Source organism: Coturnix japonica, chromosome 3 (genome assembly GCF_001577835.2).
Source record: "Coturnix japonica isolate 7356 chromosome 3, Coturnix japonica 2.1, whole genome shotgun sequence".
In the NCBI taxonomy this organism is placed as follows: domain Eukaryota; kingdom Metazoa; phylum Chordata; class Aves; order Galliformes; family Phasianidae; genus Coturnix; species Coturnix japonica.
This window is the reverse complement of record NC_029518.1, coordinates 62,118,417-62,262,595: the sequence shown is the minus strand read 5'-3', so window position 1 is coordinate 62,262,595 and position 144,179 is coordinate 62,118,417. Positions and strand designations below refer to the sequence as shown.

The following is a 144,179-nucleotide window of genomic DNA, read 5'->3' as shown; positions in this document are numbered from 1 at the left end:
CAAAGATAAAATTATTGTCCCAGAGGTAAAGGGATAATAGCAGCAGTCTTCATTAAAGGAACAGGAGGCTTTTCATCTCATGTTTAGGGACTAGTTTCTCCTGCTAGAGATAATACCTGTAGGAATATAAGATTCCTAATGTTCCCATGTTCCCTTATGAAATACTTTAAAATGTGTTGCTGGAGACTGACTTCAAATGCCTATGAAGACAGCTCATAAGGAGTATGAATCATTCTGATCTAGCAGAACAATGAACAGAGATGGCTTTTTTTCCCCCAAATGTAGTTGGTTTCTATAAAATAGATCACAAACAGCTTAACAAATGGGGGATTCATGTAAGCTGAAACAAATTATTTGTCAGTTTACTCTATGAATATTTGAAGTCAGTAATTTAAGATCTGAATTGTTTCAGCAGATTTGCAATAAGGAGAAAGGTACTGGAATAGCTGGATCTTTACAGTTACACTATATTACTTCCAATCACCCATTTAACTTAATGAAATGTCTGAAGTGTATGTGAGTAGCAAAGATGACTTTCTCATTTTCTAAATGGCATCTCAGTGTGTGTGACACTGCCCATCTGGACAGTGCCTTTGCTCTCCTAAGTATGACAGAAAGGAAAGAAAACAGAAAGATAATTACTCAAGAAGACGTGGGAAGATGAAAATCCAAAGTATCTCTGAGTCTGTCTCTGAAGAAGGTGAAATCAATAGAGACTGTGCTGTAGCTGCTGGTTTTATGTAGAGCATAGTCAGATAGGAACAATGAGGACAGCAAGATCATAAAACCCAGATAGGTAACTAGATAATCAGACAGACAGCTTATTTGTTTGCTTGGTTTTTCTTTTTGTTGATTTGAAGCCAGAGATCCAAGCTAAGATCTCTGCAAAGGCAGAGCAGTCTGTAAGTGGTATTTTCTCACATAAAGCTGTCTGAGAGGATAGGGAAGAAAGATGATGAGAAATGGCACTTTTAGTGCTTTTTTTTAATAAGATGTATTTGGACTACATTCTTTATCCAATGTGTATGCAGAGCAGCCTAATAATAATGTACATTATGTTTATAAATTTCAAAGAAGAGCATACTTCAGAGAAAGGATAAGGTAAGTCTAGGGAGCCTTAAACAAACATCGTTACAAACATCTTTCTTTCAGAAGTTTTTTTTTTGGAGAAGACACAATTTCATCATGAAAACCACATTTATGGAAGTTGACAGATTTAATTTCAAATGTGGTTCTGTCTCTCAGTCCAAGGGCACACACGTCCTCATGGTAAATAAGCATCTCATTATTTATTTAATCTCAACTGTGCGGAATGGGTAAAGATTTAGACCTTTGTTTAAATTTCCCTGTAAGAATTAGGTCACTTCTAATCTTCACATTTTAATAACTTCCTCTTCAGATGAAACTTAAATTGCTGAGAACTTTTGTGGGGGAGAGGATAACTCCCATAATCCATTCCAAGCATCTCATTTGAATAACTTGAGAAAAACAGCATGGGTTCAAGGATCATTCAGTGCAGGGGGGCAGGATTCCGGTGAGAGGCCACAACTAAATGAGCAGTCTAGTGTTGTACCACCAGGCTCAACCCAGCTTGCCTTAGATTTAGGACTAGAGCAAGCAGGAACATTGAGACTGCACAATCCAGAACATCCCTCTGCTAGGCATGAGCATAGATGGTGCATCCCACTGAGGTATCTCCACTCAACAGAGAGAAATGAGTGGAGACTTGGCTGTCTCTGTGGCTCTGTTATGAGCATACCATTATGCAACAGATGGATGAAAATTACGATCCCCCAAAAGACAGTAGTAAATGTGCTTTGGTCACACCTGGGACATGTAGCCTGAACTGTGAGTTATTCAATCCCATTTCCATAAGGAAAATGAGGAAAGAACTTCTACTGTCCAACCAGCAGTGGCTGAGAGCCATTGAGATCATCAGTTTCTCTCCCACTATATGGTACTGTAACAGAAAACAAAGCAGCTGTAGCTATTTGCATCTGAGGAAGGTGGACTACATCCTTGTCCTAATCTTGGCTAGGGAGAATCTCCGCTAAACCTGATGACTAACCCTTATCAAGCAGACAGAAGTGTGCAGCTGAGCCAGCCTGTTTTCCCATATTGGACACTGCCTCATCTTAAAAAATTATAAGCAAATTTCACAAATTGCTTAGAAAAAAGGGAAAAAAAAAAAAAAAAAAAAAAGGAAAGAAAGAAGCCTCCAATAACACCAGTTATTGGAGTTACACATCTTGAGGCTCAAGCATGATGTATGTGCCTTCTGAGCACAGAGTGCATTCATCTTTTTCTTCCAAGAAGTTGGTGCCGAAAATAAGTGTCTTACAAAAACCATGGCAAGTGCTTCAGCATTCAAATAGAATGAATCAGAAAGAGTAGTGCCTAACACAGCCAATTTTTCCTAAATATTTACTCGGTATTCCTTTTCCCATGTTTTTTCTTTATTTATTTATTTTTGTTGAAGCATTTTCTCCTGTTAAGCAATGAAAAAAAAAAAAAGCACATGCTTAGGCTGGCAAAATCCTTTGAATTGTCACTTCGTACTTATTAAAGGAGAAGATACGATGGATCGAACAGAATGGTGAGACTTCCAGCAGTCTTAAAGGGCAAAAATTTCACCAGACATCAACTAGAAAATCACAAGAAACTGGGCAAAACCTGTCACAAGCTTGACAAAGTTCTCTATGAGATCATCTTTCATATACAGTGGTCATTATGTTCTCATATCATCCCCATTTGGTTTTGCCTTTCCTTTGTCCCTCTACCTTTAGGAAACAGCAAACATTGCATGTGAACTAATCTGCTCTTCTGGGACATGGAGTAGTGCTATGAAAGGCAGTAGAAATAAGGATGCACTTCTAATCCCTGCCTGCTTCTGAGTGATGCAAAACTTCTTTAAAGACAAGGCTTCAGAAGATTAGCTCTATGAGTCCCCTACCAGGGCAGGCTACACTGCTGGCAGCTTCAGCTCTTTCAAAGCATTCCAGTCTACCACTAGCTTGCTGTACATAACGTGGTTCTGTTTGGATTCCTAGAAACTGGCAGATAGTTATTTCTGAATTCTGAAAAACCTCCCACATCTTCTCTAAGTGCCTTAACTTTTTTTTCCTTTTTTTTTTTTTTTTCTTTTGATTTTTGTCTTTCTCTTCCTTTCTCTTCTTGGTTTCATTTCTATGTCAGAAAGCTCACAAGGCACAGCAAAGGTTTACAGATTGCTTCGCATTTGTCAAGCAAATTAAAGTAGATTAAGAGAAGTGTGTGTCTACAGCACAAGACCAAGACCAAAAGTCCATCACCCTCTTTATCCTGCCTCTTCCTCTTCAAATAGGAGAAGATGGGTCTGGACATGCTGGCTGCAGCTGCTCATAGTTCTCAAGCTCTTTCTCTGCCTCCTCTCCCTTTGTATGGACCTGGAGAAACACACCAGTAGCCAGAAAAGGCCGACTGCCACTAATGAACGTATTCCTCTGGACTACTCAGTAGGAGTAAAAGTCTGACATAGTCAGAGCTGCATCCTATAACTATACTGAGCTTAAGCTTGGTGCAAGCTGGCTCTGAGATAATCCAGTGGGTTTTCTTACCCACTGCTTCTCCTCTACTTTGCATCTTTTCCATAGAGGTGTTTGGAAATGGAAGGGAAAAAGGCAAAGTCTCCTCTCCAGCCCTGCCCATTCAGCTCCAGCCCCCGTGTTGTCCTTCACCTCCCTTCCCTCTTTAGATGAGTCCTTGGAGGCTTTTTGGCATGCTGTCCCTAAAGCCCCCACATACTAACAGATTGACTACAGATTTTTACTACATGTTCTGGAGCATCATAGAGTCATAGAATCATAGAATGGTTTGGTTTGGAAGGGATCACAAGGATCATCAAGTTCCAATTCCCCTGCCACAGGCAGGGCCACCAACATCCAGATCTGGTACTAGACTAGGTTGCCCAGGGCCCCATCCAGCCTTGTCCTGAACGCCTCTCTGAGCAGCCTGTGCCAGCACCTCACCACTTTCTCTGTGAAGAAGTTCCCCCTTACATCAAACCTAAACCTTCCCTTCTTGAGCATCCACAAGTTGGACCTCACTGTTTTATGGGCTGAGGGCTCTGGGAGTGAGGTCCCCTCCCCTCTGCACAGGAGGGCCATGGCGACCTCTTGCCAAAGAAGGAAGAATGCTGAAACCCAAGGAGTATGCGCTCAGAGCTGCTCTCCAGCATACGTTACAGGTGAAGTCCTTATTGATGGGACTGAATTGATGCTGAGGAACGTGTTCTATCTAGTAAAGATCGTGATAGAGCAGTATTTCATGTCCAGTTCATGTAAATATGACAACACAAGTCATTCAACTTGAAGCAGAGTGACATGTGCCTTCTTCCACCACCTCCATTGGCTCCAATACAGCTAATAACTCTTGATTATCAACCTTAGATGCCTTATTTGAACCTTGTAAAACTATCAAGATTTCCTTACAACCTGGAAGCTCTTCTGCCTGATCAACACTACTAGGTGGATCTCATACTACTTATGCAGCTCAAAGAATGTCCCTCATGCTTCATCCTTGTTCCCGTCTGTTCCAGGGCTTGCAGGATCTGCTTAAATCCCATGATCCACTGGGACTTGCTAAGACCTGCAGTATTCCCTTACCTTGGCTAAGTTTACAATCCTTCCCAGGTGTTTCATCACAGACTGCTCTAGAAGACATCACATTATCCCAAGAGCCCATCTTTGCACCACACTTTGGCAACATCATTATGAGATCTCACTTTTTCACTCCAATGCTTCATCAGTCCATCTCATGCAAGACACAGGGTGCTAAGATCCCTACTCACCCACAGAAGGCAAGGCTCATTGGTGGTCCTCCACATTTTCTGAAATTATATGATGTCACTGGGAGACTTGGTAGATAAAGACTGTAAGTCCTTTTACAGATGCCTGGCTCTGCACAGAACCATGGGTCAGTAACCTGCAGGCACTTGGGTATCTCAAGGAAGCAGTGGATGCAGTTAGGGTGCCCTATCCCCTTCTTGTTCCTTCTTTTTATCCCCTCACTCTCCTCTGTATCTTTTTTTGATCATTCTTCTCACCTGGAATCACTTCTTTTTTCCCCTCTCTTTGTCTCCCTTTTTCTTTTCTTTTCTTTTCTTTTCTTTTCTTTTCTTTTCTTTTCTTTTCTTTTCTTTTCTTTTCTTTTCTTTTCTTTTNTTTTCTTTTCTTTTCTTTTCTTTTCTTTTCTTTTCTTTTCTTTTCTTTTCTTTTCTTTTCTTTTCTTTTCTTTTCTTTTCTTTTCTTTTCTTTTCTTTCCTTTTCTTTTCTTTTCTTTTCTTTTCTTTTCTTTTCTTTTCTTTCCTTTCCTTTCCTTTCCTTTTCGTTTGTTTTGTTTATTTTTGTGTTTTGGTATCTGTTAGGGATGGGCTGCCTCTCATACCTACAGGGAAGAAAAACATGGGCACAGAGGCCAAAAGGAGATAATTTTGGAGAAGCACAAAACAAGAAAAAACACAGCAATATTTTCCTGGTACGCTTTCCCAGCAATCACTCCTGTAGCCTCCAGCAACTTGCAGATCAGGGATGTAAGCAAACACTTTCTTCAGAAAAAAACTCTTCACAGAATTCTCCTTCTTTAGTAATTCACAACAGAGCATGTTGCTTTATCTCCCCAAATAAATGAATATTAAAGGTTATGTCTAGCTATGGCAAACATTACTGGGTGATTGAGGCATGCTGCACCATGCCCATAAATGAGAGAGACCCATGATGTCCTTGGAGAGAGAACAGAACTTTTATAAAGCCATGGAGGTTCTTATAACAAGCTGCATTACAAATGCAGACAGTCTGCCCATAAAGCAGAGTCAGTTCCTGCCAATTTCCTTGTATGCTTCTAGTTCCTGGTACCTTGTGAACCAGAGATGGGTTTCCTTTCAGTAATGAAATGGAAAATGAAAGAGCATGAATGGGCAGCAATGGCGTGCTCTAACAGAATGGTAAATATGAAAAGTAAAATTCTTACATTCTAGAAGTTAGCACAATGTTAGCATTGACTTCAAGGGGTCAAAATTTCACTCTGATCTGTAAAAGCTGGCAGACAACCTTATCAGTCTTTGGAAAGTGCTGCTACGCTTGTTATTTGCAGTATTTTCAGCAATTTTAATGACATTAAGCCCTAGGGGGTGAAACCCCAGGAAGCAGAAGGATGCAGACAGCCTGAGTAATACTATCATGAGCCCCGCTAAGTCTCCTCACTCCAGTCAATACCATCAACTGCTCCATGCCGAGCTGCAATGAAAGGAACAACACAAAGCTAACAACAGGATCCTGAAAGTTTCTGAAGGAAAACAAGCAGAGATCAGTCACAAACAAAATGTTCCAGCCAGGCCACTTTTTTTTTTTTCTGCCTCGGGAAGTACTGAGAATTCACCACTGTGTGACATTCTCTGTATCACTCATATTGTAATTTATCTTATTTACATTTCTATCATAACCACAATATCTACTCTACTCTAACCACAGCTTGTTAAGGAATTGTGGGCATGTTACACACCAGTGTCTTACTGTACTGTAAATATTTACAGCAGCATTGCCCCTTCAGACTTTCCGCATGTGACCTTTTTAGGCGTCACTTACACGTGTTTTAAGTCTTCTGATATGTTAGAGCATGGAGGTTAAATTTCTCTTTAAAAGTGCAAACAGTGACATCAGGTAATGCCTAACAGCCATAACATGCTTCAAGTAATACCCATGCTGTGACGGGATCTAAACCTTTACATATTCTGTGTCTGACTCTATTGTCCATCTTTAGATTTCTACAGCCCAGCGCATGGACTGCTTTCTGTTTTTTAAGAAGGTGCTTCCACTTTTACCACTTTATCCACTGGCAAAAGACCCAACTGAACCAAGTGGGAAAAGAAACCAAAGACAGACTGGGAAGAGAGCATGCAAAACCACTCTTAAAAGAGAAAAGAAAAAAAAAAAAAGAAGTGCACACAGCGTTTATTGTGCGAACAGAGCTTTGTGAAGGGGCCCTTTTATTATTTAAATTGAAGTGAGATTTTAACAAAACCTTCTGAAGCGTTAAGAAGTGAAGCTGGTGATGACAGAGATTAATGTTCAGTTTCAGGGAACCCACTTATTAATTTTGTCAGGCTGAAAACAACGGTTAACAGTTTCCAAAATAGCTGAACAATGTCAGCAAACATTTGCTTTGACTGAACCGAGACCCTCCCTTGCCCTAAGATCAGCTCCAGGACATTTTCAGAAAGGCTTTCTTTATCTCCTGACAGTGTGAAAAAAAAAAACAAAACCCTTACCTGCAAATTGACTTGTGTGTAGAAGGAAGCTATCATTCATGCTAATGGAGCCCATCAGCTTGCTTTCACTGTACCATGATACCCTGAAGCAAAAATATGTGAAGCCTGTTAAGCCCTGGGCTTAGCAATAGGATTTAACAACTCTAAAATGCCTACCTTCCTCTGTGCACATATCGTCCTCTGCTATCCCACACATTTCTCTCTCTTTCTGTGACAGCTGGTAAAAGTAAACTAGCTCTTAAAAGATTTCATGTTGATTTTTATGCTGTGGGAGCTGTTTGCTTAAAATAAACCCTAGCGAAACTTAAAAAGCAAAAGCACAAAGAGACACTGGAAAACTATAGTAGAAAACTGAGTAGAAAACTGTGCAGAAAATCCTTTACAAAGGATTTGGATTACAAAAGGATGGTAATGCCCTGCATCTTCCCTGCTTGCTGTATTTCTCAGATAAAATAGTTGTGGGCATGTTCTGAAAGCTTTAGAGATGGTGGGTCCTGCAATAACATCTATTTTATAGAATGTGAAAGCATAAGAAGGGTTAATCCCAGGCCACAAAGCCAAGGAATAAAAGCATTAACTAGCTGGTCCTAACTGTGCTTGATGTAAAGGCTTTGACACTTAGGTGAGTTAAGATGCACTAGATGCCTCCAAGAGGCAGGCAGCAACTTAGTTAAAGATAATTAACCAGTTAATAGTGTCATAATGCTAACTCATGAAGAAGCTTGGTTGGGGGGCAGAGAGGGGGATGGGAAATGGGTTTAAACCATAATCAGAAAATGGGGGCTGTCAGGCTGCTTTAAGCTTGGCCTCCTGAAAGCTGGAGTCCTATCAGCCCTGGGATCCAGCACACCCAATCCTCAGCAAAAGAAGGGCAGAGAAAAAGGGCTCATTGACAGGCCTGCACCTCGGGTCTCCATTCCTGTCTGTAAAATCTCTAGTAAAAGTAACCTCCCAGAACTGGTCCCATTGGCCATCCTCGGAGTCCAACCACTCGCACCCAACCAAGCCATGGGGTGCCTAGGAGAGCCAAAAGAAGGGCTGAGTTCCCTGCCTGAGATGAGCTGAGAGCTTGTTTTCACATGATAAAAAGGGTTCAGCAGGAATCTCTTTCTGGAAGTGCTGAAAAAAGAAAAAATCCCCCAGTGACACAATAAGTTAAAGGACAGGTAAAAGAGGGTGAATCAACATTTTCAGTTAACAAAAAAGATATCTTTCTCAGGCCACAGTGATAAGATCTTTTTATCTTTTCCCATTTACAGTGAATGCTAAGACCAATTGTAACTTGGTGGTGGTGAAAAAACAATGCTGGCAAACCATTAAGATGCTTCAAATCTCTCCCTACATGTTGGTGAGTTGATGGAAAAAGGGAGGCATCTGTACACAGAAAGAACAACCAACACCACAGTATCATCCACCACAGTGCGGCCTGTGACTGACGCGGTGATCTGGTTTGGTTTTCTTCCACATGCGTGCACATTCCCCATCTCCTTCATCTGCCTCAGACTAAAATTCAACAGAATGCTGTTAGAGTAAAAGTACAAACAGCAATTTTTCCAAGGTCTGGAAGTTAAGAGAATATTTCTAGGGGATTTCTTCACTTGGGATTTTGTAGCAACCACCACTTCACATTAATCTTCTGGATTTGTTAATATTAGATCATTGATTACGCTTTGGATAACTGTTAATTCTTAGACCTATGTAACTCCTAGGAGGAAAATCATTAACCAGGAGACTGGCTCTGCTACAAACATCTACATTTGTTGTTCGTTACACTTCTCTGGATACTCAGGATATCTTTACTCACCTGCAATACTTCTTACCTCAAAAGTCCTATTTCTCAGCTACGAGTATAGATCTGAGAGACCTCTATTCCCCCAGCCCTCCCTACATGGAGTCTCCTATTTTCTGGATGTGGAGGCACATGGGGTATTTATTCAAGATATTTTTGGTCTTCCAATCCAGGTCTTTCTCAGACAGTCCTACCGAGCTACTTACTCTGCGGTGACTTGCCTGTGAGTCAATTCAGTCTGGTCTCAGTTCATCTCATGCAGCTATGTCCTTTTCAGTGATAATAAGTCTCCCCTACAACTGTAGCCAACACCTCCGTTCTCAGTCCCTCAGCCTTAGACTTTAGCTTCAATGCCTGTTTCCCAGTGGGTATAGCACCAAAGGACCCTCAGGTTAGACAGGAATTTCAAAGGCAGATTCATGGTGCTTGATGAAGACTACAGAAGTAGTCCTACCAGGAGGATAATAAGTCTTTGGGAAAATGATTTCTTTGCATCCTGTTATACCATAAAAGTACGTTACAGCCCATAGATTGTCTGGACTTACAAATGAATTCCCAATGTTTAATCTATCTGAATTTCTTTCTTGTGGTTTTTGACTTCACTGTAATCCTTCACTAAACATTTTTCAGCCATTAGCTCAGGACTATACATTTTTCATTATTAAACTGCCTCATGTTTTCATTATATCTGCATGTCAGATTTTACTTAGTGATATATCAGTGAGATCAACTCTCTTATTACTGTACTTGAATTCCTCTTCTGAAAGAAATAGTTACTTCACATGAAAAGGGACTCCACAAAGCTACATTCCCATGAAGCATATTGTTAGAACAGCTACACAGATAATTCTTGCCGAACCCATGACAATTTTTATGAACTGCAGTAATATCAAAGTAACATCAGTTATGAGAGGGAAACCAAACCAAAAATGATCTCTCTGGGACAAGGTGCTACATGTAGCTGGAGGAAACACCTGCTGCGTGGACGAGCAGCCTAAATAGACAGGACAGGCAAAAGGTGTGAGAAAGGCAGTATTGCTGCCCCATATTACAAACTGGGACTTGAGTCATAGGGTGAGTAACTGATCTGGTGAAGGTCACACAGGAAATCTGTGTCACGGTTGGTTATTAAATCCAGATTTCCTGATTTGCCACTGAATCCCATAATTACAAGACCATCCTTCCTGTCCCAACGCTATCCATAAAGTACCTCACCAGTTGGGCAATGCTTTACGGGAAGAAAGAACCTTCCTTATATCCTGCAGCAAGCCTTCCTTACATCCTACAGCACGATCTTGGGCAATTCCCACCACTGGGTTTGAATCTGTGGCCCTAGAACCATGCTGAGAAAACGCATTTCTTTACTCCCATTAGGCTGCTACCTACTCTCGTGCAGATGTCCTCCCACACTGGCTCATGATCCCTCACACCAGCCTCCCCTGCTCCATGGCCACAGCTGCTCTCAGTGCGGGTGTCTGAACCAGCCCTGACGCTTCCTCCTAGTTTGGTGGGCTGCCCTCACCACAGAGATGTTTAGGACCAGTCCTGCAGCATGTATAGTGATTCCATTTGAACCAAGTGAAATGGGACTATAGTCAGCAAGGGCTAGCTAAGACCTCACCTCTCATTCCTTAACAGAAAGGAGAAAAAAAGAGAACAGAAAGTTCTCTTGGGGTGGGAGAGAACCTACCCAGAAGATTTCTACCAGCAGGGGGAGGAGACCTGAGGTTGAAATTTCCTGGAAATTTATAGAGCTTCTGGAAATCAGAAGACAAAGGACATTGGGCTGGAACTCTTGTGAATAAGAGGTGGAAAACAGATGTGAGATGAAGCAACTGCAAGTAAACAGTAAGTTCTGAAACACTGAGTTTAACAGGAAAATAATTATACAGTATCACATATTTCCGTAATTTGCTGAAGAAGATAATTCAGATTTTCAAATGAAAAAGAATTTGGCTCCATTCCTAATGGTCATTTGAGAGGTTTAAAATCTGCTTTTGAAAATGTTAAAGAAATAGGTAGTAGAAATAAAGATGCAGACAGGCAGCCTCCTCTATGGAAGGAGCAGCAAACTCATTTTCAAGTTTAAAAAAACAGGGCCATATGGCTGGATGGTAATGCTGGGCTGAACCCTATTTAATATCAGCATTAACACTATAGAAGCTGTTGCTATAGTAGTGACATCTGGAAGAAACCTTCAAATAGATTACTGCCTAACCTGGATGAAGGATTCTGCCAGCCTGTCTGTCAAAGAAAGCCTTCAGAGCAAATCAATAACAAAGATCTTGTTACCTGAATGTAATGTAATTTAGTGGCCAATCAGTTTGACAACATCAGAAATATAAGGAGAGAGGAAAAGAAGAATGGAAGGCAAAAGTAATTATTAACTGCTAGGAAGGCTGCAAAGATTCCAGTAACACAAGGAGAAACATTGGACGTTTGCATGCTACTGTCCACTAAACTTGATGAGTAAAATCATGCCTAAACTTTCTAAACATACCTGATTGCTCTGAACTGTTTCCAGGCTAATCAACACTTATTGTTCACAAGCTCCACTTAACAAGTCATAGCACTGCCAGTGGATAGTATTACCAACAGAGACAAGAGCTGCATGTGCAAAATGCTGATTCCCAGGCTATTGATGGGTATAATGTCCCATCTTTGTTTTATGCTGGTTTGGATACCTGTTTTTCTTTGGCCAAGTGAGAAGTTTCCTCTTGACTAATTAAAATGAGCCTGCTGAGCAGAGACTCCTGGCAGCCTCTGGAAACTCTATTCCACCTTGTAGCTGGTCTCTGTAGCTGAAACAATATATGAAATTGTGGCTAGAAGGAGGTGGTTTGTTGGTTTATTTAGTGGTTTATATTATACTTACACAAAACCTGAATTAATTGTTCTAATACAGAAGAGATAAACTTGAAGTTGATAAGATCGATTCTCACTGCTTGCACTTTATGTAGTCACTGAAATCATAAAAGTTTGCAGGACAATTAATAGTGCCATTTCCATTTTCTTGCAAAATGTACAATATAAATACATTGTGCTCTGATGTGAAATTATGTTTGAGTGACAGTGACCACATGTTTTTGGAGGGTAACAGATTCAGTGTGGGGAAACACTACTTAACTCTAGAGTTCACGCTGAAAAAATCATGGAAACTGACATTTTTCACACTTCTTTCCAAGAATGTTGTCCTTTACATCCTTTAATGTAATTCACCTGTTTGCTTTCTGCAAGCAACAAAACTACTCATTCAATAGCTCTTGACATTCATTGGAGGTCCAATCCCAACCCCTTCCAAGTGAAGACCTGGCTTGAGTCATTGTACCTCCTGCATTCAATGAAGCAGATCTAGAGGAGAGCCAAGGCTCAGTGCAACCCCTGACTTGCAGCCTCAGGAGAAATGCTGAAGCCTATTCCTGAAGGACAGGCACAGGTCCATACTTAATGTGCTACATGTGTTTACCCATGAAAATAACAGAAGTCTGGTGGGAGAAGATTCTTGCAGAGTTTCCTTATGTCATCCAACATGCCACCTGCAGATGTCTCAGAAGATGAATGCTTTAATAGTTCTCACTGTCCTGATTGTTCGAGAACATATGCGAGTGGGTGCTCAATACACTATTTTATATCAGTAACATTTAATAGCGGTATTACCTAGATGTTAACACAAAATGCACTATTTCCAGTATGCTGCAGGCTTCTGGCAAACACTAACGGTACTTACTCATGAAGCAGGCTTGGAATGTACAAGAATCAGCACTGTACAAAAGACGAAAATAGAGACTGCGTTCAGGCTAGAAACCTAATAATTGTTGCAAATTTGTTTTATTCAAATATATATGGGTGATTAAAAGTATTTAATACTAGAACTCACCTAGTACATGTGGGCTGGAGTGAGGGAGAAAAAGCTGATGGAGTACAGGAAAAAAAATAGTTTTTGCTCCAGTCCTAAGAAAGTGGTTAAGAAGTCCCTAGGCGGCTGTTGGCTGTTCATGGGGTCCTTACTACAGCAAAACTGCCACTGATTTTAATTGCAGTTCACTCTGTTGGATCAGTCTACTAATCAACTAAGCACTTTTCATTTCATGGCAATAAGAAGGTGTGCTGAAAATGCCATCATATCTCTAACCATCTTCAAAGCCTAGAATGTCTTCACACCATTTCATGGGTTTCCCCTTTCCAGTACTAAAAAAGGATGCTATAAAAGTCATGATTTAAATGATATATTGCAATTTTATGGACTTGGAAGCTAATTTTGCTTAGAAGCATTTTTATGGACTTTGGAAGTAGAGAGTGGGGGAAGCAGAGCTCCTAAGATCAAAAACTCCTTCTGTTGAAAAAGGTTTCAGGGGGAACAGTTTCTGCCTTCTCTGGATAGAACTCAATTGCTTTTTGAGTCTCCAATATTGAAAGGCATTAAGTGAAAAATACACGTAAAGAGGGAATTCATTTTATCTGCCTTTGGAACAAAAGAAATTATTTCCAGTTTCTGTTATAAGAGGAGGGGGAGTTCCTACCAGGGAAAAGCTGTAAGATGTTTTCCTTAATTAGTTTAATTACAAAATGTACTAAGACTATTAAGTAAACATTAGGCTGTTTTCTGGTTAAAAACAGGCAGATGTTAGTAGGATTAAAACAAAATACTTTATACGCCTTTGAAGGTTTTTTTTGTTTTTTTTTTTTAACTTAAAGACTTCAGCTCTTCTTTTCCCCTCCTTTTTAGACTCTAACAGCTGATATATTGACAGACCTTTTTTCTTGGTTATTTTTTCTTTTCTTAATTAGAGTTTTGTTCATTTAACTCATGCAAGACAGCTTGTATTAAGAAAAGCAAGCAGGATTTGGCCTATAGTATCACATTTCTGAAATCTGAGGATTTCTTTTGTCTTCATCCATTCTCCCTGCTCTGATCAGACTCTAATTATAGCCAAATTACAGCTATTGTCTCACAGGCTGAGTAACATATTTGTGGTGTTTGGGGGAAAAACAGAAGATGTCTCTTTTAAAAACAGGAATCACATAAAGTAATACAAGTTGTTTATAACACTTTTTTTTTGGAAGACAGCAATGGTGGAGAGAATGAGGATGTCTTTATATCCAAGTTGAAGAGAGTGGACAGTTTGGACAGTTTGATGAACTAAAGCTGTCTTTCCACGGGGCATTAAAGAACTAGATATATCCAGGGTAAGGAGGACAAAACGTAATGGTCCAGGACTTAATGGACATGGAAAATATCAACAGATATATTGTCACTGGAGAAAATATATATAGCACATACGCAAATATTCACTGACATAAGCAAATCTACAAATTTACAATTATGTCAAGTACACGCATACAGAGAGATGAAATAAGACAATATTAAGCAAATACGTAAAGAATGGAAACCCAAGAGTGTTCTCACAAGGAATGACAACACTTCTCTGCAACCATAGGAATTACTTCCAAGCTGAGTAGAGGTCAATGGAATTTTCAAACACAAACATCCTTAACTATAAATATTTTATGATCTAAGACTGACAAGCTAACATCAATGCTTTTAAAGTTATGAATGTCATCAACTATTAAATTAAAACAGAACTCCAAATATAAAGAGCAATAAACTATTTGGTCAGAAAGGTGATTTCCAGTGCCAATATATTTACAATGCATTTTTATTTAGTCAGTTTTAAAATCCATTGCTAAAAACTAGCTCTAAGATTGCCTATTATTTGCCTGCAAATTGCTCCAAGATACATGCAAAGCCAAATGAAAGACTTCTCAAACATTCTTGCATATCAATAGAAGTTGTTTACAAGAACAAGGCTAGATGCTGTATATTTTATTGCATTACCCTGCTGGTCACCTCAGTAAGATGAAAATGTAAAAAGCTTTTTCAGCATTTGGTTTTCAAAAGGAGCTTTGGGCACTTGGCAGCTTCTTGCTTACAGAGTCTAAAAGCACAAGTGTGAACTCATTATTTTCTCTGAGACTATCTTCACTAGACTCCAGTGGATAAACAATAACGCCATCACCCATCAGGCAGACTAATGATGAACAGAAAGCAAAGCCCTATAAAACACCATAAGCCTGTATAAGGGTAACACCTCGAAGGCAGCAACATGCCACCATGTACTCAGTAAAAGCGTGTATTGCAAATATGGACTTTTGCATGTGCCCTCACAGCCCAGTGCCTGCCTTTCAAAGGAAAAAGCCTTTAAGAGCATTTTATGAACAAATATTGGCTGAAATCCCTGAAATGTTTTTGCTACATGCAAAGTGAGTTATGTAGGTCCTCCTCAGAAATAAGTGTATAAATATCATCAGGTGTTAGAGTAATGCTGTGACCATCAGATTTCATTAAAGGACTAATTCTATTAACTGATTAAATCCTTGGGCACACCAATTTGTCAAGTGTAAACATACGGTGAAACACTTTATAATCAATTACCTGATGATAAATGAATAATCTTCTTACTTAAATGAAAGCAATTAATGTATGTCAGGCCTATGCATTTAAGAGGTTTCCAGGATCAGAACCATCCATTTGATAACATCTAAACTCACACTTTCAGAAGTTAAATATTGCTAGCAGATGCTGAGTAGTACTAAAGTACGGGGAAGGCTAAAGTGTGTTTATTCCTTTTCTTCCGGTACACTTAATTCCACGGGATCTCACAACATTGTACTCTACACAACACCAAAACGCAGCCACTCATTTCCCTCTCGACACATTTTTCAGTGCTGGTAGATGTGATGCTAGGAGAGGAGCTGAGATGGCGGTACTACGCTCATACTTCTCACTGCAGCACTGTGGAGTTCTTACAAGCCAGGGGGACATGAGTGACATGTGAGAGAGAAGATGGCTCCACGTGATGGAGCCAGACGGTTGTGGCAGTAAGCCCAAGCACTCACTCTTTTTGTTATTTTAGGTCCTACAAATGATATTTCTGTAAAATTCTGCAGCATCATAGCATGGTAACACTGATGGAGAGGGGGATGCCAACCCCCCAGGTCCACGTTCTTCTACCTCAGCCTTTAAGCCATCCACTTTACTGTGGGCTTCATTAACAGCAGCAGCATCAGAGGTACAAAGTACTGCCATGGCAACAGAACTATGAACCATCCTGCATACTCAACCACCAAGAGGCTCTGTTCCAAGCAGAATGACTGAATGCTAAGCATGTGCTCACAGCCATGGGCCCTAGCTAAAGAACAGTCTTACATTGGACACTCTGAGTTTGCTGTTAGAAGCTCATTGCATGTGTGAGAAATCTAGTCTTAATGAGCATGCAATGTACAGTGGTTCTGTGGCAAGGCCTCCACTTAAAAGGCAGTGATGACTGTGGGTGGTCATGGAGTGTGCTGACACCCATTCTCCTGAGAAATAGTAACATGTTCCTGGAGCAGCTATAGCCATTCACACAGCATGACTTCAGTGCTCCCCAGCATGTTAAGGGCATTGTGTGGGCTTGATATCCCCAGGGTAGCAGCAAGACAGCTACTGGCCCCTTCCATTGCTCCCCTTCAGCTTTTGCCATAATTCAGTGTGGGAGCAGTTGTTGCTTTTCTCAGGACATACAGAAGGGAGAAACTTAAGTTTGCTGCCAACACAAGACCCAAAAATTTGTCAAATGAACACGGAGTCTCATAAAAGTTTGTTGCAGACAGAGTGCAGATAGAAATGGATACGTTTTGAGTCTTAGGACTTCCTTTTCCTCTGTCCTTTGGCACCAGACCCTTTCTACAGTCCTACATCCTCAACTCAGTCACTATATCTGCCATGTATGGTTCTGTTGATACATTCTGCTCTGTCCCATTGTTTTTCTTCTTTCCTCTCTCTTCACTCTCTACTTGCATACCTGTATTTCTGTTTGGTTTTTTGAGCTAGAATTTCACTGTATCCCACAACACAATGTATTTTACACCTGTCTATGTCTATAATGCAGACATAAAATTAGAGGGAGAGAAAAAACACCTCCAGGATTGTTGTATCTGTTGTCAGATCTCTGGACCTGAGAGTTTTTGCTCCATTCCCAACCTGCAAACCATGCCCAGAAGCGATGCATCGGGCTCTCATCTATGGCTGTCCACTCTGTCCTTGAACCACAGAGTCTCAGTTGACTGCATCACAAATTATGACAGAATTCACTTCCATCTACAACCTATTACATAGCCTGGTTGCTCTTGTTACCACATCCTACACCTGAGGTTTCACGGAAGTCTAGGAGTCCCAACCCATAGGGCATGATACTGAGCTAGATCCTCAGGGACATCACAGGCAGTGTAAGTACTGTAGTATTTGACTCAGAGTAGATTCTTTTCAGTCTCACTGCCCTTATTCTACCAACTTGACTTCTGGAACATTACCTATGACTTATCTCCAGTTTATGGTCTACATAGCACATAATAAACGTCAGGAAAATTTTTGAGCTCCCTCCCATTTCTCCTGAACTTCATCACAAATTCCCCTTAAACTCAATGAGAAAAACTCCTAGATTCAAGTTCTCTCTGATGATGGAATACTGCTTATAAAACCAGGCAATTTCAAAGCATTAAAACCTGCAAAATAACTTTAAAAGACCATTTTCTGCTGTTTCCAAATAATTGAGCAAATTGCATAATTTCAGAATCTTTCAGAGAGGAAAAAAAAATCAAAAAAACGTCCTAGGACTCTCTGCACCAAAACTTAAGCCACAAATGCATTTTTACTGTGACCATGTACAAGTGGGAAATGTGTGGTTTGAAGCAGAATGACTGTACAGCCTTAGCTTGGGATGTCAGAGGCTTTCTGGTAAGGTGGGTGAGAACAGAGCCAGCTCTGATCCTCATGCACACGTTAGGCACAACTGCTCTATTAAAGCAGCTCCTCAGCCCTTTGCACACAGATTTACTCAGTCTGTATTTTGTGGGTTGTTTCTTTTCTTATTCTTTTTCTTTTATTTAATAAAGTATATGGACTAGGGCCCAGCTTGAAACAAAATGCTTGTTGCTTGCTGAGTTGTATGAACTTTAGAAATACAGCAATAAAATGGACACATATGTTCTATTATTATTATTATTATGCTTAAGGGCTACAAAAACAAATCATTCTCTGAGCTCACATGGACAAAATGAGTGCAGCCTTCTGCTAGTGTCTGCACTTACATGTATCTGTTTACTTAGATGCATCTGTTCTTGATATCTCATGGAAAAATCAAATATTATATCTTATGAAAAACCATCACTGGGGCATTGTTCAGTAAATCAATCCTAAACTCCAAGTCCATTAAAAACCTGAATACCTGCGTCTCTCTGCTTGGAACTCTTATTTTTATTAATAGATCATTAATCTTCGATATGGTTGGAGATAAAAATACCTTTTTAAAGTGATGAAACGAAGAGATTTGCAAGTGCTGAAACCCCGTGATCTCCCCCTCTCTCTCATCACCTGATACAGGCTTAAGGTTTCAGTTTGTAATATCAATGGGAAGCTCTCCCCTTGTCGGCAGCAAGGGCCAGTCCGAGTACCTGTGCAGAGAGGTGGCCCATCAAAAGGGGCTGCCACCTCCAGGACCCTGGAGCACATCATGTCCCCATGCCAAGGCCTTTATCAACAGCAATGAGGTTCCTTCTCACCACCAGCTTCCCCCAGCCTGACCGTAACCAGAGGGGAACGTGCCTGGGGACAGCCAGTTCTGCCACAGGTTGCAGCTCCCGGCAGGGGAGTTCTGGTTTCCTGTAAAGGGCTCTTTCTTCAATCACGGGGAGAAAGCGCTTCACAGGGAAACTCCAGGCAGCTGCTGGGCAGCTTCCTTCCAGCCTGTCCCAGAGCTGCTGTTGACAGTTTCCTGAAGGCAGCTCCAACTGCCCCTTCTCCTTCTCCCCCTCCAGCTTGTTCAAGTTTGCCCATACCCAATCCACCAACATTTGTTTCCTCCTTCCCTGGAGGAGTTTTGTGCTTCACTGACCTCCAGCTCAGCTCCAGCTAGGCTGGCAGGAGGGCTCAATTGGCTCTCATTTCCCTGCTAGCTGCTGTCCTTCGTGTTGGACGACCAACACAATTCGCACGGAGGAACCCAAGTGGGGCACTGCAGGCTCTGCTGATGGGGAAAAGCCTACCAAGCTGAGCCCTCTGCACTCCTTCCTTGGAGGTCACCGGAGCCAGAGATGTGAGGATGAATGCAGTCCCGTGCTCTCACTCCAGCTGCCCTTAGCCCTCCTCCTGCTCTGCACAGCACCTCACACCTGTAGCCCTGCTGCGCCTTTCCCAGGTGGGTGCCAGTGCTGGGGAACAGCAGTGGGATTAGCGGGTGGGTGGATGGACGGATTATTAGATGTGTAACTTGCCTCACATCTTCATCTCAGGTGGTTCCCACCGTACTCCAACACCCACAGCATCAGACATCTCTTTCTCCCCTTTCTTTCCCCCTCCCTCCTCCTTCCAGCAGGGACAAAGCTTTTCCTTTAACCCCCTCGTGCTGCTTGCGGATGGATGGGGCCGGGATTGGAGGTCGGGGCTCTGCCCCTCACCAGCAGCGCGACTCTCGCCCGCTGCGCGCCCCGAGGCGGAACCGTGGCGCTGCCGCCGGCCCCCGCCGTGTGGGACCCACACATTGGGGCAGAGGGGAGCGGCACGAGAGGGGCTGGGGAGAGGTGTCCCGGCTGCGCCCCGCTCCGCGGAGCCTGGCGGCGGCCGGCACTCGGCTCCGTATCCCGCCGGGGGAACGGCGCTGCTCCCCGCAGTGCGGAGCCGTTTCGGAGGTGCCCCCCACGCCCTCGGGAGCCGCTGCCCCTCCGCTTAGTATCTCCGCGACGCTGCCCGAGGAAATGTTCCTGGCACGGCGGCATTCGTTGCTTTCTAATTAGCGGATCTCGATCCAGGCTGCTTTGCCGTGTTCTCCGAGGCGGTGCTTCCATGCAATTGCCGTCAAGTAAAGATTTTTTTAAAGTATATTTTAAGGAAGCTGCCTCTGCTCGCAGAAAATATATATTAAAAATCAACAAACGAACAAAACAGGGTGGTAATCTATTCAGTTTCTGCTCTCTGCCCTCTTTGCCCTGCGTTATCCGATCCGGTTTCCGCGCTCGTTGTATTTATGGTTACACAGAACGGTTTACGCCAACCGCAACGAGACCAAAGATTTTTGGGAAGGGTGTGAAAATGAGCGTGGTTTTGTTGTGCCGGGACTACGGTGGGGGCTGATACTTAACATCGCGCTCCTCGTAGAGACGCGTTGGCCGTGCGTAAAACAACACTAATATTAACAATTATACAGAACAAACACGGACTCACGACTCTCCAGGAGGAGAGGGGCCGCTGCCCGGGGGGAGCCCCGCAGCCAGGAGGCGGCCCCCGGCCCGGCTCCGCGCAGGTGGGAAGGGCCGGACCCCCGGTAGAGCCGCGCTGAGGGGCGCGGGTGGGGCGGGGCTGGAGGGAGATGAACGCTGCTCAGCTCGGGGTATTTTTGCCTTTCCCCCCTCCCCAGCAGCTGGGGATAACGCAGCCGTTCGGCATCGGTGGATGCTTTTATTTCTATGAAGAGCGCGCTGCGATAAAATACTTTTAAAAGCATCTTCTCCGCGGTTCTCGGGCAGAGGGGCGGCTCAGCTGAGGTTGGGGAAAGTGTCGGTGCTCGGGAAAGGCGCCCGGTGCTGGGAAGGGCGGTGAGCATCGCCGGGACTTTTGGGTTTGGATTTTTTCGTTCTTTACGGATGTTTACGTGAAAAAGAAAGGAAAAAAAAATCTATTTAAAGTGTGTTTTAAACGGCACGAATTTCTGCTAAAACAGGAAGTCCCTCGGCAAAGGGTTTGGGTTCAGCCCGAGGAGTTCACTTAGTCCTCAAAGCCGCGGTGCTGCCGGCGGCTCGAACCGAGTCGAGACGGACTGCTCCTCACCTCACCGGCTTCGCGGTCGCCCCGATCTCGGAGCCTCCCGCAGAGGCTGCTTTCCATCGTACGGAGTTCAGGAAACCCGCTTCACCTGCGGGCAGCCAAAGGACTTGTTACCGTCGGCTGGTTGCGTTCGCAGCTAACCGCTGGGGAAGCCAATGGTAACCCCTCGCAGTAAATGTACTGGGGGTAATCAGACGCCGGGAGGCTGCTGATGTCTTCCTTGGTTGGTCTTAAATAACAGGTTTTGCACAGCCTTATCACTGCCTGGTCATGAAAACACTGCTAAGTCATTTTGGGGTGAGGGAGGGTTTCAAAAGCAAGGGGGTTTAGAGAGATACCAGATGGGTTTTGGAAGGGGAACAGTGATGTTCCCCCAAGCGAGTACTTGCCCTCCTAATTCAACTGCAGAGCCTCTCAGTGACAGCCTGACCATATCACTGTTGGCACAGAGATGGGGCTGGGTGGCTGGCAAGCTGAGCTGGTGGGTCATGGCTCAGGAAAGCTGGGCTGGCCATGGCTGAGCAGCTGCAAACAGGCAGAGCCCGGCAGAGATTGTTTGCTCCAGCAAGTAACCTTGTGAGATGCTGAAGTTATTGACTTTGAGTGGGGAAAGAGGTGTCGGATAATCAGCTCACTCTCTATCTCCCTTAGATTTATGGATCAGGGCCTCCCTTGTCACTCCTGAAAATATAATCATGCTGGCAATAAACCCTGAGGGAAGAATGAGGCAGCAAGTGTTTTTCCTTCTAGCTAACACAGTGACCTTTGAGCTGTGTGCCGAAATAAGCCATGAAGTCCCAGCAAGCCCAGCTTCAGGCTCTTCCACTGCCCTGCCCGGGGCCAGCTGCAGGAGAGGTGGTGGGGTTGGGGCACTCCCACTCAGCACAGCCTGGGGGACCTGAAGCACAGCCCTAAGGCTTCCACAAGGTGTGGTTTGCTTTCTCTTTTGAGATACCCGGTTTGGGAAAGGAAGAGATCTCTCACTTTTCCTCTCCAGATGGGAAAACTGCACCAGAGGGGGCTGCTTTTTTTCTTTTTTCTTTTTTCTTTCTTTTTTTTTTTTTTTTTTTTCCTTTTTGGACAGAAACATTTCCTGTCTTCCTTACAAAAAAACTGTATTTTATGACCATTTTGCTGTGCAGGCTTCTCCCTCTCTGGACATTGCTCAGAGTAATGCAACACCTTCAATCTGCGGAGCAGATACTTCTGCTTGCCTCAATTTCTTTATCTCAGAGCACGCCTTTGTCTCTCTTCGACCTGTTCCTGCTCTTCAGTGAAAACTCACCTTTTTACAAGCTGTCAAATGCAACACTAACAGCTGAGCATTCCTTGGGAAAGAGAGGGGAAAAAAACCCAACAACCATATTTACGTAAAAAATGACTTTGTATTTATGGTTCCTTGGGTTTTTTTATTAGCCTCTTAACAATGTCTCTCGCTTTAACACTAATCCAGAAGGAAGGGGCTCTCTCCCACACCTGTGGCAGATACATCCAAATGGAGAAGGTAAAAGGGGCTGTTTAACCACTCCTAATATTCCTAACATTTAAGAGTATTTTGGAGTAAGTAAGAGACCTTGCTTCAGTGGTGCCTTTTTCTACTACTCAAATAAAAAAATCCCATTTTCTATCTGGTGATAAGAAGCACAGCAGAGGGAAGGAAGTGATGTGTAAATTGGCTGCATCCATCTCTGACAGCACAAGTGCCAGGAGTTTGGCAGGCTGGGAGGAATTGTAGAAAGGCCCAGGCAAATGTTAAACAGCAGACACAGGGACTGAAAAACAAATCCACCAATCTGCCTCTACGCTTGCTCTTGTGATTCAGGATGGAAATCTGGACACTGGTGTGGATAACAGAGTGCAAGTCTTCAGTCAGAGGGCATTAGCAGTAAAAGAAGCTAATTAAATCTTGGATAGCATAGGAAAGGGGAGACAGGCGTAGGAGAAAGGTTTGCATTTCCTTGGTCATTGGGGAGGTTCAGTGGGAAGATCCTGCCAGGAATGGGATCCTAGAAAGGAAAGAGCAGAAATAAAATGGCTCAGTAAAAAGCAACGTGATCTGTCAGTGCTACTAATAACAGCAGGGTTTGAAAAGCAATGGCTGCTTCAGAGGGGTAATCAGGATAATCAAGGGGTAAGGTGAGCAACACAGATCTGTAAAACAGAATGGGTGTTATGTAAGGTAGACTAGAAAGTTCCCGGCCACCCTCATGACATACGTGAGTAATACACAAATGGGGCAAGAGGAAATGGAAAAAAGACCTTAGGAATTTTCTGAACAAAGCACAGTTAACTTGTGGAACTCACTGTCATGTCACCAACTGCAAGGTCTGAATGGCAGTCAGAGTAAAAACATACAGAGGGAGAGCTATATTCCTAATAACGATAAAGCTGTTTTGTATTATCAAATTTAGAAGTGACACAAATCTTTGTCAATAAGTCTAAGTAATAGGAGATAGGGTGAAACAAGATTAATCTACAAATGCTTTTATTGGGGCTCTTGCAGCTTGCCCTGAAGTAGCCACCTCCAGCCGTAACCAGAGGGTGAATACTGGCTACAGCTTGGATTGAATGAGTATTCCCCTGGTGTTACATCTGCCTGGAGCAGCATTCATCTTCGGACAGCTTTTAGCCCTCCTTGCTAGCACTGAGTCTGCAACTGGATTCACAGAGCCAAAGTACTGGATATGACACATAAGTATAAAGTAGGACAAATCAAACAATGTTCCTTCCCTTTCCATGTGTTGTTATGGTACCTTACCGAATCAGGATGCTTCACTGAATGTCAGAAAAATATTAACTCCCCACATTTTTGAAGATGGGGCTTGGGAGCTCTCAAAAACATTACTAACTGTCTAAATAACAATGTATCATTTACAAATTGTTGTCTCCTCAACCTCCTCTAAGTAGGAATCTTGACCGAGTTGTTCTATGTATGTGGCAGGATCAGTTTCCTTTCCTTTCCAATTCAAGTAATTGCTACAGGAAATCTTTATACTCGTGTTCTAATTTGAATACTTAGATTTGTTTTTAGTGGAACTAGAAAAGAGCACAACCATGCAGTGTAAATTTTCTTTAAAACTACAAAGACAAAAGTTCTACCCCTACTTTTATTTTTTTCTTTTAACTTTTAATATGAATAACTTTAATTTAACACATCTGGGCAGCTTGCAGACTATCAGATAGTCCCTGTGTATCTGGTGTTCTAAGTACACTGCACAAATGCGCTGACTGAATGCAATAAAAAACAATACCTATCTCCACTTAAACCCAAAGACAAATCCCAACACTTACAAAATACCCCTGCAGATCTACAGCACTACTTTTTCCCCCACCAAATGCTCACCTGTTTTAGGCAAGGAGAAAAAGACGAGAGGGATTATGCCATGAAAGAGATCTTTGATAAATTCAAGTTATTTGAAGCTTAGAAAGAAAACAGGCAGCACGTTTTAGTGACCAACACAGTTCTCACTCAGTACAGACTGTTTTCCAGTATCTGTGCTAACTGATATTTCAGAGGGAAGTTTCTCAAATGGACTCCTTTACAATTGGGATTGAGCACTTTCTGTGTTACAAGACTCAAAGGCTGCTGTCCTTAGTATGGCTGAAATACAGAGGGATGCGTGATGTGCACTTCACAGAAACACAGTCTTTATGTTATATAGGAAATGTAAGGCACAGTGTCCTGCCCAAGGACATAGGAAGGCTGCTCAGCCCAGGAACAGAAAACTGTTCCCTCATTCCCACAGCAAGAGCGCCTTCCTGCACTGGCATCCTGACCCAGCACTTGTGCCACAGGTTGTACATATGGGTTGTCTGTATGGCTCAGAGACAAACGAGGTGCAGACTGTCCTGGAGCACTTCTCTGACAGCTCTTTTCTTCAGAGCAGGATGTCACTTAGACTCATGCATACCATTACCATAAATAAACTCAGAACTGCTTAAATCATGAACAGAGCTTGCAAGCATCTGTAAACTTTACTATAATTATTATTATTATTGCCTGGTATGCGTCTGAATTTGTCCTTTGCTGATTATTTTTCTCCTATAAATGTTGGTAAATTATAATAGTGAGAAAACTGCACCAAGGGGCAGCTGTGAGCTCATCCACCCCCCTCCTGAAGCATTCTTGGCCCACTCTGACATGCAGCACAGGCTTGAGCACCTCACAATGTTGTTTTGCTGCCGTTCTGCTTTGTGCGCTGTTCTGCCGGGCAGCTCTCCCTCCTCCCTGATTCTGAAGGTGGAAGTTCTTTCATTCAGCTGATTTGAGGATTTGCTTCACTTCTTTGAGACCACCTTTTCTGATGTCAAGAAGGCCAGTAAGCAAAGAAAAATATAATTCACCTAAAATACCATAGATGATTGAAGGACTATTGGACTATTAACTTTCATTGATATTCCTTGAGTTCTATCAGTTTGTAAGTAGAACTGATGCTATTTTTACTAAAACGTTTAGCATAAAACACCCTGGAATGAAGTGAGGTAACAGATTAGTAGGCACACACCTCATTTTAAACTAAAAAGTCAAGTCCTTCCCTCTCACTTTCTGCATTTCCCCCTTCCCTTTTGTTTTCTGTGCCTCCAAAGGTAGCAGAGTAGGTAAAAATGCTGTGTGTAGGGGGGAGGGCAGATAACCTGATTCCAGCCCCTCACTCTGTTGTGTTAGGGCAGATTTAATCTCCTGAGTATCACCAGCAAATAGGCCTCAACGACTGCCATCTCACCTACACCCTCACTCTCTCCTCTTTCATCTGGATTACTCTTTTCAGGGAGGAGATCTTATTCTTACAGGGTAAATTAGGCTATTGTTTCCCTGTAATTCTCTTTTGGCAAAATGTTTTCTGTTTGAACTTCAGGACACAGTTTCTGGGCAGTCACTGGGGAGGGCACATGAGGAGGGATCTGTGTAATTAGGGTCAGGTTCTGTCCTATTTTCCCATTTTGCAGTATCTTGCTGCCTAGTGCTGTTGCCTAGTGTTGATTTCATGGAGATTTCTTACAGAAAAACACAGATAAGCACGATCAAGCTCGGCATTGTGACTGAAGAGAAAATGAAGCAGACAATGAATGCTGTGGGTACATGGCATCAGCTGGGCATTGGGGAAGGGAGCAGGGCTGGGGGTACCGGCCATGACCATGAGGGGCACCAAGGGAAGGCCAGAACTGTGGAGCTCACCCCAAAACAAGGCTGCGGTGCCGGCAGGATCCAGACACCCTGCTTTGCAGGCACCTCTATCAGGGAACTACTGTTGGGTCCCCAGGACTGTTGGGAGCTACAACTCTGCTATGGGGTGCATGCACCCATGGTGGGCCCTTCACAGGCAGCCTCTGGGCACCGCTCTCGTCACCTTTTGCTCCTCTCTGAGCAGCGTTAACCGTCCAGACCTGCGATGCTATTATTAATGGTACTTTTCCCACTCAGATGGCCAGAGGCGGACTGGCAGCTCCTGAGGGAGCCCCCGCAGTAGCTCCGTACACCTCAGCCCCCCCTTCACTCTCTAAGAATCCCCTCAAGACTCTCGCCAGGAGCTGCATCCCCACGGCGGGGCTAAAGCGAAAGCGAAGCGTGGCCCGAAACCCTTCGGGGGCGGCGGCAGCCATGTGACAGCCGGGAAGCGGCCCGACCGCGCGGGCCGGCGGGGCGCCGGGGGCTGCGCACCCTGCTGCGGGCAGGGCAGGGCAGGGCCGGGCAGGGCGGGCGGCTCCCCCCCGTCCCTCCCCTCCGCTCCCCTCGTCTCCCCCAGGCCGGGCCTGGCGCCCCGCAGCGCTGCCCCCGGCGGAGGGGACCGCCTCTCGCTGCAGCTCATTGGGGTGGTCGTCTCTCGTATTGCGCGGTTCTTATTTTCATCCCCAGCCGCTCCTGTCACTGCCGTCGCCGTTCCTCCCGCTCGTCCCGGCCCCGCCGCCCATTTGTGCCCGGCGCGATGAGGCGGCAGCGGGCAGCGGCAGGTAAGCGAGGAGGGTGGCACAACTGGAGACCCTCGCGGCCCCCCGCCGCAGGGCAGCCCGCTCCCACCCCGCCTCCTTCCGCAGCCTCCGCGGCTCGCTCCCTCCTTCGTCTTACGCGGGGCTGTACGCAATAACGTGTTATCACCGCCGCCCGGAGGGACCCCCCCCAGCCCTCGGGTCCTTCCCAGGCCGCCCCTTCTCGATATTAATCCTGCCTCCCGCCGCGCACCTCCCCTCTCTCCGTGCCCCCCTTCCCCCCCCCACAACACTTTGTGCCTACTTTGATTCATCGTCCCCCCCCTTCCCCCCTCCCACACTTTGTGCCTACTTTGATTTTTCGTTACCCCCCTCTCCTCCCCCCCTTTTTGGCTTCCAAGGGACTCCTCACCAACCTGTCTGTAGGTATGTTTGTGTAACCAGACACTGAGAGTAGCTGTCTGCCGGGAGCCCCCCGAGCTTAGTTTGCATTCAATAGAGGTGTTTGTTTTGCAGGTTTAAACCTCCAGACGGGTTGAAGAACGCGCCCGAAAGGAACCACTTGGCAGATTTGATTTCCTCCCTTGAAGCCCCCACTGGACTTGGAGCAGGTGGGGGTCGCGTGGTGCCGGGCTGCGGGGCGGGCTGCGAGGTGGAGGGGCAGGGGATGGGGCAAGAGCCAGGCGCCCCGCTCCCGTTTGTTAAAAGTAAATCCGACACAAGTTGGCACAGTGCGGCGATTTAGAGAAGTGGAGTCTCTCTCCAGGATTAACGTAAAAAAAAAAAAAAAAAAAAAAAAAAAGTCGATGTTTGAAGAACTGCTGTTGCTCAACCCGTAAATAAAGAGGGGGATGTTGACAGTTTGTCCCGGCACTGGTGGTGAACGGGAACAACAACAACAAAAAAAGCAACATTTCGTTTCTTGAAGGGCATCAATAATTGGGAGGGTGGGAGGGAGAGAAAGGAGTTTAACCATTAACCTTTATCTGGGATTGTAAAGAAGTTGAAACTGGCGTTTCTGAAGCTTCTTTTATGCATTTGCTTTTCTCTTCCTCCCCTGTGCTTCCCTTCCCTGGAGATGGTGAGAGGTAAATGAGAGCGGTGGTGCTGGCGTTACAGGGCGAACAGGCGGTGCTGGGGAGAGCAGTGGGGGATGAGTGCAGTGGGAAGGTGGTCTGTGGTGCGGGGGGGTGGGGGGGACAGTAGCGGGGCCGGCTGCAGGCTGTGCGCTTACATTTGGGGTTTTGCTTTTGTGCCTCCAGATCCTTCGCTTGCAGACACCCGAGGACGGTTTGCAGAAGGTAAGAGCCTTTCCCCAACACTTACATCCTCGGGGCCACCTGAGCATTTGACTGTACTGATGAGGCCCATCGTATTACCCAGTGTCTGTCCCCGTGTCCCTGAGAAGTGGTGAGGGGCAACGTGGGGCCCTTGTGGGCACCCTGCGAGCACAGGGAGCACAGCTCTGCTAGCAAGCAGGGCAGTGCTGCTTTGCACCCAAATAGTGCTGGAGCTGAGGGATTATTCCCTTCTGAAAATGGGACACCATTCCGAGGAAAGGACACCCTTTGTTTTATGATTCGGGATGTGTAAATTTAGGAAAAGGGGAGATGAAGTATGCATTGAAAAAGTTAACGCTGAGACTGCTTGTACCATGTGAAAGTAATCTGCCTAATGTAATTGGTTGTTTCCAGCAAATCCGATAGTATTCATTTCAGTGCGAATCGGGAAGAAAAATCCCTGTGCTTTCTTAATTTTCAGCTTTCCCAAACGTGTTGTGTGCTGCTTTGCATGGTTTTCGCCTGGAATTAAAGGACTCTCACTGCTCTCTGAAAACAAACCGTGCCCAGGCAGGGAAGCTCTCGCTGCAGGCTGAGTGAAGTGAAAGCAGGAGGTGCTGGGGGGGGGGTGAAGGGGGTGGAAGGAGATACAGGATCACAACATTGGGGCAGAGCAAGTGCTAGTGGGGCTCTGTTTCTTTGTATGCACTGCAGTTATAAGCTAAACGCTCTGATGGAAAAGATGCAAAGTCAGGTACTTTCAAATGGCAATTGTAACAATTGTAAAAGGCTTTCCCATTTCTTCTTTAAGAACAGTCTTGTCATCTGTCATTATTTTGTTATTCTTTTCTTTAGCAATTGAAAATACACAGACTGAGTAATACTGCTTGTTCTCATGAGTTACGGTGCAACTCAGCAGCATGCTCAGTCCTGAGGAGTTCCTCTATCCCCCCCTTCCCCCAAACTGAATCCTTGCCAGCAACAAGTGTGCTGATACAGGGAGCTGCAGAGCTCGGGCACGATGCCAACTGAAGCAATTTAAATGACATGGTTAATAGTGCCTCCACTGTCCTTATCACACAGTAGTTGTCTTTAATAAAGTCAGTGAACTTCCAAGTGATAATCATGAATGACAAATTAACTCAAGCCCTAACCCTCCTGTTCAGATGAATTCAGTTTTGCTCTGGCTGATTTAAGTACTGATTCCAGTTGGACCACAACAGTTTGCAAAACATACGTCTCCTGTAAATACATGATTCCTTTCAGGCAAATAGGAGCCAATTCGATTGTATGGAAGTATTTCTGCTGTATTCCCATGGCTTCTTCTGGCAGTGTCACAGTCTTTAATGTTACAGTAGTAATGAGTTTACAGGGGCACTGCATCCTTCAAAAGAATATTTATCAAACACTTCAAGTGAGGAGATAATTTTACATAAAATTGGTAAGTCAGTACAATACGTCTAAGAAGTTAAAACAATCTATAATTCCTGTAAAGTATTATTTATGGAAGTGAAAATGATTGCTCCATCAATTTCGGTTTGAAATGAGTAACCTTTAAATAGCAGCTCGTATAATTTCAGAAGTATCCACACTTAGAAGCAGCACAGTGTTTCACTGTGGGAGTTTTGAAGTTTTTTCAAGTACCTCTAATGCTCATAGTGACTTTTTCCATTGTAGAATTAAAATACTGTGATGTAATGTGAAAACTACAGAGGAGGCAGAGTAGTACAATTGACAGTTTAACTGCAAATTGCCTGTATGATTACCTAGATTATGGTTTATATTTTTGGAGAGATTTGATCCTCAAAATACCTTTACAAGATCTCATCTTGGTGATTTCCAAACCTGCTAAATCTTGCCAAAAGCCACAGGAGCACTCATGTTCTCGGCAGCTGTTAAGAACTTGCTAAGGCACTTAACAGTAAATGTTTCATGTCCTGTGCCTATGATTGAAATACAGTGCTGTGTGCTTAACTGGTAAGTTTGGGAATACTGTTCCTGATGGCCAGGACTGTACTTTTGAAAATGACTGTAATGAATGCAGGTTATCTCTTGTCACAAATTTGATTTCTTGTTCCCTGTTTTTCACGAAATGAATTAATTATAAACTAGTGAAAACTAACCTGACTCCACCTATGTTTTAAAAATAGCGATAATGAAATAATAAAAATGGTCAATTATTTCCAAAAAGCCTTACACAAATGGAGCATTCAGGCAAGTTTGTGGAGTTTTTTTGTTTGGTTGGTTTTTAACTCTAAGGGTGGCCAATCATATTGTGCTGGTTCTTGTAAAAGTGAAATACCCAACTTGAGATCGTACTGGAGTAGTAGCATGAAACTGCTATGGCCCTGAGAATGGGGCAAAGAAGGAAATATGCCTCTATGTATAATTAATTGTAAATTAGGTATGTTCATTTCAGTCAGTCTCCTGCAGTATGCATCTGTTCCGTCTGTAAAAAATTAAACTTTTGTGGGTTCCAAGTAACATTTAGAAAAATACCTGCTGATAAGAATAGTTCTAAAAACAGTTACTGGGAGTTGATAGGTTACTCTTTTTTGGATGCTCTGAGACTGTGATTGTGACTTCCAATAAGCAGGATGTGAATCTAAAAGCAATCGTCATCGTTACGCTTGTAATTTATGAGCTTTCTTCCCCTCCCCCTTCTCCCCCCCCCCAGCCCTCCTCAAACCTGATAGCTCTTTCAGTTTCACAGTTGGCCTCATGTTCCACTTTTCTTTTTCCTTTGAAGGCTGGGCGGAAGGCTTGTCAGTGTGTGCAGCCGCACTGCTCAGTGCAGGGATGGGTGGCTAAGCTTGAAACCATATGGGTGTCACTATTCAACAATTGCTGTTGCTGTTCCTGATTCCTCTTTCTTATTAAAACCGATGTTTGGGATCTCTTTATTAGCGTCGTATCACATTAGAAACCACATGCTTAACATCACGTACTTGCACAATGACATTTTGAATGATAAGGCTTTTAGACTTGCTTCTTTTGGTGAAAACTGAATGCAGTTAGCCTACAGAGAAAATGCTCAGGTTCAGAAAGGTTGCCAGAAAGGGTATAGGTGCATCTTGACCAGGGCCTTTTCCCTCTAACATACATCCTTCTGTTTTATCCTCCCTTGCTTGCCATGTTCACTACTTAAGACCTGGAACTGCTAACACGAGCAGTGGGTCCAGCCTTACTACCCTGTGGAACACTACTGGAGTGTTGGAGTAGCTGGAACATTTTTCAGTAAAGAAGTGACCAGACCCTATGTTTTAAGCTCCACAGGGCATGGAACTGTCTACAGTGTATTTAAAGTGCCTGGCATGCCTGTATGTGCCAAAAGATGATAAATAATAACAAACAGTAGTTGATAATTTATGTAGGCATTTATTTTTTTATTACGGAATTTGCCTATAGGGTGCTTTCTAGCAAAAAGAAAAATGCCCGACTGGCTTCCAGCTGGGCTAAGATGTGCCCTGACGGCGGGAGCAGCTTTCAGTCGAAACAGAACACACATTTAATCAATGGTATCTTCTCTGAAGCTGTCGGTCCAAAGCATGGGCTGGCGTGAATCAATGTAACTCCACTGAGATCTGTGCAGCCACGGCTGACTTGCACCAGATGATGTGAGTGTCCTTTTTGGCTTTAGCAGTTTTCCTTTAATCTTCTTGCCACTTAAACTTTTACTATGATCTGCCCACATTCCAGAAGCATGGAATGAAGATGGGATAACGTTTCCCTTACTTTCCTCCTCCTCCTCTAAGCCTTTAGTGCGTTTCTCTTGCACAACGGCGTATGCTTTCTGAATTATATGTATTGTAATTCCATATTCGAGCCTGTGAAAGTAGCTGTCCCCCTCAAAGTCACACCTGAAAAGGAGCGTCATTATTTTCAGAAACATTCCTATCTTTCCTAGCTTGCCAGACATAGGTATATTATAAATTGTTTCCTGATTGTGCTGTTTTTATGGTTAAAGGTTCCTAAATACTGTTGTTAGGAACTCTCTCATTAGAAATCTGTGTGAAGTGAAGAAGTTCAGAAACATTGCCCCCCACATCTATTTCCCAGAATCGTTTTATTGTGTCTGCCAAGTGTCTTAATGTTTTAGTTACTGAACTGCATCATCCATATGAAGTAATTGAAAATGCTAAGTGTGTGCAACTTGTGTGGTGAGAAGACTCAAGCAATAGTTAGACAGTAAAGAAGAGAAATAAATTAGTTTCCTTTCTCCTCCAAGCCACTTATAAACATTTTTCAAAGCAGTGTTAGTAAACTTGTTCTTGTTAGACACTGGAAAACTGTCTTAGAGGAGGGAGGCACTCATTTTCTAAAGTTCAAGCTAAATCTTCTTTCCTATTGAAGTATAATGCATTTTTTAAAAGAATTTCAGCACAAATGCTTTTGACAAAACTTGCTTTCTTAAGCAATGAAGTGAAGTAACTGGCTTTGGTAGATAGTAATTTGAAAAATAGGATATTTGGGTGAGTGAGTGTGTTCAGATTTGGAAACAAATGAGAAATCATGAATCCTACCCATTCCCCCACTCCAGCAGCTCTGAGAGGAATGTGACTGTCTGCACAATCATACATTTTTGCTGAAATTTCTTCTCACCTTATGCTCATTATCTTTCTGAGGTTTATAAACTAGTAATATTTTTTTTTATTCTTCAGTGAGAAAAAAAAAAGGCAGTAAGCTGAAAATATTGTGCCCAGATGCTGCACTGAAGAGGGTTACACAGAAGTGTCTGTATAGCCTGATAGAGAGTGATTTCTTCAAGTGGAAATGAGTATACTCCACTTCCTTTGAACAGACTGGAAAGTGACTTTCCTCTTTTCAGTTTGCCAGTTCTTCCAGAGTTATAAAGGACAGTAATAAGTAAACCTTTCACCAATATTTTATTAAAGCAGGAAAGATATGTAATTACAGCATCTCAAGTGATTCAAAAGATTCTGTAGAAAACCAATATTATATGCAATTAATTTGATTCTTACATGCACTCAGATCTAGATTTCATCCATTGTTAGGAAAAGCTTTTGGTTGGAAATTGTGCTGCAAAAGGACAAGAGCTGATGCCAAAATTAATGCACCTCAGTCTTTGATTTTATTTTTTATTGGTGATGTGGTCTTTGCTGAAAGTGAAAACATGATAACTAAATTTTAAACTTGATTGTAGGGCTGCATGGCCACTTACAGAAACACATTGTCTTCAGAATACTTCTAAGCAGTGCGAGAAGCAATGTTTTCAGCCTTTTTTGTATCTACAGTTTTATTTGTCAGAAACACTTTGCATGTCTTAAATTAGTTCTGATGGCACATCACCTCCAGTTGAGTTAAGGCCATTTGTACCAGCTGAAGATCCAATACTATACTGACTGGAGAGCCCAGTCCTGCTCAGATAATATTCAACAAAGACAAATTTCATAGCATGTTATTATAAGGAAAAGTTCTAGATTTTTATCCAAGGATTTCCTAAAAATACAAGTGTATAAGATGCTTTCATAGGAAAGAAAAGTCCTGTTATATTACTGTTATAAGTGGCTTTTTTATATTTCCGTATAGTATTTACAGACTTCAGGCAGTGGGGAAGAATCGAATGCCATGGTGTTGCGCTGTAGATTTTTGTGTCAGGTGGTGTCTTGGGGCCTGCAGATGCTGACTGGAATTTAATTCATAGAGAGATACAATAAAACAATTTCTCTGTTCAGCTTTTGAAGATTTTGCCACCTGCAGAGCGAGTGATTTTGTTAAATATTTTCATTTAAAATGTTGTGAAAATGAAAAAAAATACATGTATTTCAGAAACATGCAAAACACAAGAGGTAGATGCTGGAAAGAGATTTTGGGGAACTGAAATAAGAAAATAAATTAATACATAGAGTTCAGTAAAACTAGAAATCAGAAACGATTGCTACTGTTTGTGATTGCTTTGTTCACACAGAGAAAAAAATAACTGACAGGCTTTTGATTGGTTTGGTTGGTTTTTAGTTTTGTTTTAAGTTTAATTAATGTTTCAACTGCATTTTAAAAGCAGTAAAGTAAAATATATACTGTAGATTGATTTTAGCTGTAGCTAGGATTTTGCTAGGCTGGATATCAGGATCTGAAGTTAACTGGAGAGCACTCCCTGCCAGGCAGAAAAACTACACGTTACCTACTCACGGAAGGTTTTCGTTTTGAAATCAAACTTCTTTTTCCTATATCATAAATAATACAAGTAATACATTGCGCTCGCTGCTGTCAGTAACAGAACTCCCGTCATTTTGTCAGATGGGGATTTTATCTTTCCCACCCTTGCTCTGAAGACACGCTTGCGCAAGTTCAGCGTCCAGTTCTGCGAATCTGACGGCGATGTGGGGGGAACACATGGGCTGCGCGGGCTGAAAGTTTGCGTGGGAATGCTTGCAAGATCAGAGCCTTGTACTATGTCGGCCTGTGTGATTTCAAAATGAAAGCGTATTCATCTGTAGTTTCAGAAATAGCTGCCCTGACTTCAAATGTGCATCTGCAGAATCCTGAACTCTTCTAGTTGTTTTTTTTTCTGCTGTGGCTTTGTATCCCGAGTTGCGTATTTTAGAACCTACCAATTAAATAATAATTAAAAAAGAAAAAAGAAAAAGAGAAAGAGAAAAAATATATCTGACCAAAGCAATTGTTAAAAACGACACCGTTTGATAAGATCATCTACTGAAAATAAGGGGGGAAATGAGATCTGACTGAGGTAAAACCAGGTAAATAGCTTTCAGCTCGGCTTTTGTTATTCAAGAAGAAAAAGAAACAATAGGTGCTGTTTAGAGTCAGGAGCTGCCCTTCTAACCTCTGCTGCTCTTAAAATGCCTGAAGGTTATTGCATGGTTCACGGTGGCTTTTATGCTTGCAGTTCAACTTTTAATTTTCTAACAAAAAAGGGGATGTAGCTGCAGCCTACTGATAAACACTGCGCAGAACAATCGGAGAGAAAAATGGACTGCTGGATTCTTCACGCTTTTTTCCTCCTTTCCAGTTCCAGAAGTATGCTGGCATGTTTTTAAGGGTGAAGAGCAGTGCCTCCGATGTTAAGCTGTCAAAGCTGGAGACTGCTTTTTGAAAAAAACAAGTACAAACTGTAACGTGGTGTGTTTCTGCATTAAATAGCCCCAGCCAAGTGAACAATCTCGTGGTACACTGTTGTGGAGAGGGGTCTGAACATCCATCGGGGCTGCATCTATTTCCACAAGATTTCTAAGTCTTGCTGCACTGGCAAAACTGAGTCAAACTTGCCTTAAATTCAGCCTTCCAGCATCAAAGCTCCAGCTGCCTGGCTCAGATGCGCATTGGCTCTTGCTGAGCAGGAGTAGCACCCTTTCTCTGCAAGTTGGTGCTCAGTGTAAGTAACACAGAAGAGCTTCAGCCTGCACATCATTCCCCTTCTTACATGTACTGTTTGAATTTGTAGTGCAGCCATTGCTGGTGTCCAGCATACACTGCTTGCTGGGATGCCTGTGTGATCTGAGGAGAGAAGGGGTCAGTTTCTGAAGGTATTGTTTTGCAGCACAGCTGAAGGTAGTGGAATGTAACAGTTTTAGGAATGTACACCTGTGGGTATATTATAAGAGAGCGTATCTGTTTGTGTGTTTTCACCACCGACATTCAGATCAAAGGTCTTGGAGGTGTTGTAGTAAGAAAAAGGGAAAGGGGCCGCGTGTCTCATCAACTCTGACCTGTTCTCTTGCTCGTTGTTTGCAAATTTTCACTGGATAACCAGTCTCAAGCCAGCTTAGATGAGGTGAGTTATTTTCAGGGGTTCAGTTCGTGCATGTGGTATTCAGTTCAAAAAGCAGCAGATTTGGATCTCTCAGGTGACTAAAAGAAGAAATACTGTTCACAAGCACTGTTTTTTAAGTATCGAATCTGATGCCCGATCTTGCCGTGGACAGAGCTGAAATACTGCTTGCAAGTGCCTAAAGGCTGTCCCGTAAGGTGGCAATTGTTACTTCTGGATGGCTGTTGCCAGAACGGCTGACAAGTAAGCTGAGAAACATCATCAACCTTTTACAGACACATACCGGCTTAAGCATCTTCGACACTACAAATACATGCCGGCTGAAACAAAAAGGCTGAGAAGAAGCCTGCTCTTGCCTTCCAGAGGAAATGTATCCCAAATGGAGGAAGATCACCCAGGCCCTGGAAGTTGTTTAATTAATCATCACTTTCAGCCTGCTCATTAAATAGCTTTTCTTTTCTTGCCTGGGCAAATGAGAAAGATGATTACACCTGAGAGAAATAATGACACCTGTTAAATCGTCCTATATTGTTAAGCACTTAAAAATATTTATATTTAGTTTTAGATGGGCAGAACAGTGCTTGCTTTTTATGTAGGTTATGTGGATTTGTGCTGTTACATATTTGCACTGTAATAATATGTGCTGTTACATCTGGCAGCAATTCTCATCTTCTGTAGCTGGACTTGCTTGCATCAGAAATACTAATGCTTTTATTTATTAAGGTAGAGAGAGACTTTTACAATCAAAGTTTTGCTCACTGCTGTGACATTCCTAAAATCATTTATTTCTAATGAAGACATCCCACTTTAGAGTCAAAACTGCCCTCATCAGAGTCTTGAGTAGTTTTCTGCTTCTGCTGCATTCAGATTTTGGTCGTGATGGATGTCTTGGCAGCTTATGATGTAATTTATCTTGTTGCTTCAGTGCTGGGGCCCTGTCAGCAACAGGGAATGTCAGGAAGAATTTTCCATTGGCTCAGCTATGCCAGGAGCAGCATTAGGAGGGTTTTACATGAGGATCAGAGCATGGGCATGGCTCTGGGGAAGTTACTTGTAGGTCTGTCTCTGAGGCATATTTGGTAAGAAGCAGAGAGGCAGAGGTTTGGGGGTAACTGTGGTCACATAGAGCTTAGTTTGCTGTCCATGTTTGATGTGTGGAGGACCTCTTGCAATTTTTTGCTCAGCGTGCTGTGGAAAACTCTTAGCACTTTGATAATACACATTTTTCCCTGTGGGCTCTGCAGCTCCAGTTTGTTCTAGATGAATTCCCAAGGCACATTGTTTGCTTAGTGTGTTCAGGCCTGAGAAATCAGCATCTTACCAGTGGATAGGGACTGTTGTTCAAGCAGTTTTGTTTTTTTTAAAAGTACTCTTTCAGAGATAGCGAGTCAGATAAAGTTCCAATTTTGCTTTATCCTGATTTATTCCATAGAAAATCACAAGCTGTGTATAATTTGCAAATGTTTGCTTTGGTTGCACAGTTGTCACAGCATGTTCTGCTAGTCCAAGGGCAGGGAAAATATGCAGTAAGGCCTATGACACCATTTTGCACAACCCTCGGCCACATGGTTTTGTTTTACATTTGAGTTCTGCTGGCAGGCACTAAAAGCGGTGTTAATTCGTGGCCTGCTAATTTAGCTCGGATGGTCTGTTCAGCTGTCTGCACAGAAAAGGGTTACTGGCCTCGTCCTTTGCCTGTGGCAGCCATGCTACTGCCATCACAAAGCCTATAGCCATTGGTATTTCCTTCAATCACAGTTTTCCTTGCTCTGAAAGCAGCAGAATGGTCACTTGTCAGCTGGTGGTTGTTGCCCCCTCCTCAACCACTACTCAGCCTTTTAGAGGCCCATCTAGTCCACCCTTGATAATCTGACCAAAGTGGCATTGCTGCAAGAAGTGCAGCTCCAAGATGGCTGAAGCTCTCACTTTACTTCCACTTCAGCCTTCTCCTGGCACAGCTCACACCCAGCAGAGCAGGTCACAGAAAATCAAGTAATGCAGGGTTATCTGATAGGGGATGGACTGGAGATTGGCTGTGCTCTGCTGCCAGCTGTAAAGATGGGGTGGGAGCAGAAGGCCTAGAAAAGGGGTGGTAGTGCTTCCGTAGCACCAGTGCCATTTAGATACCTTGGAAGTGTTGTAAACATGCAGCTTAACCAGTCCTAACAAGAATGCTTTCCTAGCACCACTGTCCCTACACAAATTTCTAGGAAGGAAAATCTTTTAATTGTTTTAGCACGTGTGTGCACACAAGGAAGCGAGAAAAGCAAAGGACCTTTTATACCTTTCTGTTAAAGGGTCTGAGAAAGGTCTGTGTGTGGGGAGGGAGGGGTGTTGTTTGTGTTAAATCTTACTAAAAGCCTTGTGGTCAGTGGCTAAGAGCTGCTCTGTACTGTCATATTATTTTTCTTTCTGTTTAGATATTAAATATCAGCAGAACAGTTTCTAAATGAGGGAAGTGTACTGCTTTAACTTAACGTTTAGACAACCCCGAGAAACAAGGGTCCAATCTACACATCTTCATGCCTCTGTAATTGCAGTTTCTACGAAAGACTTGGCAATACCACAGCAGGCATTTTTTGGCTGAGGCAAGGAGTCTATTTGCAGTATTTACGTAAATATTTTTTTTTCTGGAGGAAATGCCAGTCACTGTATTTCATACTTAAGGTGATCAGTCAGTGGGAGAAAATGAGTTGCTGTTTAGCTTGCTAAAATGATAAAATACTTTCTGCTTAGGTTTTTGCCTTTCAAATATCAGGATACTTTATCTTCAGGAATAACACCCAAACTTCTGTTTTGGTGTTATTTCCTCCCCTCCCTCCCCACCCCGAGAAAGGCTACAGACCTAAAGCAGGAGCTGTCTCAGTCTGAGTCTGAAAATTATAGATCTTACACTAGATTTGTTTTCTTATTTTGATCATGAGCTGAAGTTTAAAATAAAATCTTGAGAGTATAAAGTGCATAAACAAACAAACAAAGGTTAGTAAAATACCTTGGTATATAAGATGTTAAATATCATCAAAAATAGGAGTTATTCAGAGAGTTCAAGGAGAAAAGATTTTTAAAAAGAACAGAGAAACGGGGATTTCTAGTACAAAAATAAGCACGGCAAAAAAACATAATGCCTCCTCTCCTCAGAATAAATTTAAGATGGGTTTGCTTAAGTTTCATCCTCGCAGTGCCTTTGTTGTGTTCCGGTGATTCATGGGATAAAGTGATTTTTATGTCTTTTTCACTTACATTTAAGTGGGATTTCTCCCACATAAACAAAGTAACACAGACTCAAAGAATCTTTCTGCCTCATTTAAACACCCCACCTTATCAAAACTCAATTTCCATGAGTGATGGATCCTGGCTCTTGATGGGAGAATGAAGTATTCAATTACCTTATTTTCATGTGCTAATGAAGCAGAATGTGGCTTTAGGGGGTTTCTTTTCAGCAAGGTAGCCTGTTTGGTTATGCACATGCAGCCTTCTTATGTTTCCTTCCATGTCTCTGTCTACACTCAAGCGGTGGTCTTAATGGGTGACAGTGGCTAATCTGTCTGCTTGACAACAAGCCGTGGCCTTCTTCAGCTCAGCAGGAACAGTGCTGGCCTGTAATTAGTGGAGCCATCAAACCAACTGTTTGGCTCAAAATGATTTCTTTTGGCACCTCTAAGAACAGCTTTATATGCTGAACATCTGACCAGTTCTTTATCTCACTTTGCATCAAGGTGAGCTGATGTAAGGCTCTTTAAACTCCAAAACCCTCAACCTGAGTGGCAAGTCTGTGCTCCTGTAAATCTAAAAATCTGTCCTCAAAGAGAGAAATGCAAAGTTTAAATGTTCGCTATCGCTTGTTAAGCTGTGTTTAAGAGCGCAGGTGTATTTGTGATTGAGTCAAGTGGTAAAAGAAAGTTTTTTATACAGTTATCACAGTGCTCTTTATGTGAGAGGCCTGGATTGAGCTTGGGTACACAGAGCTGATGTTCAGTGCTGGTACTCCTATCCTCTTGCATCTCCAGCATCACCTCTGTAAGAGGAAGAGTTAAACTGGTGGGGCTGTCCATGCTTCTGAAGCTTTGACTTTATTGCTTAGCTGAAACAGTAGATAAATGTTTAGTACACCAGAGCTCTTCAGTACTTTATGTGATAGCCACTTAGCTGCAGTTGTGTGTCCTTTTAGCACTGTATAATGAAAATTAACACTTTGTGGGGGTTTTCCTAGTAACTGTGCTGGGAACAACTGTCAGCTTCACCACAATGGATGATAGAGGGAAATAACCATGCAGAGTTACTCACTGCCAGTTATGAAGTTGGGGAATTGGAATAAAGCAACAAATTTCCCTTTTTCCTTCCCCAAAAGGATTAAATAAAGAAGCTTTGCAAAGTACTCTGAAACAAACATCCAAGCTGTGATTTCTTTTATTTTTCATGGTGACTTCTAAGGAAAGTGAGGGCTGACCTAACTAGCTGAGGTAGATGTGAAAAATGGTCACATTTTTTCCTGTAAAGCATTAGAACGGGGAACAACAGACTTGGTAGTATGAGTTACACTTTCTTGCCCAACGATTCATGAAGAATGTTCCTAAGAATTAATTATTCAGCTGCATAATGAATTGCAGCTTCGGCTGACCTATGGTAACTGGTAAGTAAAAGGAGGAAGTGTATCAGACACTGAGTAGTAAGCAGAAGGTTTTGTGAGGTGCAGCATGCTGTTAAGTATCCTGGGTTCTCCTGCAGGAAAAATGGAGGGAAAGAAATCCATGAAAACAAAAACTGAAATATTTGGATGCACTTTTGATATAACCTTTCCCAGTGGTAATAAAGTAGCTGTAGCTGTAAAGTCTTGTTATAAATTAAAACAGGTGAAAGCATAGGAAAGTAGCAATAGTAGTCCTCAGCTGTCAACCAGGAGGAGACTTCTATTTAAGGAGAGCTTTAAAATGTTATTAGGAGTGGAGTTTGTTAAGGCATGATGAGAGTAAGAGGCATCTGTGTGAAGTTACCTGGCTTAAGGTTTTAAGTTAGGCCTGGTAAAGCTGGGTGGGGTGACTATTCAATAAGCACAGAAGAAAGTTAGGTAACTTCATGACACAAAATGTTGCTCAAGTAAATCACAAAACTGCATTTGATTAATGCAGTGACATTACTGGTTTACAGAATTAGGGCTGATACAGTGTTCTGCTGTAGCCATTCAGTACAGCTTTCGTGCAAATGCCCCAGCCGCCAGCCCGGCTCCCAGGAAGTTCATCTCCTGGAAAGGAAATTCCCAATACGATTCCCCTCCCTCCAGCTTTCCTCCCCTCACGGGGGTGGGGATTTCCATGTTCTCTGTTAGTTATCTCTTGCTGTCCTATCTCCAGAATGATCGGAGTGGAAATAAGGCAGTTAGAGCTCTCCAATGCTGGTGATATTTGGCAACCATCCTGGCATGGCGTGATCCGAAGGAAGTCAGAGCAGCTCTTTTATCCCCTGAATTTGGGGAAATTGTCCAGAATTCTGCAGCTAGAGTTGGATAAAAGAAGAGATTTTTGTGACTAATGCTTTATTTGTCAGAATGTGCTGTTCTGGAAACCAAAGCGATTAACTCGTTAGGTTACGTATTTAAGGTTGTTGTTCTGGTTAGGAGTTGGGAAGTTTTTAGTTGAACCTTTTTTTTTTTACACTTTTAAATGTTTTTATTTTCCAAACACAGCATCTCAGAGTGCCTTTCAAAATAGAACGTGCATTAAAAACAAACAAACAAACAAAAAAACCCTCACATTTTGTTTGGGAACTCTTTACGAGACGTGTTTTGTTTTGCATTGCTTAACATTATTCATTCGTTCCAAAACAACACATTTTCACTGCGCAGAAAAAAGCCCTCCTGCCTTTTTAAACTGCTTTTGAAACAATTGTTTTCCCTCCCCTTGTCTGTGTCCTTTTCTTGGATCTCTGTATCTTGGAGATGCAGTCTGGTATCTCCTTGTAGCCTGAAGCTACTGAGGCTAACTTTCCAGAGTTTTGAGAAAATGAAAGGAGCAATGTAGCAGAATGCCTCCTGACTCACAAAAGTAAACCATTGTTGTATTGCTGCACTCTTTACTGTGGTCAGCTTGGCATGAGCAGATGCTTAATGTCCTCTAAATTAGAATTAATAATGAACTGTGTGCCTATTTTACAAAAGTGTTTTTCTTCCCTGAAAGAAAAAGAAGCTTGTTGTTACTTTGGTTATGTGTGCTTTTAGCTTAATTTCCAGGTGTTTCTCAATTCAGAACATCTAACTGAAATTGCTCATTTTGACCCCATGTCCATTTTGTTTTCTGATCCCCAAACACCACCACTTTGCTCTGCCATTTATTTTGGCAGTGTTGCAAAGGTGATCGTTTCCACAAGCATTCATGCTGAACTTTGTAAAAGTTTGTCAATTGTGCTTTTTGATAAATTTTTTTCTCAGAAAAGCTATATATTTTTTTCTCTGTACTTTCCATTTTAGAAGCATGATGACAGAAAAGAGGGAAAATATTTTATGGTGGTGTGGGTAATATTTTCTATACCATTTTGTATTGAGAAGGAATGCTGAGTTAATTTTACAATGAGATGTGACTTGCAGACTGTGATACAGCTTTGCATACTTATGAAGAATTCCTTCACATTAATTTTGTGTCTGAGCAGTTTTCTTACTGCCTCTCATTGCGCTATAGAGGGAACTGTGAAAGTTGTCTGATTGTACAATATGGCTTTTGTATGTAGTAGGTACATACAGTGTAAGTGCTGATTTTGGAGTTCTGAATGGCAGTAGTCAGTGCCTAACAGTTTGTAAGAGGTTTGTGTGTATTATTACTTCAGAGATGCATAGACAAGAATCCTCCATTTGCCAGCTTATATTTACCCTATAAAATGAGAAATATAAAGCCAACAGTCCCAATAACTGAGTAAAACTAAGATGAATTGAGGGAAGAGTACGAAAACAGAAAGACAGATCTCTCTCAAATGAAATGAGTATGAACCTGAGACTGGCATTTGGATCATGCTGTTTCTTGCCTATCAGTAACCTTATGCAGATGCACAGAGCCATTTAATTGTTTCATGGCAGTATAGGCAGATGTACATCTCAGGAAACTGAAAGCATTTATGGTTAAAAATCCATACCGCTGTTTTAAGTTCAGCCTGCAAACCTTCACGCTTAAACAGTCTTCAAACTACGTTCAAGGCTGCTGAATGTTGGATTTTGCTTCAGATTCTCAGTAATCTTCAGGAGCAGTGCAAGTATGTCTTCAATAGTAGCCTGTTCTTGAAGCAACCAGACTATGGCAAATGTCAGAAATCCACATCAGAAATAAGAGGTCGCACGCTCTTTACCAAGCACAGATGAAGAAAAGGAGCTCTTTGATGTGGCTGTAGTGTAGTATCAACTTTGTCTCTAGCAAGACTTCTGCGCTGCAAACTTGATTTGTGTAAAAAAGGCTGCTATGCTACTTGGAAGTGCTGATACGGGCTTATCCTGCCAGTTGTCTGCTTCTCCCCCTGCCTTCTGCACCTCTTCTGTCATCTCACTTTTGGCTGTCTTGAGCCTCAGACAGCCAGTTTTCATCCCAACCCAGCCACCTAAAAACCCTTGTTAATCCCATTCCTGTGCATAGACCAGAGCAGCCAGAACCATGATAAACAATTGTGCAGCAGCTGCTGCTTGCAGGCATGTGCTGGTTGGAGATGGGTGAGGGGCACTTCAGATGGGCTTCAGGTGGTCAACAGTGCTTCCATGTCTCACTCTTGGTTCCCAGTGCAGTGTATATGGCAGGTTCTGCAACTACAGTAATTCCTTCTGCTGCTGAATGTGTAGCACTTCTTAATATTAGCATTATCACCCCACTGCTACTGCAGCCCACTTTTGTGCCTGGGCCAGGATCTCTGTGGGAAGCACCAGAGGGTTCCTGTTCCATGTTTTCCTTTTGCACCATCCTTGATCCTAGACACATCACTGTACAGGAGCCAATTTTGAGGTGTGATGTGGCAGCTTGAAACTGGACAGTGCCCTTCTTTGAGTCATAATTATTTACAGTTTGATCCATGTATGTGGAGATATGAAAGTTGCATATCTTCCATTACTGCCTAATTTAGATAGGGAACATGGTATAAAAATGATGGATGAAAGATGAAACAGCTAAAGATCTGGAGTGGTGAAATTTTAAATAAAAATAAAATATCTTTTTTGGCTCAGTTTTCTATCGTCTTCATATTATTTGTTTATACCCCATCTCCATCTCTGCCCTTCTGCTGCACTCTTTTCATGCTGCCGCTGTCTTTTAAGTAGGTTTATGTTTTGGACAAAAAGCAGCTAGGTATTCTACTCAGTAAGAAATGTCCTTTCATTCACATTGACTTAATTATGCTGTTTCACGGGTCATTGGTGCTTGTACTTCATCCTTGAAACAGCTCTGGCTGGTTTGAGGAATGATCCCCAGCTCCTGAAGATGTGCCAGCTCTTGAAGACGTGTTAGGGCAGCCACTCAGGTATGTGTATAAGAGGGTTTCACTTCATACAGCATTCGGGGCCACTTGTAAAGATGGCAGCAGATGCGATTTAGCACTTAGTGTGAGACACAGTCTGCTTGACTTCTGTGAACCAATGGAGTCCTACCTACCCTCACAGCAGAACAGCCATCACCATAAGAATGGTCAGTGGTCTGCTACGCTGCTAGCATAGCTGCTTGAGTAAAATACATTTGGTGATGCCTTGACAAGAGGAGAGAGCTCTGGCTTCAGGGTGCCTGTTGTGCTGTCCTACTGGGCAGAAGGACAGGTAGAATGGAGACAGCTCAGGCAGCCCGCTTGTGGCCTGCCACATGCTCCAGCTTCAGTAATGGCCTTTTGTTTTCCAAAGCGTTTTACAGAGTACTTACCAGGCCATGGAAAGGTAGTGCAGCACACTGGAGCTGATGGCCTGCAGCTGAAAATTTACCTGCCTGCTACCTTGCAGGGTTTCTTTGAGGTGAGAGCTGCAAGCTCCAGGTGCTGCTGGAGCCCAGACCTCCTTTGCTTCTCTGGTGTGTATAGGGTGACAGAGGTTGAGTATGGGTACAGCTACCAAAACAGGACAGGCGGGATTATGGGAAAGGCGGACCCTTGATTTATGTCCCCTGGTCTCCTCCTCACCTGTGCACTGGGTCTTGGGTGTCACTTGTCAGCCAAGCAAGCAGTTGTGTTTTTTTCCAAGCATTCCTTAGGGAGCAATACATGGTATAAGATGGCAGAAACTGTATGATTTCTTCTTTTTCTTTTTCCTAACAAGACAATTGCAAGGAAGGTATTGTTTTAGTTGGCAGTCTAAGGAGATTCATGACTTCTGGCAAATCATTCCACCCTGTATTATCTTACTCTTAATACCTTTGTATATTAGAGCAATAGCTGTATCACATGTTCACACTGCACATCAGCTTGCTGCACATCAGATCCAGACACTTCAGGCCACAGCTTTCATGAGGGTTTGTCCCTCCACACATCGCCTGCTTGTGTTGGGAATCGCTCTTCTGTGCATCAGAGATGTGGGCTGCCTCCTGCTCTGTGAGAACAAAAGAGGGCTCAGCAAGTGGCTTATGGATACTAGCTGGGAAGCAGCCGTGACCTTGTTTGTTTTGAGCTAGTTTTAGGATGAAGAGAACATCGACATTTCTTTCCCCTCCTTTTAGATTGATGGATAGAAGCAGTCCTTGGGATTTGGCTATTTTCAAAACAAAATATTTGACCTGAAAGGTAATATTTATAGCAGGCAGCTAATAGAAAACACTCTTGCCCTCTCTCTGTCTCTGCTTCTTATGCGTATGTGCATGCTGCTGGTTCCCTTCTGGGTCTGACCTCTCCTGTGCACACCATAGCTTCGTTGCCTTCACCTCCTGAGGTCCCGTTCTCCAGAGACATGAATCACTGGAGGCAGCCAGGGTTGGTATGTGCAAAGCAGGGTGCAGGAAGTTCACAGCAGTCCTGTGTCATGCTGACCCTGCGCAAATGTCCCCTCCTGCTGGGGTGATGGATGGTGCAGTGGCTCCGCGTCAGTCACTTCTGAACCTTGAAGGTCATCTGGGAGAACTTATTCTCTCTTCAGAAAAAGCCCCTGAAGGGATGTTGATTTAGTGACATCTAGCAAGGACTGACCCTGTCAGTCAGTGTAATAATGTTGTAGCGGGGAGTGATGTTAGCGTCAGGTCACTGGGTCTTGGGCAGGAGGAAGCAATGGCTGGGCTCCACAGAACCACTCCTCCTGGGTGGCTGATGGGATCTGGCAGGTGGGAAGGGATTGTTTTGATGAGGTATCTGGATGATGAGCAGTCACACTCCTGGCTCTACCACAGCAGCAAGTGCTGTGTTTTAAGAGAGGACAGGGTAAGGCCTTTTCCATTGCTTCTAAACAGGCGCTCACACTTTTTTTTCCTTGAGAAGAAAAATGTTTTGCCAGGAAGGCAGTAAGGGCTCCAGGGAGCTTGAAAATGCCCATGTTAAATAGAAGTGGTGCCTGCAGCTTAAATTTTTAAGGTCCCTGTTTCCTATGAAGTTTGGATTTGAAAAAATCTGATTTCCTCAAGTTTGGACTCTTGTGTGTGTCCTTAAGTCTATGATTATTTAGTGGGGTGGAATTTCAGGTAGATCCTGGGCAGGCAGCGAGGAGGGAGAGTGCTCCAACTGCTGCGTGCAATGCGGAGGGCTGGAAGCAAGCCAGTGCTAAAGCGATGTTTAACTCAGATGGGAAGACCCATGGAGTGGGTTTGTATGAACAGACCATCAGGGGGATGGAACAGCCACATTCCTGACCTCCCTTCTCCATCTACTACAGCACAGATCAATATTCACAGTCAGAAAACAGCCCTTGCCCAGGGTGCAGAGCCTGTAGGCCTGCCATGGTGGCACTCGCAGTGCTTTACTCTGACCATTGCTGCTGGCTTCGTTAGACTTGAAAGCATGTCATATTTTTATCCAGCCCAAATTGGTGCTAAGCCAAACAGCAGTGACATAATGACCAACTTAAAGCTGGAGACCTGACACAAAAATTCATCTTTCTGCAAACATCGAGAAGTTCCAGTTTTCAGACCAGCTATTATGAGTTCACAAATAAAGATCATATTCTAAACTAGTTGGAATTTGAGTGAATTGAAGCTGAGTATTTATTAAAGCTGTATTTAGACTGGACTGTGATGAGACTGGATTGCAGAGCTACAGGCTGCGATCAACACTCAGCAGGAGGTTATTTAGATTAAATACCAACTGTCTTGGAATGGTGGGAAAAGTTTCAGACAGAAGTTTTATTTACTGGTTTTTTTGTTGTTGTTGTTTTTTGGGTTTTCTTTTTGTACAAAGTTGTGGGCTTATAGCAATATTTTAGGAATTCTGTTGAACAGATCGTTTTACTCCTTGAAGAAATGTCCTTTATGCACTGTAGCGTTCTTGAAGTCAGCTCCTCCCTTATATATCCGCTGATGAAAACAGTTCATATCCAATTTGCTCCCTTGCTTTATCTCCTTACTGTGAGACTGTAATAATCCTTTTGCTTTCTTTCGGCCTGCTTTTTTTTTTTTTTTTCCTCTTTTCCTTTTCTTGCCAAGAGGGAAATGAGACAAACAAGACAGAGAACTTTTATTTTAAAAAGAAAAGAAAAAAAAACACCAAACAACTGTGGTTCGTTCTTGTTGAAGTTTTTCTCTATTCTGTCCTTCCTTTTCCATTTTTCATGTTGACCTTCCTTCTCACCTTTCCTTTTCCTGTGTCTTGTCTTAAGGGTGGGCTTGCTCCTCCTTTCTCATCTACTCTTTTATTTTCAAAAGTAAGAATGGTGACTGATTGTTTTTTCCCCCCCATTGTTTATCTGCTTGTCCACACCTGTTTCTTTCACTCTGGTTTCCTTCAAGTTTTAGCATGCATTTTCTCTCACTGCCTTTTGCTCTCTATGTCTCCTCTGTGATTACGCCCTGTCCCCCAGCTCTCCCTCTCCCCTTTTCTGAGCTGCAAGCACTGGGTTTGCCCAGCCCTCTCCAGCCCCAGCAGCAATCTTTGCAGTCGTGCTTCTGCAGACACCCCCATGCCTTCCCATTTCTGCCAGCACTCTGGCATTCAGTCTGAGCACTAGTGTCATTTGCATCATTTTATTTTGGGGTCAGCCTTTTCAATAACTACTGTGTGTAGGAAGCACCATAATGACTGTGTTGTAGAGCTAGGCTTGAACTGCATAAAATAGGGTCCACTGACTTACTTTCAGAATGAGTGAAAAGTGTATAAAAATCACAGAGAGGAAAAATGATACTCATGCAGTTAATGTCCCTATAAACAGAATGAGTGATTCCGTAAACAAATGTGGCGAGCATCTCCCTAAAATGAAAAAGAAAAAAGAAAAAGAAAAAAGCATGTTTCCTGTAATACTACTTTGTGTTTATATAGGGTCTCTTGTCTATTTCTGGCTCCATAATGTGAGCAATGCAAAATACTGGAAATTATAGCTAGACGACTAAAGGTCTCCAGCCCTTCTTACTTAGTCGAGTAAGTGAGGTTTCCTGTTTCTTGTTGTCGTTTGGCTACCATGGTGGAGGTATTCTGTACAATTGCTAGTTATATGTAAGAGTTGTTTGTTTGGGTTTTGTAAGTCGTTGCTGCAAGGATTTCCATAAAGCAGCTCTCGTAATTGTTTTATATCTTTTGCCCCCACTTCTTTGTGTAGCAGAGTGGAGGTTCCAGGTGAGACCATGCCTACCGAAATCTAGCTATTCTGTCCCTGTCACACAGCGCTGACATAAATCACCTTCACAAAGAGTTTCAGTTTTGCTGGGCTAAATTTATGCAGCTGCTCTCAGAAAGCCGTAGGGAGAGGCAGAAGCGCATGAGAAACAGCTAAATGCTGGAACAAAACAAACCAGCCCAGTGGTCAGTGCACGGCAGATGGGCAGGAGACTTTATCTGTAGGACAGAGGCTGATGAGTGACCAGTGGTACTGCTCAGTATAAACTACTCAAACAACCTGAATTCTGGTGAGAGCCCTGCATGTCCCTCTGAGAGCTGTGCAGTACAGACTTGTGGCATCTTGTTAAAAAAGAAAGTGACACGGATTTTGTACAATACATATACTTTTCAGTAACGATTTCAACAAAGTTCAGCCCTATAAAAATCGTTAAAATTGATACAATGAAAACCTTTGAGCAGAATCTATCCTGGCTCAAACTGAAACTATCTTGTTTGATTTTCCCCTGTCGGAATGAAAGCAAATATTCATTAAATCACTGTAACAGCATTTAACATCCTCTTGTCTTTTAAGTAGTCTAAAGAAGTTTTTGTTTCCAGCAAAATAATTTCACCAAAGCCACATTTATCATCTGAACTTTGCTAAGTAGGTTAATCAAATCATAACTTAATATCTGAACCACAAACACAGTGTCACTTGTGCAGAGCTCTCTCATTACACTTTCAGGCCTTACATCCTTGCTATTCCTCTTCCATCCTGCCGGCTTAAAAATACTGCAATGCTTTTTAAGCTAAGAGACTTTTAGCTTTTAGACAGAAACCACAAGTGAACCACCTAAAGACAATTAACATGCTTTTAAGCAGCATCTCATGCAGTCTCTTGCAGTGTTTAAATACTGTTTGTTTCTTAGTGCACCATCATATGAGATTTTGGGGAGGATCCCATATATACACAGTTTCATCTCCATATTCTGACAATAACAAAACTGGTAATGCATTTCCCATATGGTTTTAAAATGCCAACATCATTAAAGGAGGAAAAAAAACCTAAAGAAAGTAGCTGCACAAGTCCTCAGTTCTCTGTTTTAATGCTAATAATATAAGACAATACAATACAATATAATATAACATAATATAATATTATATATATATATATATACTTATATATATATATATATATATATATTACAGGGTAAAATGTGAGAGTGAAGAAGGCAGCAGTGAGCTTCTGGTGTTGTCTTTCTTATGGGCTATCTATTGCAGAATAGGGAGGGATTGATCCTTGGCTTGAGTTCACTGACAGTGTGGCTTATGCTTCCCAAGGTACTCACTTGCAGGAATTGTACCTGATGTCCTCCAGGCATGAGCCTCCAATGAGGTGAGCACCATGGCAGCTCTATTTGGTGTACAATCAGGTCCATTTGGAGAAGGTCCCAGTTAGTGTTAGTGTACTTCTGTGTGAAAATGTTTAAACAAGAAATTTTAAAGCAACTTGAGATTTTGTGCCAAGGTCTCTGATGCTCTGTCAGAATTTCCTGCAAGCTGGGCCACTTTAGGGAGTCTGTTCCTTCTACTGTTGCAACATCTCTGTTTTCCAGAAAATTCAGCATAAAACTATAATTAACATGGTTATTAAAACAGACATGCATCCTCTCTAAATTCTAGCACAAGTCCCTGTTGCTAAGCTGCTTATTAATCAGCAATTAAATATATACATACATATATATATATATATACAGTGAATATTGTTTTCTATTCTGCTAATCTAAAGAGAAACATTCTCGTTCTTCATGTAAACAAGGGAACTGTAGTGACCTTCCTATTTTGGATTTCATCAGTATGTCACACAGTTTATTTTCCAAAATCTAATAAAAAGGATGGGAAAAATTCTTTGAAACCCATTAAGATGAACCCTAATATATATGATTTAAAATGTGGTTTCTTTGCTTCTACCATTTGCATGCTATGCTATGATACTGGTTTAAGATCTCTTACATCAAGAAGTGGTGAATAACAAAGCTGCAGCTCTCACCAGAGTAAGGGTGACTCCCGGAGCAGAGATTTCTACCAACACAAAGAGAATTCCTGAGAAAGCTTAAAGCTGCTATTTATTGTGGTAGCCTCTGAGTCTAAATAACCGTGCAGCACGAACCTAGAGTTCCCAAACTGCTGCCCCGTACCAATTCCCAGGAGGATATTTCACATCTCAGCTGAAAACAGAGCTCCAGAGTTCTGTTTGCCATGGCTTTCTGCAATATGGGTCTGTGTCCTCTCTTAAACATTTGGTCCTGAGTTCTGACTCTGAGCAAATGGCAAAATCGCAGTTAGAAAAATTCAAGTTTTAACTTGGTTTTCTATTGAGCTGTTGGATTTTATTATCAGTCATGAGATTTCAAAGCAAGATCGAGCGCTGATGCAAAGCTTTATGCCGTCAACAATTTGACAACCTATTCCCAAAGGCAATTTACAGCTTAGCACTTGCAGCACAGTCAGGAAAGTTTTATGTGATCCTGTATTTGTTCTGAGCACTTACTGTAGCTCTGAACAGCACGGCCTCCAACATAAGTGTCATAAAAGTAAGAAAATACACATTTCTCTGTCACTGTTAATTTTATATTGAGTTGTGATAGATTTATTGAAGGAGCTATGCGTAAAAGCACTATTTCTTTCTATAATGAAATACTATGGGAAATGTAACAAAAATGCTATGGGGTAACCACACTTTGGTAAAAAAGGATGAGGGTCGTGTATTAAATATATAAAGGTAGTTTGGTGATTTTCTTTTTTAAATCATTATTAATATATTTAGATGATGGGGGTATATATGTAAGATACCAGTTCTCAAAACATGGACTGGAATTTCCCATGGCAGCAAAACTAAGTATGCCCATTTGCCAGGTAGGCCATTTAGAGAGAGAGCAGGATTTGTAACCAGTTTTTTGTTTGCTTACTCCTTGTAAATGGTTTATTTTGGACTGATCTCAGGTTGGATGTGTGTAGAGGGCATCAAGCCATGTTCTGAGGCAAAACCTGCTTTGTTACATTTGCAAAAAGTGATTTGGATTATAGTTGCACCTCAAATGATTAACAGGCACAAATGACGTTTGATTTTTACTTGCCTTAAGTTTAAATAATGCTCAGTGACAGGGTAAAGTCAGAATTAACTTGGAAATCGTACAACTGTTTGTTTTGACCTGGTTTCTGCAGTTAGATGAGTTTCCTTTTCTTGCATTAAAATATCCATAAAAACATGCTGAAAATTTCAAGTCTCATCTATTTACTCACTTTGTTGTGGCTGCTGCTATCTTTATGAGTTTGATCATACGAACACTTATGTACCGATGTCCCACTTGATGGCCTGTTAACACACATTGTACGAATAAAATAACTTCTGTTTCATCTAGTTTTAATGTGGCATTCTTCTCGGAGAATAAGAGAAGGAAAAATTGACTTGAACCACCTTTTCTGTTGTGTGTTTAGGACTATTCCCTGAATTCTGGGCTCTCACTTGGCTTTCTTTTTGACTATTTTTATTACTTATCAGCTGCCTGTTACTTAATAGATCATCAGATACCACATGTTATTTAGGTAGGTGCTGCTTTGCCCCTGCAGCTCAAGCAGTTAGTCATGTTATTATTATCCACGGAACATGTTTTTCCTATGGAAAGACTGGTAGCTACGCTGTTTATAAGCTGGCTACCAAGAAGGCGTAAAACCCTATACAGTTCTGACTGTTCCTCTGTACATGGAAAGTACAAAATAATTTAAGAACTGTGTTTCTCTTTTTTACTCAGTTGATGTTCCGAATAAGATTTCAGCAGAATTACTTTTGTGACGCAGCAAAAAAAAACTGTCCAAGGTCTCCGCTGTTTTTACTCTTGTCTTTCTGCCCCTTTTATGTCTTGCAAATTGACGTGGTCGTTGCCCAAATTAACCTCTTCTGAGTTTGACTTTCTCCCTCTCTGTCTTTGGATCAAGCTCCTCCGTGGGTGGGGCAAAAAGTGATCTCTCCTAACATACAGTACAAATTAGGTCTTTTTAAAAACAAAAACTTCTCTTAAGAATAGCTGTATTTTATTTCTGACAAAGGAAGGCAAAACACAAGTACGCACTAAATCAAAAAGTCAAATGTGTGTAATCCGATGCCAAGTGTAAACATGTATGGACTTTACAAGGCTTGCTGACACTAGATACTCTGATTTTCTTTCATTTGAAAAAGTGCTTTTGAGTTTTCACAGTAGTGCTTGCAAGATGCAGTCAGAATCACCAAGTGAATAAGAACAGGTCTATACCATCAGCTCGTGTTGCATTGAGCCATTTTTAATTTTTTTATGGGCAGACTATTTTCTGCTCAGAGTTGCTAATATAAATGTGGTAGCTCTAGCTGAGTTTGCACTGGGGCTTTTTGGCTTGATTTTTGGCAGAAAGTTTCTTAAGTAAATCCTATAAAAAGCTGCTGAAGAGTCGCTATACACATACTAACAAAACTGTTTGATTTCACTGGAGGTTCAGTCCATACCTACCCTTGGTTATGGACCCTAAACATTGCTTGATTGCTCTATTAGCACCAAAGGACATGTACACATTTCTGTGTCGAATAAAGGAGAGCAGGGTGGAGAGATTTAATAAAGATGTTGTCTTGTCTTCACTGCTGTTATGTTAGGCTGCTGTAACAGATCACAGGATTACTGCATCTGTGCACAGTACAAGCTGTGTTAATTATCAATCTGTAAGTTCTCCAGTACTGAATGTTGATGGGGTAGCTCTCAGAGGTCTGCCAAGGAATTTTTAACATAATTTAAATGTTAACAACATTTTGTAGCTGGGTGTTTATTTTAAGCATATCACAGGGGTTTCTAAGTACAAAAACAATTGCGTCCAGAGTTGGTGAGTGAGAGTTCTGTTCTTCAGCCCTACCTCTAATTATACCACGTGACTGTGAGAAAGGTTTCATTTTTGCTTGTTCATACTTTACAGCAGACATTTGGAGCGCTTTGATTTTTTTACAGGGAGGCAAATATAATAACTTTTGCCCTTTTTGTTTCTTCTGAAGACGGTGAGATGTGATAGTCCTTATTTCTAGTAAGTAGACAGATCTCAATGAAGATGTAGTTACAAGATATTCTGTGCTGAAAGGCAGCATTCTTCACAGCTGGTGATCTGAGCCTCCGATGTCCCAGCACATGCGGAAAATGAAAGACCAGGAGAGATGTTGCATAACCTTTCCTCCCCTCAGCCCCTCCTCTTCCTCACTTGGGAGGCAGCTGAGAGCTGGTTAACCATGCAAACTACATCTGCCATAGGACTGCTTTGCCCTACGCCAGTCCACACAGTCCTTAATTAGGGTCTCAGATGCTTGGCAGTTCTGGAAAACTGGGAACTAGAAGCCAGCTACTAACACAGATAGATTGCAACTCTAGAGAAGTAATGTGCCCAAGGAGCTATACTGGTAGAATTGTCACACTGCAGCAGTCCTTCTAATGGTGTCTGTTCCATACATAGATCTGCAGGCAAAAAGTACATCAAGATGCTGGGTTCACCTCACCTGGGAGATGCCTCACAGCAGGCAAACTCCCACTTGCCCAATAGAATGGCAGTGCTCTGGAGGTGCGAAGCAAATGTAGCACAAGCCAAGTCCCTAGCCCTTGAATCATCCTGGGAGGGCAAATCAACTGCTTCCCTCCTCATTACTCTCCTCAGACACAACTGTGTCAGTAGGTTATGGTTATTCCTCAGTAGAGACTGGGAAGAAGAGGCAGGATGTTGTGCTCCTGTCCCACCACGACCAAGGAGCAGCTTCCAGCGAAGGATCTAAAAATGTCTAGACAGACTCACAAAGTGCTTCTTTCCCTTCTCCTTTCACCCCCCAACATTTTTCGTGTAAGGAAACAGAACTGGCTCCTGAAAGTCACTTGGATGAATATAAACTCTTGAAAGTGTCACGTAGCCCCTGGAATAATTCCAAATAAACCCCGGCTTATTTGGAAAAATTTCTTCTTGAAAAACAAATGCACAAACATTGGTCTTGATCCAAGGCCATGAAATCAACAGGGAGACTCATTTCAGAGGGCCTTGGATCTGGCCCATTGGTGGCTATGACCAGAATGATGGTCTGGTACAATAAATCATTTTTAGATTCCTGTCTTAAAGATGCCAGCAAAGTTTGGTGAGAGGAGAAAGAACAAACTTCAGCTGCATTCAAATGAAATCTCCTCCCTTTTTTCAAACACTTAGAAACTATTGTTTATGGACTGTCTTATTCTTCTTTGATTGTAGCACCTTTCTTTCTCATTTGTTTTACAAAGACTAGAAATATTTGTAACCATCTGGAATGAAGAGTGAATTAGCTGTGTTAAAGACTTCTAATGTTTCCAACTTTCATTTTGAACTTTTCCTTAACTGCTAAGTTTGTGGATTATATGAATCTGTGGATTATTCCAGCTAATGTAAATACCTAAGAAATAGAAGAAGGGACTGGACAGGATGGACTGAGAGAAATATCAAACATTTGGCTTAATTAATGTGTGAGTTTTTCAATGTGTTTTTGAGTAATAGAAGCTTGAAGCTGCCTGTTTGTTAGCTTTATGTGCTTCACATCCTTTCTTCCTTCTCTCTCTCTTCCTTCCTTCCTTCCTTCCTTCCTTCCTTCCTTCCTTCCTTCCTTCCTTCCTTCCTTCCTTCCTTCCTCCTTTTCCTTCCTTTCCTTCCTTTCTTTCTTTCTGTTCTTTCTTTCTTTCTTTCTTTCTTTCTTTTCTTTCTTTTCTTTCTTTCTTTCTTTCTTTCTTTCTTTCTTTCTTTCTCTCTCTCTCTCTCTCTCTCTTCCTCTCTTCCTCTCTTCCTCTCTTCCTCTCTTCCTCTCTCTTTATTTGAATCTGAGAACTGTGAACACACTGCACTTATTTTGTCAGGAAACCACAAGCTTCACTAGAAGGGCATGGCTGCTAAATGCAAGAAAGAGCAAAGCATTGGTGTAGAGGTTGGAGAGTTTATTATGAGGAAGAGAAATCTTTTTACCCACAGAATAGCCATAAGAAAAAGTTAACGTCACTGCAAAGAATACAGGGTCTTTCTTTAGACTTTCACTTATAACACAGTCAAGCCCCAGCTTCTACAAATGGTAAATCGAGCTCTAACATCTGAAGTTGCCTTAAAAATTACAGACCGTGAAAGTAATATTCTGGGTTCTTTTATTAGCCTTCTGAGGTTGATGCTATTAGATTTCAGTTTCAGTCTTTCCTCTGTCACCAGGAAGACTAGACACTTAATTTCTTTCTCTTATGAAGGATGAGATTCCCACAAAATTGTATGATTTTTTAGTACAAGACTTTAAAAAATGTCTATACACATAGGCCCACAGTAGGATTCTGAAGAATACGCAGCAGTGGTCTTGCATGAAGTGTAAGCTGATGATAGATAAGTGGAGTCTCCAAAATGACTATAATAAATGCATTCTGTTTCTTGCCTAATCCAATAGATAACTGTCTTAATATCCTTAAATATTGTACTTGTAAACTGTTGAGTTCCTGCCATCCAGAACTGTACAGGATGTTCCTTGCTGGTCCTTCAGCAACAGTGGTTTTCCATCTCCTAGGCAAGGCTGTAGCTTCAGGTGTGTCCTCTTCTCTCCCATTTGCTAGGGAGAAGCACAGAAGCTAGGAAAAAGCAAGGTAATAAGAGGTATAAAAGGGGCTGTAACTTTCACAGCAGCTTTTGTTAGTTGTCTTTTCCCACTGAAAATTGTGGAGGTTGACCGTAATAGCAAGTTTTCCTTTTGGAAAACAGGCCTGGAAATTGAATAGAGGCTGATTTTTTCAGATCATCCAGAAGAACAGGTAATAGTGTATCAGAAAGAAATTATCCACTTGGCAGAGAACTAACACAGGATGCTCTAATTGGTTGAATTGACCAGCTTGCCAGGATTAAAAGTATGGTAGTTCGGTGTTTTGGGGAGATTGATTAACTCCCATTCTTCTATTAGGCTCACAGTGAAGATAGCAGCTTTCTGGCAGCTGGGTCGGATTTACTAACAAATGCCACAGTTTTATCTTGGCCAAAACTTTGGGATACTCATGTGATAGCAAAAATCTTGCCAGCGATCTCTGGTTGCTGCTTCTGGAGGAGGTAAGGAAGCAGAAGAGAAAAGGTGATCCTTAATTTGAGTCCTTGATTCAAAAAAGGATTAACATTCCAAGTAGAAAAGAGTAGAAAGGAGGGCATGACAGAATGAAGTTCTCTTACTGAATCAGATGTGGAACCTTGGCAGTCCCAGGGAAGAGGTGCAGAGCGGATGGGAGTGGGTGAGCCAAGCCTTCTCTTGTCCATCAATTTTTGTGGCTGGATCAGGGCAAGTAGCTCATTACTGTGCACATCAATTCCTGAGTTTGCTCATCAGTTCATCTTACCAGCTCCTTTCTCTAAGTTAGTAAGACCAAGTAAACAAAGGGCTCTGGCACTGAGATGGGCACTTGTATGTGGGAAGTAAAAGGCCTCTTAGCCCCCTCCAACCAAGAAATTACTCTTGGCCACTTGTGCTGCCCCAGATATGTAGAAATGGTTGAACCAGGGTACATTGGTTTGCGTATTACTTGTTTGTTTTGTAAACTTTTGAAAATACGTTTTTAATGTTGAGTTCATGTGCTATCATACACAAAAGTTGATACAGTCTCTTTAATACTTGCATTCCTGCAAATAATCTGCTGTTTAGCTTCTGAATTGAACAACACTATGTATATATGTGTGGTTGTACTCACAGCAAATGGGAAACAAGGGAGACCTGAGAGGGATAATGAATCCAAAGTGAATCACAGAGGAGATAAGTGGTGGAAATGGGTAAACAGAAAACTCCACTTCTGTGGGAAAACATGGAGGAACAAAACCACAAGCAGGAGAGGAAGCAGCCAAATCTAAACAATGAATTGCAGCAGCAAGCTGCAGCACATGTGATTTCAAAGAACAGAGCATTCACAACAGAAATTCATCGCCGCTGAAGATCAAATGAATGAGCAGTGCCTTCTTGCTTGCCCATCCCCATTACCTGCATTGAAAGCCTGGCCTCTTCTGTCCACCTTATTTGTTCAGTAGTGGACTTCATATGACTGATTCAGTTCTCATTAAACTGATTTACTGGGCTCACTGGCTCTGCTCAGCTTCAGTTTATTCCTACTTTGTTTAAAATTCGGGAAGTGCTGGGGGAGGGGAGAGGACACTAATGGCCGTTCTCGTGCAAGTGGAGTGGTAGCTGATTTATTGCAAAGGTTATAAAGGAAAAGTATTAAGTGTGTTCCATTCTGCTTGGCAAAGTCATCCTGCACAATGTCCAACAAAACCCTGAGAGCGCTGTTTTGTACCAAAAAATTAAAAAAAAAAAAAAGAAAGGAAAAAAAAAAGAGAGAAGGAGGAGGGGTGTGTGTGTGTGTGGAGGGGGGACGCTCCACCAAAGATGTGCTCTTCTTCTTTTGAGCATTAATTAAGACTGTAAATCACAGGCAACATGAAACAACTGTATTCAACGGAACGTGGACAGTTCTGGAGTTCTGCTGCGCTTGTGTGATCAGTTTGAATACCTACACTGAAACACTAATGGGAGAGCAAACATCAAAGAGAAATTTTGGCATGAAGAAGCAGTCTGCAAGACCATTACATGGATAAAGTTGTAAAATAGACTCCTCCGTGCAAACTGGGAAGGGAGGTGGAATGAAAGCTTGAAAGGTTTATAGGAACTCAGACTTCTTTTCCTTTCATGCACAAAGTCAGTTCCACGCTAATTTGGTCTTGTCTTGAAATGGGTTTGTGTATCTGTGTTCTGAACAAAAGGCAGGAGAACAGGCGGGTAATAGAAAAGAAGTTGTTCTTAGAATATGAAAATCCCAGTTAATAGTCTTTAAAATTAATTTTCTTTTTCAGATAAATAGTTCAGGGAGTTCTTTTGTCACATCATCTCATAGAACCATAGCATGGCCTGGGCTGAAAAGGACTGAGTGATCATCTAGTTTTACCCCCCCCCCCCTGCTATGTGCAGGGTCACCAACCACTAGAAGGAAACTATAAAGAAAGGTGGATCATATTCTCAAGTTTACAGAACTTTTTAAACCTCAGTTTGTTGTGATCAGGTAGCTTTATCTTCTGCAAGGTAACACTTATAGAAACTCACCCAGTAGTTCTTTCACAAATCTTATGCCCTCTGAATGTTCTGGGGTTTGTTCATAGGAAGCCACCTAATCTTGATTTAAAGAGATTAAGTAATGTGGACTCCCCACACTTATATCAGGTTGTTCATTCTGATATTTCTTTTTAAAATAAGACTTTATCTTTAAAATTCTATGTATTCTTTTTCTCTGGGATTTCATCAGATTTCAGTTTCTTGCTAATGTGTCTGTAGCAGATACTCCATGCTGTAGTTGTGTCAGCTTGAATGCACCTGAGACAATGATTTGACCCACTGTAGAATGTAATCCACTTGTTCCTCATTTTACCTTGGTTTAAAGCTACTAGATGCAGGTAACTCTTGATGGAAAATGGCTTGTCCTAACAGTTAATTCACAAGTAACTTATTTCCCAGTATGACATATTTTCATAATTGTAAGGAGTCTTCTGTCCAACTGCTTGTCTGGGATTTCTCAAAGTGATTTTGGTTTGCAGAGTGTGGTTTGAGATGTAATTCATAATGTGGAGGATTCTAGATGGTCAATGTGGTTAATTTTCCTTCTTGAAGATTATTATATCGTAATAGAGATGTTCTCTTTAAATACTCAAGATGTACAGAAATAAATAAATAAATAAATAAATGGTAAAGAATAACTTTGAAAAAAAACTGAAATGATTCATATTTCAAATATTTCACATGTAGGATTCAGGAATCCTGTTTGTCGCAGTACTCCCCATAAAGCAGCTTCTTCCCCTGAGCTTGGGAATTTTATTCTGTCAAAATATAACCATTTGATGTAAAAAATATTCATTAAAGCTGATACATTATTGCTATATTTAAATACAGTATAAATGTTTAGTTGCAATAACCAGGGAAAAGGAATTTGTTCTATTACAGGAATGTGCATGCTAGAGGGTTTATGGACAGGAATGAGAATTCAAGTTCCTTAGACCAAAGGTAGTGTTCAGAGTAATTGGACTTGTCGTAACTTGCACAAAGAGCCAATTTATCTGTTTGCTACTTATGTTGTCAAGGAAAGTACTTGATGTAAAGCACAGGTGTCCATTGCTTTGCCTCTGTACTAGTACTTCAGAGTAGTATCTTTCCTTTCCTTTCCTTTCCTTTCCTTAATGATTGACTGGCCTTCTCTAACATTTAAGACAGCATCTTTTTTATTACTTGGAAACCAGAATTTTTATGTCTTGGCATGTAGTGTCTTGCAGAGATACCCAGATGGTCATGAACAGGAATTGAAGCTTTCTTTTTACTGAAAAGAGTTGAATTGTAGCATAGTCATCTGGTGGGAAAAGCTTTCATGTGCATGTAAGGCTTACACTTGTGCGTCCAGATGCAAATAATTTGAAGGGTGCACATTCTTGAACTGTACCTATGCTGGAAAAAAGACCTTGTCAAAATGGCTAAGAGAATAGTAGACATGTCTGTTACTTCCTTGCTGCTAGCTCTCTGTTGAAAAGGGAGACACATCACAAACGAGCACTGTATATATATATATATATATGTATATATATATATACATATATATATTTTTTTAAAGAGACTTCAAAAAGAGATTTTTAATCCAGCCAGTGAAGCTGTGCTCAACTGTGAGGGGTCCACTCAGAGCCTGCACACGGAAGCATGCTTTGATTCCACAGTTGTCTTTCTGGCAGTGCTGTGCCTGGTTTGGATTGACTGTGGCTAAATATGTGGCCACAGGAAAAACCTTTGTAAAACCTTCCAACTTGTAATGATTGGCAGATGCAAAGGATCTGTCCCAAGCTCTTTAAAACAAGCGTACTACAGCATAGGTTCTATAGTTGCCACAGTGTATGTGTTCTGTCAATTGCTGGATCATTCAGGAGGCATACTCCTCCATAGCCCAGGGGTTTATGTCATTTCACAGATACTTTCTATGTACACAAGCAGGGAACATACTTCTGAATGAGAGGTGTTAAGTAGAAGTGAGAACGAAGGGAAGTGCCAGGTTTTCGATTTCTTGTTGATTTCTGATGAAGGTGCAGGGTGTTGCTATGAAATATGAAAAGAAAGTGCATGGGATTGCTAGCCAAGTGGAAAATACTGGCCAATGCCATGTAAGTGAGTGGGTTTCTCATCCTCACTGGCTTAATCTGAACTAGCAGAGCATTTGCTACCAATGTGGTTGCTGTTCCCCAACCATCCCATGTCTGTAGCTATACACAAGTAAACATGCCTTAAGGCTGACTTGGTAAACATGCTGGTTTGGAAGAGAGAGTATTGGATTTTTGTGCTCTTCCCTCACCTCCAGTCTGATTCTGGGCAGTGCACTGGGCTGGCATATCTTTCACCTGGCCTCACATGCCTGAGTGCTGTAGATTTCGTTTTCCTGAGAAAAACAGCCATCATTTTCAACATTTATCACTTTCAGCCATCCACAACAGGAAAGTTCAGATGTAGTTGAATGAAACTAAGCACAAGTCTTTGAAATGTATTAAGATGTCTGATGATGCAGATGGATAAATGGTGGGTGTATCAAAAGGCACTGGAGATTTCATTCAGTGGGAGAATTTTCCTCTTTACACATAGCTGTACAGATGTGTACATCTGGCTGGGAGGAGGAAAGGTAGAGGTATTCACAGATCTCCCCCTCTCCCCCTCCCCGAAACTCGTTCTTCACATGCCCCCCTGTTGCTTCACCTGCCAATCCACCACCTTTTTCATAGCTGTGCTGGCTTCAAGGAGCACCAAAACAAAGTGCCTTAAAAACTGAGCCCTAGCTGAGATAAAATTCCTAGTCATGCCCCGGGGAGTTTTGCACGATGGAGGATTACAGGGCTGTGTCTCAGTTTTGTAGTACACACTGCTAGTAGCTTCTCCACAGCTGTGTGGATGAGTAGTGGGGCTATGCACACTTAAAGGGAAACTTGGCTTCTGTTTGCTCCCACTGCCTTCACTGGAGGCTGGAAGTGGAGCTGCCATGAGCCTGCTGGGGAAGAGGGAGATGGCAGTGCTGTGGGTGAAAGCAGGGCAGGCAATCAGCAGGATCTGAGAGCTGAAAGGCAGGCTGTGGCATCTGGGTTTCATAAGGTGCCCACACTCCCCCCCCACCACGGCCCTGAGGTCTCATGGGTGAGCTGTCCAGACGTGGCAGGGCTCAGCCCTGTGTCTGCTACATGCTCGGGGATCCAGAGACTTTTTTTTTTCCCCTTCTTTCCTGGCGTGACAGGTATGCTGCATCATGCCTTCAGTTCCTCTGATTCTGCCATTACTCACTGTTGTTTCGTGTTAGCAAAGCAGCAGGTATCACAAGTGCCCTCCTCACCACACACCCCGTCAGCATGCCCCACAGTTTCTGTTCCCTTGCATAAGCAGTAAAGCAGTCACCCGAGGGCTGGTGAATGCAGCCTTGCTTCATCAGCTGGAAGGTGACTAGTTAAAATCTAACTAGCAGTCTCACACCCAGCGCCTGACAGGAACAGTCTTGGAAGACTATTAAGAAAATAAAAATTCCCCGCTCTGCCATATAATGGAAATGAGTATACTTCAACAGCCATCCGCTCTAATCTGTTAGCCAGCCCTTAGCAGCTTACCAAGCCTGTATTTAACCTATTTCCCTAATGGCAATTAAGAAATGTTTTCATTTCCCAGGGAGAGGATTGCCAATGAAATCCCCTTCTCCCCCCCCAATCCCATCCTGAGGCCTGCACTCCCCTCCTCTTCCCCACACCCCAGCTCCTTCTTCCTTAGCCCGAGGCATCCGAAGCATTCCCTGTGTGTTTGGGTAGCATGCAGTGAGGAAGAAATGATTAAGCAGCTGAATGTTTGAAATCCAGCTAAATGCACCGATTATTATCTGCTTAGGGCTTTCTTATCTTGAACTGTGTGGTGCTTAATGGCAGGCCCATTGTTTTCAGCTCAAAGGTATTAATGAAGGAATCAGGGCAGCAGGCTGATGTCATAGGTGGCTGAAAGGTGACTTGCTGCACTGATTTCTCTTACTCCACCCCTTCCTAAGGCCCTTCCAACTAGTTCACTGGACGGGTTAGTATTTTTAGAGTGGGGGAAAAAAAAAGTCAGGTTGCATGTGTGTGTCTGGTAAAGGGATTGTGGTGGCTCCTAAATATCCTGCTTAGAAGATGTACTCTTAGCTACTGCTCTACTTTCCCACTTCATAAAGACACGGCGTTGCTTGCCCAGGTCTCAGTGTGAAAGCAGTCAGCCCTTGCTCACACCTGCCACAGACCCTGGCAACTAGTCTGCACTTTATATTCTGACCTGTGTCGCAGGTGAGGATTTTAGTTTTGTTTTTCAATGTGAAGAAAGAGCGGGGAATAAGTAACTACTGTCAAGTGATACTTTTTTGAGGTGAGCACAGCATGTGAGGTGATGGAGGACGTAGGAAAGAGTTTCTGTAATTGAGTATCACTTGTGCTTTCTGTCATGTCTCCAAGCTGTTTGCTTATTTATTTATTTATATAATGTATGTCATCATTAAATGCAAAGGGGTATATGTTGTGTGAAAGGAAACCTGTCTCTCTGGGGTTGGATGTGTATTAACTTTTCCATAACTTGGCACAGGCGGTGAAAGAATTGAAGATTCAAAATAAATTAGATTTCGCTGTGATTGTGATTTAATCATATATTGTTTCTGTAGCCCTTATCTTAAAGTTTAGTAATTTTTATTACTGTTCTGCACTGTAAAGCTTGCCATCATGCTGCCTACAGAAATGGTCAACAGAAAATGCAATTCAGAAGCTATTTATTACAGGCTCAGCTGTGAACTGGAAGAAAAGCCTTACTTAAAGCTTGTTTCTAAGGAGTAAATGGCTTTTATAGAACAAGAAAAGAAAAATTGCTGTTAGGCAATTTTGTGTGCATACAAATACAAAATGGCCTCATGCAGGAATCAGAAATTATTCACTTTTTTGCATTTAAATGAGACTGGCCTCTTAGGGAGTTTTTTTTACTACAGGTAAAATTAATCTCTTTGTTGGCATGTGATTAGTAAGTTAGGACTTTTGTCCTACATATACAAATGAGTGAAGAGCCTTCTCTTTTTTCATATTTTTGATTGGCTTTTTTTTTTTTTTTTTTTTTTGTATTTTTGTATTTTTGTCCAGTTTAGTTTGGGTCTGTCAAACATGCAGTTGTTGCTGTTCACTTAAGTATTTCATGCCTATTGAAGGAGCCATCTGAATCGTTCAGTAGCAAAGACTAGATAGCAGAAGAGAAAGCAGGAAATCGACACTGAGCATTAACGCATGCATTAAAGCCAGCTGCTGATGTTTTTCCCTGTCTTTAGAAAAGAAGAGAGATACTCCTAGAGTTCCTTTTTTGCCTTCACTTGCTCGTGCATCATTTTGTTCTGTTTTGCAAACAGAAACAAAAATTGTTCGTTTTGAAAAACAAAATCTGGTATTCTGAATTAAAACAACAAAAAGCCAAACCAAAAACAAACAACCAGAACTGAAGAACTTTCTAAAAGCATGAGCTGAGGTGTGCCAAAAGTGCTGAATAAACTGACTGGCACTTCCAGTCTCCTCTCTCCCTCCCATTTAAGCCCACGGTTTCTTTAGGTTCAGCAGTAAAAACCTATTGAAATGTGAGATTAGCACACTGAGGTAATCAGTCTGAGTTGATTAGGGAAGATGACCAAAAGTCGTCTTTTTGAGTTCCTTATCTTGAATTTGCTATTTCACAACTGTTTCTTTCCAAATCTCTATTTCCTGTAAAAATCTTAATACTTTACCTCATGTTTAAGTTGGTCTGTGTATACCACCAATATTTGTTGTGAGTAGTGAGGTCTGTCTTTTCGATACAATTATTTTGAGTTGTTTTTTGTTTTTTTTTTTTTTAAAAAGGAAAAAGTGTTTGTTTATTTCTTCAGCAGTTTGGCAGATTATATGTCAAGCCCAGGGTGAAAATTTGTTTGCTGAACTTATCTTAAACCTAAGAAGGGGAGGATGGTTCTGTTTAAAGGTCAAAGTGTTTCAGGAATTGAATTAGTTATATATATATATTTTACCTTTAAAGTCTTCCCTTTCCCCACCCAGACCTCAGATTTCAGAAGCTTTTCACATGCTTTACACGTGTTAATTTCATATTGAATTATTTGATTAAATCCCAGAATGGTTAAATATCCATGTGCCCTGTTATTATCCCCCACTGCACAGAACATAGCTCTGGGAAGAAAAGCAGTGTTTGAGGTTAGGGGGGAATGCTGGAGCTGACAAAATTCAGATGCTAATGATAATTAATTTATATAGTGGCAAAGATAGGTGCACTGCCAGGTGCTTTACAGGCAGATAAGATCTGGTTTCTGCTCCAGCGAGTTTACAATCTGAGGCCCCGGTGTTGCAAATAGTTATGCACATGAGTTATGCCACTGAGCGCGGCGACACTACTCATGCATGTGGAGCTACTCACCTGTAGCGCACTTATCTGTATACAGTTTCAACTACATTAGCTTTGCAATTGATTTCACCGTGAGTCAGTAATTGTTCAGCATGATAATTGAGGTTATTTAGTAGGCTCTGCCAGTCAGAAGCTGAAAGAAATAAAGGGGATGCTTTCCCTTAAAGAAATTGAAAATTGAGATTTTTCTGGGAAGTTATTTAGTATGCAAACAATTTGTGATATGCACTTTTAAGTTGCATTGACTGAAAATGTGTCTATCTGTCTGCTTACCAATCAGGCGGGAGGAAAAAGCACCTGATAATTGGAAGGGAAAAGTGTTACTCCCCTTCCTCATTTGTCCTGATGCTGATGTGAGGCCCCATTAAGAGTGCTTCCAAGTGAAATTACTTTCAAGTCTGGGAAAATTTAATCAACAAAGGCCTTGGTAGCTGTAAATTTGTGGCAACAGTCCCTAATTCATCTTGTAATTCTATGACAGGCTCTGAATTCCCTGTATTTGGCCAGAGATCACCTCAGTGGACAGTTAATGAAAGAGTAGAGGGAACTTGAAGGTCAGTTGTGTTGAATTCTTTCTTTGTGGATGCATCTTTTTTTGTTACTGAATCTTTGCCTAATTTATTAAAGAGCACTTTGTTGTTGTTTTCTGCAAAGTTAGATAATTTCCTTTGTTGCTTACCTGCCTTTACCCTTTGGAGTATTTACAAAATATCTCATATTGGAATTCTCAGAGTATATGTTTTTGTTGATGTTACCAGACAGAATTACGTTTCAGCAAATGTGTATTTTTTCTCTGGGCATAGGTTTGAGAATAAAACTTCAATGTATGCCACAAAGAGATATGTTTTTCAGAGTGGAAATGTAAATCTTATTTCAGTGTCATGAAAACATTTTAGTTGTTGGCTCAAGGTCTGTAGTGCCCCAGCTAAGCTCATAATAATTAATCTGAACTTCAGAAGACTGAGATTCTAATCAAAATCACACTGGAAAACACATTTGGGTATGCTGGATTCATACTGGCCAGCAGATAAGTTGAAATAGCTTTTGTTTATTGAGGAGCTTTGGTAAGTGGGTGCTGACTTAGTAAGAGGATTTTCTTGTGACTTGTATGGCATCATAGATATGTTGAAAATAAACTGGAAAAAGAATAACACATGGGCAGGGAATAGTGGCCTCTTTTTTTTTTTTCTTTTTTTTTTTTTTCCATCCTTCCTCTTTTTATTTGGTCTTTAATAAGTGCTCATTAGCACTATCTTCTCTTTCAGGATCTTTTGTTTCTTACTTTTATCTTTCATTGTCTCCTTCAGGTATCTCTGTGTCTTAATCTTCTCTTTCTCACTTTGCCTTTTGTTTTTTCTTTTCCTCCTTCATTTCAGATTGCATTCCAAGTACAGTATCTTCCCACTTCAGAGTCTCCTCCCTTCTTTAGTCTTTGTCAGAACAAAATTTGTAGTGCTCACCATGATTTGGCACTTCAAGGTCAAGCGTCTTGAGAGACCATTCTGGCATCAAAGGGAAAGGAGGTGTTACTAGATGAAGTCTGCCAGCTTCAGCTGGTAGGTGAAGTGGTCGTTTTACAGCACCTCAGCTCTTAGCATCTTTTCAATCACAACAGGATCGCTGCTACTTCCTCTGAGGTTGAATACAAAATCCTTTCCAGCTTCTGGGAAACTTCATTTACTTTTAAAGTAAGCCTACAAGGTGGGACTTCTTCCTTCTTTAGGGGCCCCGACGGTGAGCAGAGGCATACAGTACCAACAGTGTCAGCAAAAGTCCCCATATCAACAGGCTGGCACACTGTCTGCTGAGCCCAGCAGATATCAGTGCGATGCCTGAGAAGCCCATCCTTCCTTTGCCTGTACCACCAAAGGAGAAGGCCTTGCTCTCTGAGGCTGCTCTCTGTCTCTGCTGCCTGTTCGTGCTCAGGAGCCCACTGCTGCAACCAAACACAGCAGTGGTACATCCCTCGTGGACAGTGTGTGACCGTGGCCACTGCTTGCCATTTATCAGTACTGGGGGATTTCCAGCTTCAGCACTTTTACAGATCACAAGTGCAGTATGGTAAGCAAGGCGATGCCTTTTAGCTCGATCGTGCTGTTGTTTCTGTGCAGATAGCGGGGTTTTTGCTCGTATCGAAGCCTTTCAGAATGACTGGGTGTCTGAAGAGTAGCTGTGGCCTCAGGTAGGAAGGACGTGCTGCATTTGAATCATATGTGAAATGCTCACACCATAAAGTACTGAAATGCAATTGCAGGCAGATCTGCAGAACAAAATGGTCATTGTCTTTTCACAAATGTATGGGGGGAGCAGGAGCCTGGCCTCTCTGGCAATTAAGCATTCCTACAAGTGGTGAGTTTCCAACTTTTGGACAAGAAGCCCATTTGAGAAAGGCAGTGGGAAGCGATCAGGATCATTTTGCATCTTGATTTGGCAGAGTAACAAACTTGCTTGAAGTACAAGTTGAAAATCTTATGTTTGTTTGTAGAAGGCTATTGTTAATATAATCGGATGTCAAGCTTCCAAAGCATCATATGTGACAATAAAGTGCTTTTATTAATGATGTAAAAAAAAATCTAATAACAACATAAGAAAATTCTCATTGTGAGAGGAGAAAAACTGTGCCTCTCCTGACAGTGCTTCTTGTCAATGGGGATTCCCCTGTGGAACGCTAACCAAGCCCATTCAGAAAGGCCTTAATTAATTTAATTAAAATCTGTCAGATCAAACTGATTAGCCTGACATTCAGCCTGGCAGGGGGGAGGCCAGTTCCTGTGTCAGACGGGTACCGAGGTGGGTTTGCTCTCTGCTGTCAGAGGCATGCAGTCACGGCATGTGGCCTGAGGTGCCTTCCTTTGTCAGTGGACTAAACATGGTGGTTCCTCAGACCAGCCATTCAGTTGCTTTTTGTCAGAAAATATTTTGCACCCTCACAGCTGTGAGGTTGAGTAAGGGATGGCAGGTACCTCAGTCTGATTGCACTGAGTGGCCTTTGCTAACCTTTCAAAATATTGGCCATCCTGTGTCTTAATTGTTGTCTATGGCCACTGCAGCCAGGCAGGAGAGAGATACAGGCTGCACCATGTGCTCTCCTAACACAACTGCTGTCTCTGGCAGCTTGAGAGCTGCTTTTTAGGTTGTGAAGGTGGCATAAGTGTCTCTGCTGAGCAAAAGGCCTGCCCAGCACTCTCAAACGCTCTGAAGGTCCAAGTCTGCTTGGGGTACCTCAGAAGGAAAGGCATTTTCTGTCAACTTCAACTGCCATGAAGCTTTTTATACAGTATTTCAGGTCAGACTAGCTGCAAGTGTGTTTGTTACTGTAGCTGAACTTTCCGAAGAACAGCATGACCACATGTGGCATCATCCTTTCAAAGGCTAACCTGAGGTGGGAACTGAGAATTTACACCCTCTAATGTCTGACTGTGCACATCCAAAGTATGAGGAACCTCCTTAACCACGTATGCTTCTTAATCCTACAGCTGTTAAGAATGATGTGGTTTCTATGGCAAACATCAGGACGGCCAATGCAATCTGTGTCCCTATCCCTTCTCTCTTTCCACTTCCTCTACCCCACACATGTACTTATGGAGCATTTCTCATCTTCAAAGCTTTTTTGTAAACACTTTTATCCATCGTTATAGTGGGACGGATGCATCAAAAGGATAATGCTCAGGTTTTTAGGCCCCAATCCTGCAGGCGCTTAGGCATGTGTTTTAGCTTTGTGTACTGTAATTCATGTTTCAGTAGATCCATTCACAGTGCATTAAGCATATGTGTAAGTCCCTGCAAGTTAGGAACTGCAAAGATTAAATAGCATTCCAGTTTGCTAGAAATCAAAAGGTAGATGAAAATGGTGACCCCAGCTACACAGGAACAGCAGTTCCTGAAGAAAGTGCTGCAGCAGCTGACATGAAAGCCTTGCCAATAAAAGACCTTCTAATAACCTATAAGAGTTGGGCCTTTATTTATGAGAAGGATCCTTCTGGCAGAACACAAAAGTGCCAGTTTCTCCAAAGGGTGGAAAGCATCTGGGCATCCAGCCCGTCACGTAGGGACACATATAGCAAAAGCATCTTTTTGTAGTGTTTAGCAGCATGTGTCCCATTTTAGTACTCAGAATCAACCAAACTTCTTGCCCGTGAAGTTATAGAGATCAATTTTCGGCCAAGCTAGAATGTGTATTTCATTTGCAGATATTTTTCCCATCGCTTCCCAATTTTTATGGCCTTTTCACTTAAATAGATATTTGATGTCCTTGAAACAGGCATGTAGACACATTTTCCACAAACTCTGTAGGCTTCTTTCATCCTGATCACATTACTATCTTCCTGCTGGCCTAAGGATGAGACCTTATTGCAAGGGAAATGTCTAATACTGAATCTGCATGATCTCTGTCGATGACATTCCAGCAGTTTCTTCCCAGCTCTCTTTCCTTTCTTCTTGCATTTTGACACGGTGTCCCTTCTCTGGCATCTCCCCAAGTTCCCCATTAGTTCTGTCTTAAGATAAGACAAAGCTGAATTCTGTTCCAGTGCTCTCATTACATTAGATTCTGTTCTAAATTTTATTTTATACTTCATCATCAGGTATCTAGCTTGAAAAACTTTAAGATTCTGATCATGCAAAAGAGAGTGAGTGGTTGGCTCAGCATGCTGAAATAATCTAATTTTATAGACATAAGAGTTCAAGAAGGACATATTCAAGAGAAAATTGTTTGCAGGATTTTATAAATTTTGCCTCTTCCCATAAAACAACCGCACTAACTGTACTGTTTAATGTTGATTTTTTTTCTTTATCTTTTCAAATGTTAGCCTAATATTCATGAGGAAATAACACATTATTGATCTATTTTTTCCCTCCTGGATCCTAGATCACAGTTTAGGCCCTACTTCAGCAAAGTACTTAAGAAGAGGCTTATCTTTAAGCACATGTTCAAGTCTCAGGGGAGTAAATGAGAATTAAGCAAATACTTAAGTACTTTACTGAATAGGGATAGAATTAAGCATGTAGTTGAATGTTCTGCTGAATCAGGGCCTTAAAATTAAAAATTAATCTTATTTGTGCTGCAAAGATTGAAAAGCTAGGCACTGGACTGGGATGCTGCATTAATATAAACCAGGAACAGGATACTACCAACTGTCACAAGAGGAACGGTGTATGGGTAGTGTACAAGTGGGGCAATGCTGGTGGTGGTCAGGTAGTGGGTACAGTGCAGGAAAGAGGTACATTAAGTTCCTAGGTCTGTTTTAGGCTAAATTAATGAAGACTGTGCTTGCTACTTCAGTCTGGGCAGTATTGAGCCCTAGCATGTATAACAAGCTGTCTTAATGAGAATAGTCTACTAAGTGTAAAGTTGCAAAAGGGTCTTAATCTTTCTAAGTCCCAGTACAGATCCTGAAAAGCAAAGGCAACACTACCTTCCCTCTTTGTGCCTCCCTTGTCTGTCTGATTGCATTCTCTTGGAAGTGGTGAAGTTTCTTTCTGTGTTTATGAAACTTGTGCATTGTAGGACATGATGGGATATCATTACAACTAAGGTTTTTGTCAAAATTTAGGTAACACAAAATAATACCAGCACTGAGCAGTTTTTTGACCAACATTTTTAACTTATGAGAGAAAAAGAGAGAAAAAAAAAAAGAGATTGGAAGAGATGCATTAGCTTCTACTATATGTTAGGAAGATAGCTGCTGTGTCTTTTCAGCCTGTAAAGCTGAGATGCTTATAGATTACTGTATTGAGACAAAACTTTGCTGTATGGTCACTCCTTAGGAATGTTTGTCACATATACAAATCTCTAGTATGATATTTTGGTGCCTCTGAATTCCTTCTGAGAAGCGTTTGGTACCAGTAATAAACACTGGAGGTGTGTAAGCAAAGTACTTAAGAACCATCTTTTCTGCAAACATGGAGCTTATGCCCAGGCCTGGCTCCACGTGTGGGTCTGCAGCAGTCAGTGTTATCATTCAGCAACACTTGGAGAAGATTGACTGACCTAAATGCCCATCTTGAACTAGGCTTCATTTAGGAATACTTAACAAGTATTCATAGCGAGTGGAATATGATCTGCATGGGCACTAGCTAATGGTTAACTGTCTCTGTTGAACCCGTGCTCCTTAAACAAACACAGCAAGTGTGGGATGAGCTGTCTTACTTCTGCAGAGGCATAGTGCAGGTTGGGAGGCTAACACTTTCTTCTTAAGAGTAGAGGACAGCAGGAGGGCTTTCACTCTGCTCGAACAGGGACGGAAAGCATCACATTACTAGAGCTTCTATTTTCAAATAAAGATGGGAGAGCTGAGGGTAGTGGGTTCTCTGAGTATGTCCTGAAGTTCATAGCGTGGCTGACCTCAGCTCAGCTGTTAGCTTGCTTTTTTAACTGACTCTTGTCTGAACAGGTGCTTGATGCAGTACAAAGCTTCTCAGAATAGCTGGCGTAGCTTTGCTTTCACACTTCAAGGCAAGTGAGAGAAATAGACAAGAACATGCTTTACGTAGGAGCTTACTGTATGGAGATACTCTGTATGGTGAATGAAGGGGCAAGATAGTGCTGAGACTTTGAGCTTTCTGTACAAGCCAAAAACCTATTAGATCAGGTGAGTCAAAATTCTGTGGATCTTGCTTATATTCTGGGGGCTGTGAAAACTTTGTGGAAACTGCTTGTCAAGACATAATGGGATAATAGTTTTGTTTTCTGAACTTATGGTGGTATATCGAAGCAAAAAGTGTGTATGTGGGAGAGACTTCTCAGTTTTTGCAGCGATAGCATCACATCATCAGCTTGATTAATCTTTGATTTAAAAGTGTGATGCATTAATCTCTTTTGTCTGAATTATTCTTTAACTGTTAGAATTCCTGATTCTAGATCAGTTGTAATTCTCTCATTAAAAATAATAATAATTAAAAAAAAAAAAAAAAAAGGATCTGTTCTTACATATTCAGATTTTTCAGTCCTAAAGGCAGAAATCCAAAACTACATGGGAAACTTTGAATGCACATCTAGAGCAAAACCAGTATAATGTGGTCTTTCATTGTTACAGTCAGAGTATGATTGTATTTCAGCTTTTTGACACACTAATTACTTCATAAATTGTCTATTTTGCATCATTTTTTCAGACTAACTTTCCCTCCCTTGATGAGTTTAGTGACCTGTCTGTACAGACGAAGTAGATTCGTAGCTTTGAATAAAGGAATGTGTACATAACTGTGTATCATCTGCTGCTCATAATAGAAGCCTCTGATCAGGACAAAGGTGTCCAATTTGTTTATTTAAGGTATCTTTATTTACCAGATAAAACTTAGTTAAAATACTGTGGGACTCTCAACTCCCTCTTGCACTACTGGTGTAAGTACATTTAAGTCAATGAAGTTTCACGTGACTTGGAGCCTTAAGCATCTGACAAGAAGCAAACCAATAGTAAAATATTGAAATAACTCTCTTTTATTTTTGGATTGCTTATTAGCAATATACTTCATTTGGCTTTGTTTCATTTGGCTCTGTCAATTAAGTTTGTGTCACTTCCTAGTTAACATATAATGAAGGCCTCCAGAGGACATACTGATTAGTTTAAAAATCATTCATTCGCAGGATAAATCTGTAGCTGTAAATCTTTTCTTAGTTAGTCTTTTCAAATGACTGTCAAAGAGCAAAACCTTATTTTGTAGCCTGAAGTTATTTGTTAAAATCATTTTTTTTTTTCTTGACAGATTTATTTATGAGCATTGTGTAACAGGATAACTGAATTGTTTTCTACTGGAAGTAAAAAGTGAAAGTATATTTTAAACAAATCAGTGAAATATTGACAAGACTGAAACACAAATGATTTTGTGTTGTGAATCTCCCAGTGACTTTTCTTAGGCAGAATTAATAATTAAAAAATGGACGTGTTGCTATGAATTACTCTGTTTAGGATATAGGAAGGCTATGGTTATAAATACAGTATTTTCACTGAATCTGAAATTAGGAATCTGGAATGCGAGAATGGTCCTGGACTCTATTCTATGTTTGTTAAACAAAAGTGCATTTTGTTTATTTTGCTGGGAAATTCCCTTTTAAGCATAGCAAAGTCATAAATATGTGTACCCTTAATATTTCTTTGGATTAAAGTAATATGGTCTCAGATCATTCGACGAATGCAAGTTTCAGGGTTATCTTGTTTTGTTTCACTAACATCCATTTTATGGGAACTTTATGAGTTCCAGTGCACCTTCCAAATATTTACAGTGCTGTGGTTGGATGGAAAGTTCAGACCGAATCTTTAACCTCCTCGTGTTGGTTCTAAAGACTGTCTGGAGTCCAAAGGTTACGAACTGCTTGTAAACTATCTCCAGAATAAAAGCCTATATGCGAGGACATCGGTGCTGCTTTGTGTTCTCTATTCTTCTCGTAATTTCCATTTTCTCCCCGGCCTGCCCCCCGGATTCTTAATGGTGTGAATTGCTGCAGTCTGTAGCATTCAGTGAGGCTATGCTAATCGGTGTCAACTGAAAGCCTGTCCTGAGGCTTTGCCAGAGATGTTAATTCAGTTTGTACTACAAAGCCACAAAAAACAACAACAAAAAAAGTTTCGGCATCGTCTGCTGCTGAAACACAGATACCAAAACCCTGGACTCAGCAAGCTGTTGAAGTGAGCACACAGCTTTAACGGTACGGATTTAAGTGAAGTATTCTCTGTAACATTAATCACTTCATACAAACAGGAGGTAACGGATGTAATTTGTTAGCAGTAAAGTGGCTCTTTGCAGCGTTTTGGTTTTTTTTTTCTTTCTTCTGTTGGGTCTGGCATCACAAAGATTACTTTTTACATTCAGAATTATCTTTACGATGCTGTGGCAACTGCAGAATTCAATGGACGCCTCCTGTGAATCCAAATTTAAGAGTTCGCTTTGCTGAGCTCTGCAAGGGTCTGCAGGCTAAGTCAAATCAGACGATTTCTGTTCGAAATGTGAAGCAGTATGACACTGCTTAGCCTACGGGGATCTGTTTCCCAGAGCAAGTCTGGACTTTTATGGTAGGTACATGAGGGAGAATCTTCAAGCATGTGTTGAGTGCTGGATCTTCCAGGAGCCAGCGAGATGACCCAGAAACATCCTGACTTCAGCAGTACCATTTGTGTGGTTTTGCAAGCAGAGAATAGGGACATAGTCCTCCTAATCCGCTCCTTCCCCCAGAACTGAACTGCTTGCATATCCCTCGGATATCCTTTGAGGAGCTGGGCTCTGCCTCTCAAGCGGAAACACAGAATAATAGACATTCTCAACGTTATTTAAAAAAAATTAAATTGATTGTGAGTGTACATCTCTCCCTAAAGCCCTTTTCCAAATAAATACTTTTGCCGGAGACGGGGCTGTCACTGACAGATTTCCACAGGCGCAGTATCCTACTCCCAATTGTGATAAATTTACCTCTGTGGTAGTTCATTAGAGAAAACTTTGGCAGGTAAATGCAATTCTTCCTCATTCCGTAAACATAGCATTGGTACTTACCTCCTTTTACTGATTGTTTTTCAGAGGTGAAGTTGAGTTATATTGATACGATTTATGTGATTTTTTGAAAATACTTTTCCCTGTATTTATATGTGGTTTTTATTTAATAACAGAATATGCAGCATCTCTGGTTCATCAGAGTGATAAAAGGTCCAAAGAAAGCAACTCAAATGGATGTTTAAACTCTGAATGGGTTCTCATTGATCAACTTAAACTCATGGCTTTTTTCTCTAGAAGTAGCATCATTTTGCTAAAATGGGTCTACCAAAAACATTTTTTGTATCAAAAAATGTAATGGTATGATTGCATATTCTTCAGGGATATATGTTAAGTGCCATTAGGAACCAAGCATGATCTTGATGATAAATGATTTTACAAGGCTTTGGATGTCCTTAACTTTTTGTGAGATAATCCAAAATTTAATGTGTTAAATATTCTCAAGAAATAGGCCTGCTGACTTCAATCTCAGGTCTGTTCTGTACAGCATGCAGTTTCCAGGTACTTGGTATCTCTCATGTCATATAACCTGCTTTGTTTGCCTGGCTATCTAATCTTGCGGCAGGTGAGAAGCTGCAATTTGTAGGACATCTTATCAAAATACAGAAAGCTGATGCGGAAAAAAATAGTGATTAAGACATATTTAGCCTATGCAGTTTAAATTCTGCTTTGAAAAATAGGCCGCAATGAATGACTAATGCCCAGCGGTGCATGAAAGCTTTCTGGAGAGTGACTGGCTGTGTGGCATGGATAAGCCCTGCAGAAGACAAGCCCAGGGCATCAACGCTGCTTGTTCCTCAAGGGGCTGAGTGTCCCCCCTCACCCAACTCCAGCTCACCTCTATCTGTTTGTCCAGTGATGCAAGAGTTTGCTAATTAAACAGTTCACAGTGGTGTTTGGGGCAGAACCTGTGGACATTTAACCAATTGAACAATTTATTGCTGTAATTGAAGGGGCTAGCTGGTGTTTATTAACTAGCCTTCCTGTCACGTTCGAATTGCTGGACTAACCCTTGGTCCCTGACTTTTGTTTTTAAGTGCTTCACCTGTATCGCTTGTGCTTGGGCCGCCTGCCGCAAGGCCACAGCTTTACTTAATCCCATTTTGTGATTTCAGCAATGTGATTTGATTTTTTTTTTTTTTATTTTATTTTTTGGCCTGCAAGTGTGATATTTGAAATTAAGTACTACCTGTTTAAAGCAAAAAACAAAGGATTGGTTAGGACGACCACTTCTAGCTTGAAAGTGAGTGTTGGTCTGTGTAAATTCAGTGTCATACTTGCTTGTTTTCCTGTTACAATCACAGTCACCTCTATGTCTCCATCATCATTAAAGTAGGTTCGGGATAGGGTGTATGGCAGCACTCCTGTTTGCACCTCAGAGGCACACACAGCACTGGACGTGAATCTGTCCCAGGAAGAATGAGCCCTGATGGTGAGAACAGGCTGCTTCTCCCCCTTGCCCAGGAAAGCTTCTGTAACTAGAACTAATTGGCCGTTCCTAAAGTGCAATTAGTGGGGATATTAATCTAGGCCTGACAGGTGTGAAAATGCATCTCTTTTGAGTCCATTCAAATGACACCATATCTCATGGACCGTAGGGGGAGCCTGGAGCAATTGTGTCTGTAAACTTGCGAGGCTTTCGTTTGTCGGAACTGAACAGCCTGCTTTTATTAATGGCATTTGAGTCTGACAACATAAACTCAACACAAATGGATGGGAGGAAGTTCAGTGAATACTGGAATAATACTTGCTATCAGTTCCATCATTGGTAAAGGAAATGCTTGCATCCACCACCATTTGGGGAAGAAAAAGGAAGATATTTGCAGAAAATATATTTTAGATAGAAAGGTAGGAGTGAATTATTTTGAATTCAGTGGATTTTTTTCATCAGTTCAGTTCTGGTGACTTCTGGTGCAGTTTTATAATCTGCACTTCTAATGCTTGTTTCTTCTTGCATTTAGTTGTTCTTTGTCCTACTAGGCACAGCACATGGCAGTGACCTTAATCCAAAGCTGGCATTTCTATGCTCACCAGCAATGCAGATATTAAATAGTGTTAATGTAGCAGGTTACTGTGGAGCTTCAGAACATACTTGAGGAACTGAGGCTAGATGAATCACTACAAGTTCGTCTTCTTGACAGGTGGTGAAAATGGACACAGCTCAGTGGAGCTGCACTGATCTGTGCTGGTCCAAAGATCGCAAACCCAACCAGCAGACACTACGGGGTGCCAAAAGGGTTCCAGCTGATTGTGCTGGTGGCTCCTTACGCTAGTGGCCTTCTGGCTTGGAACTAGACAAGGAAATTTGTATTTCCTGCTTTATTTACAAGGGACATTCATGGCATGAGGCTACAAGACTAAGCCTACCCCAAAGACTTGCATCTGTTTTACATAAAATAAATGCATTATGAGAGTGAGAAATTGCTTGAAGATGGTCTTGATATTGAAAATAATGTTTGTGCACATGCATGTGCATTTATACTGTGCCGTCAGATAAACTTTTCTCCGAAGCTGGAAAGCTCCGTTTTATTATTTATGGTCTGCTTTGAAAAGTGTATGCATGAGGCCTTACTAGTTCATCCCTCTGGAAGTATCTGAGCATCCAGACAACAGTGATTTGATATTTCCTTGAAGTATCTCAAAAACGCTGTGTAGAAAAGATATTTGTAGAGGCAGGCTTGTCACTCAGCCCAGGCATATGCTGTGAATGACAACTTCTTCAAAAACTCACTTTACTAATTAACAAGATCTGATTTTATTTATTTATTTATTTTAACTCTGCTGTGGTTACAGAAGAACATTTCTCAGGTTGAGTTATTACCAGATCTTGAACAGGTCAGTTTTATTCTTGCATCAAAACCTTCAGCTGCAGCAGCTTTCTTCTTTCCTTGCTGTTTACTCCATGACTTATTTATAGAGCACAACCATATCCATTCCCAACCTTGGTGAAGCCAGAAAGCAAGGAAGATCATGCTTGCGTTGCATAATGGAACAAGGTTCAGTGGCCTTCAGGAGCATGAACAGAGACTGAGGTAGCCTAAGAAGCAGTATAAATGTATCCCTGGATTTAGCTGCATATGCCCTCCTAAGCACTAAGGCTTGTTAACTTGGCTGCTGATGTCTCTATCGATGCCTTGGTATAGCCATGCACCTCATGACACCATGCTTTTCCATGGTCAGCATGCTTGGAGCTGGCTTGTAGATGTGCCCTTTTGTGTTTTTTTCTAAGAAAGGTTCTGTGTTACCTAACTTACTGCCATTGAAACTGATCTTAATTCAGCATGGATGACCAGCACAGGAAATGATTTCCTCCTTCTGGAACTATAGCAAGGCTTGTTACGTCTTTGGAACTCATTGCCTTTCTGTTAAGACATCCAAATGCTCTATGTGATTTTTAGGTTTAGTATTCAATTACTGATTTATTTGGGCATGGCAGTCCTTTTCTTGATTACCCTAGATGGTGCAAAATTCACAAGAGGAAGGAGGGTCTTGTGATTGAGACACAAGGCTGTGATTCAGGATGTGTGTGTTCAGCTCCTTGTCTCTGTTCTCAGCTTTCAGTGAAACCTTGGGGAAGTCATTTAATCTCTTCCTCTTATGCAAAATCTCTGACTCTTTCTGTCTTTCCTATTGAGCTGGTAGATGCTTTTCACCAGCTGCACATCTGTGTGGTCCCCAGAGGGGCAGGTTGGTGTATTGCCATGCAGCCTGCCTTCCCACATGTGGGGACAAGAGGTCGTGTGTGGCACTTCTGTGGTCCCTTCTTACAATGGAGAGCATGATCCTGTGCTCAAGTCTACCGTTGGGGCTCCTGCTTGCCCTTCAGTCTGTCAAGTGGCTAGGACAAAAAGGATGTGCTTTCCCCCTCTTTTCTTTGGAGCCAGAATGTGTTATCAGTCTACACAGAACTACGCAAGCAACAAGATTACTCAAATCAATGTCAACCAAGCAGAAGTTATGCAGTTTCCCAAGCTGGTGACTATAATTTTTGGAATTACCCAAGTTAAAGGATTTGTTATAGCTGAAAATAGGGGTGCACATGGTGCTTCTTTCATGGTTAGTGGTGACAGGGGTAAATTCTGGTACTTCACCTCTTTGTCCTTTTTAAGGAAAAGAAGTGCGCAAACTGGAGATGTTTGTTCATATTTGTCTACCTCCAGTGGTCTGGGCAGTTACATTCTTCATACTTCGGTTATATTTTCACTCCTATTCAGAGTTAGTTACTATTAGTAAATTAGCTACAGAGTGATGCTAAATACTTGCACTGAGATGTTTCTCTTATAAATCTAAGCTGCAGCAATGCAGTAAAACCTGCTTTTCCACAAGAGCTGTCGCACTCTGGGTCTTGGTACCCAAGTAGGAAAAAAAAAAAACAAAAAAAACCCCAAAAAACAGTGATTAAAATAAAAGCTAAATAAGCATTAATCTGGTATTGATAGAAAGCTGTAGCTCTTTGCTGTGTGACTGGTCAGAAACCAGAGAATGAATAATAGCTACCAGTGTCCCACGATTGAAAAGCCGGAGGAAATGGCAGCAAGCAAAAGCAAATGAAGATGGATGAAACCCCAAAAGGGTGAAGGGAGACGTCGCCCATGCTGGGCAAGGATGGGCGGCTGACTCCTAGGTCACCTCTGCTGCTGGTTTTTGGAGTGGTGTTTGGGAAGGGCAGTGTTTAGGAGCAGAGCTTCCTGGCTGTGACCGCCACATAGCACTTACACATGCTGTGTGTGGGTCAGTTGGAGGTCATGGCGAGTTAACTCAACACCTCCAGTGAGGAGAAAGCTCTTGGGGATAAACTGCCTTACTATCACCGTCTACACAGCTCCAGGAGGATTTGCAGATGGTTCATTTGAGTTTCCTTTGTTCTAAAATACATTTTCTTCACATAATCAGTGCTGTAAACTAATATATCTCCCTTTGCTAAATAAAGCAGACCCTGATCATTGGTTTCTCCAGGTAGGTGTTTCTTCTGGCTCACTGTGCTGTGTTCTGGTGCAGTCAAGTCCCCAGCAATATACAGGTGCTTGGGAGATGCTAACAGGGCCCAAACAAGATCCATGGCTGTGCAGAGGAACAGTATCCATGTGCATTTGGTGCCCCAGAGCATCCTCTGTTTGTGTCAGACAACGCCTAAAACAAGGCTGCCTCCTTTTGCCATGGCTCTCACTATCCCATGGCTTAGGTCAAAGGAGAGAAGCAGTTTTTACACCATTGTATGTATTGTAGTGCTGCCAATAACTTATTAATCAAGGTTGATGTTAGGAGTTGGTTAGGCTGAATGTGAAGGTGGATGGTGTTTACCTATCAAATGCTTAGCCTGAGTACATTCAGCAAGCTGCATCCAGTTCTGTAGCTCTCATGCTGCAAACCAGGAGAACAGCAGTCGCATTTAAATCGCCAAGATTTGAAAAACATTGAGATGAAAATAGTGCTAATAGTGTAGGAGCTTGTGTCTTCTCTATTCATACACGCGTATGAGAAACCAGTGTATTTTACGTAACTCCTGTGTCTTTGCTTCCAATAGCCTTTACAGAGCCCTGTTCGCTGAATGCACACAGCCCGTCTTGCAGTGTGCTCAGGCTGTGCTTCCCTGCATATGAGAATCTGTGGGTTTTTTTGAATATCCACACAGACTGTGAACAAAAGCTTAGAAACTGTAATGTGCTGAGGCAGAGGGAGTGAACTCTGCAAAACCTCTGCAGGTTGCAGGCTGCTCTGGTTCTGTCCATAAAAGAATTTAGTAGGCATGTATTTTATGTATATGGGTACATCAGTAGATACGTAAAAATACACGTGTCTGTTTTCAATAAAAGTGTTCCGTGATCTAAACCTCTTCCAGATAACATCTTAAAAATCTTAGGCTTCACATTTTCTTGAACAGGCTTGTTCGGGGAAACGAAAGAGAGTGCTTGACAAGATTATGGTGTTGCTTCTATACGTTTCCTTTATTCTTGTGGCTAAAAGGAAATTACAATGTGTTGTTAAGTCAAAGCGTGGTCTGTGGAGCTGAACCAAAAAAAGCCTTTAAATGGACTAAAATTCCCCTTCTGATAAAAGGGAAAACTACACAACAGAGAGACAGGATATCTTTAATTTAAATAGCGGGTTTAAGTATATTAATTTGAGTTCAAAGCATCTTTCAAAGGGTATGATGCCCACATTTTTAATTTTACCTAATACTGAGCATCTGGTGTGGACTGGTTTGTGGTACTGAGAGCAAAAGGAAGTACATTACTCATAGATGAAAGGAGTGAGGGGGAATCACTGTCCTGACTAAAAATAGCCTTTTTTTCTACCAGTTAATATCAGCTGGAGGTTTGATTAAATAGTAATTGTCTAAAAGAAGACAATAATTGAGTGCGACTGTTTCTTTTCAGGGGCCAGGCCCAGGTGGTGAAAGTTAAGTATTGTCCTTCAGATAGGGTCCTGAAAGCAGTTTTCCTGGATGTCCACTGAGCCCTTCTGTAAAATGTCCTTTCTGGGTGCTGAGCTGCAGACAGACGAAGTCCAGGCCTGTTCACGGGGCAGCAGCAGCTCTCGGGGATGCAGCGCCGGAGGATTTTATGGCCACGTTGCAGATAGGAGCTGGCTCACCTCTTTGGCTGGAACTCTAACCCAGAGGCGCAGAGATCACAGGAGACAAATGGCTTGAATTAAGAAATGGAGTTGACATCTATAAAAGTCGGAGCACGTCTAGTAGGCAACATGTGTAATAGGACTATAACATTATATCTAATAGGGATATTGGAAAGCTGTCTAAAAGCGCAGCTTCCGTTCAAAACATTTAAAACCAAAATGCCCCAGATTAATGCTTTTCTGTCCAATGTCTTGATCAGAATTGTATGTTTTTTTTCCCCTAAAAATCGATCTTTGTACTGTTAACAACCACACTTAGCTTTTTTTTTTCTTTTCACATTAATAATGAATAAATGTGTATTTATGTATAGGTCAACAATATTTTCCTTTAAATGTCCACAAGATTATTTTCTCTGAGCGACCCTTTTACGCTTCTTAGCATGAATACTAGTCTGGGACTTTACGCATCATAAATATCTGAGCATTATTTAATTAACCTTTGCAAGGGTCCAGGAGACCAAAGAGCCATGAAATGGAGCCAGGCAGGAAACGCTTTCTCTGCCTTGTGAAAATGTTCAAAATGCTACGTATTTTGAGTGGAACAGCCTCAAAACTTTGGGGAGTTTTTCAAGGAGAAGTGGAGGAGGAAAGAGCGTGAGAGACCAACCACTCTGCTGCAAAATAGCCAAAAGTCAGAGTGCTCCCATGGGGAGGGACATGCGTCCTTTCAGTCCTTTGTTCTGCTTGTTGCAGATCTGGGACTTGAACCTTACGCCTCCGCATGCTGAATTAGAACCATAAGCACCAAGCCAGGGCTGGGCCAGCACCACTGGATGGCTTGGAGACAAGCATCTGTGAAGACCGGAGCTTGCTAGGAGAGCAGATCTCCAAAGCCTGTATGACCATTGCCTAGTCCTGCATTTCCCCGCACCTTGGGCCTGCAACCTCACTACAAGCGAGGCCAAGCTCTCATCACTGCCAGAAGTGCCAGTCTCTCAAAGAGCAGCATCCCACCAGGATGCTTCGGGCACTTGAGATTTTCCAGAGGCATCTAATCCCTTGTGTAGGTGTCTGTAGTCACCTCAAAGCCACAGCTGAAATTGATGACGTGTTCAGATAGAGAATTAGGATGTCTTGATTCTGTGGTTTAAGCCACTAGACCACACTTTTTCTGAAATATGTAGGAATATTTGCATTTTTATATAAGGAAACTGAGGCACATAGAGGGTACGCAACATGTCAGAAGCCACGCAAGAGACCTGGGGTAGGGCTGAGAGCAGAGCCCAGGTTTCCTGATACTTGCACCTGTGACTTGGTTGCAGCATGCTGTGATGGCACGACAGGAAGGGACAGAGTTAAAATTGAATTTGTTCTGAAAGCAAAGACTCTTCTTGCTTCAGCTGTTGTTTTCAATTATACCCAAAGCAAAGATGAAGTCAGATTCGTTGCTATGTCCCTATAATCTCTTATATATATATAAAAAATATATATATTAACAGTTATGTTTAGCAATGGCTATCACTTTGGCTCCTACCTCAGGAAACTGCTGGCCTTCTGCTAACCACAGATTGGAAGGCTTAAATAAGAGACCACCCATTGAGAATATAATCCCTGTCTGCAGGGGGCACAGAAATTTCTTCACCTCTGGGACGCAGTTTGTAGTTTAAGTAACCAGAACTTGAAACTCCTTGTTTAGTTAGAGCACAGAGTACCAAAAATTAACCTGAACTTAAAAGGGAAGGAGAGTGGTCTTTAGCTGACAATGAAGATGGCCAGTTTGCTTATTGATGCCACCTAGAACACAGAAAATATATAAGAAATTTTAAGGATGCTGATAACAAAAATGTTAGGAAATAGATATTCTTACATCTTCCTCTATTGCAAACACATTGAAAAAAAACTATATAATTCTATCTGTGTTTACTGGCATGTTTTAATAGAATAAAAACGGGGTCAGTAAGTCCTCTGAAAATAGGCTAAAATTCAGGAAGATTGAGAGTTCATTGCTTCCATATTTTGAGCCTATGACTTCCAAAATCAAAGGCCTAGTAATCCTAATGGATTGACTTCCAAAATTCCTTGGATTTGTATTGCTGGACTTGTCTCTCTCCAGGGCTTAGCTGGATCCCTGCAGATAGATTTTTAGGTTTATATGCTGTAATTCCACTTAGTCCAGCTGTAAACTTGTGGTGGCTGAATTAATACATTACAGGGAGGGTTAAAAAAAAAAAAAAGAGTATACCTACAAAACCCTTAGCTTGTATATCAAATCCTGAGGGGGGGAAAACGGGCATTTCAATTAGTTGGTTGTGTGGCCTGATTGAAGAACAGGCCTGTGGCTAACAAAGCTTTGTCTGTAGTATCAGCTTGCTCCTCATCCAACAGGACAAATGGAGTGGTTGGTCATTAACGGGCTAGCCATCGGGTAGGGGTTTTGTTCTTAAATGGGGGCTTTGTCTTATCCCTGCTGTTTAAGCCCTCTCCAAGCACTCCTCACCTGTCATATCTGTCATACATTTAATTCATCACGCTCTCTGGTCAAAAGCTACACTGATAGTATCAAAAGAAGAGGAGGGGGCTTCTTATAACTTTAGCGATCAAAGGAGATTACCAAGCAAATAAGATTTTAATGAAGACGGCAGGTTTGGAAAGGAGAATTTACTGCATTGTGCATCGCTAACACATAAAGGTTGGGCTTATCTGTACAGTGTTTGAGAGTACGGTTCCGAACTGTTACAGAAAGAAGGCTGGATAAATGTTTTGGTGTGTGGTTTTAATTACAATCACAGAGGAATGAGATTGGGGGGGTGGGGTGGGGGAACAGGGGTGGAGTTCCTTTTACTTCACTTTTAAAGGTCATATTTTTAATCTGTAAATATGATAAGCCTAGCAGCCTCCTTAAACATAGCAAGCCTGTTGGAGTGATGACGGATACGTCCACTGATTTTCTACTGAGCTCATATTATGAGGCAAAGGTCCCTGTTAGCTTGGCCCGAGTTTCTGAATGCACATCACAGCACTGTAACAGGCTTGGCCTTGCTGCAGTCACTAAAGAGGCAGGGCAAGCAGACTCTTCCCAGCCCCCAGGTCTGCACACCAGGATATTCTTGTAGGCACACATACTGGGGGATGCCAGCCAGCCCCTCGCTGCCCCACGACAACTCATTCCCCATTATTTCCTATTAAAATGACAGTCTTCCTATGGAGGAAGTATCCAATGGGGGACAGGCCAGGACTGGCCAACAGCTCTTCTGGTTTCTGATAAAGTAAAAACATCCAGTGCTGGATTATCTGTTATTTCCCATTGCTGTTGCAGTAGTCAAGTGCTTAGAGAGCCAGTTTCTCACAGATTCAGTTAGCAGCAAACATGCCTTACTACAAGCATAAAGCTTCAGCAACCAGCCTGTATCCGTACACTGCGTATAGACAAACCTGCACTGTTAGCAGCACAACTGGGCAGCTTTATTTTTGCAATTTTTCCTTGTGATGAAAATAAAGCCTCTGCAGTTGCTGAAGCCTTTGATGAAAGAACAGGTAGCTGTATTATTAGCACGGATGTTAACTTCTTTTATGTAAAGAGTGGGGAAGTGGCTGCCTGGCTTTCTTTAAATTGAATCAGAAACTTGGGGTCCGAGACAGAGGTCAGAAAAACATGTCAGAACTTGTCAGCCTTTATGGTTTTGGGTGGAAAACTCCAATTCTCACTTTCCACTGAGTAAAACTGAGAGCTGATCATTTGTGTGGTTTTCAGCCTGGGTATGTACGATGAATTACTTATTTATAAGTGATAAAGTATAGGGAGGTTTCTACAGCTGAGAAGTTTTATGTTCAGTGAGGAGATGGGTCTCAGCACCCTTCCGACATGGGAGTTATTTTCTTGGTTTTTTTTTTCAGTTGAGGCCGTCATTCATCCCTCCAATTTGCTTTTCTGTAGCCCTTAGGATTTGCTGATATGCAAGGCACAGTGTACCAGTTTCACTGAGAGAGAGATGAAAAATCACATGTCGTCATCTGGCAACATGAATCTAACTGAAACAGAGTTGAACCCAGATGTATTCACTAGCAAGGACAGGGTGAAGATAGAGTCAGCATCCTGACGATAAATAAGGATAAAACCCAGGTTTGGCTGTATGCAGTGTATGGATATTGGCCAGCTGCTGAGGTGTGCTGCTTTATGCTTGCAGTGCGGCGTCCATTCAGTGCCTGAACCTTACTTTGAGTAAGCGTGCTGGCAAATGGCTTCTAAACTGATTTACTTGAAACAATAGTGATAAAACTCAGATGTGAATAGGGCCCGTATTTAAATAATACCATCAGCAGACAGCAGGCTCAGCTCTGCTCCAGCCGGGCAATCCCCAATTCTCACTAGCTGGGGAAAACACTAGGAGTGCCACTGGGAAACTGGGAGCAGAGTTCTGCCAGACTGCCCTGTAAATGCGGCTGCTCTGCATAGAAGACTGAAACATTTCAGTTTATGGTTGGTTCATGGACCTCTGTGCTATTATTCAGCTGCAAACTGCCCCCTCTCATCCATTTATCTCTCATAGTAGATTGTAGGGGACGAAGGCTGTCTTATAATATCGTTTTTCCTTTCACAAATGAGAAGCTCTGGGAAGTTACGTAGGTTACTCGAGGTATGGACCGTCCGTCTTGACTAATGCGTTCTGATTAGAGATCTTAAGAGGTATTTGCAGAACCGAAGCACTTATGTGAAGAAGTGTTTTTTAACATAACGTAAGTCCGCATGACAGCATATAAAAGTCAAATGACAGCGCAATTCACGGGTTATTGTTACAAAACTAACTTTTCAAATGAGTTCCCGAAATACCCTGTGGTTGGGAGTTTCACTTGAGGAATTTACTCTCGAGCCACTTTCTCCAAGTATTAAATCTGTCGACAGAAGAACTTCAGAAACTTGTTTCATATCACTCCGTACCCGAATAGGGGGAGAAATAAATAAATAAATAAATTACTCTACCTTTTGAAACGGGGCATCAGTTTTCTTCAAAAGCCACCGTGCCAACACTTAGCAGTGCAATGCGTCGCCTGCTCTTGCAGCTCATACTTTATTCTCTGCATCAAAGCTTTGAGGTGGGGGGGGGGGGGAGGAGGAAAAACAGAGAGTGAGAGAGCGAAAGAGACAAGCTCTTCAGAGCCTCTAATGACGCGTGCCAAACACGTGGAAGGTAAATCCCCTAATTCAGGCTATTCTTTCAGCATTCCCTGGCGGGTGGCCAAGCTAAATATTTCTGCCGGATAAAAAAAAAAAAATGCACCCTTGCATGCAGCACTTTCTTAGCAGGGTGGCTCTCGGGCTTTGGTGGAGGGGGCTTCTCCTAGGGAAAGCCAACATGTGTGTTCTCTTATCTATTTATTTATTTTATTAAAAAGGAACTTTATGGACTGTGATTGGATTAACTTAGCGAACCCGGGAGGAAGAGGAAAAACAAACCGGGAAGCTGGTTTAGCACCCCCACCTTTTTGTCATCTTCTTTTGGGATTTCCTGGCTAGCTGCCACCTTGAGCCTGTTGAATGTTCTTTAGATCAATCAATTAAAAAGGCTTTAATATTTGGGTGATTGGAACGCAACATATGGGCTGCTGGTGCGGATGTCATGTGGTGCGTGTAGTTAATTGAAATGATTAATAGAGGTGTTAGTTTCTTCAGGACTAATTGAAGAAAGAATATAATTGGAAGCATCGGCTAGCCATTATTGTTGGCTTTTTTTTTTTTTTTAATGTATTGTGTCTCTTAGACACTTTTAAGTGTTTATAAGCATCCAAATAGATTTTGTTTAGATCTTTCCAGCATGGTGATTGACAAAATCACATTTACTGTATATCCAAAAGTCAAACTTGTTTTTATGCAAATTAATCTGAAAATATATATATATATATATATATATATTTCCACTTGCCTTGTCTGTTTCAGTAACCACCACATACTCTGAATTTCTGGTACCTGTTTGTCTTTAAACCAATTTACCCTGCCCCCTTGTTATCTGTATGTTTACACCATCCATCCTCAGGAACCGACTGGGAGTCTCTGAAGGGCTGCTAGCTCACTCCTCTCTCTGCAAGGAGTTGTGCTGATTTACATTTTTTTCTGGTGTCCCAGCACACTGCAGATGTCCCAGGTCTTTGGGGAAAATCGCATCTAGATTGTACTGCCCCACACCTACTCAGCCTGACCGTACTTCAAAGGGATACAGTTCTTCTGGCTTGAATTGTCAGAAGGAGACATTCAATGAGAGAAATTCAGGGATTTAGTTGCAGTTGGATCTTTTGGTCTCTCCACCTTCTTTAAGAACAGTACATGCCATTTCTCCAATAATAACAGTCTGTGAATTTTTACTAAAATTCTTAAGTGAGTGTGAAGTACAAAACCAAAGCCATGAATTGGCTGTAGAGGACATCTGGCAGTAGGGTGAGGGTACAAAGCTTGTGAGAAGTGCGTCTTCTGAAAGTCACCCCACCAAAAGAGCAGATCTCAGGTTAGAAATAGGGAAACTGAGAAAACATGAAAATCTCTTGTCTGTAGTCAGCAAACAGGGGCTGGGCAGCACAGCACTGTGCTCACTGTCCTGCTGTGGTTGTCAGTGCTGTGGGAAGCCTTCACCTGCAGATTTCTTAAGACTGAGGATCACACCCAACTAACATATGAATCTGGTAGAGGGTAAGTGGTTGCCTTTGGGGAAAGAAAATCAGGCAAGCTGTGTTGGAGATATAACCAAAAGGTTAAGTCGGTTCCAACTGGGAGAACAGTGAAGCTACATTCTGAAGCATGGTATTTTCACGTTAGCCTTCTTGTTGCCTGCTTTTACTATTGGGAGAAAAACTTATACATCATTGTAATGTTTTGGGACAAAAGTGTCTTTTTGGAAAGCACGTATCAGTTTTTCTCTGTTGTTTCCTTTCCACGCATGGTGCTGCTCTGTGTAATTGTGCATCTTTTTCAGTATTCAGAAAGTTTATTCTGCAACCCAGAATAGATTGAACAGAGAGGTGATAGATAAGTGTAGAGGGGTTTGTTGTTGGCGTAGAGGAATAGAGTATAGGATGGTTTTAATATTTCAGAGTCTTCCCACACAGATTTCCAGCAAGGCTTTGAAGGCAACTGTGTGTCTGCAAAGGCTTTGAGCCTCCCCGGAAGATGTGGCCTGCCTTGTGTACAGATCTGAGCAGAGCGTTTGTAGAAAGGAAGTGGCTGTCCTGTACTGGGGGCTGAGAGGAAGGGAAGGCATTAGGTCTGATTGCAAGCTTCTCTTTCTCCCTGTTGCCTGATTTGTGTGTGCGTAGTGCTGGTAATTCTAAATGAGGAGTATGCCAGGGCAGGTTGGTGTAAATTAATATTTCATTAACTGATTTCAGTAATTCGTACATTTTCTCGTTGTTATTTGGTGATGGTTTTATTATAGCAGACTACTGCAATTGGATAGTCCCTTACATATTTTTCTAATCTTAACAGTAATGAAAAATAGTAGCGCCAGCATTTTTATTGGCCTATTGCTCTTTAGGATTTAGTACATGAGAATAGGCACTCTGTAAACTTGTTGGAGCTGAAGCATCCTGTCTCACTTGATGAAATCTTGTCATTTTTCATAACTGATACAATTCTGGTGCATTTGGTGTGGGACACTGAAAGAGTAATGCAGCCAAGGAGATAGGATTGAAAGCTTTGCACTTGCTTTATATGTGATTTTTGTGTTATGTTTTCTTTAAATCACAGAGGACGATTTTCCCTAAAATGAATCTCGGGCAATTAATGTCTAATGTAAGTAGGGCTGGTAGCATCACCTGTTGCTAAGACAGAATGATCATTTGCATTAGGAGACCCTACTGCTTTTAGGTGTTCATAAATCTACTAAATTCTGAACGTGTGTTTCAGTTATTTCTTACATGGTACTTGCTATGTATTTCTCCCTGGAACCTATTCTGTCATCTCCAAGAACTTGTCCATCTCCAAGAACTTGTCCATCTCCATCTCTGACTTCAGTTCCCAGACCCCAGAGAATTGCTTTTGAGGTCAAAGCCACCCCAGACGACCATCAGGCCAGCACCACAGGGCTGCTGGAGGGCATTGTGGCTTTCTTCAGAGCATGAATGCAGTTGCATCTGGGACTGAATGCCTGAACTGAGAGTGAGTGTTTGGTGCTTGCTTACTGCAACCTGTTCTGAGGCCAGAGAATCACAAAAAGGAGCAGTTTTAGAAGTGTGTGGCCAGGTGTTGAATCTGGAGGGGATTATGAAGGAGGAGCGGCTGTGCCTAGAGATCCACAGTGTCAGGAAGGAGGGAAACTGAGAGTAAGGTTGGTAAAGGACTGAGGGATTTATCTTTATAGGTTATTGTGGACGAAGACGAGCAAGCTTGGTGTTAAAAGCGGGTGGGATGTAAGCCAACTCTGATCCAAAAGCTGCCTGACTGCATTAGCACAGTGCTAAGCCCAAGCTAATATATCCGGCTTCTCACCAGGGCTTATTAGCTCGGGCTCAGTGCCATACTAACATAGTCACACGACTTCCAGTTGGCTGGACACCATGTCTGCTTCAAGTGTGAATGGTGATCAGCTCTGCATGTCTGCTGAGTAGCACTAGGATGGGCCTGGAGACCTGCCTGCACCTTGGTGTTGCTCAGATGCTGCAGACCAGGCCTGCTGAGCAGCAGGAGGGCAGGTGGGTTTGGGGAATGCAACCCATTCTCATGGAGCAGGGGGAAAAAGGAGTGCTACTGAGCAATCAGGAGAAGATGAAACCTGGTGGGATGACCCAACACAAGGAGTCTGGGAGAGGGAGATAGGAGTGGCTGGAAAGGGAAAAGATGCAGGAGTGGATGGGAAGAGAAAATGAGAACTGCCCAGGGAGGTGGTGGAGTCTCCTTCTCTGGAGATATTCAAGACCCGACTGGATGCCTACCTGTGCGACATGGTGTAGGGAGCCTGCTTTGGCAGGGGGGTTGGACTCAATGATCTCTAGAGGTCCCTTCCAACCCCTACAATTCCTTGATTCTGTGACTTGCTGGGCAAGGAGTCTGGTCAAAAGTCTGTGCTGAGATATGGAAGATGGGATGAGATAGGAAGAGAAAAAGGGAGGAACAAATTCAACACCGAGCCTGGAATGCAGCCAACATTCCTGAAACAAGTTATATCTCTGCTTCCAGCAAGTCACCCAGGGAAACCCACCAGCAAAGTGACCTGTCCCAGTGCCAGTGCCAACCTTGCCAGAAAAAATGAAGCATAGAATTGCTCAGATGGCTCTGCTAGCTGCCTTGGCAGAGCTCTGTCCATGGCAGATGAGTATCCCAACTCCTCTGATGATCTACATAGGTGTCAGTGTGATGCCAGGCCACAGGTTCTCCAGTTTTGCTATTTGCAGTTTTAAAAATCAGGATACTGTAGAAAAAAAAATGTGGAAAAAATTACTTCAACTCCAAGCTCCAGTTCTCCAGAGTTTAGGTTGCTTGCCTAACCTCGCTTTGATCTTCTTATGCGTTATGATGCAGTTTTTAATTACTCATTTAATTACTTTTTTTGCCAGTTACTTGCCTCATTCAAGTATCAGACAGGCTTGCTGGGGGAGGTGAATTGGGATGTTGTAATAAAATGTTGTCTATAAGACACCTCTTGCCCCCATTTCCTTTGTTGTGACATAAAGAGGTAAAGTGGCAGCTGCAGGAAGAAATGTTGCTCTTCCCCAGGGCAGAGGACCTCTACTCTGAGGAGCTCAGTTCTATTTCTGCCCATGATTCTGAGTAAGATCCATGGCAGTTCAGTTCCACAAAATGTTTTGCATGCGGTCATCAGTGTTGATGTTTCCTGGGTGCTTCATTCAAAGCCCTGCAAATCAAGAGCCATCACAGACGGCAGTAGGAAAAACACTTAGAACCAAGAAAATAATCCAGTGCTGAGAAATCAGCTGCTGCATCCCCAAATTAATGTATACTTCTGATATCAAAGCCATCATGTCTCCATTCCTCTTCCACCAAGTGGCAATAGCAATAATTCCTTCATCTCTATATGGAGGAGAGACTGTGAAAATCATTTGTCGTTATGTGATATTTGTGAGGCATTTGGAGAGTGCCATTGTGAAGAGCAAACTGGAAAAATACAAAGCTACATTGGTCAGTTTGCCTTCCAGTCAAATGGTCTGTAGTAAAAGTCTGTAGTGAAAGGAAGGCACTGGGCCTTTCTAGGAGGATGAGGAGAGAAATCAGTACCCTTGTACCTAAGGACTGAATGAGGAGGAGATCTAGTGGGAAAAAGAAGATAGTGCTTCCTACGTGAGGAGGGCAGAGCGACACATCTGTTTGTAACTCTCCACCCAGTATCTCCTAACACTGGAAAGGACTTACACCAGAAAATCCTCCATTTTCTATAGTTTTGGAGTATTTGTCCTGCTGTGCAAAACATGCCATCTGAGTGAAGCTGTCGTCTTGCGAGGCGGAAGGCTCGCGTTGGGTTTTTATAGAACCTTGACTCAGCTTCAGGGAAGGAGGAATGAAGAAGCAGAAGAGCAAACTGGCAGCTGAAACCCTCCTTTCCCTGTGTTTGAGCAATCTGTGCTCTTATGAAACCTTTTGAAATCTCAGTTGCTGATGTCTTTCTGACCCCCAAAATTATTCTTGTGCAAATGTTGACACCCAGCAGAGATGAAATCACTGACTTAGGAAAACACATTCAGCTTATCAGAAGCTGCAGGATTCCAGCAATGTACTGGCAACACCGGCCTTTCTTTTTTTCCTTTCCTTTTAAATGTTTGCAGTTAGTAGACAGGTGGCATTCTGAATTGGGCTGTTCATATCTGAGGGAGCAGAGCAGTTTTTCAGTTCATGTCACATACCAAATGGTTTTGTGTTCTGATCTCCTACTTGTGAATTTTCTGCGAGCTTATGATTTTGCTCTGTTTACTAATTTTATGCTGACAGCTTTAATTACAAGCTCATGTAGTGTATAAGCAGAACAAGGACTAGATATGACCTAGAAGTGGGTCTCAGTGCAAGCAGGCACGTTTTTTCAACTGAATGCAGGCTTCCTGTAAATCTTCTGTGTGGTTTGGACCTGTAGCTCACCAAAATCAAAGGACATCGAAACTTCTTCACTGACCACATTTTCATCCAGTCCTTTATTGTTGATTTCTTGCTGTTTTTGACACCAAATTTCTTTGTGTTGATTGCTGGAGGAAAGTGAACTGAATGTGGGTGGGGAAAACAAAAAAACAAACATCTAAAGAACATCTAAAAGCTTTGTCTTCCAGTGCCATGCCATTAAACAACAGGTAGGGAAAAATTGCAGCTATTACAAACTATTGATTCCTGGACACGTGTAAAGCCAGGAGATGCCTTTAAACTTCATTTTATATCTTAGATTTTTAGGGCTAGTAGGTAATTCCAATAAGAAAGACCTGTTTATATGGAGTTGAGGTACCGCTGTGCAGAAGGAGGGGGCAGCCCTCTCATACACCAGCAAAAACCCACAATAGTCCCCTTGGTCCTATTTGGAGTTCTGCTGTTCAGAGTTTGGGTTTTTGCTTTTTAAATCAAAGGCGTGGCTGAATGTTCATTATCCTTATGATAAAAGCTGTAAAAATAGGTGCGAAACAGCTCTTGTGCAATGTTGTAATTTACCTTTATTTTAAACTGGCTTACACATCTTAATACATTATGACAATCAGAATTATCAGGCCACCAGGCGGAGAGGAGTTTGTTTTGTTAATTGCTCTTGTTAAGCCTAATTACGGAACGGGGTGGAGTGGATGTGAGGGGAGGGAGGGAATTCTCAAATCCTCGGAGCGGTTCCAGGCAGTGCGTGTTGGGGAGTGAGGGCGCGGGTGTGTGCTGTGTGTGCAAGGGTGTGCAGCGCTGTTGTGCGCAGCGCCAGGCGGATGGCAGGCTTTGCCTTGGACTAACATCCCAAGATGCATGAGCTGGAGGTGGGGAGCCCGCTCTGTGGGGACACATGAAGGTACAGCTAAACAAAGAAGTGGGCTGTGTTCTCCTTTGTGAACTAACTCCCTTCTTTTCTCTCTCTCTCTCTTTTTTATTATTATTTTTTCTTTTTTCCTAATTATTTTTAACAACGTATACTGCTTACTTTACTGTTGGTTTTTTTGAGTTTCCTGCTTGGTTGAATGTCAGATTGATCTGTTGCTGTGACATGCCATTCTCTGATGTTACGGGCTTGCAGGCACGAGGTTGGCATACACAGCCATGGGTCAGTACCCTGCCTCTGAACCCTTTTCCCTTTTCCCTGCGACTGAGGGAGAGACAAGCCACCCCAAAACGGTGTTGTTTCGACTTCTCAGTGGAGAGCATGCACCTGCAGAGCTCTTCTGCCTGGCAGGACTGGGATTTGTCTGCATGCCCCACATTGCGCTGCCTGCCCGTCGGCATCCTCGGGAGCTTGCTGTCCAGCAGTTTCTGTTCAGGCAGCTTTTGAGCAAGCAAAATGTAAAACCAAGGCTGATATAAGAAATCTGTGATCTTCTCTGGGGTATGTTACCTGACTTGTTTTCTGCCAAGGTGGTTTTATTGTTTTGGCTACTGGGCGGAGGGAGGAGACTAGCAGAGCAGAGGAGTCACGCTTTTGTTTTGTTTAATTATAATGTATGCTTTTAATAAAACCTTTTAGCGCCATGAATTAAATGGCACTGCAGCCCCGCACAAGAAGAAAAATGCTACTGCTGTCGTGGTTGACAGCTGAGTGGTGAGGTGGCCGGCCAGGGCTGAGCCTCGGGAGCCTTTCTGTGCTGCCTGCAGATACTGCTGCTTAAATGTGTTTACTTTTTCTGTAGTATTTATACTAGTTAATGTGTCGCACTAGATAAATCTACTTCCTGAGTCCATCTTTCAGCTCGCTCTCTCCCCTTCCAATTGACAAATGGTTTGAGTTTGACACCATTTTATCAGTTGAGCCCCTGCTGGGTGCTGCATGCCTGCTTGGTTTTGCTTTATCGTGAAAAGTGAATTATCTGCAATATTTTGTTACCGTCTAACTAGCAGTTGGCAGGCTTTCCTATAGGGACTGATTTGGGTTTCGGCAAGGGGAGGCTGTTGTCTTTCTCTGCAAAGCCCCGTTGTTGCTCTCTGGGAAAACAAAAGATCCTGGAGCTTTCTGAACCGCAATCTGCCACTGTCCCACTTTCAAGGAGGTGTTTTGTTTGTTGCGGCAGCTTCCTATCTTAAAATGATAAATCAAGAGAACACGTGCACTGCTTTAAACCCTTGTCTCCAGGGCTTTATGTTTGCTTAGGGTAAAACGCATAATTTTGTGGTAGCCTCTGGTGAGATCTAAACTTCGTTTAAAGGTTACAAAGCAAAAGGAAAAGCATCGACAGCTTTAGCTGGGGTAGTCTGATGGAGAATAGCTGTCAGGAGAAGAACTCTACTGACTTACCTCAAGTGGGTTTCAAATGCATTAGGGATTCATCAATATTAATAGTAGAATCAACATTTCCTGCATTCGTTTGGCATCTTCCATGCTCTTTTTTTCTTCTTCTTCTTTTTTTTTTTTTTTTTTTAAGAGCAACTTAGAGTGCAGTTTTAACACTTACTAAAGTTAATACAAGGGTGATAAGCTAAAGTTAAACAGAAGGAGACCCCTGAGTGTGTGGGGTCGGTCTCTAGGAGTCCTGGAATTTGGTGCTGTGCTTCAGAGACAGATTGTGCTGAACTCCTGGGTGAGGCTTCCGGGGCAGTTTGCAAAACGGGTCCGCTGGGTCCAGTTCTAACCAGAATCAGTAAGGGTGAGAATCCAGTTCTGGGGGAGGTGACTGGGGTTGCTATCAAGAAAGGGGTTCATAACCACATAGATTTGGGATTCTGTGATTCTGTGATTTCTAACTTGACACAGTAGCAGCTTGTTCCTGTGTTCAGGGGTTAAAAAAGAAAAAGCAAATCTGTTCTTCTGCCTCAAAACTTCTTGTAATGGATCAGTATGAAAAATATGTAAATCTGAGGTTATTTCTATTTGTCCTCTATCTTTTAAGACTAGTGATGATCCTTTAAAAAACAGAGAAAGGAAATTCAAGAAGAACACCAAATACCTTTGAGACACAGGGTAAAAAACCCAGAGCATTGCCAGTACCCGGAGTGAACACATACTGGCAATGATCATTTTCCAGTGTCCTGGACAGCACATCCCTGTGCGACCCACTGAGCCCTTTAATTCAGGTGAACTCGCAGTGAAGGGGCTGGCTTTTTATAGAAAGCACAGCTAAGAACTGCAGCCTGTCGAGCGTCAAAGGAAGAGTTTAAGTCTGCACAGAGAGCCCAGTCTGGCAAAACTGGTGATGCAGCAGCTACACATAGAGCAGCACAGGAGTTTGGCAGCTCTTAGTGACAGGGCGATCGGGATCGTCAGTGTGCGTCTGCTCTACTTGTTGATCCTAATGAAAAGTACAGTTTAATCACTGGTGTGCCAAATTGAGCATGATTAGCTGTTATTGCAGATTAGTGCATTGTCTGGGGCTCCAGAATTATCGATCCGGGTGCTGTGTGCCGATGTTTTCCGTGCCCTCTTCCGTAACCTCTTCTTAATGCCTCGGGGAGGGAGGCAGGGAAGGAGAGGAGGAGGAGAGAAGTCCAGATGGGAAGAAAACAGGTCCTGAAAAGACCACATAGGAAGTAGGTCAGGTACTCTGGAGATTAAAGAAGCATGCTTCATCCCTGGACGCAGGAGGCAGGGACAAGTAGCATACAATTACGAGGAATTAGAACGGCAACAAGTAGTGCAGATTTATCAGCTTTAATTGTCTATTGTCAGGACAGAGCCCTTCTTGTAGATCAGGCGCTGCCAATGCTTTAATACCTCTAATGGACTCTCTATTGTGGGATTATCTCTCCTAAGGACAATGTCTTTCTTTTAAACTAGTTGTTTGGGGTGAGCAACGAAAAAAAAAAAAGAGAGCGAGGCGACAGGAGCTGCAGCTCTAGGTTTTCCCTTTGGCTTGTCCCATTCTGCAGGAAGCGGCTGGCAGCCCATTGCTGCTCTTCTGTCAGCAGCTCTATTCCTGCAGGGGAGCCCAGAGACACCTATTGAACATTAACCCCCTTCGCTCCACCTTCCAGCCAGCTCCTCCAAGAACAATAGGTGCTCGATAAAGAGCAGATAAGCAAGGACACAGGGCTTAAGGAATCTCTTGACTATCTTTATTTTAAAAGCTTTCCTGGGTTTTGCAAAGTAAACATTACAACATTTAAAGAAGGATAAGGTGTCAACTGTTTAATGAGAAGTTGTGTTTAATAGCAGAGGAATTCTTCCCTCCCCCACACAACACACAGGTATGAAAAGACTGTTATTTCACCACTCTGGGGTAGGGAAGGTGGAGAAGTGACAACTGTACTCTCAGCAGATTAAAGTGCGGTCGCTCGGCCCGCCCCAGCCCAATTCCCTAACCAGCTCCAACCTCACACTCGCTCTGTCGAATCCTTCCGTCCCAGATGTGTGGCAGCAGCATTGCTGGGTCTGTGATAATCTGTGGGTAAATATTTTCATTTCCAACACACGCACTCCGTCATGGTGCTGAGCTGTTGTTTTTGTTAATCTGTTTTGCAATGCGCTCGGTGGCCAGTCCTTTGTCTGAGAGGTGGCGAGGTTCCACCCATGGATCACAGTCTCCTGCTGTGTGCACCAGCCCCTCGCCATCAGCAGCCTGGGGAGCTTTCAGATGAAACCAGAACAGGGCTGGGGCAGAATCTGAGGCTGCACTGTGGTTCACATCACTGTCATTTGCCCAGGAGGTTGAGGAGAGGATACCCCAAAAAGTGTCACGAGGTTTAGAAAGAGGCATGCAAGTTGAATTCATGCAATTCCTTCTGAGCTGGCTTTGGTATTTCACATTGCCCTGCAGTAGGTGTTTGAAATATTCATAGGAGTGAAATTTCTAATACATACATGTATGTGTGTACGTATACCATCACATCCCTCCTCCATAACAATCTGGAAATCAGACTATCTTAAAGGAAAATTTCCCCATATACACATTCTTTTTCAAGCTTGTGCTCTGCTTACCACGAAAACTAGAAAGTGGTTGGAATGGGCTGGGTGCTTTCATTCATTTTCCACAGACTTGGTTGCTACAGGCAGAACATTGAAAAAGCTGCATGTGGGATGTGGAATGTAGATTTTTGTGCTCAGGTTTGCTTGCCCAGGATAAATTTGAGTTGGCAGAAACATGCAAAGACAACACAAGGGTTGTTGCGTAGGGTCCTGGCTATCATCCCTACCTCTCCAAGGTCCACCCTTTCTGAAAGTGCGATGGAAAGGCAAGAGGGGATCTTCTGTGGTCCTTCTCATAAGGAACAGGGAGATGGTTCCTTCCACGTAGTCTGTTCTCCTCCATCAGACCCAAAGTCTGTTGCTTTCTCCTACTCTGAACAAAAAAAGCCCAGTACACCAAGAAGTGTGATGACAAATCTGACGCTGCTGTTGCAGCTTTCTCAATACCTTCAGCCAAGCTTGCCTCCTGGGAAACAAGAGCGAGTGTCTTCACACTGTTATATCTCTGCTGCTGGGCTGCACTCACAGCAAAGAGAAGCTGAGCTTCTCACGGTGACTTCTCACTCTCCCAGCAGCATGCCCAGACAGCCATTTCCTCAAACTCGAGGAACTAAACATGCTTCTGTGTGCTGCATGACTGTATTGGGTTTTTTTGTTGTCGTTGTTTTTCTATTGGAAGACGGTTGTTTGGGCTTATTCAGAGTCATCTGAGCAGCGTTTTAATAAGACCTTGATGGAAACAAAAAGGGAAATTTCGTTTGGTTTTTCTTCTTCTCTTTTTAGGGAAAATTTCCTTAGAAGATCAAAGAACATCAGAATCTAAGGAGCCATCAAGGCCTGCACTAGAGTGCAGCCAAAAGGTCTCCTCTTGCTGTTGTGCATCAGAGACCAAAATAAACGTACAGGCATTTGGAACTGCTGGGAGGCAGTGGCCAGGGTGCTCTGTAATTAAAGGCAGTCCCTGAGAGCTGCACGCATTACTGTAAAAGCCTCCTGGCTACAACATACACTGCCCCAAATGCCCTTGCAAAAACCTTCATGTAGATTCAAGTGAGATTTTAATTTCTCTCCTTATACGCAGTCCCGTGCTGGAGTAGTCCGGGGCACTGAAAGCCTCAGAGATCATATCTGGAGCCCATAGGCTGTGTTTCAGAAAGGTCAGGCCAGTGTGTGGGCAGCAGGCTTTAGCTCACCCTGTCACTCAGCCACCAGAGCATGCCCTCACTCTGGCACCGGGCACATTCTCAGAAGCACAGCCCTGAAACTTGAATGCATCTCAGCAGAACTTGAAGGAAGCTCTCCTTCAAGTGCTGCCTCTTTTAGAAGCGCAGCTCCATCGTGTACCTTCTCTGAGCAGTGACCACAACTGGTCCCCAAATGTTTACTAGCACCAGGATGCCTACATACAGGAAGTGGGGAAGGGGGTGGGTCTGGTCGTGGCTCTTGATGTGGTCAATCCAGAACTGACCTTCTTTGGGTAAGGGGATGGGGAGGATGTGAAAATGAGACTGCGCTTTAATCTCTCGTGTGCATTTTATCTCCCCTCCGACTTTCTGAAGAAGTTTCGTAGGCTCGAGGTGGCTCCCTGCCCTCCTCCTTCCCCCGACGCTTCCCGCTCTGCTGGGGAGAGCGACAGCAGCTGAGCCCAGGCCTCCGCTTGTTGTTGAGCTGAGGTGGTGATAGCATCAAAGGAAATGGATGGGGATTTCTGAGATCAGAGCCGCTAGGGCCATTCATGATTTGTTGCCAGGCTGAAAGCTGCTGCAGAGAGAGCTGCCTAAGAAATGCTGATTAATACGGTAATTGAGGTTTTCTATGAGCGAGAAGGAAAAAATGAAAATATGACTAAAAATGTTCTTTTCTGAAATGAACAACATTTTGAAATTGCACATTCCAGACAATAGCGGCTACTGGTATGAAAGATTTTTATAAAAGAGCAGACAGCTGCCGGTTGAGCAGGGCATCTTTTTATGTTTCTCTATTAAAGAGGAAGGTCAGAAGGTCAATCTGTATTTCTTTAATAGCAGAGCTTCCTTTATGATCTGGCTTCAGCACGCATTCTTTACAATTTGTTCTCTCTCTCCTTGATAAACTTGCTTTCATTTGGGATCGGGCAGTGCTGTGTGCCAGGGAGATCCCTTCCCCTCTGCAGCACCGGGGGCTGATTTGGGGCCAATTTCAGTGTGCGCTGGTTATTGGCAGCTTGTGTGCTCAGTGGGCTGCCCTCGCTTTCGTGGGCTCTGGTAGAGCTCTTGTGGCATTGACATACTCACATCATCCCAGAGAATGTGTCACTTCATCTCACCTGATCTGTCCTCTGCCTCTTTTCCTTCCTTGAAGGAGGGATTTGCTCTTCTCCAGCTTTCCTTCACATTAAGATCTGCCCCTGAAGGAGACGCACCAACCCTATTTTGCCCTCCTCTTTTTTTTTCCTGTCACTCTAACAGGGAAGTGAAAAGCTCTGAAGCAGCTGCCTCTCAAAGTGAGACTATTTTTTGGTAAAATAATCACCTTCAGTATGACTACATTGTTTTTCTGCTCTATGCGGTGTGACTCAGCATCAGTTAATTAACCCAATCAAGTAGGCCGGATTTCTCTCCTTTAATGAGTGTCTCTTCCTCCTTCACAGCCTTCCTAGCCCTCATTTTGTCTCTGCCTGGTTGCTACCTCACGCAGCCAATGCCACCCGCACCCCTCAGCCCAGCATGGGAGCCACCTCCAGCAGAGTCCCTCAGGGTGATGGTGGCAGCAGGATGCCACTCGTAGGCAGCTGCCCCACTTCTGCCTGCAGCCGTGAGCCCTCATTGCCAGAGCACATGAAGGTCTTTGCACAGATGTACTATTCTCAGCACTGCAGGCCAAAAGTGGCAAAGTAATCCTCCTCACTGTGCTTTATCGGCGAGGAGGAACGGGCGGAGGGAAAGGGCTGGGTGTGCACCTGCCAGAGAGGCAGCACTGGGGCAGCAGCGAGAAAGGTGTTGGAGATAGGAGGTGAGAAGATTTGCCTCAGCCCATGCCCGTGATGGGCTGAGCATAGCTATAAATGGAGCCATGCATCATTGTTCCTCTGAGCTGGAGGATTCCTTGCTGTGGGGACAGGACCACTGGAGGAAGTAAGGCATCTGGCTGTTTTGCAATGAGAAGCAGGAATGCTCTTAATAATAAACAAACAGGACATTGTATGCCATCATCACAGGATGTCCTTCCTTTAGCCAGCACATTGGCTTGGGTCGGGGGAAGAAATTGGGCTTGGGGTCTGCTAATGACTATTGCAACTCTCTTCCCACCATGATCACTTTCATATTACCCAGCACAAGGACCAGTGTTCATTTGTTTATTATTATTATTATTATTTTAACGCTGCAAAAGAGATGTCAAGTTTTGAAGTGCTGTCTGCTATGTGTTTCCCTCCTGCACTTCTCTGTCGTTTTATGAGGAGGGGCTTTATTTAAAGGGAGAAACTGAGTTGATTTTCCTCATTCTTTTTACAAACCATTAGAGAGAGACCCCGTGTAGGACTAAAACCAAAATAACAAGACTCCTGGACGGAGCTTATCAAACTGCTGTAATCACTGAGATTTGGAAGTAGGGGCTTTAAATCAGGGCTGTAATTCGGTACCCTGGAAGTTATTTTTCCTTCTAATTTTCATAGCATCCTAACCACTTAAATCGGCGGGGGGCGGGGGGTGGGGGGGGAAGGCGAGGTTGGAAACCTAGACCTTTGGCGCTCTGAGCTACAGGCAGCGTTAAAACAAAACAAAGCAAACACGCATTTCGTGTAAAGGGGGAGGGGGGGGTGTTAGCAGAGCGCGGCGTTCTCCCGTCCTCCCGGAGGTGCCCCCGTGGGGCTGTACCCACGGCCGGGGCAGGCGGTGCCCGCTCCGGGGAAGAGCAGAACGAACCAGAAACCAAATGAAAGAAGCAAAGTTCCCTCGCGTTGCTTGACGGCCGGGGCCGCCGGGGCCGCAGGTACCGCCCCACCTCCCGCCCGGGCATCAGCGGGGCGCCTCATTGGGAATCCGAAGCGGGGAGGGAGCGGGCTGCAGGCTTTGCTGTCTCACTCAGCCCTCCAGTGTCTCGGAAAGGCAAAAGCAGCGAGCGCGCAGCACCTGTCTGCGGCGGGAGGAGGAGCGGGAGGGCGCGGAGGCGCTAGGTGTGAGTCAGTCTCCCGGGGACCCAGCGGCTGGAAGGAAGAAGCAATGTTTACTCGGTAGATATGAGCGAGATCCGCCGCGGACGAGGGGCTTCTGTGCGGAACCGCTCGCCGACTCAGCCCGGGTAAGCAGCGTCGCGCCGTCCCCGCCCCGCACCGACCCGGGAGCCGCCGGCGGAGCCTTCCCGGCCGGGCAGCGCCGACCCCTCGCCCGGCTCTGGTCCACCGGAGCCCCGGACCGCGGCTCAGCCGGGAGCCGGCTGCAGCCCGGCGCTCCCGCAGCCCGGCGCACCGCAGCGCCGTGTTCCCGCAGCCCGGCATTCCCGCAGTCCGGTGCCTCGCAGCCCGGCACTGCTTGCCCCCTGCTTGGAAGCCCGCGTCGTTCCTCCACCCCGGCTCTTTCGTTTTGTCGGAAGAGGGATGCGAATGTCGCGGGGCTGCGTTTTCTATACGGGATAAGCGTAACGAGGCTGCGTGCCGGGTGAGCGCCGATCCGAGCGCCCGGCGTGAGCGCGGAGCTGGGTCTTTTATTTACCTCGGGGAAGGAGCGTCCTGCTACCTGCTTGGCGCCGTGTTTGTTAACTCAGCTTTTGTCCCAAACAGAAAGAGTGGATTTGGAGGGATTTCTTACTCAGGGATCCTATCCAGTGCTTTGAGAGAGTAATTCTTGAGGTGCCATCCAAATCATAAAGGATACGAGGACTTTTTTTTTTTGTTTGTTTTTTATTTTTTCATTTTTCCTCGCCCCTTTTCTTTGCTTTTTTGGCCCCCGGGAACGTGTGGCGGTGCTTTGTGTGGGGCGGTGGGGATGCTCGCAGGATGTCGGCTCTCTCGGCCGCCCGTGCCAAAGGATAAGGGGACGGCAGGAGGAGGAGGGGGGGAGGGGGGGCAGGTTGTTTTGAAAGTTGTTTGTGTGTTGAGAGCCGGTGGGAAAGTTCAGGCTTCCCCATTTGGAAAAGGCAAGGCTGGGTTCCGCTCTTCCAACATGCGCTTTCCATTTTTAGCTTCATTCAGACGCAGACAGCAGCTCCTTTCCTCTTCCTCTCCTTGTTTGTGTGACACTTTCTGAGGCAGCCTTTCCACAGGCAACCGAGTGGTCGTGCGGCCGTGACCCCGCACTTTCTTGGGCATGGAATATCTTTTTTTTTTTTCTCGGAGGCATTAAGGAAGGGCTCTGAGAAAGGTACAGCAGTTGTCAGCCCAGGGATTTTTTCCTTTGTTTTGGTTCCCTCCTCGCTATGACCGAGGCTGGCATTTCAAGGCGCTGCTTCAGCCAGCGCAGCTTCGTTTACACACTGCTTTTTGGCTATTACTCAACTGTACCAGCTATCCTGCATACGCTTTTAAAGTGTCACAGACTGCTGCATTAGTCACGCTGTCTCAACGGAAACCACAACACTGAAGGACAATGAGGATTAAAGGCTGTTTTCTTATTTTCCAGGCTGCTACACAGTGTAGCTCGGACGCTGTGAGATTCAAGAATCTGGTGAAAGGGAGAGAGTGGACAATGAAAATGGACATGGAGGATGCTGACATGACCCTGTGGACGGAGGCCGATTTTGAAGAGAAGTGCACATACATCGTCAATGACCACCCGTGGGACCCCAGTGCCGATGGAGGCACCCTCACTCAGGCAGAGGCTTCCTTGCCAAGGAACTTGACTTTCAAATATGCATCAAACTGCAAAGAGGTAAGCGGCCGTGCCCGGGGAAGGTTGGAGTCAGACGAGCCAAACCACGGCGCTTCAGAAAGTGTGTGCTCGCCTTGCCTTCCATTCTTTACTCACGCATGCTACGCCACCACCAAGTGCTGCCCACTGGCTTTTAGGATGGGACTGTGATAATACCTTTAAGAAACGGTGAACAGGGCGTCTGTCGTGTGGTATTTGCACTGGGAATCGCAGCCAACCTGCCTCTGAACCCGGCTCTGAGCCAATTCACAAACAGTTAAATTTTCACACAATTTGAACAGCATCTGAATAAGCATATTTAAACTGCGGGGTGGTTCCTCGTGCCAATTTCTAGACTGCTGTTTGCCAGGACCATTCATTGCTTCTGGCACAGAGATTAAAGTGCCTCGGTTGTCCAATAAATAGCTTTAAAAAAAGTAGAGAGAGAAAAAAAAAACAACACAAAAAAACACAACAAATTCCTGGAAATGTGTTTAATTATTTCTTTTTGTTTTCCCTTTGGTTATGAAATTGCTTTATTCTTTTCGTGAGCTCGCCATGGTCCCGACTTCCTAAGTTCTTCAATTCGGCATATGATTGAGGAGGTGGCGGTGGGACTGCAGTAAGCTGGACAGCAGGATAGCCATAGCTCAGATTGACTAGTGTTTATCTGGGACAGCATCTTCACTGGTAGCTGGCCGTGCGAGTCCGTCCTATCCGTGTCCCTGGAGTGGGTGCATTCTTTGTTGTTGTTTCAGAAGGGCTGGAAAGAAATGAGCCCGGATGAGCAATTTGGTTTTGTGTTTACTCCTTCCTATAGAGTAGCTATTATAGCTAGGTGTGATGTTCAGCAGGGTAATAACCCAAGGGACAACCCTTCATTTCTCCTTGTGCTGAGACTTGTGGTGTGGCAGCTATTACCTGTGCTGCTGCTTTGGCTAAACACACTGACCACAGAGGTGAGAAGGAATACACTCATCTCTGTCTATCAAATGTTTCCTTCTAAAGCAGGTACTTGTTTAGTCCTGCATACAGAAGTAGGGCTGGACCCCCAGCTAGAGGGTATTGGCACCGTGCAATTGAGTTTGGCAGTGCCTTATACAATGCTTGGTAGGTTTGCTAAGAGGTTAAAGCTAAATTCCCATGTAAAATCGCTCTTCTCTTCCCATCTGCCCTGCCCTGCCCCGCAGAACTTGGCAGAGTAAGGACATGCTCCCAAAAAAAAAAGCTCAAAACCTTGTTTGGCCTCACTGTATTGTGAGATGTGTCTGACTTTGGGCAGAGATAACGCCGCAGCTTCACTGTGTGATGCAGAGAGGTCTCCGGGCTGAAGGATGGGCTTGTGGCACAGGGCCCAGGCAGCCAGCCGGAGACTAACTGCCCAACTCAGGCTTGGTTCTGCAGCCACTGTAGTGGGTGTCCAAGGAGCTTTCAGAATTCCCAGTGCTGTGTTGGGACATATCAGCATGCAGTTTTTTTGTGGTATATCTGAGCTCAGTGAATCGAGGTGGGAGGATTGCTGTGATTGCTGTATAGGAGGTGGGGGGGAAAGAGAAGTTGTTGAAGGGTTCCAAGTTCTTCCTTCTCAAGTATGATCCTCACAGCTCTTTGCTAGTGGGAGTCTGAATATAGGACATCCTCCTTTTGTTCTCCAGAGCTCTCCATGCTCGTTTATTTGCGCTGAATAGCACCTACTGGCAAGAGCAATGGGAACTCAGAAGCCCTGTCTGTTTCTAACGTAGCTCTGTAAAAAAGGGGACTTGCTTATTTTCCGAGAAACCTCCGGTGCTGTAACTGTGTGGACAGGTCACTCGTTTGCTGCTTGTCTGTGGGGTGAGATAGCTGCGTGTGGCACAGCCTGTTTGTCCTCTCAAGGCTCCTGGCGTGAACATTAATTTTTTTGTTTCTACCTTATAAGTCTTGATTTTGTTCAGTGGGGTCAGAACTGGGTGTGTGTTTCTCTTAAGCGCCGGCTTCTGTGGAGTCACAGAAGGAGCCTGGCTCTGGTCTTGACCTCATGGAAAAGCACCGGAGTCCTGACAGTGCGATAGGGTGGGATTTTTCACTTGCAAAAGTCTGAGGTAAGGCACCGGGGGATGCTTGCGTGCGTGTTCGCCAGCGGATCTCAGATGTGAGCTGTCTTCATTGTTAACTTTTGGGAGAACTGTGGCTTCATCTGGTTGAGAGTTTTAAATGCTGAGTCAATTTATTGACAAAAACATGTCTAATACACCGCTTGTGAAATGCTAAATACTGTCATGATTAGATCATGTGGTTGTCATGATTAGCATTGTATCTCCATTTGGAGAAGGAAAAGTACTGCGTGCCTGCCTAGGAGGGAGGAAGTACAAGCGCTGCTGTTTGGGGAGGGCTGCTTTTCGTGTTTCTTTTCCTCGCACGCTTTGTGAAGTGAGTAGTGCCTCTGTAAGAGCTTATTGAATTTGCGAGAGAGTCCATGACACATCATACTCTTGTTTATTCTTGGATCTCGATCGGGGATTTTTCTGAAGGACACATTTTTCGTTATGAGCTCACAGTATGTGTCAGCATTTTAAAAAATGAATTACTACTGCTCGTAACATTCTGGGCTGCTAGATTTACGTGAAGTCATTTATTTATTCCTATGCATGAATTATTTATCTTTCTTCCAGTTTTAGCACTTGTCAAAAACGGACAAAACACGGTGCCAAAACTTCACCGAAGGCCATATGTGAATAATCTTTTTCATTTCAAAACATTTTTTTTTTTTTGCAATAGTTTTTCCCTTTGGCTTCACTTATAGCCCAAACAGCCCTCCTTGACATCAAGTGACAGTTAGTCGGCTGCCTTGAATGCTGCCAGTGCCCCATCCTGGCACCCCATCCTGTGCTCTTGACAGAGAGAACAGATCTCAGTGAGCTAATAACTTATTGCATGTCTCTGATAAGGATACACTTCAGCAGCGGACACTGCTGTGATGCAGTGATTTGGAGCTGTTACCAATGTACCTCACACACTTGCTCTCAGGCTTTTATTTTATTTCTTTCGTATATGATCAGAGAGGAAGCAGTCTGAAAACATTTCCTTTTGTGGCAGCTCTTTTAGAAAGTGCTAACTGAATGAAGGGTTAAATTTAGTTGGGTTTATGCAACTGTAGACCTACGGCTTTATTCTAAAGCGCATGATGGTTTGTCCTGATTTGCATCTGGAAAATACTGTTATTTCACAGTGCACTGGGGCCAGTGAGATTTTTATATTATTTTTTTTACATATTGTTGTGTTTTTGTTATTCCTTTGAAGCTATCGGTCCCTTTGTAAAATATCCTCCTCTTTAGGAATCCATCCATGTAGTCATTTATTTCACTGCTCTCACTCCAAACAAAGCTGTAGGAGTGTTGGTCTCTTAAAGCCCTTGATAACAGTGAATCTGCAGTCAGCACTGCTCTCTCCTGTGTGGGAGCTGTGGGCTTGTCGTGCTGCACACTGGCCTGCTGATGCTGACAGATGTGCTGAGGCAGCAGTGAGGCCAGCGCTGCCCATAAAAGTGTCCAGTGGATGGGCTTTCCTCAGGCCAGCTGAAGAACCAGAGCCCTGCCGTGCCTGGCAGGGCATGGTGGCAGCTCAGCCCTTGCACCGCATTAGGACCCTGGTCAGTTCCAGGTCTGTGGCCACTCTGGGCTGGGTGCTCCCCACCATGCAGCCCCCTGCTCCCCACAGCCCCAGGGTGCAGCTGTTGTTCCTTAAGGCCGGCTGGCAGGGCACTCTCTGTGCTTTTTCTCCTGCTGGGACAATGGTGAAGGAGGGAGAGCTCCTCTCAGCTTTGGCTGGAGCGCTAAGATCCAGCATCAACATCACCATATCGGGTTTGGTTTAGTCCTCTCAGTAGAAATGATGTTTTACTGAAAGGAAGGATGTGTCTGTGGCTCAGTTGGGAGAGTGCTAAAAGTTGTTAAGTAGCTGTAACTTAAAGAGAGAGGGAATAAGTGTCAGTAAAGAAGATAATATTCTGCAAATAGCATTTTGCTTGCTTACTGCATAGGTTAGTTTGGCATGCTTGCAGGGGCTGTGTAAGTGCAGAAGGCTTTTATCAGTGCAAGCAGAACTCAGGCCACACTCCTCTCTGGTTCCCTGCCATGAGACTGCTTCGGAAGGTCTCACCAGACGGAGAAATGTGCTGAAGGACACCTGGTGGACACAAGTCTGAAATGCCTCTCTGCGATGGCTTGTTGGCAGCCTGCAACCAGCTTCCCCTCAGTCTGGGCATGCAGCTCCCTTGCTGTTTATCTGCAGCCCTGAGCAGCTCTGCACACTGTGGGCTTCTGTTAAGCTAATCCCGAAGCCACAGTGGGGCAGGAGCCCTTCTGGCTGTGCAAGGATCTGATAGTAGCTTGGAGCCTGGTGCTGGCACAATGGTCCCCATCCCCCTGAAGGCAGCCTTCCTCCACCACCAGCGCTGACCTGGGGACACTGGTACCAGAAAGCCACCTTTGGTTCAAGATCAGCTGGGCAGAGCAAATATACATATGTCTAGAACTACTGCCAAAATCACCTTCTGATAGTAGCAAGTAAGAAGCTGTCCTCGTGTTCTGGGGAGGAAGCAAACACTCTATGGAAGTGGATATCAGAAAGCATCTGCTGTGTCAGAAGTGCCAGTGCACAGCGAGTGTTTCAAGTTGACTGGTTCAAGGAGTGATTTCTAGAGATTCTGAGAATTTCATTAAAGTCATTTTAATTAAGGGCAAGATATTTTAAAACCATGAAAAAAAAGAAAAAAAAAAAAAAAGCTCAAGCTACCTTGCAGTCGAACTGGTAGGGTGTGCTGTATCTTGGTAGTGAACTTCTCTTGAGAGGGCAGATGGATGTAAATGAAGATATATGGGGAAGATGAGAAGAACATCTGCCTTTTTCAGCTCTCTATGAGAAATGTACAAGCAAGACAAAAATAAAACTGAGCCACTGAGCTTGTTTCAGCTTGTGGTAGGTGTAGGAAAATTTCTGGAAGTCCCTTTTTTGTCTCTTCAGTCCAGATGCACAGATCAATGGAGCATTTAACTGCCTCTACTGTTGACATTTAATTTGTTTTGTGGTGTTCTGAAACACGTTAAAACACAGACAAACGTGAACAACAACCACGCCACGTACACCCAGCAATCTGTTTCCGGGTGGATTATCTCCTTGAAGCTTGGGCTGCTATTTGTTCCCTTTATTTTGACATCTCACATGAAATTATGCCAGGCATTAGTTGGTTACTGGGATTTTTAATCTTAACCAGTACACAGACAAGTACTTCTCTGTCTCTCCCTTTCTCACACTGAAGGTGATGCAACAGAAGAAAATGTAGCATGAGAAAATCACAAGGCTTAGCTAATTTGTGAAGTGCTGTCTGCAGTTCAGGGTTTTTACCATCTTCTGCAGTGAAGGGCTGTTACAGAAAGAAATGAAATGCTCTCTGAAGTGAGCTATCTACAGGGTTTGGTGACTGCTAATCTGCTTTGGTAAGAATGTTGATTCCTTGCTGAGTACAGACAGCAGTAATCCCCATTCTCAGTGTTTATCAACAAACTGTGCTATTGCTGTCTTGTTCTGAGATCCTGATGAGCAAAAAGACAGTTATTAAGTGGCAAGATGTGTGAAGGGAACATGATTAATATGTTTTGCCAAGAAGGTTTGGTTTTAATACTAAATTGATGGGCTTTTTAACATCCTTTTTCTCCACTGTCTGAGCAGCAGGGTCAATCTTGCATAGTCTTGGGTTTCTGGTTTACAGAACTGCTGTTTTAAAATGTTCTTTGGATGTATTAAATTTGGGAAGATCGGTGAGAAACAGAGAGGAATAAAACCAATAACTCAGCAGTGTTTTGCAAAGGGTTACTCCAAGGCACGTTCTTCTGAATAATGATGAATTGCTTCCTGATTTGTGGTCAGTGACTTTTTTTGGTATAATTACTGTCAAGAAGGAAGCTGAGCAACTAGAGTACATTTCTTAGACCTAGCAGTGGAGCATTTTCATCAAAACCTTTATGCCTTTTTGACCAAACCCACTTGTCATATGTTACCGGAACTGCTGCCTCCTTTCTATAAAAGAGGGTGATCTGTGAGTACATGTCCCACTGCCATTTCACGTTCTGTTTTGTATGCCACTACGGGTGAGAGAATTGTAGGTCTTGTTGTTGTTTTTCTCCTTTTATCTATCAAGGAGGGGTGTGGATTGAGAGGAGCGAGGGTAAAGTTTCATTTTGACCTGGAGAGGCGGTCATTCCAATTGCTAACTACAGCTGGCTACATAGCAGTAAAGTGATTAATAGTTCTTGAATACTTTTATTTGCTGGAACTAGACTCTAGAGGTTCCCTCTTAATAGGAAAAGTAACTTACAAAGTTGTTTGAAAATTTCTATGTATTTTCCTTAGTGTTTCTTCTTGTTTTTCTGCAAAACACATTTTTCAGGCTGTGTTCATCTTTGGCTTCCATACGTCTTGGTAAGACTTTAGTGTCTAACAAAGCTGGTCATCCAGCACAGTTATTAAAGTACTTCTGTTTTGCTGACCTGCTGCTAAAAAATTTCATGTATGAGTTGTTTAACCTTGTAAGTTTGCGGGGCAGGGGAGAGGAAGGAAGAATTATCAATTTCTGCTGGAAATGGACTGATCCTGTGCTGCTCTTCTTGTAGGTCACTGGAGTTATAAGCAAAGAGTACATCCCAAAAGGAACGCGCTTTGGACCCCTGGTAGGAGAGATCTATACCAGCGATACGGTTCCCAAGAATGCGAACAGAAAATACTTTTGGCGGGTAAGCAGGAAAAAACAGCACCATGTTGTTGCAGTAAGCAGATCACTAAATGAGTACAGCTGAAAAGCTGGGTCACTTCCTGCTTCAGACCTGTGTGAATGCAGGGGGCAACTTTTGTGTGTTGCTGCCACGGAGGAGCAGGGTGAACATGGTGAGCTATGCTGAGTAAGCCTGTCTTGAATATATTGGGTGTGTAGGTGGAGAGAGCAAGGGAGATACCCAGCCCTTCCTGGCTCTGTCCTCTGAAGCAGATCGGTACTTGATGGGATAAAGAAATAATTCCTGCTGCTTACTGTAGGGGCAGTTTATCTTGAATTTCTTCACAGTAGAAATTCATTCTTGTTTATGCAAATGTCAGGTATACCTGATTTTTTTCAGCCATGAAGAAGTTGTGAAAGTACTGCATCATCTTTTTCTCTGGAATCATGTTATCTTTTAGAGTATTTTTTCCTGGTGTTGAATAGAACTGCTGTAGCACAGAAGTGGTGATCTGAAGATCATGTATATGTATAATTCAAGCCGTAGGCTTTTCTAGTCTGCTTCAGAAAGCAAAGGCATGAATCCTAGTGAAAAGAAAATTCATTTAAGCAAGTGAAAACAAACATTACAGGTGATGCCTAATTTCTATTCAGTATTGTTAGTTGGAAGGGAGCACCAGCCAATTTGTTTTGGCATGAGACTCCATGTTGGGGAATATGCCTCCAGTTTATCAATTAACATAATCCTCAGTTTCCTTTGCAGACCCATTTTTAGGGAACTTTCTTTAAGCCCCATTTCTTCCATGGATTTTTTTTTTTTTTTTGCTGCCTTTAGCCATGTAGGCTGCATCTAAGTCAGTGGATTTGGGAGTACATCCAAGCCTCTGTGCCCAGGTGCCTCCCTGCCACATAGCAACATTGCAACCTCACATCCAGGTGAAACCCGGGGCAAGCACAGTTCTTCCTAGCTAATTGCATCATTTTGGTTTTCTCTGATCATCCTCATGCAATGTAATACAGCATTGCACAGGCAGTTTTATTTGCATGAGTGTTTGTACAAAGCAGGCTGCTGCTTTCGCATTCATTGGGCTACAGCGCTTTTCTTTTAGCTGAAGTTTTTGGAGCTCATGTCTGACATAGGGCAGTGTGAGATCAGTGTGCTGACCCTAGCCCTGCCAGTGGTTTGTAATTTAGAGGACTCTGGGATCAGAGCTGCTCACCATCTTGCTTCATTCATTCATACATGGCAGTGGGGAAGATGACATCATTTTCGTGATGTGATTTTAAGCGAGGGGATCCTTGGAAATAATATCCTAGGAGCCATCTAAGCATCATTAAATTCCCTGCTATAATCTCTTGATTCATTCAAGATACACTGCTGCACTGAAGATGAATTCTTTCCTATGGGGCTGAATCAGGCCTGCATATGCAAAGGAAATTGTGGGAGATAACTTCCCACATGTTGCTGAAGGCACTCCTGGCTCACTGGTGGGCGCAGGAACATCTGCAGCACGCAGGGGGATGCTCGAGGAGAGCGGGGCCGGCGTCATTTCTGGGAACCGTGCTGTGACTCAGCACATCTGCTCTCATCTTACCCAGAAGAAGTGGGAGCCCAGCAGGGCAACTAGGACAGGGTGGCGGGGGTGTAGGCACTGTCCCATGCCGTGCTGGCCTTGGGGAGCAGTCAGGGCAGGGCGCTGAGTGCTGCGGCCCCGCGCCGTTCCTGGAAGTTTGCGAGCTGGGGGTGAGCGGAGAAACTTGACGGCTCCTCTTGAGACAGCAGAAATTCACCCATCTCCCTTCCATTTTCTCATAACAAACACACCGCAAAATCTCTCGCAGGCCGCTTTGATGAGGCCACATGTATTTCCCCCTTCTCAGTTTACAGGAAGTTACTCTTAAAGAAAGTGATTCTGGTGTTTATGGCCTGTGTTAAAGGGCCAGGCTGCCTCACCCCTCAGCGCCAGCGGCTGCAGTGAGGAGAGGTCTGGGCAGAGGACAGGCCCGGCATGCCCATCCCATGGTGTGGGCATGAAGGCGGGAGCAGGCCGCCCAGCATTCTCCTCCTTGCAACAAGCTGTGTCTCCCCTTCTGGAGGCATTTCCTGCCCAAGGAGACTTGTCACCGGGGCAGGCTGCTCCCTTTCATGTGCCCAGTCATTTAATTTGCAAGCTGGGGAACTCCATTTCATCCAGCGTGGAGCCAGTTCTCCCCAAGAGCAAGGGATGTGTCCGGAACAGACGTATCTCCTGGAGGGTTTTTCCTTTTTTCTCTTCTTTTTCTTTTTTTCTTTCCTTTTCTTTCTTTTTTTCTTGTTTTACATACTCCTCCTATTCTTCCCACTTTAAGAAACAGTAATTTCTCCCAGTGACTGGGACTTTTTCTCCCCCAAGCTACAGAGCTGTGTGTAGCTCCACATATTCGTTCCACATATTCGTTCCCTTCCATGGACAAGTCAGAGCGTGTCCCTGAATAGGAAAAGTGACTTCTCATCGACTGGCCCCTTTCCAGGTCTTCGCTGAGTTATGGCAGGTGAAGTTCATCTCTGCCTCGCCCAGCCTTCCTACAAAAGGGCTACAGTCCAACTGTGAGCAAGTGTTGCTTTAGGACTCTGGGGAGGGGGGGGGGTGGAGGATGTTTGCATAGTTTAAACCTTTGGGCGGGGGTGGTAGGAAACTGCAAGTACAGAGGCCATAGAAAAAGGTGAGAAAGACTCTGACGTAGCACAGCCAGTCAGTCTTATACACAGGTGACTCAAAGCGTTAATGCAAGCATGCACTCAGACCTGCAGTCATTAGTATCACCCAGCTGTTGATCATAGCACCGGGAAAAGGACTCAGTCGGGGAGAGTACTTTGCGTTTCAGGTTTTGTGTCTGATTTGCCTATACTAGCAGAGCTACACAAGCTGAGCAGAGATGGAAAAGGTAGCTGTGTCCTTGCCTTTGAAAAGCATTTCTTTTCTTAAAAAAGAGAATATCCTAATTGGAATGGGAAGAAACCCAGCTTGAACTCTTACTTCGGTACTAATATCTGCTCAGTTTTTTCTTGAAAGCTTTTTTTTTTCTTTTTTTTTTTTCTGAACTTATCATTTTTCCACTGTGGACTCTGTGCACGCATGTTGAGTACCGTGCATATATATATTCTCATAGGCACTTCCTCTGTGTTCCAGATCTATTCAAGTGGTGAGCTTCACCACTTCATTGATGGATTTAACGAGGACAAGAGCAACTGGATGCGTTATGTAAACCCTGGCTACTCAGTTCAGGAGCAGAACTTGGCAGCCTGTCAGAATGGAATGAACATCTACTTCTACACTATCAAGCCTATCCCTGCCAACCAAGAGCTGCTTGTGTGGTATTGCCGAGACTTTGCAGAGAGGCTGCACTATCCCTCCTCCAGAGAGCTGACAATGATGAACCTCAGTAAGTGCATTACAGTATGAACAAAGAATGCTAGTAATGTCTCTTCTGCCTGTATGATCTAATAATAAGTTCTATAATTACACAGCTACATCATCTGTTGTGTCACAGTAGGTAGCTTGGAGTGGAAAAGGGGAATTAAAAAAAAAAAAAACAGCAGAATGGGTTCCCTGTGCCTATACAAATGTAAACAGATTACTAAAAATCTCAACAGTTACTGTTCTTCATGGAACAGCAACTGAGTATTATCTGGTGAAATTCTGGACAAGACAACCTGAAGATATCCTCTTCCTTAGAACCATAGCTGTTGGTTCACACATGGACTTTCAAGTCCAGATCTCATAGTGTATCGAACAAAAGTCTGCTTTGATAGCATATACGAAAAGCTGTCCAGTCATTTTCCAGAAGTGCTGCCCTTACTGTACAAGGAAGTGGCTGTGTGCCATGACTTTGTCTGACAAAATATATGTTGACTGCATAATGTTCTTCAGGCCTAGCATCTAAGGTTACTTATCTTCTGAGAGCAAACCTTGTGTGTTCTTCTCATCTGGTTTCTTATATTTTCAGCTTGGTATATTCTGTCCTCATTTCTTGGCTGCATAGTGCAGCTTTCATTTTCTGTTCAAAAATAATAGCACAGGGGAAGAGGTATTTCCAGGAGTTTATCTTTGGGTTCCGCTGTGGTTTCTTACCATTTCCAGCCTCAGTGCTCTACTCATAGCATTAATCACTACATGGCATCTCACCCAGAGTCCCTTGAAGAGGAGGAGTGATTCCTGCTGACTTCTTATTCAGTTCTTAGGCGTCCTTGCCTCTGTTAGCTGCTCTGAGACTGAGCAGAGCATTCTTTTGTCCTTCTGCCAGCGCCAATGCTGAAATTTGAAGCAAAACTGAAATCAGGTGTTGGGTTTTTTTGTTTTTTTTTTTTATACAAAGGGCTGTTTACTGTTACTTGGCAACAAACAATGCGTTATAAAATATCAGTGTTACTTTGGGGGTCATTAGAGCTAAAATGCATCCCTGCATCATGAAAATGACATCAGATTGAAATTAATCAAAAATACATCTGTCGTCCATGAATGTCTCCCTTTCACCAGATTTTGGTCTTTGTCTTTCACTACTAAGCATAACACAGTATAGAAGAAAGTTTGCTTTCTTTTAAGGAAGAAGAAGAGAAGGGGGGGAGGGGGGGAGATGTCTTGTGCTGCTGTATTCCCTGTTTAAGAAATATCTCACGTATTCTGTCATCTTTGCATGAATGTCAATTTGCCAGTAGCTGTGCAGGTTTATTTCGTGACATGATGAACTGTTGGATTTCCAGTGGGCCCTGCAGTTGGGACAAGTCAACAGTATTGAGGGTTCCCGTGGATGAGGAGCTTGCAAAGATCTAGCCAGAGCTGGTTGGCCACTAACTGGGTGGATACACAAATACAGCCACAGTTTCTTACATCTTCTGTCACCTTAGGTTACCTTACAGAAGTAGTAAGGAATGTATTTGCTAAGTGTCAACAACAGTAACTGTAACCCAGTTACTCTTACTCATGTCAAAATGAGGTTTGTTTAAACAGATAAAATATCCCATTCTAATAAAAGTAGGTTTAATACCCAGATTTGAAGTGGCTGGGTCTTGAGCAACAGTTGTATAGCTCAGTTTTAACATTAGCAGGTATCGCCCTTCCAGACACTGAGGTTGAAGCATCCCTTCTTCCTTTTAAACATGATTATTGAAACTACTTAGATATTTATGTTAAACCCCTCCACATAAAGTAAATGAGAAAAGAGCAAAAGTTTATCAGCTTTTTAAGCATCTCCTACTGACAGTAACAGCTCTCTCATTTTTATCTTTTTTCCTCCGCCTTTATGATGAACACGCTTAAGCCTGAGGCCTACTATTCAGCCAGAAACCCTTCACATGCTGTAAGATTTGAGGACCCTTAGCATTTTGATGCCCTTTCTTAAGAAAAACAAAACAAAAAAGAAGTCCAGAGGTCTCTCGAAGGCACTTATTCACTGCAGGGCCTGTAGCAGCCGTGCGGGTGGGGATATTTTTCTGACATTAATACTGGAACCAGATGAGTTTAAAGAAAATGTCATCACTGTGCAGCTTTCTTCTTCTCCTTCCTCCCAGGCTACTTGTAGTTAAATTTAAAATTAGCAAACACTCCCCCTGCTTCTCTGGCATCTCCTTGTAGAGTGAGCTTGGCCCAGGCCTCCTCACAGTTTGTTCATCTATGACTGAAATGTAGGCGGCTTGTCCCTCAGTTGTTCACGTAACACTCTGGCTGCAGATGGAGCATTGCCCCATCAAAGCACTTTAACACAATCTTAGAGGCTGAAATCAGTGCTTGAGGGATCCTTCCACTGGCCATTCCCCTATGAAAGCTCTTTCCAGCTAAGGGAATCACTAATAATTCAGTGTTTCAAGTGGCATGGCTTTCCTCAGAGGAGCAGCCAAGCATCGCCTCTCTCCCACCTCCTGGCTGCTGGTTTTGGCATCCTCTGGGGAAAAGGAAGGCAAAGCTGAGGTTCAGATCCCATCAGGGTTCCTCTTTGCTGGGACATGCACTAGTGAAGTGTGGGACAGTGGCACCAGTAGACCACAGTGCATTCAGCCCCAGTTCCATTCCTCTGCCATGTCCTGGTTGTGCAGAAAGTTTTGGTGGAGATGAAAGGTGGCCTGGGATATGCACTGATGGAGAATATCCAGTGTCATCTCAGTTTTACCAGCTTAAACTATAGGCAGATGCTTTAGGTGCTGCAGGGGCTTTGGGATCACAGCCCTAACCTTTAGCACCTCAGATCCTCTCTAAGTACCAGAGCGGGATGGACCTCCAGGGAAAAAATGTATCAGAGAATTTCTCTGGCTTTATTTCCTGTAATTAGTGGCCTCAAAAATGAGAGAACTACCACTGTGGAGCATAAATATATTTACACGTCCACGTATAACATCTACTTGCCTCTGTAACAGCAGACTTTCAAATTAAAGGTAACTTCTCCAGCATTAGTTCTATTGCACCGTAGAAGGAAAGCATCCAGATCCAAGACAGCAATTAGGCATGCACTTAGTTACAGGTTTAACCCTGTCCTCTGTGTTTTCATGAATTGGGGCCTTTGACATAGTCCTTCAGACGCTGAAGCACACACCTACCTTCTCGGCCATGATTAGCTCTGATTGAAGCTACACAACCTCAAGCAGATGCTGAGGTACCTGCAAGGGTTGCACAACTGTGGTAGAAACAAGACTCCACTCCGTCCTGGGGGAAGAAACTGAGTCTCATTTCAACACATTCCCTTTTCCTTTCTGCCTATTTTGAAGCTGCTAGTGTTTTTTTCCATCAAGATTCGAGACATCAGACATTGTCATGTCGTGCACTAAATTGTTTTAAGTGTGATGGCAAGTTTACTGTGTCCTACAGACCAAAATACTTGATCTTGATAACTTTTAGGTGTGCTTCTTAGTCTTACTGCATTGGAATTGACTGTTTATCCATGATATTCTAGCTGTTCGGATTAGTGAACAAACTGAGGATATTTGTTTAGGGATCCCGCATAACCTAGCATTTCATTCCTACTTATCTTAACAGCTTTATTTTGAAAAGAAGGGTGGAGAGGGCAGTAGTGTTTTTTTATTTCTAAAAACAAAATACAATTGCATTGACTCAGGTCATGACTATTTGATAATAATGTTCACGTATTGCAATCATGTGATGCAACTTCCTGCTATTCATGTCATGTTTGTCTCATCAGTCAAGCACAGGCAGGTGACATCTTATTTTGGTCAAATTTCAGAAAGAAGTTTGAGTTCAGGGAAGACGAATTGCAGATTTGGGGAACACTTGGCAGATTTTTTGTGCTTCATGAACGGTTTCTGTGATGTTTTACTTATTCTTTTGTATTCTGTGAAGATTTTAATGCTTGATTTTAAAATGCAAAGTATTCTTGCTTTCATTACACTGACCCTCATAAATTTGTCGTTAGCTAGCGCATGCTCTTTGCTTTCCCTTTTGTTTATGGTCAGTTTCACTTTCTGGTTTTAAAGCTTTTCTGTTTGGGTCGAAAGGAAACATCTGCATTTGTTTAAAAAGTGCCTACTGGAATCTTCAAATGGGCTGAGGAAAATGATTTTCAAATTGTATACAAAGTTCTCACTGCAAAACCAGAATTTGGGGCTGCAGTTGACTTAATACTGAGGATTATTTGAAGGCAGTTCTGAAGTCCTTCTCTAAGCAAAATGTTTTCAAAGTCAAGACACACTGCCTTGGACGCATTTAGAAAATCGATGATCAAATTATAGACTTCTGAATGTTGGTCTCCACTCTCATTTTGAGTGGAAACACTCTTTGTTTTGCCTGCTTCACAACTTCGAGGTTCTCTTTCTACTAGCAAAAGCGTGCTTAATTTAGATCAAAAATGTGAATTGGCATAATTAAGCCTCACCGCTCAAAATGTTCAGCACCATTTCACTCCTGAAATTACTATTGAAATTACTGTCTACCTACAACCGTTTTTCAAGTTTTTAGATCATTGTTTTTATGAAGCCTTTCTCAGGCTATAGCGAGGAGCTCAAGCAATGAGCAAAACCGACAGCACGGCAGCCGTCTGTAACTGGAACACCCACACTGGAGTGACTTCAGGCAGCCCCTCCGCTCACATTTCATTAATACTTAAAAGTAACAGGAGTTCTGTCCCCTTTCCTCTTGCACGCACTCACAAGTCTCAGATCTGAGCAAATGATCTGTTGACCTCAGTGAGAAGTGGATCAGGCTCTGAAGGAGGCACGTCTGTCGGCTTTTTTTCCCCTCAGATCAGTAAGTTGCAAATGCAACTGCATTGTTCTTCTTTCGTCATGAACTTCTTTTCTTTGTGCCTGCCTGACCACAGAAACAATACAGATCTTGGAAGATTGTGTGCCTTTATCTATTATATATGTGTGTGCTGGGAGAAGTGGGGTGGAGAGAGAGGCATGGTAAGAGAGAGACATGGTGATTAGTAACAAATCTAAAAACACAAGATTAAAAAAAAAAAAATCCATTTGTAAAAAATAAATCTCTCTAACTTTGAAGTGTGGCTCCTTTAAGAGCAGTAAGAAAGGTTATAAACCTCTCAATCAGTTTCAGCCCTGGTTTAAATCCACGTTACGCATAAAACATCAGAACCTCTCCTTGGCTTTTGACATTACCTTCTCTTGTTTTACACTGTGCTGACACACTTGTTTGTATTTTGATCTCTGGTGTTCTGAGTCTTCCTCAGGCTCAGGTAATAGGGGGTAAAGTCAGGAGGGGATTTATGGAGCAGAGATGACCTCCAAGCTAAAGAGAGCTGTCACAGTTAAACTTGGAAAATAATCCTTAAGTGTTGCAATTTCTTTTCCACGTGAAAATTAATAGGAGGGAAGGCTTTATTGGGAGCTTTGAAGGGAAAGAAAGAGCCACTATCTTCTGTCTGTCAAGTCAGGCTGTTGGGCAGCTGTGCACAGCAAGTTAAGTTCTCCACGTGAGCTTCCTCTCTGTCGCTCGCCTCACTGGCTCTCTCTGGCACATCAGGCACGTACCTCCCCACCCTCGGCTTTACCCTTGTGACAGTGAGAGAGCGCCCTTCCTCCAGCTGAGGCGTCTGGGTTTCTCTATCACTTTTCCAAAAGTGCTGGCACTTCTCCTTCCTCTTCCCCTCCCCCAGGACTTTTTTTTCTTTAAAAACAAAAAGTGTCAATTTGAACTTCCTGCTTGACAGACCCCACGGAGAAACTGATAGTGTGGCCTGATAAGGTGGTATTTATTTATTCTGCTGTGAGGCTTCACAAGTCCCTCCTTCTCCCAGCCCACCCCCCCCCACCCAGCTTTCAATACTTCCGATCCCAATACTTCCCGTTGCTGATAGTGTCACTGGGAATGTTTGCTAAGAGATTCTGGCGTGGTGACAGGTCAGGATAAGGAGATGGAGATAACGTTATCCACTGTGCCAGTGTGGGGGGCTTCTTAAGCCTAGCAGACCTAGATGTCCTACCTCAAAACCTGAGTGGGCGTTTAGAAAGGAGTACGGACAAAATGACAGAAGAAAAGCGGATGATTTCTAATGTCAGACAACGTGACCTGTTGTCAGTTTGTTGTTGAAACAGCTCTGAATTAAACATTAACGTCGAATAAAGTAGTCGGGAAGCCATCTGCACATTTACGCATGTGCTTGCTGTACAACATAACCTATATTTGATCATAAATACTTTAATTGACCACGTCTATGTTCAATCACATTCCGTTGCAACTTGACCATAGACAATCTGCCTGCATATCTCAAATTAGATGTGCTTGCTGCCAGACAAATGCTGTTTGAAAAGAGATGCTACTGTAAAAGCGGGTTGCTGTGAGCAGGAGTATGTTTTGAAAGCAGCTGTTTTCTTGGATACGTTTAATAAATGGCAGTTTCTTTGCCTTATAGGGTAATGTTGCCAAATGATAGATGCCGTGAGGGTAGTGAATAGTGAAGCAAAGAATCTGCGTTGAAAGCGGTGTGGTCATTGCCTGTTTCCATCTTCCTCACTGGGTTTAGCTGGTCCGTCAGAAATTAGAAACAACTGTTTCTCAGCCCAGTTAGCAAAGGAAGAACTGTCAGTCACAAAAGCAGAAATTTGGCAGAAGGGCTGCGATACTTTGGAGTCACGTACCTTCAGCACTGAGTTGCGTCTCCTGATGGAAAACCTTGCGCATAGCTAACCACTAATATGAAACTTCCCTGTAGTTTTTTCCCTATAATAAAACATCTTACAAGTCATCATTTTGTGATTATGTAACTGTTAACTTTGGGAGATTAGATACAAGTAGAATTCTTTTTTCTGTCCTCCAGTGGGCTGTTTGTATTATATTATGTCCAGATAAGAAGGTAGAGTCTCTGAATACAAACAAACAGTCTGCGTATGTGCTGAACTGAGCCAAATGGATGTTAGCTTCTATTTCCTTCTAAATGCACATTTCTTTTTTCTTTCTTTCTTTTCTTTTTTTTTTTAAAGTACATTTCAACTTAAGCTGGAGCCAACCAGTCTTGCTTTCTTTTGCTTTGCTTCAGCATTTTTTTTATAAAGTACAGCTGTAAGCAGAGGAGTTTTGCATAGACTGAATGCCACAGAAATCTGCAGTAAATAGTCTGCTTTGTTGTAGATGTTCCTAAGCAGTATATTTAATGAGTAATGATCTGTTTACTGATGGAGAATACCTTCTCTTTGAAGAAGGCTTTCATCCTAGCCAGTCATGGGCTTTTTGGTACTGTAAGTAATTGAACTGGCTGGTGAAGTGACTGCTGTGGTTTGGCAAAAGCCGATTTGTCATGCCTTGTTATTTTAGTGAGGAACATTTCTGGGAGCTTGTGTTCTGTAAAGTCCTTCTGGTAAACCTGTATTGTGAGGAAATGCTTGTTACCACATTTGCTAGAAGTACAGCTTGAAGAGATATCCAGCAGTGAAGCTGGTCGAATTTAAGGGGAAAGTACAGAGAAATCAGTTTGCAAAGTGGAGACTATCGCTCTGCAAATGAATCACTGTCCAGATCTGTACAAACTGGTAGTTGTCCCTTAAATTAACAATGTTTTTGTTTTGTTCTTGGTTTTGATATTCTTTTTTTTTTTTTTTTTTTTGTTAATGCCTTCATGCCAGCAGGCAATTTTTTGCACAAAAGTTTATTTTTGGTGAATTAATTTAATTTTTATCTCTGGCAGTGGCCCATCCTTCCCACTAAGCTTGTAGGAGTTAGATTGTGTTTTGAAAAGAGATAATGAAGGTGGCTTATCTAAATAATTACCTTGTCTTTGTATTTCAGCACAAACCCACGTTAATCCAAAGCAGCACAGTGCTGATAAAGATGAGCTCTATCAGAAGAGTGTCCCAAAGAAGGAGCACAGTGTGAAAGAAATCCTGAAAATGGAATCCAGTCCTCCCAAAGGGAAGGACTTCTTCCAGACCAACATTTCACCAGTTACTCCAGAAAAGGATTTGGATGATTTGCGTAAGAACTATAGCCCAGAGAGGTGTTTCTTCCCTCGAGTTGTCTACCCGATCCGACCTCACATTCCAGAAGACTATCTGAAAGCTTCCTTAGCATATGGGATGGACAGACCCAGCTACATTACTCACTCACCCATCCAGTCATCTACTACACCAAGTCCTTCTGGGAGGAGCAGTCCAGACCAAAGTTTAAAGAGTTCAAGCCCTCACAGCAGCCCAGGGGTCACAGTTTCACCTCTGGCACCGACTTCCCAAGAGCACAGAGAGTCATACTCATACCTGAATGGATCCTATGGCTCAGAAGGATTGGGTTCTTATCCCGGATATGCACCCCCTAGCCACCTCCCATCTGCCTTCCTACCATCCTATAGCCCTCACTACCCCAAATTTCTGTTACCTCCATTCAATATGGGCTGTAATAACCTGAGCGCTTTGAACAATATCAACGGCATCAACAATTTCAATCTCTTCCCACGGATGTATCCCCTTTATGGCAACCTGCTCAGTGGAGGTAGCCTTTCCCACCACATGTTGAACCCCACCACGCTCCCCAGCTCATTGCCCAGCGAAGGAGGCCGTCGATTGCTGCAGCCGGATCATCCAAGAGACTTCCTCATACCAGCACCTAACAGTGCCTTCTCTATCACGGGCGCTGCTGCCAGCATGAAGGACAAGCCATGCAGCCCCACCAGCGGGTCACCCACAGCTGGTACAGCAGCCAGTTCAGAACACATAATGCAACCTAAACCTACCTCAGTGGTGTTGGCTGCCACCGGCGGTGAAGAAGCCATGAATCTCATTAAAAGCAAGAGGAATGTGACTGGTTACAAAACCCTCCCGTACCCACTGAAGAAGCAGAACGGGAAGATCAAGTATGAATGCAACGTTTGCTCCAAGACCTTTGGCCAGCTCTCCAATCTGAAGGTAGGTGGTGGAGACTAAGACACGCAGACTCACTACAAGGCTCTGATTTCTCCCTGTAGGTTTTTTAGAGAAAGCAGGGACAAGGCTCTGGTGCTTGGCAGGCTATTGATCAGTCTGGGCTTAATACTGCATCCCCCACCAAGAAAGCGTGGCTGCAGAGACAATTCCTTAGCATTGACGCCACCTAATTAACTAGGTAGCAGTGTGTTTTGGCAGTGACAGGCTTCTGCTAACTTTAGGAGACATCTGAAAGTGCTTTCATTGCGTTACTGGAAACTGCCAGTTGTTAATTGCTTTGTTTCTCCCTAGGTGCACCTCCGAGTACACAGCGGAGAGAGACCGTTTAAATGCCAGACTTGCAATAAAGGCTTCACACAGCTGGCTCACCTCCAGAAGCACTATCTGGTACACACAGGAGAGAAGCCCCACGAGTGTCAGGTATGTAACACACGCAGAGGCAGATTCCCTTGGAGGCTGATGGGACAGCAGGACTGGTGCCCTCCTTGCCCTCTGTGCACAGCCCGTGTGGCGAGCTGCATGACAAACCAGCAACTGCTCAGGATTCACATCCATGTCACAGCTGTTTCCAGCCCTGGTGTACCAGTGTCTGTAAAACAGCATGGTTGCCTTCAGCCTGCTAGGGCAGCATCCGCCTGATACGATTTTGCTATCACCACACTGAAAATGCTATTCAGCAATATTTGAAATAGAAAAGCTGGGGATTTTTTTTTCCCCTGGTGAGAAAGTGTGAAGATATAAAAAGCCACTGCTTCATCCTGCCATCTCCTCCTAGGTGTCTGATTTAAAGCATAAAATCCCCTCCCACTCACTTGGTGTTTCTCTGCCACTCCCCTTAGGTTTGTCACAAGCGGTTTAGCAGCACCAGCAATCTCAAAACCCACCTGCGGCTCCACTCTGGAGAGAAGCCTTACCAGTGCAAGCTGTGCCCAGCCAAATTCACCCAGTTCGTGCACCTGAAGCTGCACAAGCGTCTCCACACCCGGGAGCGGCCCCACAAATGCATCCACTGCCACAAGAGCTACATTCACCTCTGCAGCCTCCAGGTCCACCTGAAGGGCAACTGCCCTGTCGCCCCAGCCTCCGGCCTCTCGATGGAAGAGCTGAACCGAATCAACGAGGAGATCGAGAAGTTCGACATCAGTGACAATGCCGACAAGCTGGAAGAGGTGGAGGACAATATCGACTTAACGTCCATCGTGGAGAAAGATATACTGACCGTGCTCAGAAGGGAAATGGAAGGAGCCAATCTCAAAGTATCTTTACAGAGGAACCTGGGAAACGGACTTATCTCCTCAGGATGCAACCTTTATGAATCTTCAGATATGTCAATTATGAAGTTGCCTCACGGTCACCCACTACCTCTGTTACCTGTAAAGGTCAAGCAAGAAACAGTTGAACCAATGGACCCTTAAGACTTTTTGGCAAAGTGATTTTTTTTTTATTTATGACTTGGCAAGTCAGGGTGCCTGTAGCAGTTGCTTGTACATAGTTTCAATGCTGCAAAGCAATCTTGGCTTACAGTAGTGTCCCTACGCTCTCCAGCTGAAAGAAGGAACTCCAAAGTTACTGTTTTCTCAGGGCATAAAAAGAGGCAAAGGACTGCGTGTTGCCTCGCCAGTTACTAAAAGACAATCATCTATCCGTAATTATTTTTTCAATGGTAGTACTTCATAATTTATTATGCAATTTATCATTCTAAAAGCAATAATTAGAAAAATGTTTACAATGACTGGAAAATTCATTGTAATTTTTACTTTTAAGTGTTTTTATTTTTCGTTTTATGGCCATTCTTCATAGAGGGGTTTTTTTTCTGCACATCTGTTTTAAGAACCTAAGATTGGGGTTTTCAGTAACCATGTTTTATGTACCAGTGTCTTTTAAACAAACGTGGTTTTTTTCTGTTGCCAAAGCTGGACATTGACATACAGAATCCTGGATCAGTCAGTCTGAAAAAAAAATGGTGGGTACTTTTATGTGCAAATCACCCCATTGGGATTGAAAAGGAGGAAAAAAAAAACAAACAAAAAGGTTGCAGAGAAGAAACTGCTGCCTGGGCCTCTCTGAGGGCAGGAGAGGTTCTTGTACCCACAGCTCTACCCAGAACAGATGTGACACAGCAAACACCTGCACGGACAATACCGTAGGTTTTTAGAGAACAGCTATAGCCCCACACCTTGTCACGTAACTTTATGACCAAAGGAACGCATCAACTTAAAGTGGCTCTTCCAAAATAAAATATCACTTAGATGCTTTTGTTTCCAACGGCAGTTTAAAAGCCAACACACCAATATTCTTCATATTCTGCCTCAAGGGAGATTTTCGGCAGAATTCTTTCTTTTCTCTCTCTTTTCTTTTTGATTGTTCGTTTGTTTGTATTTGGCCAGAGCCTTCCAGGGACACAAAAAATGGTCAGATTCCCTGAGAAAGAAGGGGTTTGGTTTTACATACGTTTTTCTTTCCCACTTTGTCTGGGTGTAGAAGTGGGGAACAAAAAGTCCTTTTCTGGCACATACATATATATATTTTTTTCTTCCTTCCTGTACAACTCAGATTTTTCTCAGTATTTGTGTTTGTACATTTTGTGGTTAATTTAATTAAAGAAGAAAAGGGCATTGCAAAGTTGTTGAACAACAATTACCTCAGTGCTTGTGTCCAGTGGTGCAGACAATGCTGTTTTATCTAAATGCTTTGCTACTTTAGAGAAGAAACCAAAATGTGCACAGGGAAAGATAGAATGCACGTCCTTTATCTTTTTGTTTTGCTAAGCCCAAAGATAATATGGTGACATTTGAGGTGTAGCAAAGAGTACATGTATATTTATAGATATATTTATACCACTATACTATATATGTATATGTATATATATTTATACCACTTAAGTTGTGAGCCAAACCATGTAATAAAACCTATTTTTCATCTAAGTGTGAAAATCAAATGTTATCCAGTTTTGCATATTAGCAATGACCTCAAAACCAAAAGGTTGTACAAAGGCATTCATCGCTTGCAGGTACACGTGCAGGGCTGTCCTTGTGGGGCCCAAACTTGCAAACGCCTGATGTGAGAAAAACCACTCACATGGGGAGTCTGGGCAAAATAAGGGGGAGGAACCGTGTCTGGAGGACTGGGGTCCCCGGTGCCCTGCTCTCCTGGCAGTGTGTACTGGGGGGAAAGAGGCGGGTGGGCAGTGAGCAAGCAACCAGAAAACTTAACCAAAAGAACATAAAAAGAAGCCAAATACTACACACGCATGGTGTGAGTGCAGAGCACAGTGAAGGGTAGGCTGAAAGTCAGTGGGGGTGAGCTCTAGTGAGCCCCCTCGTCTCATTATACCCTGCCATTAACGAGTTGCATCGTCAACTCGCATCAATCTCGGTAGCATTAGCACAGCCTTCCCCTTCAGTTGAATCTTTTTGTCTGTTTCTATTATAAGTTGTAAGGTCTCCCACTTCATCAGTCCAGGATTTGGTGGGTTTTCTTTTCCCATGGAACTTTATTTTAATGCCTTTGGTTCAACAATCCTGACATACACACAGCTTTTGAAGGACTACAGTTCATTACATTTCCACTCCTACAACTTGTGAGGCTGGCATCTTTAAAATGTAGCAATAGTTCATAAATATAGTACTTACTTGTAGGATAAACCAAAGTATCATTACTCTGTCACTGGACACACACTTTTCCTATATTTGCCTGTAGTGCTTTCTTGTATTTTTACAAATTTTACAAGAATTTATATGCATCAGCTTTAAGAATTGTTACTTCTCTTTACTGTTTCCCCCTTCCCTTAGAAGTTTTACATGTGAATGTAGCAACAATCAACAGTGTTTTGGGGTTGTTTTTTTTTTTTTGTTTTTTTTTTTTTGTCTCTCTTAAGAAAGACTCTGACCAAAGTTAACAGGCTTTTTACTTTGCTAGAACAACAAACTATCATATGTTTACGTATTGGTTTACATCATTATTTATGTGCAAATTGTCAAATGTAAATTAAATATAAGTGTTCATTGCTTTACTGATGCTTCACTTGTCTTCAATGTCTCTGCACTGAGTGCGTGCACAGCCGCGTCGCAGGGTGCCTTCCCCTCCCGGCCGCAAGCACACTGTGCGCTGACGGCGATGATGTCTCCAACAATGCTGACTCCTGCTTTTGTGGGCTCCGATTTTCCATGATTGAAAGTGGCGAACAACAATGCCAGCGCCAAACACCCTGGTTGTGTTTCATTACGGCACGCTCTTGTAGCCAATACCTTAGAAAAAAAGTTGGGGTTTTTAAATTATTTTTTTTTTCAGTGTTTCAATGGAAATGCTTGAATGCTATCTGCCTCTAAGATATACGACTAGGGTTCTCATTTACATTTTTCCAAATGATTGTCATTTCTGGCCTGAAACTGTAACCACTGGGACCACAATGACACACTCAGAATGTCAGCATGAGACCACTTAGCCCTGTATCAGCGTGGTGGGAACGGCATTCAAAACAAATGTGGATCTGTTTTTGCTGCTCACCACTGAGATGTGAACACGAACCAAACCTAAGGGGGAGGTCAAGCGTCCAGGCCCAAAACCTCCAGCCAAAAAGTAATGACACTTGAGGATGCCTCTGAAAGCAAATTCAACATTTGCTACTCCCATCATTTGCCATGAGATCCGAACCAGAAAGGCCATGTGCTGGCCTCCTCTACCTGAACATTACGGGAATAATGTGCCGTCTCATATTGAGACACTCAGCGCCGTATGATGCTTTAAAAGTATTTCACTGTCCTCTTAAAATTCATTTAAACATCTGTCTCAAGAATTTGACATTCTGCCAACGCAGAGCTGTGGAGTTAAGAAAACCAGAGCCCTGTTGTCATAAACGTGCCAAATGCAGCATGTTATATTCCTATATTCGACAGAACTATTGCTGTAATAATTTACAGAAAAAAAACCATGGGATAACCGTTACCGCCATAAATCATACTTCATTACTTGGCAAGGCAGTACTTTGTGCTGGAGAGTTATGTCCTGGGGACACTTGTAAGCTTTAGAAGATGTTTAATAAAATGCATTACATAAAAAGACAATGCACGTTATAGATCACAGCCTCGTGAGGCTGAGCACAGCAGCTGGGCTGTTGTTTCTGGCAGACCACAGCCAGTTAGAAGTCACCGAAGGAGCGTTGTCACCAGAAACGTAGGGTCAACAATGGATGGTGACAATACTGGGCCAGCTTATGGTATGTGGGCAAAAAAATAAGAGCTTTTGGGTGCAGCCCCGTGGAGCCATGTGCCCCTGGAGCTGGCTGGGGCTGGCAGACTTGATGCCTACCTCATCGCCATCACCACAGAAATGGGGGACCAAACACAACATGGTGCTGCCAACTGAGCTGCCTCACCATGGGAGCTGGGACTGTATAAAACCTGGCTATGAGGAGGGCCCTACCATTCTGGCCAGTTTATAATGACCTGGAAGACCAAATGTGGGCAATTAAACCTGTGAGGTTGAAAGAGATTATGTGATTCACCCATGGGACGTGAGCCTGTCATGTTCAGTTAGCAGCTGTGGGTACGTGGAGCCATCCCAACACGTGCCGGGACCGTGCTCCTTGTGAGACCGAGCCCAGGCCTATGCTTTTGTGTGAAGGCATGACATTAGAGGGCAATAGTTTTGACCATAATTAAAGGCAGCCAGGAAACACTTGGCTAATTACTGCATGAGCTGGGGCTGAGTGGCTGTGGCGGGGCTGTGGAACGCATCCGTCACGGGGCAGGTATCTGACAAACAGAAGCCACAATGGCAGCCTCAGAGAAGCTCCGCGACATGTTGGAGGTGGCTGACAATAGGTTTCCCCAAAATGGCTGCCTCGTCCCATCCCACAGTGGAACACCCTCCTGCACTTGACACAGCAGTGAGGCCAAGGCTGGTGGGGACAAGGGGCTGGGATGTGTGGAGCACAGCTGGACACTCAAAAGGCTTTAGCTGAGAAGCACTAACCTGGGGCAGAAACCATTGCCTGGAGACGGAAGGGCACACCCTTAATAGAGATGCTGGCTTCTGAGTGTTGGTCCCCTGCCTGGCTGCCAGGGTCAGGCAGCCCAGTGCCACGTGGGCGTAGTGGGTGGCCCTCACCTCGTCAGGTGTGCAAGGACATGGTTGGGATGCCGAACCACTTAGGTAGGTGTGACCAAATAGCTCTGTTGAAGGGAGCCAAACCAGTATGACTTCCTCATTGTGCAATGATTAATAAGGGCCTTCAGCTCTTTTTTTTTTTTTTTTTTTTTTTTTCCCCCCCATTAATTGTGACTAGGCAAGTCCTTGATCATTTCCTTATCCGAGTACCAAGTGAGATTCCTTACAGCATTCCAGACCCAAAGTGGCCATGCTTCAAGGGGAAGTGCAGTGATTGTGTTCCCACTGAAACATGCACAGCAAAGCAAATGCTGGAAGTCTAATCTCTGCTTCCCCTGTGCTGAGAGGATCACCTGTTGGGATGGAATAGGGGCCCTGATGTGTATCCCAGATGAGTTTACCCATTCAATCCAAGTTTAAATGAGAGAGTTCTCAGTGGGACAATGAGCACAGCAGGCAGAAGCCCACATAGGACTAACTGGGCTGTGGTCCTGTTTCCCAGACTCCCAGGTTTTCATGGCAAAACTTTCTGCATGAGAACCATCCCCCTGCAAGCCACAGGCAGCATTTGCTTTCCCTTGTCCTTAGCCTACCTCGTGCACTCAGGCAGCATTTTTCTAAGGGCAGGTTCTGTGCATATTCACAGGCTGCTGTGAACCAGACCAGCTCCTTGCCAGCCTCACAGCTCTCTATAAGCACCTGTGGCCCTCACCAGTAGGGAAGGATTGGGGTTCTGCTGCTGGGGGCTCCTTGGAAGGCTGTCACCTGGCCTGCAACCGGTCATGAAACGAACAAAAGTTAAAAGTGGTACAGAAACCGTAACCAGGTGCGAAAAGGAGTGGGGATACACGAAAAGTGAAAATGTGCCTTTTTAATAAGCCATAGATGTCAGCTGAATGCTGAGGAGGGAACACGCACCAGTGCTTGCAGCCACCAGTTTGTCCGTGTATGCCGTTTTTTTTTACTTTCTTCTAATGAGACCCGAGGGTGCAAGACGAGGCTCCTCTTCTAACCTGTCCTGCAGCAAATCGTGCATGTCTGTAGCTGTGGGTGTTATGTGTTTTCTACTTTGAGTGGTGAGTTTCAGTTTGATTCTGCTCTCAGGAGCCACAGGGACAGTTTGCTCTTGCCTTATGAACGCAGCATCCAAACAGCTTCAACATGTGCCCAACCTTCCTGCAAGCTGAGAGAAGGTACTTTGAATGCAACCAAGTGAGTGGGATGATGGCTGGGGGCCTTTCCTTAACCAAGACCCCCATTCTAAAGCAGCCCTAGTGCTCAGCAGGGCCCTAAACTCCTTCCAAATCTGCAGCCTCGGCACTGCCCTAAGATGCCCTGCAGGAGTCCAGCACTCAGGCTCTTCTCCTTCATCTCCATTGTCCCAAACCCCACGGGACCCTCTCAGGACCTGGTGCTGGGTTCTGGTGCTGGAGGTTGTTGGGCTGTGCTCACATCTTCCACCCCTGTTCCTCCTGCCTGTGGTCCTGCATGGACACAGCCCTGGTGCTGTGGGTGTTCAGAGACCCCAGAGCCTGTTTCCAACAGAAGGCAACACCAGGGTGTCCCCATGAGCACCCACCCCCATGGTTGCACCCTGGTGCCCTGCACAGCCCTTCTGGAAGCTCGGTCCTCACCAGATCCCCAGTGATTTTATCCATGAGTATGATGGCATGACAAAATTTTCCTCTGGATCTGCATGAAACCAGTGCAGCACTGCTGAAACGACCCCCACCCCACTGCCTCCCTCCCTTCTTTAGTGTCAGACACCACAGTTTGTCGGGAGGCCTGTTTGTAAAATATCTGAATGGTTCTCAAATGAAGTTATGACCTACATTCAGCTAAGAGCAATATGCAGATTTCTTCCCCCCCTCAGATCTGCTCGAGGTTTTCAATCCTCCCCCCCCTCCCGCAGCTATAACATTCAGGAATGACTGTGTCGGTTTCTTCACAGTCACTTTTCACACTCAAAAGCGAGCCCAGCGTTTGGGGCAGAGCAGCCCCTGCAGCATGGCTGCCCCAGCACTCGTGGCTGCTGCAGGGCCAGGGTGATGCAGCATGGATGAGCATCCAAAGAAGGTGGAAATGGAAGTGCCAGCAGCACAGAGGGCTCCTTGGTGGCCTTCAGAACCTCAGCTGCTCACTCAAATTTAGGAGACTGAAGAACAAGGGTCTCCTCCGACCACCAACCCATTCTTCTGAATCAGCAGGTACCACTGCAGAATTCTTCAGAGCCCCATTACAAAAGCAAGCATTCTGAATCCTAATTCTCTTTCACCTGCCTCTTGCCTATGAACTCTATTTACACGTGAATACAAGGAAGGGAACACCCCAAATGCATGGGTGGTCTGACTCCAAAAAACATTCAGAGGCAGGCCCAGTCACAGGGTTCAGTTACAGCTTCCCAGTTCAGTTTCCCCCTGGTCTGGGGTATCTGAGTCCATGAATGCCTGTTGATGCCATTTCTAATGCATTTGTTATTAAATGCAGTCATTTAGATCAATCTAAACACTAATTCAGTGCTAAACACCTACACATGGGAAGCCAAGTTTAAGTATATCTGCTAATGGAGATATAAAGGCAGACTTTTTTCTCTTTAGAAATTTCAGTATTTTGAGACCAAAGCCAAGTTTTGCACTGAGAGCAGTGACACAGGAGCCAGGATCACTGGTTCTGGTCTGTTCCCTTCACTAACTTGTTGCAAGGCCTGGAACAAATCAGTTGACCTTCCCATACAGCACCCGACTCATCTGTAGAATATGTACAAGGCCTGTACAAGTTGTGATGCATAACCAATATTTGTACCTTGTTTTGAGATCCTCCATTCTGCAGCAGTGTGTATTTGTGTTGCCTGTAGAGAGAACAGGCTGCTGGTACTACAATCTGCAATACTGCAGGGTTCAGAATTCCTCACTTACGGGCTACAACTGCACCGAACTCAACAAAAACTCTCTCTGCCCCAAGGAGCTTACAAACTAAGCACTATTAGAAACCCAAAAACCACAGTGGCTAGATGCAGAACTTAAATTTCCATTTTCTCTCAGCATTTTCCCACGAGGGCATTGCATGTGAGAGCACACAACACAGAGTCAGATCACGCCTGGTTCGGTTGTTCTGGCATGACATTTGGCAATACAAGAATGACATAAATTAAAGTGAAACCTCTTCACCTCAGCCTAAGTGAAAATGCAAAGAATGAGGGGGGTGAGGAGGAAGGGGGGATATTGATCTGTATCTACTCAACAGTCAGACCAGCGGTGTGGCAGCAACAAAAGACATGCCTTTGCTTTTTCAGTAACTAATAATCTATAGAGAACCATTTCCTTTTCTGCTGTTAAGATAACACATTTGCCACCTCAGCTGCATGCAAATAATTCATGCCTCTGCTTAACTAATTTACCTCTTGGGTGCAGACAGAAGGGAAGAAACCTCAGCTGACATGCACACTGAAACAGGAGTCACTTCGCCCCGAATTTTCTGTGCTGTTAGGGGACAGGTGTAGAAACACACTGCAGGGCAGAGTGGGCTTTCCAAGGTAGAGGGGGGGCGTTTTTGCTAGTCCCTGCTCCTGCTTCTGACCCACATGTGGGCTGCAGGCTGGAATTGCCGTAGAGAAGTGTTTGGTATCTCCTCACACAGACCACAGCTGGTCAGCAACTTATTCCAGATTTAAACACAATAATATGAGATCTCATCTGCTGCCAGGAATATTACAGACGATTAAAAGCTTGGGTCCCCAAAGTATGCTGAAACTGAGTGGGCCTTCACTTCACATTGTCTGGAAATAAATGGGTATTGTCTTGGACATACATCTGTGTCTGGTGGAAACGTTGCTTGAATCAAAATGCTAATACAACTTTCACTCACTTGCAGACATCCTCTTCTCCACACATTAAAACAATGTGAGTATGGCTCCAGTAGTAGAATCATTGTGGTTGGACCTGGTGATCTTTAAGGTCTTTTCCAACCTGAACAATTCTATGATTCTATGATCTAGGTTAGAAAATACCTTCATGTTCACTATTCCAGCCACTGACCTGACATACAAAACCCCATCACTAACCTAGGTCCCTTAGTACCACATCCACATGTTTCTTATACACCTCCAGGGATGGGGGACTCCATCACTCCTTTGGGCATCCTCTCTTAAAGCTTGACCAACCTCTTTGTGAATTAATTCTTCCTAATCCTCAATATAAAGCTCTCCTAGTGCAAATGGAGATCATTTCCTCACATCCTATCGCCTGTCACTCAAGAAAAAAGCTCAACACTGCAGCTTCCTTTCAGGCAGCTGTAGAGAGTGATGGGGTCTCCCCTCAGCCTCCTCTTCTCCAGACTAACCAACTCCAGTTCCTGCAGCTTCTCCTCGAAACTCTTGTTTTCTATTTCTTTCACTATCTTTGTTGCTCTTCTCCACACACACTCAAGTAATTTGCATCCTTCTTATAGTAATGGACACATTAATCAGCACATGGGATGAGAGATGCTTGTCCTCCATGAGACGGGGCAGGACAGCCCTCCTTCTACTTTCACCTCTGTCACCAGCCTTGCGCTCCAGCTCTGTCCAGGTCTGGCTGCTTCCTGGCGCTTTTGGTGGGCCCAGCAGGAGACTGACTGAAGACTTCACCAGCTGCACCTGTGTCATGCAAAACCTATGTGGGGCAGGGAGGTGACATCCCTGTGCACGATAGAGAAGAAACAAAACAAAATTTCTCAGGGTGTTTTTTTCTCTCAAGTAAGTATTATTTGACTATAGCATAAGAGTCACCGGGTATACTCAGCTCTCTCAAACTGGACACCTAAAATGAAGGACTACTATATTTAATGGTCTATGAAATCTCAGGTTCGGTGACTTCTTCTGTGTTAGGAATGGTTTCTTTGAGCTCAGCCGGTGAGGGATGCATCTCTCAGAGGCAATGTCCAGCTCCTTGGCTGAGGGGGATCCCCCTGTTCTCCCCACCCCTCTCCATCAAGACAACCACAAAGATGCAAGTTTTTACAAATTAGAGCCTCTCTTGGTTTCTGATGGCAAAGGTGGTGGGGAGAGGCAGCACACATCCTGTGAAGACCACATCACTACATACATCTACGAGGGTCTGACTCAGCCATAGTACTGGCTTTTCTTAGCTTCTGAGAGCCCGAGACTGCAGCCTCAGTGCTGTTCTAGCTTTCTGGGCAAGCTCCCACAATGACAAAACACTGCGGCTGGCCCAGAGGATGTTGGTTTAACAGAGGATTTGAGCTTTTCCATGAATCAAGCAGCTTACTCTTCCACCAGGAGCAGCCTGGCACCCTTTTGGGTTGCACAGGCAGATAGGGAGCCCCACGTAGGCGCTTCCAGACTTGTCCCCCTTCTTTCCTGGTTAGCACTGGTTGGGGCCTCCACTTCTTCTCAGTGTCACCAGCTCCCAGCCTATGGTTCATGGAGGAAGTAGGCCACTGGCTCCCTTCAGTCACCTCAGCTATGACCTGGCAGAAGGAAGCAATGAAATGCCACCTTTTCACTGCAAAACCCAGTGCCTTCTGAGCAAAGAGATACATGCAACTGAAGGCCGGGGTGAGATGAAACAATTCAAGCAAAGAAAAAAAAAAAAAAGGAAGACAGGTCTTTTCACAGTTCGCAGATGCAAAATGAAACTATTTTGACAGATTCAGCTCTCCCACGTTGAAAGGCCCAGAATTTCTCATCTCTGACTTAAAGACAAGAAGTTTCACCCATGACTTGACAAACTATATCATCCACTATGCATTGAGGTTCATCAGACATCTGCTACCACCCTGCCAAAGTTCATCTTAGGCATTTTTCTGGGTTGGTATTGTCAAATTACTCCCTTTTTTAGAGTATCCCCTATTCTGATGTATCTTGCACTGACAACAATTCCCCATGGAGCTTAAAACCCAGCGGTGTGGAGCCCATGCTTTTGTAAGTACACTGACATCTCTATGGCTGGACACAGGCAAACAAGGAAGAAAAGAACAGAACCCACACCAGTAAAGCACTCCCTTTACTACAAGCGACCGCCACCAGCTTTCCTCTAAATGCTGAGAAAATTGCTAAGCTGCTAATGTAGGCAAGAGTGATTTGACCTCAGCCTCCTCACTGGGATTCACCCATCCCAGCGCAGGGCAGATCCAACTTGGCAGCCTGATTTTGGAGTCCTCACCTACAACCCATGCACTGGAGATGTAAACTGGTATTACTTTATGCAGAAATATTTTAAATGATGAGAGCCTGAGTTTATGAAAACTCAGCCATGTGCCCGTCTTACATAGGCTGGATCACTGGGATGATAATTCTATTCATTGCCTTTGAAGAGGTAAAGTGGTTTTGCTCTATTCTGCTTTAGCAAAAGAACAATCTATCCACAGAGGTAAGGGGAATGATAAGTGTTTTGATCGGGTATCTTTCAAAAGACCATAGTCTATCTCAGTGAAGTTGCAGAGGGCCTCAAAGGGGTGGTGATGCTCTAAAGTGCGTATCATACAAGGAAACAATCGAGGATTAAAAACTTATTATTCTGTGATGACTGTATGGATTTTCCTCCTGGTATTATGAGTGCTTCTGTTTCCCCGATCACAAATCATCTGCTAAAATGTTATCTATGTACCACCTCATCCACTCCTTATCTCTTTGATTCAGAGGAGATAGGTCAAAAAAGAAGTAGCAGATGGCTCTACCACCTCCAAAATATTTACACCTAATGCGTTGCTTGCTAGAGTTGCTGCTCAGATACTTAAGTTGCATTTCCTGCTTGTTTCTCTTTCTCCCAGAAGATAATTTTTTCATTATCATGTGATATCGTGGTCATCTTAGGCCTTGATATGTGTGGGAGCACATACTCTGTCTGCTCTGTTTCAGCATGATCTAATGTACCTCTCTTGAATGATTTCCAAAAATCAGGAGTGGGAAAGAACCAAAGCAAAAGACAAGTTCAGTGCTTTGGAGACCTTTTGTCATAATACACACGCAAATTAAATGGTGTTTGTCTCCTCCTTCTGCTCTAAACACAGAAGTTGGGCCAATAGAAAAGAGCACGTCTCTTTTCAAGATCTCTTGCAGCTTTTGAAACATAGAGAGCAAATGGCAGACTTACCTTTCATCTCCTTTTGAAACTGAAGTTAGGCCTTATTGGTAACAAGTGAAATTAAACTGGTTGTTGCTGTTTAACCTCTCTGTGCTATTTCCTCACACTAATTAGTCATGATCAAATCTGCCTGGCAGTTGTCCTTACAAAAAACAGAACAGAAAGAAGGGTTAAGCACTCCCATACAGTTTACCCAATAAATTTGTCATACCCCTTATATAGAGTTGTCCCTCCAGTTCTGCCTGTTCCCTGACATATCTGGCAGTTTGAACAATGTTGGCAATATTTGAGCAATTAGGCATTCCAAGTGGAAAGGTTAATATACATTACCCTCAAACGCAGGGTGTGTTTTGTCTTGTGCCTTCAGCCATCCTTGATGAGCACTGATTGCACAACAGCCATGAGGTAGGAAGATCTTCTTTCAACTACAAGATGGCCTACATTGTTTTGGTTGAGCAAAAGGCCAATACGGCGATGACTAGGAGGGGTCAGACGCACCTCAACTTGCGTGCTATCAAGGCAGTTATGGAGATCACAAAGAGGGAATTTCATCACCATTACCACTTTCTGAATGCTAAAGCCTTTGGTCATGCTGGCACCGGTGCAAAACCAGTCAAAATTATATCCATAAAAGAAGCCTTTCTGGAGATAGGATTTGTGCCACTCAAAGAAATGTGAGATTTGTTGTTCATTTTCCCCTCTCTTTGTTAAGCTGCTTGGTGGGGGGCTATGGGCAGGAGTGGGCCAGGCTGGAGGAGTTTCATAGCCTTGTGCTAAGTGGGGCCTGCAAGATTGCAGTCCACCAGCACAGGAAGGAAGCTGCACAGCCAGAACTGGAGATGAGATCCTAGATCCTAAGCCCTCACTGTGGCTGAGGTTGGGGAGTAGGGCGAGTTGCAGATGACACCCTTGTAGAGGAGCCCCAGGTTGCAGGGAGTCCAGCAGCCACAAGACTGGATGTCACAGGCTTCCTCCACCAGTAGCAGGGCATACACAGGGCAGCCAGCCCACTCTGCCCAGAAGGGATGCTTGGCTGCACAGTCAGGCTTTAACCAAAAACAAACAAACACAAACCTAAGCAGCAGAGGAAGAAGTCCTGCAGGTTGCAGCCACCATCTCCCTGTCCTTCACAGGAGGCTGGGAGAAGAGATGGATGAGAGAGGACAGGTCTGAGATGCCTATCTGCCTCCTCATAGCACCAGAACAGGTTGTCATGTCCCAGATGACCTGACCTGCACTCAGGTGCTCCTGCAGAGCCCAGCACACCTGGGAGCCTTCCACATGGCAGCCCTGTCTTGGTGAAAACAGCTGAGAATCAGGCACACAGCCTCTCCACTTGTGGCTGGTGGTATTTCCCTGGCTGGGCAATGTTGATGTTCATAATGAAGCTTTGGCAGAGAAACAGAGACATGCTGTAACCATTAGCAGACTTTGCATCTAGGATTTATCTCCAAAAAGGACAAAAGGATAACTCAGCTTGGTGGGGGTTTTGTGCAAGTTCAGGCCTACACTCCCCATCGTAACACCAGTCCTGGTCTTCACCATTGTCTTCCTCTGACCCAGAAAAACTTGATCATGAAAACAATGTTAGTTAGAAAATAATGGAACTGATAAGTCATTGCAGGCACATGTGTGTCTCATTATACATCAGTTCGGTTTCACTATATATTTTACACTATGTAACATAAATTTCACTATGCACCACAAGTATTTCAATATGTGATAGTCAGAAAGTGGCAGTTTACACTAAAAGTTTCAGTATGTGGTAGGATATTTCAAATACTATAAATTCTCCTTTTAAATGAAATGCACTGTGTAGATTAGTAAGAAATGCAGTTGTTTTAGTTTACCCAATGTGGTTTTCTTTCAGAACAGCATTTAGCACTGCGCTGTTCAATTGCTGTATTTACTCTTGTTATGCATATTAATGCTTGATTAAGTGAAAACTTATTAAACGTACGATATACAGGACTCAGGCAACCTGAGTCCCATTTCTTAGCTCTTTTATCTCAGCTCAATTTATACCACATTAAGAAACACACTAAGTTTACAAAGATGTTATTAATGAACAAAATGGCTTTCCTGTGTGATACTGTTATCTGCCTGCTTTTTTTTCTTTAATGAATTCTCTTTGAGTAAGTCTAATTTGAGAGACCTGAAGATCCCCGTAAGGTTAAATGGTTTAAACAAGAAGTTTTAAAAAGTTCTCAATGGAACTGCTGTTTATTGCAGATGATCATCATTTCAATGGTAACCAGCAGCAGAAGAATCTGTACCACAAACACTGCACTGCTTTGCATTTATTGGTCAGTTGACCATACAAGGATCATACTAGTTAGGCCCTTTCCAAGCAAAGCCCTTCCTCATTTCTAAAAAGTGATATCATTGTGATAATTCTACACCAAAAAGCTCTGTCAAATATTAGACTAACAATGTCATAATATTCTCTCATGTGATGCCCTTCAGCATCAGAGAATACAGATGGCTTTCACTGGCCATGAAGCCAGAGCATATCAAAAGCAACCACATGGCTGAGCAATCCAAAGCCACCTCCTGCAACCTCTGCCAAAGCTATGGCAACATTCCAGAGTGGTGGAGCAAAGCAATTTCACCACGTCCAGTAATTACCATCAATATGTGCAGAAAGAATTAAAATCATTAGACTAAATTTTGTTTACGATTTCTTCCTTCGTTCTTGTGTCCCCTAAAAACAACCTACACCTAGCAACATTTACAGCCAAAGAAAGGTCTATTTTAGCCAATGACAGCCTGTAGCAACACTGAACTCCTTCCCATGAGAGAAACATCAGTCAGTTAAACCTTGTTCTGGCCTCTGTCCCTCAGCTATAACCTCACAGATAATTTTCTAGCAGTTTTCAATGGACAGTTTCAAAATGGTAAAGATGTCTTCAGTGTTAGAAGACTTGGAGGCCTCGTCTACCCCATTCTGCACTCAGCAGGTGACCCAAAACCTATGCAGTTCTGAGCAAGCCACTTAAAGAGGTACAAGGCTCTGGATTAATTAGAAACTAGGTCTTTTAATGTAACTCCTTGCCCCACTGCAGACCCGGCAGACCTCATTGGCCCCCTGCCAAATAGTTCAAGCACCTATTAACCAAGGAAAAGGTAAAGAGCTTGGGATGTAATGTGCTGGAGTCCAGCCCAACAGTTTTCAATCTCCTAACCCACAAGAGCAGCTTATCTATGTTTGCAGGTCAAAGACCTCAGCAAAGCCCTGTTAACAGGTGCTTGCTGGCATAAAATCAAACATTTGGCTTTTCAGATTAGAGTGATTCTTCAGTTTCTCGCAAGTAGGGCAGGAGGGCACAGAAGTGGATAGTGACACACTTGAGCTTGACCTTCAGGTTGTTAATGATAATTTTTTGGCAAAACTTATCATCTTATACGCTTCCTTCGCTCACAGGTGCTGGAACCAAATGCTTAAAGCATACAACTTGGCCACCCTGCTCTGTCTCCCAAAATTTAAAACCAAGATCCTTAGAACTTCTTATTTATAGCCCAAACTTAACAAGGAAACAAATTCTGACTCAGACCCACCACAAAGCAAAGCTCATGAGTTGCATCAAATGTTTCTTGGTGGCCAGACTGAAGGAAATGGGCATGTTCGTGTCAGATGTGAAGCACAGGGAGAGTCCAGTGAGCAGCAATCACTGCATTTGTCCCAGGCAGGGCCTAGGTGCAGTGGGAAAACCTGAGACACTGAACCAAGGCATTTCTCCAGTGCCTCCTCAGAGGCAGACTGAGAGCAGCTCTGCAGCCTGTCAGAGGATACCTGTGCTAGACAGGCAAAAATTAGGGCCTCTCTCTCAATAGGGTATTTGGGCTAAAGCAAAGGCAATGTTTTTAAGTGTGTTCTTCGCAGCATGACCAAACCTGTGCTATTCCTCCTATTGTTCAAGAACAGGAGAAGAGACAGCAATGCAGGCCTTTCCATATTTTCCTGTTCCCATGTTAGATCTGGGCTGAGATATGTACAAGGCAATGCATTTGTGCCCTAGATTCCTTTGGAGATACAGCCAACAAAAGCCAAATTACAAGGATTTTCCTGTAGTCAGGTTGCTAGTCTGACAAGTTTTAGAATGAGGGAACTGCATTACACACATCCTCCATGTCCCCTCCTAAGCAGTGTCAGGCTATAATTTTAGTTCGCTCTTATTACTGATCATGTATAATTGACGTTGAGCCATTCTTTTGTCATCACAAAAGTTACAATATCTAAGCTGTTGCATTACTTTCACTAACTTACTTAGTCCGAATCAGAATTTATTGACTGAAAAGGCAGAACATCCACAGAAGTTCATATGAACGCATACCAACCCATTTCTCAAATCCAAGTATTCCCACTTGACACAATTAAGTTTCACTCGCAACCTGTAACACATGAATTCCAGAAAAGAAAGCATAGCATAACTTGATTCTCTGTCATGATTTCAGAAGCAGTTGGCATTGGCTTGAAGAGGGTAGTTTCATGTGTGTTAATAACATTTAACAAAGGACTTTTTTATCTCAGCTGACAGAAGAAGTAGGACCATCTGAGGCGTATAATTAAGCTGCTGAGTTTCCGTTGTTTTGAATTTGACCTACCTTTTTTCCTCTTTACTCAGCTATGGCTAAAGCTAATCTCTGCTCATCAAAATCCTTCTGTTTTGAATCAACGTATCTCTATGCAAATCGGAGAGAAATGCTCACGTCTCTGTTTGTATTCCTGAGAGCTGCAGCATTCCTTTGGAACATCTCTGTCACCTTCACCTTTGCTATTTGAAGCCAAGGCTTGAGCACAGAAAATTTACATCGGCCACATTTCCTCTACGTTTAGCAACAGAACATTTTCATCAGCAGTTAATGAGCGAGGGCCTTTCAAAGTGACAACTTACAGAAAAACACAGCAACCTCTGATTTAAAAGGCTGCATTGGCAAGAGGTTAAAATGTTCCACATCGGCAGCTTCCTGCATTCTGTTCCGTTGATTTTCTTTAAATCAGCCTTTCTTTCTTCCTATGAAGAGAAAATGCATTGGTGCTTCTTTTAGCTCTGATTCATAACAACTGAAGATTTCAAAAACACAGCACAGCAAATCGTATAATGCTGATCTTATGGAAGGAAAAAGACTGGTCAGAGGAAATCCCATTCATCCACTGCTGCAAGCGCCTGCTTCTACACCACATTCTCTTCAGGATAGGAGGAGCAGCTTTGCTTCGCTTCAGAGTTTTGACTGAAAAAGGGCCTCTCCTCAGCATCTGTGCTGTGACTTTTAGGATACAAGACATAAAACAACCGCTGAATCCAGCATCTGTTCAGCTCTGCCTATATAAACTGAGAGACATTTTCCTGTACTGAAATTGGGATTCACAATGTCATTTAAAAGGATGGCAAAACCCTCAGCTTTTGTTTGCAAAATGATCTGCAAAATACATACTAAAGAGTGTGTATACACACCAAGAAGAAGACACAGTTGTTATTTACACCTTAAGCAATTTGGCCAGATAAAACCAAACAAACACTGTGAGAACTCCTCTGCATCAACATAGTGTGTTTTATCTTCTGGACAACTGTGCAAAACAAACAAATCACTCACTTAATACCACACTTCTATACCTAGATATCCGTGGGTTCTCATTTCCCATAAGTATGGGATAATGGTGAGACAGTCCAATTTCACTCTGCCACAATAACAGGAACCAGAAGTCAAGAAGGGTACAGCACAGAGAGGTGTACTGCAATCAGTACTTCTGAGGTTGGCATATCTGAGGTCGACCTCTGAGGCAGGCATATCTAATCAGTCATTTTCTCACATTATACGTATATATTTAAATTTAAAATGCTAACATCCCATTATTTCCACAGAGGGGGCAGATCCTGAGAGTTGGAGAGGATTAGATCAAAGCCAAATAACATTTTTCCAAGCTTCAGAGGATGCTGCAACCTCAGAGTGTTTCCTGGAAACACAAGAGCTGGGGATGGATCCTGCTGCATAAGTGTTGTTCCTGGGATTAGGCATTCAGGTAAAGCCTTTGGAGAGCACATTGATCAAAGGGCATAAATCAACACTGTTTCCAGTTGCAGACAAGATCCTCACCAGTCTGGAGGCACCCAGCTAAACCCACCAGATAATAAAGTAACAGAGCTTCGAATTCATTTTCAACGGGTGTCACTGCAGAATGAATCAATACCTTCTCTGGAAATTTGCATTTATCCTTCAGCTGCTTCCATGGAAAAAAACCAAAACCAAACCATCAAAATGAAACTCAGAAGCCAACCCAGATCTGTAGTCAGTACATCCCAGGGTGGCAGGAGAGGGGAGCAGTGCCGTCTTTTTGTCAGATAGCCATTCCCTAGAGTATATTAAAAGCAGCTATTTCCATATGCTGTGCAGGCCCAAAACCTGAAAATTGTTCTGCTAGTAAAAATCTAATACACCAGCAGGTAACCAGAAGCTATCTGCTGCTTTCTTTCATGACTGGTCACAATATTCTGCTGACACCTCTGCAGTTCACCATTCCCCTACACCTGGAATGGTGAATGCTAACACCAGTCTGGAGGCTATTGGGTATGTTAAGCAAATTGTGAAAGAGAACTGGAAGACAGAAAATGCTGTCCCTCTGCAGAAATTACTTTTTCAGTCTGCATTTAAAAACTATCAGCCCAAATAAGGACTTGTATGGAGATAACTGCATTGACATTACAAGGTTCCTCTCGCAAACAGCCCCCACACATAGTATAATTTCAGGATACATGCGTGGGACTTCAGCAGGTACGAACAGAAATGTCAGTTCTGCAGCTGCCATAGTTTAGTCCGTAAAGCCTCCAGATATTCAGCTGGTCAGTGACAGCAGGTTGTCAGTCACTGCAGGTGGAAGCAGAGCAATGAGCTCCACAAACGTCTCTCCCTCCAACTTTTAGCCACCCTCCCTTCCACTGGGAGCACAGTATGAGCTGGAAAAGAAAAGGGAGAGCATCGTTTCAGTAGGTATTGAACAAGTAGCTATTTAACAATTTTATAGTTTAAACAGGGACTTGTACAATCTCTTGATACTCACTTTATGCAAAATTCCCCCAGGAAAACCAAAGCTTTATTAAGTGAAGGCACAATTCAAGTTTTGAACACCGTGACAATTTTGTTTTTGAATATGGGACTACACAAACCAACCTCTCTGTCTTCCACGTCTTGGTGAACAGCAATGAATACTGCACCTTCTTCAAAGGACAAGGACATCTAAGCAGATTCCCAGCCTTTATAAACAATCAACAAGCAAGTGTGCTAACAGAGGAAATAGGTGACCTTTCTCCAAATGACGTGGAAGTCTGGTATCTGGCTCTCTACACACAGACATGGGGTGCACCCAAATCAGCAGTCATACAAGCTACACCGCATGACCAACCAACTCCCAGCATCTGAGACTTAGTCTGATGTACACAAGATGACTTCAGTCTGAGATATCCAGCAAAGGGCGAGTTGCTGGTTTAGCAGGACTAGCAGAATTTTAAGTAAAAGATGACATCATGCGCTCTTTTTAACAAACAAACAACAGAATCTTTGGTAGGAGTAAATGCATAAACATGTGAAGAAAAGCTCTCATGTTTGCTAGAAAAGAGAATCTTAACTGATGAAAAATCTGCAGTTGCTAAACTTGTCACAGTATTCACCATACATTTCTCAATAAATGAAAAGTGGATTGGCTAGAAGCAGACAGGCTCGGCAGCCACTCTCCCATTGTTAGAATAATTGGACTGTCTCAAGATTCTCAATTAAGATAATAAAGTAACTATTGTGGTCTCATCTTGTTGAAATATTTTGGGTATTATCTGTTTCTGACAGTCCAAGGAATTCTGTTATTTCGCTTGACAAAAGAGGCGAAAACAGAAGGTGTGCGTGATGAATCCTCACATATCCACCCTCTCCGAGTCAGCTCATAGGGGAGCTCTGTCTCAGGCTGCTGTGTTCATCCTCCCCTTCTTATTTATCGGGAGCTGTGTTTGCCAGATGCGATGCTTTCCAGAAAGGAGAGTCAGATCCAGAATCTAGAACGCTGGGAATGCCACCTCCCCCATTCCAACCTTGTTGAAATAAATAGTCAGAAAATTTGGAGGTCGCTGCATCTCACTGGTTTGAATTAAATAAGCCAGCTAAGAGATTTTTAACATTTTATTTATGAGATGTGAAAAGTTGCCTTCATGTCTCCAAAGCATGGCGCTAAATACCAAAAGCACTGTGAAAGGGGCGCCTCTATTATTCAAGAACATATTTGTGTGCTTTTGGTAGAGTAATTGCATTTAGCATTCTGGTTAAACACACAAACAAGCACAGCTTTTTGTTGTTGCTTCAAATGAAGCCAGAAGCAGAACAAAAGGCATTCAACTCAACCAATTTGGGTTTATAAACGTATTAATTTTAAGAGCGCTATGTGTACACTTAAAATGAATTTAAAGCAGTCAACCTTTGCAGCTTGATGCCCGTCTCCCCTGTATCCACATAATCCATAAATCCAGATGCAAGTTGTCACAGACACTTCTTTGGAGAGCTTGAGAAGTTAAAAGTCCATGTTTCCTATTAATTAATAATTGTTTTCAGCTGTTTTGGCAAATGATTAAAACAAAGCGTCTGCCTTTAATGTTACCATATAAAAGTTTTCTTCTTTAGAGACCTAAATGCCAAGCGGGAATTACCTCATTTGCAGGGAGGTGTCACACTTGATCGCCTGGAACATTTGTAGGCAGGTAAGAAGAGCAGCAATTGTACCTGCTGCTACAAGGATCTCCATGCAGTGCCCATTGAAGCTGCCTGTCAAGCACTGTCAGAGGAACGTCAGCTGGGATTATTAAAACAATACTTTAAATGTTAATGGAGGAATACGCAATGGAAGAGCGATTCCATGAATAAACTGCATC

At 43.2% G+C, this 144,179-nt stretch overlaps 1 protein-coding gene across 3 annotated transcripts; it reads left to right on the top strand.

The window, feature by feature from the left end:
* Nucleotides 1–26,795: 26,795 nt before the first annotated feature.
* Nucleotides 26,796–123,498, top strand: PRDM1 (PR/SET domain 1). Of its 3 annotated transcripts, XM_015858772.2 has the most exons (9): nucleotides 26,796–26,898; nucleotides 27,391–27,485; nucleotides 28,137–28,175; nucleotides 102,762–103,010; nucleotides 109,637–109,756; nucleotides 112,905–113,157; nucleotides 120,957–122,065; nucleotides 122,375–122,503; nucleotides 122,923–123,498. In XM_015858772.2, the coding sequence occupies exons 4-9, from the start codon at nucleotides 102,828–102,830 to the stop codon at nucleotides 123,496–123,498; spliced, it is 2,370 nt and encodes a 789-aa protein (XP_015714258.1). In that variant the 5' UTR covers nucleotides 26,796–26,898; nucleotides 27,391–27,485; nucleotides 28,137–28,175; nucleotides 102,762–102,827. The 3 variants fall into 3 exon arrangements, with proteins under 3 accessions (XP_015714258.1, XP_015714257.1, XP_015714259.1); XM_015858771.2 differs by lacking the exons at nucleotides 26,796–26,898; nucleotides 27,391–27,485; nucleotides 28,137–28,175 and adding an exon at nucleotides 101,157–101,445; XM_015858773.2 differs by lacking the exons at nucleotides 26,796–26,898; nucleotides 27,391–27,485; nucleotides 28,137–28,175 and adding an exon at nucleotides 102,239–102,503.
* The last annotated feature ends 20,681 nt before the right edge of the window (nucleotides 123,499–144,179 follow it).

Bases quoted from the DNA above. Each gene is read 5' to 3' on its own strand.
- PRDM1 (XM_015858772.2), top strand. From the start codon at position 102,828: ATGAAAATGGACATGGAGGATGCTGACATGACCCTGTGGACGGAGGCC. The intron at 103,011-109,636 runs GTAAGCGGCCGT...CTCTTCTTGTAG, and splicing joins ATGCATCAAACTGCAAAGAG to GTCACTGGAGTTATAAGCAA. The intron at 109,757-112,904 runs GTAAGCAGGAAA...TCTGTGTTCCAG, and splicing joins ACAGAAAATACTTTTGGCGG to ATCTATTCAAGTGGTGAGCT.